The following is a 144,179-nucleotide window of genomic DNA, read 5'->3' as shown; positions in this document are numbered from 1 at the left end:
CCAAGCAGCAACATACATTGTGTACTAATCTTGTTACTCGGGGTTTTAGGTTTCTAAATGGGTCCTTGGAGTTTCCATTTCTCATAGATAGCAATAGCACTTAGACTTATATACCACTTCACGGTGCTTTTACAGCCATCTCAAAGTAGTTTACACAATCAGCATATTGCCCTCAACAATCTGGGTCCTCATTTTACTCACCTTGGAAGGATGGAAGTCTGAGTCAACCTTGAGCCAGTCAGGATCAAATTGTTGGCAGTTGGCAGAATTAGCCTGCAATACTGCATTCTAACCACTGTGCCACCACGGGTCTTTAGAATTAGATTATCAGAATAAATCCCAAGTGTTTAACAAAATGAACTATTTTATATTTACAAATGCACATTGTTTTCATTTACTGCATTTAAGTCCTGCCTTCTATTAGAGTGGTCAAGGCAGGATACAGAGGGATTTGCATCTCATGATTTTCCCACAACATAACCTCGGGAGACAGGGTGGACTAAGAGATGATGACTAGATCAGTGGTTGCCAAATGGTGGGCCACGGCCCACTGGTGATCTGTGAGAAAATTTTGGCATTCCACAGAGAAATGTCACCCCCAGAACACCCCCCAAAGCAATTAATCCAGGCTGCACAGGAACACAAGGCTGTGCACAGGCTGCACAGGAACACAGGAACACAAGGCTGGGTTCACATGGCTCATGGGAACCCACCCTGCACACTCAATCCTTACCTGGCAAACTTGCCTGCTAAGTTGCTATTTTTTCTTTTTCGGACCATCAGCTGTTGAGCTGTGCCACAAGATTTAGATTAGCTAGAAAACAGGAAATCATTGGATTTCTTGCTAGCTAATCTTTAGATCTTCGGCTCTGCTTTTAAGCAAATCTGAACCTCCCTTAGGACTGAAGGTTCTATTATTCAGTTGCAGACTCGGATAGCCAATGGCAGAAACACAGATCTCTTAAGTGAATCTGTGATTCTGTGGGCAACTCAATCTGCCTACCTGTTTTGCCTGATTTTGGGTAAAAGTTGCTCTTTTTTTATAAAAAAATCAATATTTACACACATGGTGTGTTGTGAGTTAATTTTGTGAATTTTCTTGCTAGCAAATTTTATGAGTTTGCTTGCAAGCAAATTTTATGTGACAGACTGAGCTAGCCAATGTCAGATAGATAGATCTCTGAATGAATCTGTGATTCTGTGAGCAACTCAATCTGCCTGCCTGCTCTGCCTGATTTTGGGTAAAAGTTGCTCTCTTTTTTTAAAATAAAAAATTCAATATTTATATACATGGTATGTTGTGAGTTAATTTTGTGAATTTTCTTGCTAACAAATTTTATGGGTTTGTTTGCAAGCAAATTTTATGTGACAGGCTCAGGTAGTTGATCTCACAGATCTTGAATGAATCTGTGATTCTGTGAACAACTCAATCTGCCTGCCTGCTTTGCCTGATTTTGGGTAAAAGTTGCTCTTTTTTATAAAAAAATCAATATTTATATAAATATTTATAATATTTACAAACAAGTCATGTCCAGCCAGTCACATGACCGCCAAGCCATGCACACAAATTAGGCCATGCCCCCAGAACTGGTTGTTAATGTGAATCCTTTCCTGCCTCTGTGTGTTTGTGTGTGTGTGTGTGAGAGAGAAAGAGAGACAGAGACACAGACACAGACACAGAGAGGCGGGGGGAGGGAGGGAGGGAGGTAGAGAGAAGGTTATAACAGATCTATCTCTATCTCTCTCTCCCACCAACATCAGCAAGCCCCCATCAGTCAAAATTTATATTAGTCATCCCTGGGATTTAAAATTATGAATTTGGTGGTCCCTGAGGTCCAAAAGGTTGGCAAGCCCTAGACTAGATCATACCCACCCATTGAGATTCCTGATTGAGTTGGACTTGAACTCATGCTTTTCAATTCAAATTCAGTGCCATAAATGCAGTAATAAAGATAAAGTGAATGCTAGTACTTATAGTACCGGATATTTTCTTATATTGCTATGATGATGTTGTTAAGGAAGTGTAGATTTAGATGAAGCTATATTAAGTCTAAACAAATCACAAAAACAATGTCAAAAGCAAAAACGCTAGTGGAATAATTATGGAATTTAATACTGTTCTAAAAGCCAAAAAAGAAATCTATCAAGTGTTGCTTAGGAGGCATGGTTTTTATTCATATTGGGTGTAGATAAGTGACTAGTCTTGAAATTTAGGTTTAAGATCCTGAATAATAAAGCTTGTAGACTAATTTGAACAATTTTGTCTGTCTCAGAAATATAATTATTTCACAGAGCTTTCATTATGAAATAATGAGAAGCATACCACTCTATATTCTAGGAAAAACAGGAGAGAAACATAAAATAAATTGTTTTTTTTAAATGTCCATTTGTTAAATTTCTATCCTGCTGCAATCAGTTTGGTTCTTGGCAGTTTACATAATAGAAAACAATTTTAAAATAGCCACAGTAAGCTTAAAAACATAAAACAAAACTTAATTACAGAGAAATAAAAACAAAACAAAAACAAAAGATGGCCCTGAAAGAATTTATATTTTCTAAAGAACAGCTTTGACCTCAATATCTTTTTGAAATATAATCAGGGATTGCACCAACCTGATATCTACAGGTAGATTGTTCCTGAAGATTGGTACTGCCAGTGAAAAACCTGTATCTTTTCATTCACTTATCTTTATTTCTTAAAAGATTGGACTGATCCAGTTTTAAGCAAGCAGTCTTCTAGGGACCTAGGTGCCAAGCTATAAGGCACCCAGTTGCATCCAGAAGTGAATTAATACCAGTATTGGGGCCACAGTATAGTAGTAATTCTGTATGTTCTCAACAATGAGAACTTATTAACACACATATCTGCATTTTGGACTAACTGCAGCTTCTAGGTAGTTAATAAAGGTAGCCCCATGTAACACACACTGCAGTAGTCTGGAAGGATAATATCAGCATGAGTTATTGTGGCAAAGTGCTCTTCTGCAAGTTACAATTGGTGCCTTAGCTGAAGATGGGCAAAAGCCCTTCTAAGTCATGGCATCCAGCTGCTGTATCAGGAGGAGCCCCAAATCCACAAAGATCCCCGTATAATGAATTTCAGGGATAGTGCCTCCCTATCCAGAAATAATGCTGATATTGATGGACACTCTTAATTAACAAATAATAATTCTGCATTGACAAGTTTCAGCCTGTTCTGTCCCATCTAGACCCTGACATTGGAGTAAGATATCAATAGATCTGCCCTATAGCCTGGAATTAAAAGTATGTCCGCAGTTCTCACCTCAAGGAATCCAGATAATTAGAGAGGTCATTAGTGAGAATGACTAATGTCACCTTGATCTCATACTTGGATTTTAATTCCATCCAAATAAATCCAGATAATCCATTTTATCTAGAGTGCTACATAGTCAATCCTCCATCACTGTCTCATCACTCCATCACTGTTTAATTTGTGCTAATTAGAAAAATTCCTTAGTTGTTCGTGCAAACCAAAGAAATAGCATGATAGAGTGCCTAAAGATTAAATAGTTACAATAGCTACCTACTTGTACATCACAAGGCAGTTTATAATACAGAGCTAAGAGTTCCTTTAAAACAATCTAAAGTTAACAGAGGATCTAAAAATTAACAGAGGCGCTAAAACAATCTAAAATTAATAGAGGATCTAGTGAGCTCCTTGTGAAATACTTGCTTTTCAAATGCCATTTATCAGTTTTCTGAAGGGCAAAAGATGAAGAACCAACCAGATGTCCAACCAATTTGGTTTCTGGTCCAATCCAATGCCCTTTCTAATTGAACTCAGCTATTATTTCAAGTAAATTTTCCAAGAAATTCTACCTAGAGACTGGCCAGATGATTGAAGTTTCTTACAACTTTTCTGAACAAGAAATTAAAAAATATATATACATGTGAGCTACCTTTAGTTCTAGACCAGTAACCAATTTTGAAAGCATAAAAATGTATTCTGATTTGTAATACCTTGTTTTACATTCCAGGTGGAGCAAATTGTCCAGAAAAAAAGCTCAAACCATTTATTAATCATAATATCTGACCAATCTTTGACTCCTGAGTTTCTGATCACTATATAATGATTGCAAACTTGTGGTGGACTTATCACTGCTTCTGTTTTGGGGTAATTGCCTCTCTTATAAGCATGATTACGAATGATGCAAATTTCCTATGTTTAGGCTCCTCAATTATAGTAGCAATTATCATGCAAATGATGTGATGTGAGCTCTTCTTAAATGCCAATGATGTAATGACTATTTAGTAGCCAGAGATAAAAGCTTTTCTGAGACAAAGATCACTTGCCAGTCTCTGCAGTCTCCAGCATCTTCAATTAAAAATTGTGTATTTAATTCTGTGTCATTATGGAGAAGTTAGAAAAGGGCCATATAGTAAAGCTTGTAGAATTTATTTGTTAACCCTTGGATTACTTCCTACATGCTTTTGCTTCATGACAAAACACCATTTTAAAAATGCTATTTATTATTTGATAATTTTTTTGCCTATATCAACCTATATCAACATGGGCCTAATCGGAGGGAGAGGTAGATATTACCTTAGGTAGTAAGATATTCCAAAGGGTGGGTGCTGAAACAAAGAAGGCTCTTCTTCTGAATCCTAATAGTTGGAATTCTTTGACTGATAGAATCCAAACTAGGCCCTCTCTGCTGGCATGAGTAAGAGGAGCTTGTCCTAGCAGGACAAGTGGTTCATCAGGTAGCCTGGAGCTATGCCATTCAAGGCTTTAAAGGTCATAACCAACACCTTGAACTGCACTTAGAAGCAGATGTACCCAATGAAGTTTGCAGAGCAGAGATATAATATGAGCTATCATAGGGGCCCAAAAACTGCTCTCGCTGCACCAATTTGCACCAGCTGAAGTTTCTGAATGGATTTCAAGGGTAACCCCATGTAGAGTATATTGCAAGAGTCCAGACAAGAGAGGACCAGAACTTGAGTAACTGAGTTCAGGAAATCACAATCCACCAGTCCACAGATGGTGAACAAACCGGAGCTATGTAAAAGCTCTCCTAGTCATGTCCATCACCTGCTCTTCGAGTAGGAGACATGAGTACAGGAGAACTCCTAGGTTGTGAACTGGGCCTGAATGAGGTAGAGCAATCCCGTCAAAAGCTAAAAAAGAGAAATACTCAGATCCTGAGGCTCTATACACCTAAAGCCAATCAGTCTTTCCAAGGTTCAGATGAAATCTATTGTCTCCCATCGAGATCCCTAGAGTCTCCAGGCATTGCAGGAAGGCAGAAACTGTCTCACTCCAGTCAAATATTTCATTGTCATGGGAGCTTCCATTGGAAACTGTTCTGGTGAAAGTTATAAATAAAAATTGTTACCAAGAAAGATACATTGATAACAAAACGTTGTATAGAAGCATTCAGAAGTCAACTGTCCATTCAGTAGGCCTCACTCTCTTACATATGCATTAATATGCATTACTTTACAGCCTTTTATGTAAACTATTAATTCAAAAAAGAGCTAAGATTACACAGTCCTGCAGTTACAAAGAAGACCAGTTAGTCGTTAATTTATTCCATCCTATTCAGACAAGACTTTGATTGCCTTGTGACAATGTTGTTGACCAATATAGATTGATTTGAGTGGAAGGTTTATTTATTTTATTTATTTATTTTATTTGTCAATCATTTACAAGATAATAGGTATAAGAATAAACATGAGTATGAATACAGGAAATAGGTATGAATAAATGGGGACAAAAGGACAGGGACAGTAGGCACGATGGTGCACTTATGCATGCCCCTTACATACCTCTTAGGCATGTGAGGTCAATAGTAGATAGTCTAAGGGGGGTTGAGGATGTAACAACAGAGTCAGGTAGTGCATTCTAGGCATTGACCACTCTGCTGCTGAAGTTGTACTTTCTGCAATCGAGGTTGGAGTGGTTTACATTGAGTTTGTATCTGTTGTGTGCTCTTGTATTGTTGCGGTTGAAGCTGAAGTAGTCATTGACTGGTAGGACATTATAGCAGATAATTTTGTGTACTACACTTAAGTCCAACCATAGGTGTCATAGTTCTAGGTTGTCCAAGCCCAAAATTTCAAGCTTGGTGGTGTGGGGTATTCTGTTGTGAGCAGAGGAGTGTAGTACTTTTCTCGTGAAATATTTCTCAATTTCTCAAATATTGCTCAATTGTATTAATGTCTGATATACAGTGCGGATACCAGACATATGAGCTGTATTTGATTTGTACTTGAGTTTTGATTGTGGTATATGGAGGTGAATGCATGCTCTGATAGTTCTCTGGCCAGAATATTAGTATTTAAATGATTTCTATTATTTCTTTTGACATTTATAATCATAATTTTGTCTTCTAATAGTAGCAGAATGTCCAGCTGCTATAAGAAAGCAATAAAAATAATTTATGAACAAAATAAGTGAAACAGCTGAAGAAAAATTAAAAAGATATTTCATGCTATTAGATAGCCATTAAGCTTTAGGAACAAAGAAAGGAAGAAGAATCAGTTGTCAGTTGTCGAATCTTAGAAGAGGAAGCAAAATTGAAGGATACAAAACAGGCATTCCAAATTCAGAAAACAAATCATGATCTTATGAAGGATAAAATGCGTCCTAAAAACCTCTGTTATTGTTTGCAAAGTACATTGTAGAGCAGAGGCGCTACATTCACCAATACAGTAGGACTATTTATAAAAATATCAGAAGTATCTCCATGGCAGTTCTATCTTGGCACTCCCCCAAGCCTCTCTGAATGATTTTATCATATTAGTATATTTCTGAGGGGTTTGAGGGGGAAGTGATCCCCAAGATTACTGATTGAGAGCAAAAATGGAACCCAAGTTATCAGAAATGGTATTCAGCAGGTTCTGACCAGTTCTGAAGAACTAGTAGTGGAAATTTTGAATAGTTTGGAGAACTGGCAAATACCACCTCTGACTGGCCCTGCCCCCATCTATTCTCTGCCTCCTACGTCCCAGCTGATCAGTTGGGTCTTCTTTTGTTGCCCTGAATAGGAGCATGGAGCTAGAAAGCAGGTTAATGGGGTAGGGAGGGAATGGAGATTTTACAGTATCCTTCCCCTGGAGTGGGGTGGGAATGGAGATTTTGCAGTATCCTTCCCCTGGAGTGGGGTAGTAATGAAGAATTTACAGTATCCTTCCCCAGCCATGCCCACAGAACCGATAGTAAAAAAAAAAATGAATCCCACCACTGACCTGAACATTGTTTCTGTGGCCCTATTTATATAAATAAAGGTACACATATGAACATTCTACATAATATCAGGAACTGCTTCTGATAACAGACAAGACAACTGTGTAGAACCATATTTTCTTTCTATTAGACTTCTGCCAAAGAAAGTAGTTGATTCAGTCATATTTACTTAATGTAATGTCCCAGAAATCTAATAAATAAATATATTGCGAAAAAACTAAAAGCAAATAATACTGACTACTTGTACACTTATTTAGAGTTATCATTCTTTGTTGACTTACCTCTTATGGACTATTAACAATGATACCAAACTTGGTTTCCTTTTTTGTGAATATTAATTTGGATAGATAAAGAGAGGAAAAATACTGTGTTGGTTAACTGAAATATAATCTTTTATTTGAAAAAGACAGTTTCATTTGTTCCACTGTTCAAACATGCTAAAATAAGGAAGTTCAACCTGGTTGTATTTTCCTCACATTATATTCAGAAAATATATTAAAACTAAAATTAGGATTCAACTCAGGAATTGAAAAATTTAGAAAAATGTAGGTATTCTTGGCATGCTCATTTTCTGCTTTAACTATTCTCTTCCTGTTCCCTATCCATATTCCTAAATGCATTCTAGTGATAAAAACAATTAGACTTTCTTGCTCTTTTCAAAAATACTACTGAATATATTATGCTGAACATGGGTAGTATATTTAACAACTGTTGCTACAATAATATATATATTAAAATAGCTACATTTTAGTGCAAAGTAAAATAATAATATAAAACCAACTGGGTGACTTTAGATTAGTCAATATCTCTGAACCCAATTCACTTTACAGGGTTGTTATTGTAGAGAAAATAGAAGGTGGAAAGTGTGTGGGATATGTTTACTGCCTTGAGCTATTCGTAAAATTAATAAAGGTAGGATACAAATAAATAAATATAAATAAATAAATCTATTGCTGAAATGGCATGAATAGAGCCATAATTTTCACTTATATTATCCTGAGGAAGATAGCTGGCATGTAAATCAAGGTTTTGTATCCACTGAAGTTATAAAAGATACTTTTAAACAACTCTCATGTTTGCAGCACAAGAACATTAATTGTCTGTAAAGCTTTCTTTGTGACATAGAATAGAACTATGAAAAGTCCCATGATTTTATCATATGCAGCTGTAGCTCTTATATTTTTTTATACAAAATAATGTGATCATTAAAAAAATACAGTTGTCTCAGATGTTTTGATACTGGTATCCAGTGATATATTTTTTTTCTGGTATGAAATAAGGGAAATGGCCTTCTAGGAATTATAAGGGCATTCAGCAGGACTGAGTTGTCTTTAAAAATATTCAGGAAATAGCTCTGCCATAATTTTATTTTATAAGATCTCATATAAATAGAATGGAAGATATCCAGGGAGGATGTGCGTATAATAACTATTTTCATGTTTCTATAATGTTGCTCTTGACCCATTTCTTTTATTCCACTGTTAACTTCCTCTTTAATCTAATAATTTCAAATGTTTCCCAAAATAGTTATGAAAGGTGAAAATAGTAGAATTTTAGCTGAAATTTCATTGATATGGAAGTAAGATTTATCCACTGTTATATGGTCTGTTCATTATCTTTATATCTATTGTTATGGGCCTTTCCAAAAAAACTATTCTTCCTACAGTTTGGATTTACTTGTTGGTATTTTATATGTCCTTATTTTTCACTTTTCAATTATATATGTACTATAAAATAGGGATATTGATGGTTAAAGGAACCAGGAAAATATAACTATAAGAATAGAAAAAAACAAGGGCATGATTTATTGGCCATTTGAACATAGGTAAGTAGGTTTAATAATAGTATCCAAAACTCTAGTTTCTCCACCAGAATCATTCCTTGTAGTTGTCACCTGACTTTCCCTTTTGGAGGGACACCTAGAAATAAGTCTTCTGCTCATAACTCTATTAAATGATTAAGTGTATATAGGCTGAAATAACTTTTCCAAATCAATGTAATACTTCGCATATCAAACACAGGACTTTGATTAAATTGTGCCTGCTTATGTAGATATGGAGAAGAAAGTAGTGAGGTTGTTTTAAAAACTGGAAATAGTAGGATTCCAGGTCCCAGAATGATTAAACATTCAGTAATGACAGATTGAGAAGCCTATTCATTTTATTTTTTTATTTTATTTGGTTTGTCAATTGCTTACAAGATAATAGGTATAAGTAAAAACATAGTTATGAATACATGGATACATATAAGAAAAATAAAAAATAAAAGAAACAATAGACAGGGACGGTAGGCACATTGGTGCCCTTATGCATGCCCCCTACAGAACTCTTAGGAAAGGGGTGAGGTCAATAGTAGAAAGTTTAAGGTTAAAATTTTGGGGGTTTGGGGAAGAAACCACAGAGTCAGGTATAGTATTCCACAGACATTGACATTGCTGAAGTCGTATTTCCTGCAATCAATTGAAATAGACAGACATCTGGATCACAACATGTCTGATACTACTATTGTGGAAAAGAAAATAGCCTGGTTCTGTGATGCACAAATTGAAGAGAAAGCAGATAGAAAAACTGACAAAATATCATGATTTTCAAATTGCAAACTTCACATTCACTTGCATTGATGATGCTACCTAGTTGGTTAATGAAATGTCTGTAAGCAAACAATCACACTCAAAGAACACCAAAGACTCCTTAGAGAAACCTGTGATGAAACTGTTAAAGAGGCTGGCAGTTTTAATTCAGGAGTGAAAATGTGAGAAATTAATTAACTGTAACTTCTAGGGATTCAACTCTAGATTTAAAATTTATTTTATGTATTTATTTTTATTTATTTTGATTTGTCAATCGCTTACAAGATAATAGGTATAAGTATATTTACAAGATAATAGGTATAAGTATATACATAGTTATGAATACGTCAAATGGGTACATATAAGAAAAATAAAAGAAACAATAGGACAGGGATGGTTGGCTCATTGGTGCACTTATGCACGCCCCCTACAGACCTCTGAGGAAAGTGGTTAGGGTCAATAGTAGACAGTCTAAGGTTAAAGTTTTTGGGCTTTGGGGAAGAAACCACAGAGTCAGGTAGAGTATTCCAGACATTGACATTGCTGAAGTCGTATTTCCTGCAATCAAGTTTGGTGCGATTAACCTTGAGTTTGTATCTATTGTTTGCTCTTGTATTGTTATGGTTGAAGCGGAAGTATTCATTGACAGGTAGGACGTTGCAATGTATGATTTTATATACAATACTTAGATCGGACAAAGTTCAGGGCATAGTTCTAGGTTTTCTAGGTCTAGAATTTCAAATCTGGTGCCATAAGGTATTCTACAATGAGTAGAGGAGTGGAGAACTCTTTTTGTGAAATATTTCTGGACTTTCTCAACTGTGTTAATATCAGATACATAATGTGGGTTCCAGACTGATGAGCTGTATTTGAGTATTGGTCTAGCAAATATTTTGTATGCTCTAGTTAGTAGTGTAATATTACCAGAGAAGAAGCTATGTAAGATTAGGTTAACAACTCTTAATGCCTTTTTGGCTTTGTAATTACAGTGGGCTCTAGCACTTAGATCATTAGAGATGAATACTCCAAGGTCTTTGACAGAGTTTGGATCATCAACAAGGTCTTAACTATTCAGCCTGTATTTTATTTTCTGATTTTTTTTTTTTTTTGCCAATATGTAAGACAGAGAATTTGTTTGTTGAGATTTGAATTTGCCATTTGTTTGTTCATTCTGATACATAAACGAGGATAGCAGTAATGTCTGTGGTAGCAGTAATACTAAAGGGTAGCAGTATTGTCCATGGTGTTGAATAGCTTTACATCGTCATTGAAGAGGATGCAGTTGCTCTTAATATGATCACAGAGGTCATTTATGTAGAGTATGAAGATAGTTGGTCCTAGAACACTGCCTTGGGGGACACCACTGTTGACAGGTACAGAATTTGATAGGATGCTCCCAATTTTGAGCATTTGTTGTCTGTTTGACAAGAATGCTTCTATCCAGTATGCAGGTGTCCAGAGATATCATAAGATTTTAGTTTTAGTAGTAGTTTGTCATGTACCACTGAATCAAAGGCAGAGGTCTATGTAGATTGTGTCTATTGCTTTGCCCTGATCAAGTTGTGTAGTCCATATGTTTTTGCAGTGTAAGAGTTGCAGATTGCAGGATAGTTTTTTTCTGAAACCAAATTGTTTATGAGAGACTAGGTTGTTTGTCCTTAAGTGGAGGATAATGGATTGGTTAATAATTGATTCCATGAGTTTACAAGTGATGTAGCATAAAGAGTTTGGTCTGTAATTTTCAACTAGGCTGGGGTCTCCCTTTTTGAAGATGGGGATGACCGTGGCTTTTGGCAAGGAGCTGGTCCTGAAGGATTTTTCAAAGATTATGCTTAGAGGTTCTGCTATGGCAATGGATAACTTTTTAAAGAAGTAGGCAGATATTCCATCTGGTCCAATAAATAGAGATGGGTTTAGATTGCGTAGTGCTTTTTCAACATTGTCTTCTGTAAAATCCATATGTATTAGATCACTGTAGTGACAATGTTACTCATAGCAATTATGAACTGAATGTATGTGTGTGGGGGGGCAGGGAGAGATATAGATGGAAGAAGCCATGAGATAATTTTCTGCAATCTGTGTGCTTTGCTTCTTTTGCAGAGTAGGAGAACTGTTTTAGTCCATAATGACAAACAAATTTGAAGGAGGCTGGTAGCCTATACAAATCCTTATTTCTTTTAAGAAACCCATTTGGAAATAATAAACCCATAGTTGAAAATAGTGAACTGAAATCAGAAGTATCTGGACATACTCAAAACTTTTTCCCTGCTTTAGTTGGAAATAGAAATGAAATACTCTGGCTGTAATAAGAACTAAACATTAATAATAAAGATAATCTAACAAAAATTATTAATAATAATATCCATGTCTACCTAACCCCAAGTCCTCAGAAAGTACTTAATATTTAGACAAAAATGCTAAACCAAGTTAAACATCTGACTGTTTGATGAACAACAATAATAATCAAAATAATGAACATATTATACAACCATTATACAGACTTTTATACTCATTTTAAAATGCCAGTCCAACCAGAGAAACCGATTTTCCATCCTACAATTTATTATTTCAATGTTATGTATTATCTTCTGAGTAAAAAAGAGTGTTGAAAAAAGTTTAAAATCTACACAATAAAGGAATATATTATTTGTTGGGCTTCTATGTCCCTTAACTTGTCATAAATAAAGAGAAAGACAGGTCTCCTGCCTCCTCTTTTATTAAGACATTCATTTTTCTCTCTTTTTTGTTTTGTTATGGTTTAGGCATACATCTTGCTTTCTTAAAAGTAAGCAGCTGTTGTAAATATTTCTTTTTGTTATTCACAGTAATAATTGGTAGCAAACACCTCAATTTCAGGCAACCTGTTTCTCAGCTTGTGAGCAGCTTTCCTGCCTTAAATAAATCCATTCCTCGTGAATGACAGTCAATTAATTCACCTTCCCAAAGACCTGAGGCAAAGTAGCTTTTATTGTTGGTTCCAAGTCATTATGTGATTTTCTTCAAATCAGAATGAAGAATTAATTTAGTTCTGAGAGATGGCTGTAAATTAGCTTAGCCTATTCCTGGAAGGACAGAAGAGAGTTTGAATGCGGGAAAAGCTATTATTAGGTTTCATTTTGTTTACATTTATTGAAGAGATGTCATTTAGTATAAATTCTCCCATAGGTTGCAACTTACAGGTTCCTCTGCTCGTGCATTTGTATTGTGTCTCATATCTTACAGGCTTTGAAAAATAGCTATATCTCAGGGAATGCAAGTAGAAGAAACAACCACAAAAATAGATCACTTTGGTTTATCCATGCATATGTCTATGTAAAAATGGTAAAACATGTGAGTATCTATGTGTGTATTCATAAATGCTGAGGACATAATTTTTGCATGATTAAGAATGGCTCCAAAAGGTTTATGCTGCTTCAAATACATCATATAAAGTGTTCATGAAAAAAATGCACTTTATCTCAAGTAGAGGAAATAAATACTAATGATAACATTTTGTAGACATTTGGAGAAACAAAACAATCATCAACACACCCCAATCAACTTCTAAAAACCACATACAACATACACTACCTATCAAATACCACACATAGAATAGCACACACTTTGCTAGAGAGAAGTTCCCAGAAGATGAGCTCCAACAAGAATCCAAAAGCTCTGGAAGACAAAACTGCCGATGACCGACCCAGATTGGATCCTGCAAACAGAACAATCTTACAGATAGGTAGCCCTGCAACTGTATAATGACAATGTTATTCCTCATTTCTCTCAGTATCAGAATTCAGGAGCATCAATTGCATGTAAATGTAGGGTCATTCAAGGCTGTCAGAAGGAAATAATTATTTATGCAACACAAATGTTGCAGTAGCAGTAATGACAACCAGTTTGCATGGTTTAACAGAGAAATTAAATGGAAGAGCAGCCTATTAAGATTATTGATATTGATGGCTGTTTATTATATCCCGAATCTCAAGAAGTATTCTTAAAATGTTACTGGCTGAAAAGTGGCTATAAAAGTGATTATCATTTTACAGAAGACCCTTATTCAAGTTTAAAATAAAAACTCACATTTCTTGAACAAATTTTACACAACTGGGTGCTTAAATGGTAGAGGACTGAATGATACATTGTGTGTTAGAAATATGCTAATCAGACATGATTCCATTCAAAATTACTTTGTATGAAACATATAAGTCAATGTATCAAATTGATTTTAATTAATTTCATGGAATCTTAGATACCATAAATATATGTGACTAAATGCATAGAACTCTACTGAATGTTTAAATTAATTTGAAAGCGTCTGATTTGATTTGATGCATTGAATCTATTTAGTTATTCTATGCTACAATTTAGTGGGCGGTGGAAACAAACTTTCATCTAACCTAATGAGTATCTTAAATAATATTGGAGACTTAATTGCCACTAAACATCAACAGTGGATATCATGTATTCTTTCCCCTTTTCTCCAATGCTTCAAATCCCTATCTGATTTCTGATTTTATGCAAACCAAAGTCTGTGTTTGCAGTCAAATCAGGAAAACATAACCTGCAGCTACTTCCAAGGCAAAACAAGAAATTTACTTCACATCATAGTTTTCAATTTTGGATTTAGAGATTTATGAAAAGATCATTCAATCCAATGACATTTTGCAGAATATACTAACAGAATGTACTAACAGATATCCATCAATTCTGTGTTTCCCCATTGTGATAATTCAGCTCATAATCATACTAGAAGATTTATTGGCTCCTGCAGATTATCCTTATGGAAGGCAATGTGTTCCATGACAGAGAACTTGCCTTTTTAGCTCCAACACTTGGAGGACTAACTAACTAACTAACTAACTAACTAACTAACTAACTAACTAACTAACTAACTAACTGTCCCATATTTGTCTGGGTTATAGCAATAGCAGACTTATATTCCACTTCATAGTGCTTTACAGCCTTCTCTAAGTGGTTTACAGAGACAGCATATCTGGGTCCTCATTTTACTGACCTCAGAAGGATGGAACCTTGAGCAAGTCAGAATTGAACTCCTGGAGTGAGCAGTGAGTTAGCCTGCAGTACTGCATTCTAATCACTGTGCCACCACAGCTCTTCTGTAGGATTCACAGGTCATAGCTGACCAAAGGAGGTCACTTTAACCTTAGCTCACTTTAACCTTGCAGCTAATTGGGATAATTGCAGGAGACATTAATATTTCCTATGAACCAGTTAAGTGTGTCCTAAATATACAGTGATTTGTGTGCTCCAAACAAAGAGTGAGGAGAAGGAGAGCATAAAGTTTATGTAACACATAATACATTTTCTTTATGTTTGTATTACATTTTCTGCCACCAGCTTTTATTGGACATCAGAATATGATAGAAGTGATACTTTATTACTGATGCCTTCAAATCTGTATCAGGATTTTTTTTAAAAAAGGTTGGTATACTTTTTAAGCTATGATCCCTGTATATGAATGAGTTGGTTGAAAAAAAAAACCCCGGTCCTTTAGGCAAGGTGATATCTCTGTAAAATTGTAAAAGAAATGTATCTTGGAATAAGTATAAAATGCTATGTAGGTCAAGGTAAAATTGATAGTGACTCAGTGAAAGCTGCAAGTAATAACAGAACACATAAAAACAAGGCTTCAGAACAACACCTTATTATAAAAGAGAAGACATACACCTTTTATAGATGACATTTGAGGCAGAGCAGACTGTGATTCTTGGTACTTGGAAAACAATTATGCTTGTGATTCTAACCTTAGATTATATAGATACTATCTTATATAATGATTAAATGCTATTTCACAGAGTTATCAAATTCTAAACTCTAGTACTTACAAAGCAACAAATATGATTAAATGTGAAATGTTGAGATAAAAAATATAACTAGAATCCTAGAAATAGAAGGGCATTTAATTTACTCTCTACTCTCATAGTTCATCTCTAAATTCTATGGAACTCAGCTAAAATATTTCAAAAAAATTCTCTTCAAAACGTATTTGAACATATTTAGTAAAGGAAAGCCCCTTACCTTATTTTTGTCAATAATTGCTTCTTTTATCGGTCATTAAATATGGACATCAAATAATTTGTTTTTTTAAAACAAGTTTTATTCAATTTTTCCAAAATGAAAAAAAAGGCTCTTTTCGGTGTACAACATAATTCCGGGTCACCACTTTTAGATGCAAATATGACAATAATTATCTATTCATTTTCTACATTCAACTTCCTATCTTTTTAACTTAATTTTCCAACTTTTACATAAGAAAAGGAACAAACAAATTAATCCTGTTCATTAATATTACTTTCATTCTAAACATCTTCTCAGTTCATTTCAATTTATTTCAAATATTTCTTAAACATTAACATTTCTTTTAAGCGTGACCTTTTCCATGATACTCTTTTCATACTTAAATCACTAATAATTCCCATATTTTCATACTTATTATCTTTTAATTCTTTTACCTGTCAGATTTGCAATTCCATCGCATATTCTTTCCATAGATTCTAGATTAATACAGACTTTTACACACAAAATAGAACATGTTCCCCTCCCTTTTTACTAATTTGGGAGTGTCACCTCAGTGGTTTAAATATATCTTAATTCCCTCATCTTAATTCCCAATATACATTTATTTTAATTAGTTATAATAATAATCATCCCCTAAAAAAAGAACTACATAGCATTGTACTTTTCAGTCAGATTCTGCAGTATATTTTCCCCCTTTACTTTCACAGAGTTTTGTTTATAATACCAAAAACATAGAAGAAAAAGCAATTAATTCATTTAGCTAGTCCTGGTCACTGATATTAATCTCATTTTAAAACATCTTTACAATTCATTTCAGTTATTTCAATATATATATAATAAACATTGATCTTTCTTGTAACAATAAAAATAAGAACATGCATTCATCTACTAAAAAAAAATATCAGTGCTCTTCCCTCCTCTCAATGGTCTATATTCTCCTATTTTCTAGATAACTTGTAATTGCAAATACATTCTTATTACCCCTCATATCAGTGCGGAATCCCCTTTCTTAATTTATCCCTATGTATTCTATCCCTATGTATTCTAAATAAACAATTTTTCCATCATTTTACAATTCCCATATTTCTTTCTTTCCTGTTCCTATATAGTTTATAATTAAATGCACATCTTCTGTCATTTCCATAACTTATCCAAATATCAAATATTACATTTTCTTTAATCAATCATACCAAATGTTCCATATTTCATAATAGTCACTATCTTGTTTATTTTTTAACAATTTGGTTAGGCTATCCATCTCAGCACATTCATGTATTTTTTTAATTACCATATCCTCTGAAGGAATGAAAGACAGTTTCCAGTTTTGTGCATAGGTTATTCTGGCCGCAGTGATGATGTGCAAAATTAAATATTGATATTTTTTCTCCATGTTTAAATCTATCATACTTAGCAGAAAGGTTTTGTGTTCAAGTTTTAAATTTTGTTTTGTTATATTTAAAATCAAATTTCTAATATTTCTCCAAAACTTCTGAGCACATGGGCAAGTCCACCACATGTGAAAATATGTTCATTGTGCGTAGTTACATTTCCAACAGTTGGGTGGTAGGTTGGGGAACATCTTAGCCAGTCTTGCAGGAGGTAGGTGCCAGCGATGAACCATTTTATATAAGTTTTCTTTATACAAGACTGACATGGTTAATTTGTAATTTGTTTGCCAGATGTGTTCCCACTTATCTAATTCAATACTATGACCCACGTTTTTAGCCCAAATTATCATAGATTCTGTGACTATTTCTTCTTTTAATTTGTAATCCAAAAGATATTTATATGTTTTACTAATTGTTTTCTTTTCCTCTCCTAGCCATATTTTATCTAATTCTTGTGGGATCATATTAAAACCAAATTGTTCTCTATCTTTTTTATAATGGGTTTGTATTTGTGCAAAGGACTACCATGCTATCTCCTTTCCTTGAATTTGTATTTGGTTCCTATTTTTAAGCTCTCCAGTATCATATAGTAAATCTTTATACCTGACAATATTTTCATAATCCAATAGATTTGGATATGTGACTGCTTCCAATGTAGATAGCCACAATGGAACCTTTGGGTAGTGGTTTTTTTTAATCTTTCCCCAGATATTGAACAACACATTTCTTACATGGTGCCTTTGGAAATATGAATGTTGCTTAGATTTTCCATCCCACATGAAGGCGTGCCAGCCAAATTGGAGATCAAAACCTTCTAATACTAATAAACTTCTATTTTCTAATTTAACCCAATCCTTAAGCCAGTTTACTATAGCAGCATCACAATATAATTCAAAATCTGGAAGGCCAAATCCTCCTTTTTTCTTGGCATCCTGTAATGATTTATATTTCACTCTGAGTTTTTTCCTCTGCCATATAAATTTAGATATACATTTGTTTAATTCTACAAAAAAGTTATTTTCCAACTTGACTGGCACTGTCTGAAACAGGAACAACAGTTTTTGCAAAATATTCATTTTGACTGTCAAAATATGTCACAATAGCGATAACTGCAATTTGGCCCAATTATCTAAATCTTTAACTATTTGCGTTATTAACTTATCAGAGTTATCTTTTTTAATCAACGAACATCTAGCAGTCAACCAGATCTCTAAGTATTTTACTTTATTTACCACCTGCATACCTAATTTATTTGCTAGTTCTTTCTTCTGCTCCTTTGTACAGTTTTTTGTTAACACTTTTGTTTTTTCTTTGTTAATTTTTAACCCTGACACCTTTCCATATTCTTCTATTTCTCTTAGTAGTATAGGGCTCGTTTCTAAGGGTTCTAATATAAATGCCATATCATTGGCAAATGCCTTGAGTTTATATTCCTCTTTTTTAATTTTTAGTCCTCTAATCTCTTTATTTTGCCTAGTTTCTGCTAAGAGAGTCTCTTATGCCAATATATACAGTAGAGGAGCTAGGGGGCAGCCTTGTCTTACTCCCTTATTTATCTTTATGGTATCTGTATTTTCCCCATTTATTAATATTTTTGCGGTTTGCATGTTATAAATTGTCTTAATAAATCCTGTAAAATTTTCGCCAAATTTCATGCCTCTCAGTTGTTTAATAAGGATGTTCCAATTCAGGTTGTCAAAAGCCTTCTGGGTGTCTAAAAATATCAATGCCATTGTCTTGGTTGAGTGTACTTCATAATATTCTAATATATCCATAATGGTTCTTGTATTTGTTTTTATTTGCCTATGGGGGAGGAAGCCATTCTGATCAGTGTGGATAATTCTACTTAATACTCTCTTTAATCTTTCCGCCATTATTGTAGTCATTATTTTGTAATCTACATTTAAAAGTGATATTGATCTATAGTTTTGAATTTTTTGTGGGTCTGATTGTTCTTTATAAATAAGGGTAATATATGCTTCCAACCATGATTTAGGCATGTTAGCATTCTCCAGGGCTTCATTGTACAAGTCCACCAATATCTCCTCTATTGTTTCTTGGAATTCCTTATAGAATTCCAAAGGAATTCCATCTGGGCCAGGGGTCTTATTTGCTTTTTGTGTTTCAAATGCCTTCCTAATTTCTTCTATAGATATTTTATTATTCAAATTTTGTTTCTCTTCATCAATAATTTCGGGCAAGTTCTTTTTATTCAAATATCGATCAATAGATTCTTCTGGTATTTCTTCCTGTTTATACAATTTCATAAAAAACTCCTTAGCAATTTCTTTCTTTTCTTGGGTCTGCGTGCATAATTTCCCTTCCTGATCTTGGAGAGCTACGATCGTTCTCTTTTCTTGTTCTTTTTTAATTTTATGGGCTAACTACCTCCCCAGCTTATTTGCGTTTTCAAAATAATTTTGTTTTGCTAATTTAATTTTTTGGGCCAAATCTTCCTGTACATTTAAATTTATTTTATATTTTACCAGATCAATTTCTTTCTTAATGTTTGAATTGTTTGGGTCCTTTTGTCTACTAATTTCCAAATCTTTCAGTTTCTCTCTCCGTACGTTTTGTTGCTGTCTTTTTTCTTTATTCTTTTTAATACTATAAGCAATAGTTAGACCTCTCACATAGGCTTTGGCCGTATCCCAAAGATTCTGTAGAGAGGTATGTTCTCTTTTGTTTATTTACGTTCAATTTCAATAAAATACGTTCAATTCTTTATCATTTCAATATATTCTTTATCTCTTAATATGGTATTGTTAAATGTCCATCTTCCAATTTTTCTCTTTCCTTTCCATTTAATTTGAATGGGATTATGGTCAGCCCATAGATTTGGCAAAATCTCGATCCTTTCAGTGTTCTCCATAAACCCAGGGTCCATCCATATCTGATCTATTCTGGACCAAGACTGGTGTGGGTTCGAAAAAAAGATATATTGTTTTTTATTTGGATTTAATTCTCTCCACACATCTTTCAAGTTAAGTTCTCTTACCATATTATTAAAAGATGAAGAGAGTATTCTCCTTTCCTTTTTTTCTGGAAGTTCTATAATCTTTATCTTTGTCTGGGACTGCATTATAGTTTCCTACAATGCATACATTAGCATACTCAAATTCTATTATCTTATGGTGAAGCCTATTATAAAAGTCTTTTTGGTTTGTATTCAGGGCATATATTGTGACTAATAACATCTTTTTCTGATTTACATTTATTTCTATAAAGAGCATTCTCCCTTCTTGATCTTTGTATATTTGTTTATGTTGCAACCAATCCTTTACATATACTACAATACCTTCCTTTTTTTTGTTTGCAAGTGCCAAGTACATTTTACCCAAATTTATATTCTTTAAGAGGTCTGCTTGATTGTCTGGAATATGCACTTCTTAGATACAAGTTATGTCAGCATTTTGTTTTTTAAGTTTCTCAAATATCTGTTTTCTTTTTGATGATGGATTTAAACCATTGATACTGACTGAAAATAAAGTGATTTCTCTATCAGTATCACTGACTGTGTGAGCATTTCTCATTTCATTTCTTGTTCTAGGCTCTCTTTTTCTTAGTCTGTTGCCTTCCCCTTCTTCTCTAAGATTTTGGGGTTCAGAGTGTGAATCAGATTCTTTTTCTCCAGAAAGTTGTTCCTCTTGGCTTCTTGTATTTAGGTCGTCTCTACTTTCTTGTTCTTCCTCGGGTCCTAGGTGTTGTTCACGAAATTCCTGTGCTTTTTCAATTGTATCAATTTTGTACTTTTGTCCTGCCATGAAACTAAAAGCCCCTCTGGGGTGAGCCACCTAAATGGAATACCATTTCTAATAAGCTGAGTTGATAAAAATTGGTAGTGCCTTCTCTGCTCTCTGACTCTCCTAGGTATTTGTTTCAGTGTTACCACTCCATGATCTTTGTATACAAGTGGTTCATCTCTGGTCTTACTATAGAGCAGGTCTCATGTTATCTTCCTCGCAAATCAAATATGAACCTCTTGGGGTAGTCTATGTCTCCTTGCATAGTGTGTATATACTCTGTAGACCTCGTCTACATCATTTTCAATTTCCAGTTTGGGTTTCTGTAAAGCTGCCACTATCAGATTCGTCATAATTGCACGTAAATCTTCTTTTTCGTCTTCCGCCACATTTTGGAACCTAAGATGAAATGATGCCTTCTCTAATTCCATGTGTACCATCGAATCCCAGAGTTTGCAGTAGAGCACTTTCCAATTTTGTTCTGAATCCTCTAATTTCTTCTCCACCTTCTCCACTCTTGCCACTACTAAATTTAATTTCTGTTCATTTTTTATCACTTTTTCCTGAATCTTTCCAATCTTACTATTCAAATTTTGTATTTCATTTTTCACTTGTCCTATTTCAGTTCTCATCTCTGTTTTCATATCTTCATGGTTCCTCGCTATCAATTCGTGGGTTTTTGCCATCATTTCCTGCATCATAGTGAGCGTTGCCTGTATTGTCTGCAGGCTTTGAGCTGAACTAGTTTTTTCTGCCAGTAGCATTGCATCTATAGATCTCTGCCCCATAGGTGAAGACATCGCTGTTGTAGTTTTCTTTCCTGATTTTACATTTGTAATTGATGTTGTCGCCATTTTAACTATCTGTAGCAGCTCTTTCCAATCTACCATCAACTATTCCTAGTAGAGCACTATTTTCCTCTCCTTTTCAGTTCAATAGTAATATTAATACATATATTATTATATTATTAATTACCAAAATTCTATTATGGAAAATCACAATCAGCTCTTATTTCTATTTTTTCTTATTGAACTTATTCAACTATTACAATACTTAAGAGAATTCAATATTAATCAAATACAGATATATTTACTCACAAAATCAACAGTCTTATATGCTTAATTAATTAATTTAAAGCAGCCAACTCATTAAAGTAATTAAATTCTTATCTATATATAAATATCAATTAATCTATTTCTTTAGAGTTCTTAGTTAAATGCTTACCTCAGAATAAAAATACCTCAATTTCTTACTATACGATTATTATTTGAAGGTTTGAGTTCTATATTTATACAACACACTTTCAATTGTCCAGTTATTCAAAAATTATTAACCAGTGTTCTTAACTCAATATTCTAACATACATATATCTATTAAGATTATGTTTTACCAATATTATTTAGTTACATCTATGATTGACCAGTTGAATGATGTCCATGGATCTCCTCCTCCTCCTCCTCCTCCTCCTCCTCCTCCTCCTCCTCCTCCTCCTCTTCTTCCTCTTCCTCCTCCTCCTCCTCCTCCTCCTCCTCCTCCTCCTCCTCCTCCTCCTCCTCCTCCTCCTCCTCCTCCTCCTCCTCCTCCTCCTCCTCCTCCTCTTTCTTCTTCTTCTTCTTCTTCTTCTTCTTCTTCTTCTTCTTCTTCTTCTTCTTCTTCTTCTTCTTCTTCTTCTTCTTCTTCTTCTTCTTTGGATAAATACCTTATTACAGTTCTTAGTTCGAGTTCAAAATGTCCTCTTTACATTTGCACAGTCACTTCCACCATTTCGTTTCTCCTTTCTATTTTGGCTTCTTCTTCTTCTTGCTCCTTTATTCTTTTTCTCTACACAGTCCTAGTTCCACTTATAAATCTTAGTTATCTTATTTCTTCCTTTTTTCTTTATCACAGTTATTAGACAAATATTGCAATTATACGGTTTCTTTCCTCAATCCTTTCTTTAAATCTTTCAAAGTGTCAATTGTTCTCTTTTCAAGTTTTTACTCTCAGCTGTTCTTCCAATCTCTCTGTCTCACTTGGACACATCACTGTCACTTTCTCTTTCTTCCTACAATTCTCAAATGTCAATCACCAAAGAATACAACTTCCTTTTCAACTCCCAAAGTAAAAGTAAACTGTGTTGCCTCACCCTTCAGCTCCTCTGTTTTCAGCGCTCCATTACTCAGAACAAATTACTGCCATTTCTTTAGTTAGTACTCCTTCCGATATTTCTGCCGCTTCGCTGCACTGTTCAGTTTGGAGTTTCAATTTTCAATTTCCCTTTGTAGTATAAATCAGTATTCTGGAAATCTTCTTTAAGTTTACCTTTCCACTACTCAATTTTCTGTTCTTCACTCTTTGCTTCCTTCCTTCTTCTTTAAGCTGCTGGGCTACCATGTCTATGGTTCTGATCTGTATGATCTCCCTCTTCTGCTGCTGGTTTTCGGGGGATTCTCTTGTAATCTCCGGGATCGTGGCACCTCCCCGAGATCTCCAGGTCTTCCCCTTTCATCTGTCTACCCCTCCGAGGTCCAACACGCTCCTGGAAGCCACCAAACAGCAAAAATCGGAGCCTTTCAGAGCGGCGATCCACTCCTCAGCTCCGCATCAATGCAGTGCCCAGTTGGAAGGCCAAATTATCCCAGTTCTTATGTTGTCCACCTCCTTCTTCACTCCTGCACAAATCTTAATCCAGCTAAGTCCTCCTCTTCAGGGTGGCCATTTTGGACCACCACTCAGTTGTCTTTGGGGGGAAAAATGCCAAGCCCAGAGGAGGGAGATGCAGTTCCCCTCAACCTGGCTGGTGGCTTCCCCTTACTCCACCACCCTTCCAAGACAGCTTCAGCCCCTAACCACAGTGAATGGGGCTCTCCGACAAAAGAGCATGAACTGAAGCCATGGACAGACGTGGTCCCCGGTCCATTGGCAAGGAGGGCTTAACCCGGAAGTCGACATCAAATAATTTGTGATGACTGTGCATGCAGTGAGCTTTCAGGGAGTATTCACAGAATGTGGTCTTAAAGTGAATTATGCAGAAAAAGGGATTTATTCTTAATATGTCAAAAATCTTTTAAAAAAACCACTCTAATGTTCAAGTGCTTCAAATGATTTTATCAAAGATCAATAATAAAAGTGCAGCATCCTTTTTTGAAGTGTTTGATGGAGTCACAGATGAAGAAAGCAACAATAACAGCTCTATAGCAAGATCATATGAGGAGATGGCAGAAGCAAGGATTCTTGCTAAGAGAACAGCCCTCAGCAAAGAGAAGGCAGAAAGTCTTGTTTGATACCCAATGGGCCAGCACTATCTGATCAGACAAGTCCAGAGGCAGTTTTAAACTGGAGCAAAGTTTTTCTTTCAAGTTCTTCATAGTCAGCATTTTTTATTACATCGAGTAAGTAAATCTGATGGAGCACAATCTTTTCTGTCTTTCCAAAACCATTATTTAACTTATTATATTTTAGATTTTTAGACCAAGAATCTAATTTCTTCTTCTAGTAGATACATATTCTGTGAATCTCTTCCATATTTTTTATCTTGTTTTACTGTCAAAATCATATACTCTTTGGTCTGTTGTTTTATCCTTAAGTACTGCTGTAAATGCAGTATTTCTTTTTTTTTTTTTTTTTCATATAAATTTTATTGAATTTACAATTAAAAAATAACATAACAACATTACATAAGAAACAGAGAGAGAAAAAGAAGAAAGAAAGAAGAGAAAGAGAGAGAGGAAAAAGAAAAAAAAAAAAAAAAAACGCTAGATGTCTCATGTGTAGAAATTCTAGAAAAAGGAGAAAGAAAGAAGTAGCAAGAGAGAGAAAAACAAAAAACAAAAAAACAAAGAGACCAAGAAGAAAAAGAAAATGCGTTAAAACCAGACAAATATTCTTTTTGACAGTTCTACAAGATCCAATTTCTCCTACCTTACTTTAAATATACACATCTTATCGCTATTTATGGATATTTATGCTTATTTAATGCATTAAACAGTTTATCTCTGTTATAACCAATTATACCATGCATTCCAATTATTATCAAATGCTGAAGACTTTTATTTTTAAGAGCTATGGTTAAATCTGTTGTCCATTTCTGCGCAGATCACATATTTTCTGAATGACCAATTGATCTGCCAGCAGGTAAACGGGATGATTTCCAGCACTGGGCAAATGCTAATCTGGCTTGCCAGTTAGAATATGAATTATTATGTGTTTCTGATCTTTTTAGGAAAATGTTTATCAGAGATCCCTAGTAGGAAGAAACTCTGGTTTTTGTATTCAATTTCCATCTTTTGGTTATCTCCTCCAGCCATTTTCTAATTTTTTGCCAGTATTTCTGGAGAAGCTTTACAGGTCCACCACATATGATAGTAGGTTCCCTCTATGTTTTTACATTTCCAACATTTGGACTAGAGTTTGGGTTCATTTTCGCTTCTTTCGAAGGGGGTAAGTGCCATCTATATAACATTTTAGTACGTATTTTCTTTGTATCGCTTAGAATTTCGTAATCTTAATGATTCTATTCGAGATCTTTTTCCCATTCGTGTAATGTAATGCTTCTTCCAATATTCCTACTCCACGTTATCATAGTTCCACTTCACTGTCTCTTGCTAACCTCTACCTCCAATAAATATTTATAAAATTTAGAAATATTCTTTTTGTTCATCCTAATAAGATTTTATTCTAAGTGTTGTAATTTGCTATGTTCCAAATTGACTCTTTGATATCTTGTTTGTATCTACTATGGATTTGTATATATAACCACTGATCAATTTTAAATCCCTGATGTTCCTGTAAGTCCTGTTTTAGTTCTTAGTTTCCCTAAAGGATCTAATAAATCTTTATATTTAGTCATTTTACATTATATCCAAATTGTTGGGATGAACCATTGCCTCCATTATTTTGAAAAGCCAAATCGAATTTTTAAATAATGCTCTAATAAAGATGTCTCTGAAAGTACGCCTGTTTAGTTTCCCCCCACATCCCATAGAAATCACATTGCCATCCTCTCTGAAGGTCGTTTCCAAGGCTAGAGTTCTTTTATTCCGTGAAATTGACCCAGTCTTTTAACCATAGTAAGTTGGCTGCCCAATAATATAATTCCCAGTTTAGAAGCTTTAGCCCACCTCTACTTTTTGCATCTTGTGAGGCCTTAATACCAAGTTCTAGTATTTCTATAATGTACAACATATTGTTCTGGCCTCTTCCCCAAAAGGATGGGGGGGGGGAGGAGAAGAAAAATATGCTAATTAATTTCCAATGCATTCTATGAAAACAGAAAAGCATTACACAAGATTCAAAATTAAAATTGTGCACATACAAATCTTTTGCCGCGTGGAATAAATATTGAGGTCATTCAAGGACATTCATGATTTCCGTAATAAAGCAGATTTCTTAACCAGAATGTACATCACAGATTAAGGGATTCACTTAATTGTACAGATCTGTTCTCCAATGCACTTTTATACCAAAAGGATGAGAGTTATCTAGAATGATGTCAAGGTAAATGACTTTCTGAATCATTTACTTGAGAGCATGGCAACGAATTTTAAATCCTCTGCTGTTGTTTGGGTGATTGGATAGAGAAGAACATATTCAGCTTATCCCTCTTTTTCCTTATCTAAAGACAACTTTTAAAAATCTTCTTATGATGTGTGACAAGTTCATTCAGTTCATTCATTGTCCTTGTATTTTCTTACTCTAATTGGATATTTTTGTTCAAATGTATACTAAAGGGGCATAAGGGTTGCCAAGTAAACATTCTTCACTGTAATTAGTTTGTATTTAAGCTAGCATCATCCTTTTACAAATTGTATCATTGACCCTTAAATGACTGATATGCAAATGATGTGGAAAAGTTGAAACTTAGGCAGTAGATATTCAGCCTGGGCAACATTCCTTATTTTTGTCACGAATTTCTAAGAAATAAAGTTCTCTTGTCAAACTATAAATGAAGCTTTATGTAGATAGCTCATGCTGAAGAATCCCCCTCCTCTGCAACTGCTATAGCAGAATAATAAAATGTATACTTTATATTTTAAAAAAAGCCACAGACTCTTATCCCTTCCATCCCCTGAAAGGATTAAGATAACAAATGAAAGAAAAATCTTCTTGAACCATTAAAAGAAAAGTTACACTGGGCTAGATGAACAGATACTATGATTTATTATAAAAAGTCTGTACATAGCAGTAGCTTCAAAATACACAAGATGCATATGGCCCACAGAATTTATTGGTAAAGCAACGGAATTTCCAACAACATAGAAAAAATGCAGCAGATAATACCTATTTGTTAATTCAGGTGACTTGGAGCATCTTTTTCCAGAATGCTGTTCAAGTAAAATTCAAGAAATGAATGGTTTACTCTTTCCTCTACTTACTTGAAGAGAATTCTGGGTCAATAAAAAATCATGTTCCAATGAGAATTGGGCTTCCCTTGAAATGTTTTTTAAGAACAGTACCCTGAATGCACTTTTAGCAGTCAGTAGTTTCAAGGACACTAGTGGTATCTCTCTCCCACTTCCTCCCTGCCACTTCCTCTCATCATTGTATCTCATTCCAACTTAACACTAATTTCAATTTTAAAAACCCTGTTAGAACATTTCACCCTGTTTGTATTAGTCTTGCTGCAGGACTTCTATCCCACTTTCGTGGCCATGTTTTTTTCATACTCTGAATGATAATTGTGATTCAGATACACAAAAACTGTTAATTACTCTGCTGTATTTTTTCACCCTGCTTTGGCCAAAGGATGCATAAGAAGAAGTTTCCAGAAAGAAACAATCCTCAAACTCTGCTTACCGTGACCAGCAAATTAACCACAATGATTGCACTTATGTGCCCATTTCTTTTCTGCAAGTTTTTCAAATTCAGCACTTAGAAGTAGATTTTGCAAGTCTGACTTCTCTGAATATGGAACACTCAAAATGCTGACATAACTCTTTTTATTGAGGTTAAGCCTGCTATATCTGAAAGATCTCTCAAATCTTTTACTATCCCTTGATTTTTATTCTAATTCTCCCGTGCATTTTTTAATACACCATACTTAATACCATCACCTCATCAGATAGATTAATATATAATTTTCCCACCAATTAGACTTTGTGTTAAGAAGAAATAATAGCCAGATTCAGGACTCTAGCATGTTAATGAACAACTCTCATTCTCTTGATGCTGTCTTCATGGCTCCATTTTTTAAATTGTTTCACAGAAATTGGATAATTCTTTTTACCTCATCTTGATTTTTACCTACTTTCATTTTTAATCTTTTGTGACCTGTTCAGTGACCTAACATTTTCATCTCCAAGATATCATTTTCCTCTTGACTCAACTAAATATGAAAATGTAGTTAAAATTTACTGCAAATGACAGCAGCAGGCATCCATGTAGAAACAATCCATCCACAAGATTCTCCCAACTACTAAGGGTAGATTAGGTTTTTAAGACATTCAGGATTTGTATTAATGAGCCACTTTTATTTCCAGTATCATTGATATTAGTTGCAGTTGCAGAAAATAAAATGAGGTGCTAGAGCTTTAGAAAGCAATGCTATCATTCCTTGCACTCTATAATGAATTAATATTTAATATAGCCAAATGAACCCCAGAAAAGATGTTACAGCATATTTGTTTTCTATTGTAATGAATGTGGACAGTGTTAGCACAAAGAAGAAGCAGAGTCAGATTGTTACAGAACTTTTCATCATGTGATGCCAGCTAAAGGCCTATTGATGGTTGCAGTGCTAGTGAAGGAGCGAAAGAGAAAGCCTTATCTTTAGACCAAGGGTCTTCAAACTTGGCAAGTTTAAGACTTGTGGACTTCAACTCCCAGAATTCCTGAACTAACATGACTGGAAGAGGAATTCTGGGAGTTGAAGTCCACAAGTCTTAAAGCTGTCAAGTTTGAAGACCCCTGCTTTAAGCTAACCACTCACTTTAGGTCAATCTCTATCAGGAAATGTCCTCACTCATGTGCTGCTTAGATCAGAAGCAAGCAACTTATTGTCTCAGGACCATAGGAAACCCCCAACCTTTTTTCTGTGGCCTGAACATAAATGTATAGATGGAGATGATCTATGTAATGCACAACACAGGAGCCAATGTGTCCTCTTATGTGTATATCAACCACAGGATTTAAATCCTAAACCCTTTCCTTTATCCTTTTAGTTGATAGACTTTTATCTATATTCCTTTCCTGGATTTGAGAGACAGTGGAATCTGCTCCATGTTTTCATAGCATACATTTTAGAAAAAGAACAAAACAATTCACCTCCATTTTATGTATCAGGATTATTTTACATTCCAGTTTGGTTGGCTGTGAATATATTTCTTAAGATAAAAATATTGTTATATATAATATCTTATGATTGGTATTTGAACAGAACCTGTAAGATTGGTTTCAGCTATTATACCAGGACTGATCTATAATTTCTGATTTAATTTAGGGCCTGAATTTATATCTCACTTGTGATATCTGACTCCTCTGTTGGCTATCATTATTGTACATAACTTATTTTCAATATGACCAATTTTGAGAAAAGTATCAGAATGACACAGTCTGTAACTCCGTGTATCTCCTAAATCCCAAACAGTACTTCAGATATGTCAGATTTACTCTGCTTTAGAAAACTCCATTTGGGACATCTACCAAACCCATCCAAAATAAACCTAATTTGGGTATGAATTCGGGGTTTCTCTGGATCTGATCCACATTTACTAGTGGCTATGCTTAATTGTTACAGAAATGAGAAAGAAGAGGGGGTCAACTTATTATCCAAAGTGCCTGAAGGCAGGACAAGAAGTAGTGGATGGAAACTAATGAAAGATAGAATCAACCTAGAACTAAAGAGAAATTTATTGACAGAACAATTACTCAGTGGAACTACTTGATTCGAGAAGATGCTCCAACCCTGCAGGGGTTTTTTAGAAGAGACTAGACAACCATTTTTCTGAAATGGTATAGGGTTTCTGCTTGAACAAAGGGTTGGACTAGAACACCTCCAAAGTCCTAACTCTGTTATTTTGTTAAAATTGAGATCGCCTTTTTTATTGGATGTTTTTCACTATTTAATGGAATCTCGAGAAAGATGGTTAATTATAAAGTGTACTTTTAGCAAGAGGGAAAATTGGAAAGAACTGCATTTGGATATGATTGTGAAAATCCAGTCCCAAAAAGGGAAGCACAGTACAGTGATAGAAGAACAGAACTGGAATTATCTTCTCTTGGGGAGATGCAGAGAAAAGGGCAAGAATAATTTAGTAGGTGGAACAAAAGTAGAAAGACCCGGTGGAGTAGGAAAAATGAACTGCATCTGTGTTAAAGACATGTACACACAAGCTCATCTTACCCTCTGGCAAGGAAGAAACAGCCACACTTAACCTTGGGCAGGTTTTTTCTGCATTGCTAGGTAACAGTAATCATAATGTGAGCAGGTGTTTGCTGCTTATGTTTTTTGGGTTAGAATAAAAGGGGAACCAAGAAACCAGCATTTGCACATTAGAGGACATGTGACAATAATTTGAGAAGCAGCACACTCTACCCTTCTGAAAGGGGTTTAAAGCATGTAGACAAAGCTTTGGAAAGGCTTTTAGATACTTTGAACTTTGTTTTATTTTATTTTAATGTATCTCCTGGATTCTTTTTTTAAGAAATTACTCAAAGTGGAAAACATACCTAATCCTCTTTCCTTCTCTCTTTTTCTCACACTAACAATTCTATGAGTTCAGTTGGATGAGTGAGAGTGACTGGCCCATACCCACCTGGCTTTCATTTCTAAAGTGGGACCAGAATTCCCACAGTCTCCTGATTTCTAGCCAGGTGCCATAACTACTATATGAGATCCTGAAGCTGTAGGCTTTAGGGTGAATTATATTAATGAGAATATTTTTGTGTTTTTTTTAATATTAAAAATTATCTAACCTGGAAAGTTATTCTTTACAACAGCTGAAGAAAACATAAACTGGATTGGCAAATTACATCTCTGTCTATATGAATAAATGGATGTATGATATATAGATATGAGTATATGGTTATGTTTATATTCCCTCTCTCTCTCCAAACATGTATGCACATACACACAAAGGGAAAGACAGAAATGTGTGTGTGTGTGTGTGTGTGTGTGTGTGTTATGTATGTACAGATAGAGAGACAGATAGATGATAGATAGATGAAATTAGATAGATAGATAGATAGATAGATAGATGATAGATAGATAGATAGATAGATGATAGATCTAGGAAAATGGATGCTAAAATGCAAAGTAGGAAAAATAGGAAATAGGAAAAATCATAAAAGCTTCTATCAATTGGAATTAAGCTCCTTTCTGCCTATCTTTCAAATAATACAATGAAAAAAATGACCCTGTCGACAATTTGGATATCATAGACATATTGAGAGATATACAGAGACAGAAAGTTTTGACATAACAGTGAAAATGATGGAGAGTCCATTGGAAATTTGGATGGAAAAATTCATTAAGTTTGTCGTAAAGAATATTTTTTTTTCTTTTTCTGAGTTATCTTGCTGTTATCTTGTTATTGTTCTTTTTGGTTGTCAGAAAGTGCATTAAAAATCCATGTCATAGGAAAAATTAGGTTACATTGCCTTTACTTTACTCTGATCACCAAATTGCTAACTTCAGCAGATCATTTGAAATTAGAAGTTCTTTGTAAAAGAGAACTACAGTATGAGGCATTGTTCAACTCTGTATCTACTCAATGAGTGAAAACTTTTTAGATTGCCTGTGAGTCATAGAACAACTGAAGTTTAAAAATGTTGGAAGAACTTGACATTCATTAGGAGGGTAAAATTGAAGTACTATAGAAATGTCTTAAATATATAATGCCCATTTTGTAAGAAACAATTAATCTAATAGCTTATTATACTTCATTATTTGTAAAGTAGGTTTGGAAAGAAATTTGCACACACAAAAATTTCTCTTTTCCATGTTGATCTGTTAAAGCAATGGTTCCCAAACTTTTTCAGTCCACCGCCCCCTTTGTGCTACAAACTCATCCTCGGTGCCCTCCACCCAGGGGTGGGATTTAAATTTCTGTGGGTGTGGCCAAATTTTAGGGCATGGCTTGCTGGTCATGTGACTGGATGGTGTGGCTTGCTGGCTGGGCATGGCTTGCTGGTCACATGACCGGATAGGTTTGGTTTGGTAGTCATGTGATTGGGTGGGCATGGCCAGGTGACTGGGAAACCAAATACGAGTGGTCTTCACTTAATGGCTGGTTGTTTAGGAAGTGTTCTAATTTATGACTGACCTCCCCACAGCTACTTGACCTGTTTTTGGAGTTTTGACAGCCATGCACATACATACACATACACTCCCTTCTAACCCTGCTGGAGCAGGTCATTGGACTAGAATCAGCAAAGCATCTCTGATTAAATTCTAGTAATGAATAAAATATAATCAGAGATGCTTTGCTAATTCTTGTTGATTTGTTTTATTTTTATTTCTATATTTTATGTTGCTGAATTGCATTGACATGTGTGTCCCTTCTTGTGCACAACCCAGAAGCTTTTGTGATTCTTTGCAGCAAAAATTACTGACCTCTGGATTTGCTCGATTTTTCAAACGTGCCACCACTGCCACATTTTAAGTGCCAGTCCTGCAGGTCCACCCCGTTGAGCCCGCTGCACCAGAGGGACTTGTCCAAGCATGTCCGAGTGAAGCAGTGCACCAAGTCAATGGGGTAAACCTGAGAGAGGGAAAGAGAGGGAGAGAAAAGAAAGAGACAGGGAAAGAGAGAAGGAAGAAAAGAAAGAGAAAAGGGAAAGAAAGAAAAAGGGACAGATGAAAAAAGAGGGGGGAATGGAAGGAAGGGACAGAAAGAAAAAGAAATAAAGAAGGAGGGAGGGAGGGAGGAGAAAGGTAATGGGATATCCATTCTAGTCCAATTACCTGCTCCAGCAGGATTAGAAGGGTGTGTGTGTGTGTGTGTGTGTGTGTGTGTGTGTGTGTGTGTGTGTGTTTTTTCCTTGTAATTTACCAGTACACTTTGGTTTTGCCTTCTTCAGAATTGGCACTTTAAAACATTGGGGGAAAGTAATCTTTAGGGTGGAGATCTAGTCCAATGGATCCTGTTTAAAAGCCTCAACAAAATGTGAGAGCTTCCTGATAGTCTTGACCATGTTTTATCCACAAAACCTTTAATAGAAGCCAAAGAGGTTTCAATGTGGAAAGGGACCTCAGACTAAACTAGGCCTCATTTCAATCGGATGCATCAGGTCTCTTTCTCTCTCCCTCTCTCCTCCCCGTCTCTCTCCCTCCCTCCCAGACTGGCTTTGCTCTACTTTCCCAATGTGCCTGTGGGGCTGGCGCTTTGAACATGGATGGATGGATGGATAGAGAGACAGAGAGAGATAGGTAGGTAGATAGGTAGATAGGTAGATAGGTAGATAGATATTGGTGGCTAGGTAGGTAGGTAGGCAAGTAGGTAGACAGAAAGACAGGCAGCAGGTAGGCAGGCAGACAGACCTTTTAGATGGATGTATGGATGGATAGACAGACAGACAGACAGACAGACAGACAGACAGACAGACAGAACGTGACAGCAGCAGCACTCTGGAAAAGTAAAGCAAAGCTGCCATCACCGCATTCGAGGCGACGGCTCCAGAGTGGTGCAACAGTCAATGAGGTGAGCCTGCAGTGCCGGAGCCTTGAACGCCCCCCTGATGCCTTTTAGCACCCCTCTGCCAGCCCCCTTGGGGGTGCTAAGAGGTGGCAGGGGGGCATTTGAGGCACTGGCACCACAGGCTCACCGCTTTGACTGTTGCACCAGAGATGTGCAAGGAGCTCAATGGGGTGAGCCTGCGGAGCTGGCACGTCGAACGCAGTGGCAGCACATTGCAAAAGTAGAGCAAAGCTGCCTGCCCTGGGCTTCCTCAACTCTGCCCTACTCCAGGAAGGAAGGAACAGCACCACCCTCTACGACGTGAATGCCCCAAGGGGGGGGGGGGCAGCTTGGGAGGCTGATCCCTGGCAGGAGTGGCACCTTGTGAACTTGCTGTCAGGCACAGCAACTACAAAGAGGGACAGGCTTGGTTGAGCAGGATCCTGGATATTGGGCATGCAATCAAATCCCCCCCTCCTCTGCCTCCCCCTAGGTCAGGGGTCTGCAACCTTAAACACTCAAAGAGCCATTTGGACCTGTTTCCCACAGAAAACAAAACACTGGGAGCACCAAGGCATGGGTGGGCGTGGCAACTCAATGTCACTCCCTGAGTCACATGACACCCCAGTTTTGTGGTTTTCTGTGTTTTCTATGGGGAACAGGTTTCTCTCTCTCTCTCTGTCTATCTCTCCTCCCTCCCTCTCCCATCTCTATCTCCCTCTATCTCCCTCTCCATCCTTTCCTCCTTCTCATCTCTCTTTCTTTCTCTCTCCCTCTCTCTCTCTCTCTCTCTCTCTCTCTCTCTCTCTCTCTCTCTCTGCCTCTTCCTCCCTCCTATTCCCCCACTCTCTACCCCCCCTTCCCAACTCTCACACCCAGGGAATAATTGTAAGGAAATTTGACCATGTTCTTTCTGTCTCTGGAAAGATACAAAAATAAACCTTGCATTCCAAAAAGAGTAACAGTCAGGCTGTTATCTCACAGTGCTATGAGGTTGCTGCCTTAGATTGCTATTGAATCCTTGCAAAACTGGGCAAAGACAGAGAGAGGGGAGCAGACAGAGCTGAAATGAGTCGAATCTCTCTCCCTCCCTTTGTATCTCTCTCTCTCTCTCTCTCTCTCTCTCTCTCTCTCTCTCTCTGTGTGTGTGTGTGTGTGTGTGTGTATCTTGCTCTCTCTCACTCCCTGTCTGTGTCTCTTCTCACTCTCTCAGAAAGCCCTGCGTGCTCTCCTTGGGGTTTTTCCCTTTTCTTTCTTCCTTTTGGAAATCTGGGCTGGCTGAAGAACAAGAGGAGGAAGAGGGGGAAGAGGGAAGCCTCCACCGTGGCTTTGGCTCATTCCTCAGGTAGCCCGGATTTCCAAAAGGAAGGAAGAAAAAAGAATAGCGAAGAGCCCCAAGTAGAGCATGCAAGACTTTCCAAGAGTGTGAGAAGCTTCTTTTCTTTCTTCTTGGTGAGTTTTTGGAAATCCAGGTTGGCTGATGAATGAGCGCAAGCCATGGTGGAAACTTCCTTCCTCCCTCTCCCCTCCTTCTCCTCTCATGTGCACCCTCCAGGCCCCACCACAGCCGGCTCCATGGCTGTTCGCTGCTCTTGCAGCACCTGTGCAGCACACTCAAATTTAGTGCACTTTACTCCTCCTCCTGCTGGAGCCCATTACAATGTGGTGCACCGGAGCTGCCTCATTCGAGGCACCAGCTCCAAAGCAGTGCAACAGTCAATTGGGTGACCCTGCAGGGTCTCAAATGACCCCCTGCCACTTCTTAGCACCCTCTGCCAGCCCCATTGCCTCTTAGTGCCCCTCTAAGGCATCCCACACACACCCAGGGGGCGATACTGCCCACTTTGGGAACCACTGTGTTAAAATGTTTGACATAAAGTTTAGGGACTTGCCTTATCTGTTTTGTACCATTAGTGTTTTGTGTTATAAGAAAAGTTTCTGTTTTTTCCAAAAAGTTTTTTATTTTTTACACATCTCTTTATGTAAGCAACGTGATTCCAGATTATAACAATTTTACATAATCATACTTTCATTTTCACCAATCTTATATAATATCATCTCATATCATTATCCATTTCGCTTATCTTTAACTTTTCTTTTAGTCCTTAATAGTCATATTTTTTTCCTTTTCTACTTAGCCAAAATTTATATATTTAAATCATTTCACTTTTCTTATAATCATTAATAATTATATTTTTTCTTCCTTACCACTTATCCAAAGTTAGTCTATATATTTTAATACATTTCCATTCCCGTTTTATTCCTCCAATACAAGGGTTCCTAACAGCGTAATTCATATACAGCTACACAGAGAGAGAGAGAGAGAGTGTTATATAATCCTAAAGTAATTTCCAGCAAGTTTTAAACTAAATGCTAATATACATTCCCATGTAGTATCCCCCTTATACAATCCCTAACTCTTATCTCAAAATCTTGTGACTTTAACATTCCTGTTAATTTTGGCTAGGTTTCCCTTTTTAAAATTTCCCCAATTTTTAATTCCCCCTGCCTGTCAGCCATGTTTCTCCACCCCCTTTTCAGTTCTCTTTTTTGGAGTTTCTCTTTGTATATTCCCTCCTCCTCCTCCTCCTCCTCCTCCTCCTCCTCCTCCTCCTCCTCCTCCTCCTCCTCCTCCTCCTCCTCCTCCTCCTCCTCCTCCTCCTGTGTCTTATGTCTCTTTTATTTGCTGTCTCTGTTGTCAATGACTCTTTTTTAAAAAAAATTATGTCTTTTAATAATGGTCCTTGTTCTCCATATTCGTTATGCCTGTTATTTTCCTCTCTTAATTTGTCCTCTCCGAGGTTCCTTTGTTCTTCTTCAAGCTGTGACCGTCACTTTATTCAGCATTATCTCGACCAGTCTCATTTTTTCTTTAAGCATATCTCCCACAGTTTGGATCTCTGATTTAAATTTTTTGCTTATTTCTTCCATTTCTTTGATCTTTTAAGTTATTCTTTATTTTATTTAAAGTCAAGTTTTTCTGTTATAGTCTTTGTCAAAAGTCTTCGTTTATCTCACTTTCTCTTTCTTCTCTTTCTTTATCACAATCCCAACAATCCCAAAGCGTTATAAGAAAAGTTTCTGAAGGCTGCAAGTTTGTCAAGCTCATGGCAACAACATACATAAATACATTTACAAATTGGAAATATAAATTTAATAAATAAAACAGCAAAAGGTAATATTTTTTTCTACCACAAATAATCTATAAAGATTAGTCTGACAATAGACAATTGAGCAACAATATGAAGAAAGTTTTGGACTATTGGGAGCTTCAAACATGACAAACAACTTTGTTCTTTATGGATGCTGAAAAAGCTGTCAACAATTTAAAGTAGAATTTTTCATATTAGGTATTGGATAAAGCTTCATGACATGGATAACATCACTATATCATTCAAATAATGAGATGGACAATGAATGAAGCTAAGTGTGAATGGGAAATTATACAAACCATCTATAATTCAGAAAGTATCCTGTTCAAGGTTGTTGACATGCATACCCAAATTCAATACTCAGAAGCAGAATTATTTACCGCAATCTAGTCACATAACAACAGACAGGGATGGGATTCAAATGTCTGAAGAAAGCAAAAAGAAGGTGAAGGGAAGAGGAAAGAGGAGGAGGAGGAGGAGGAGGAGGAGGAGGAGGAGGAGGAGGAGGAGGAGGAGGAGGAGGAGAGAAGAAGAAGAAGAAGAAGAAGAAGAAGAAGAAGAAGAAGAAGAAGAAGAAGAAGAAGAAGAAGAAGAAGAAGAAGAAGAAGAAGAAGAAGAAGAACAACAACAACAACAACAACAATAGTGTATTCCAAATATGTTCCAAAAGTCACAGGATGCCTAATCAGGTAGTCAGCCAGACCAAGGATCAAGAGTCATGAATAAGAAGAAGGAATAAGATAAAGCTCTTGTCAATTTTTTTGAGAACTTTTTTCAGGATCTTCTGGAATGGCAGTAAAGAAGGGGCCAATCTGACCAGAGGGATGACTGTTCTAGAACAGGGATGATTGTGACTAAGAAGGTTTGCTTCCAGGCACCGGTGCTTCCCATCCTGATGAAAGGGATGTGCAGCATACCTTTCTGGCCATACCAAATTTAAACAATACATACTACTTCAACCAGGTGTTCTGAAAGTAATGAGAACCTGAAAAATAAAAGACTTTGGAGATGATAATCTGCACCCTGAATTGAGCATGGAAGCTTAATGGCAACCAGTGCAGTTTCCATCCTCCCTTCCCCACCCCTCAAAATGGTGTTACTTTACATTGCAAGTTGCTGCTTTTTAGGACAAATATAGCTTTTAAATTAGTGTCAGGAGCAGACACAAGTACAGTGAGTTTCAGGAATAAAAACAAAAAATTGCCACACAACTGATGATGCTCAACCTTTGGTCTGACAGAAAATGAGAATCTTAAATACTTAAAGAATACCTTAAATGGGATGGTAATCACTTCCCCAAGCCTGCTTTATTAAACAGGCAGAATAAGAGGATAATAATAATAATTGCTTTACCTCACACCAGTCTTACAAGGGCAGAGATATCTTCTGATAACAAAGCAAGCAAGCCTTTCTAAATCTAAACTATAAATGAAATATATGTAAATACCCATTATTTTCTCTAAGGGAAGGCAGTAACTAAAATAGCATAAAATGGTTGAGAACTATAATATAAAAAAAAATGATTACATGCAAAAAAAATTGTTATTAACTAATGTTGCATACAAATGATTGATAACTTTTGCTTTAAATCTAAAATACGGATACAATGTCAAAGTCTTCTTTTGTCATTTTCAAATTCAAATTTGGCAACACTTCCTGGAATAAAACTATATGTCAAGCATTTCTATTTCTGAGTTCTCAATGCGTTGTCCATTCCAGGACTTGTGTTTTTCACTAAAAAATGTAAGGAAAACATTTATCATTTTTCAGCAACTGTGGGATCAAAATCCACTTTGGACATCTAGAGACTACCAAAAAGAAAAACAAACAAGCAAAAAATCTGGAGGGTTGTAGAGATTTTACCCTTAGTGCAGAATGTGGAAAGCAAACAGAATGTTGTGATTAATTAACACATTAAAATAAAACTATACAGGTACCACTTTCTGAAAAGAAACTCATGAAATACAGCAATTGAAAGGTAGAATTTTTACTAAAAGAAATAATAAAGAGAGTCAGAGAATATAAGGGACATAAACTTCATGACTGAAATCTATGGGGCATTCACATTGCAGCACTGGTCAAAATGGTCCAGCAGAGATTATACTGCCTGAAACTTGTCAAGAAACAACAACTGAATGAAAAGCTGCTGGTAACCTCCTACCAATGTACCTTAGAGAGTATTTTATCTTATTGCACCTGTGTATGGTTTGCCAATTGCACAGTGGCAGATAGGACAGTGCTCCAGAGGATTAACATCATTGCCCAGAGAATCATTGGTTGACCTCTCCCCTCTTTTGAAGAGCTTTATAGCTCCCGCTGCCTTAAGACAGTTCAAAACATTCTTAAAGATCCATCTCATCCTGGGAACCCTTTTCTGGAACTATTACCACCTGGCAGGTGGTACAGGATAATAAAAACAAAGACATAGGCTGAAAAACGGCCTATTCTAGAGCAGTAATTATATTGAATTCTACTGTAAAGTAATAGCAATAGTACTTAGGCTTATATACTGCTTCATAGTGCTTCACAGCCCTCTCTAAGCAGTTTACAGAGTCAGCCTATTACCCCCAACAATCTGGGTTCTTGTTTTACTGAGCTTGGAAGGATGGAAGGCTGAGTCAACCTTGAGCCTGGTGAGACCTGAACTGCCAAACTGCTGGGACCAAGTGATCAGCAGAAGTAGCCTGCAGTACTGCATTCTAACTACTGCACCACTGCGGCTGTTGTGCCACTGTGGCTCTCATATAATATTGTATAGTACAATATTAATGCAATATTGAGGGTTTTCAATTCAATTGTATAGAATGTGAAGGATGTGTGTTTGTGTTTTATTTTTAGTTATAATATAAAGATGGCATTTAATTTCATTGTATGAGATACAATGACAATAAAGTAAACTAAAACTAAAAATAACCCCTAAAACAATCAGTTTTAGAATGGCATGCCTTTAGATATGAAAAGATCAATGTAAAGAAAGAGAAACAACAATGATATTGGCAACAATGTACTGCTGTTTAAATTTTTGACAGAATTAGATGAATGTTGTAGACACAGTTATGCTAGGATGGGTCTTAAAGCCTGTCTGATGTAACAGAAGCATAGTGCTTCAGCATGGAAATAGGAAAGCCAACTCAGGCATTCTCCCTGCAGATGATCTACAAATCTATTTCATATAAAGGCAACCAGAATAGTTTGAAGGAGAAGAACCCAATATTGATCATCATTTCTTCTACTCGTGTGTACAATTTATGTCTAAGAATGATATCTAAACAGAATTCCAAGTCACATCTGGTTTGTGGTTTTGGGATTATACATTTTTAAGACATTGTAAAACTGGATGAGTCTAGAGGAAAATTGGTCAAGATAGGATCTGAGGAAGTCCTATAGTCATGGGTGGAATCGTTACAAGAACTCAGATATTTTCATTTAATGAAGAGCAGATGTACAGGGGACATTATAGCAGAGAAAACAGATATAGCCTCTGCTGTTCCAGAAGATAGGTTTAAAGTTAATGGATTTTAAAAATCCCAGAGAAGCACATTTTAGCTAAAAATGAGAATGTTTTCAAATAGAAAGATATCTGTGAGATAATTAAATAGAATTTGAACACACATTTGTCAGGAATGATTTTATCCTGCTTTGAAAATGCTAGATTATACTGATAATTGACTTCCAAAGAACCTTCCAATTTTATGATTCTACAGAAATTGGAAGAAAAATGGTTCTGTAGGAAAGGTCATTTTAATGGAAATGCTCTGTATTTTTATGCTTGGGGATACAAACCTTATAACAAAAACACAAGGTTTATTTATATATATATATAAAGAGAGAAAACAAAGTCTCTAAACACACTGGTAAACTTCCTTAGCAGCACTAATGAGACAAGTTAGAAATCCAAAGGTTATTTCATTGAAATATATGAATAAAACATAATTCTTTCATAATTACCTCCACTGCCTCTCTATAAAGCCCAACCTTTTAGGCACCAGGGACTGGTTCTATAGAGAACAGTTTTTTGGAGGTGGCATGGTTTTACCTGCTGTCTGCATCCCACGGATGGGGCTTCACTTGTTTGCATGGACTGGTTGCTGGCATGCCGCAGACCAGTAGTTGGGTACCTTTGCTTTATTGCACTCAAGGCTTTCTAGACTTGCTTGCTGTCCTGCTGTTCTGCTCAGATGGAGCCCTTGAGGTAACAAGTATAAAGAAGAATAGCAGCTGCTTATACCAGTCCTGAGGTATTTCTGTAGGACAAGATGCCAGTTGTCACCAGGTGAGGATGTTCAGCTGGAGACTCTTCACACAAGAAGATTTCATGGAATGGAAGGAATATCAGAAGAGTCACAAAGAGAGATAGGAAAATCCCCTTCTTTCTGGGGCTAGCCTTCAGAGGTTGCCTCTGTTTTTATCTTTCGAGCCATTCTCATGGGGTCTATTAGTTTGTCTTTCTTTACATTACCATTGTGCTGCTCTATTGCACTCTTCACTGAGTGTGCACTACAGCTGGATGAAGAAGTCAAATTGGGCCATGCTTGTACGAACTTTTATCTTCTTAAAAACTAGTATTCCTACACTGAGGTCAGATGTCAAACAATATTGTATATCCACCCAGTTCACATGCTTAAATATTCTTCTTGGCTGATTCACAAAACTGATTATTTTTTTCATTCAGCACAGTTTTTCATAAAAAAAAAACCCAATATTGAAAATGTGTGATATGTATTATTCAAGAGGTTAAAGTGATGCTGGACCTGTTTTTCCCCCCAAAATGATAGATTGCATGCATATGTATTCATGATTCTGAGAAAATCAGGATACAAAAAAACAAAGCAAGTGCATAAGGAAAAATGCTATTTCTGATATCTGACTATAAAGATTCTCCCCCCTTCTGTTTTTTTTTTTTTCAAATTAACTGAAGAGAAAATAGACAAGGTCACATCTAAACACTGCATTGAAGCAAAGTAAAAACTATTTCTTGTAAAATGCTAGCAATCAGAAGAGGCTTTTAAACTAAAAAGATCAAGGATGATGTGTTCAAAATTATTCCAAAGCATTTTTTTTCAATCTTGTGTACTTTTCAATTTGCTTTTATGAATCTTTACATCTTTTTGTTCATTTAGGCTTAGGAAAATACGCATATGAGCTCCAACTTGCTATAATACCATAAGAAAAGTCAACAAATAGCTTTAGGTGTTTTAGAGCAAGCAGAGATCTCATGCAGTATCAATCTGTGATTTTTAAAAGCAGATTAGTTTCACATGGCTGTTCAGTGTAGATGTTCAGTGATAGAGTCCCAGGAAACAAAATGGGTCAATTCACTGTGGCTAACTCACCACAGCCGTCTTGCCCTGGCCAACTCACCATAGCCATCTCATCATGACTAACCCCATCTTGCTGCAGCCAACTTACCAATTTGCCACATTATAAATGCTATCTGCCACTGTTTTTTCAACATTATTTCCATTTTAGTAGATAACATTTATCACACTGAGTTAGTCCATGTGGAATTGTCTGTGGTATGTTGTCCCATGGTGATATGTAATGGTGTGAGGACCACAACGAGTTGTCCAAAAGACTTCAGGATATGCACTTGGTTTAAGGAATTGCAAACAATTATCACGTGCACAACTATGCTATTGTAAAACTTTGATGCTGTTGTTATTTTGTTTTTTAAACTGCTGTTTTTTTATTGATACTGTTTGCTTTCATGAAATCATAAGTCTGAAAGAGACAACGAACGTCTTCTAGTTCACCCATACCATCTCACTATTTTATTCTCATACCATCTCAGACAAGTGATTGTCTAATTTTTTTCTTGAAATCATCCAGCAATGGAACTTGGGAGGAAAGCTGTTCCATTGCTTAATAATTCCAACTGTCAGGAAATTGCTCCTTATTTCCAATATGGATTTCCCCCTGATGAGCTTTCAACCATTGCAACTTGTCCAGTGTTGGGATTCAAAAAATTTTACTACGTGGTTTGTGGGCATGGCTTGGTGGACACGGCATGGCTTGGAGGGCATGGCTTGGTGGCATGGCAGGGGAAGGTTACTGCAAAATCTCCATTCCCTCCCCACCCCACTAACCTGCTTTCCAGATCCATTCTCCTGTGCAGGAGAAGACCCAGCTGATTAGCTGGAAGTTGGGAGATAGAGAATAGATGGGGCAGGGCCAGTCAGAGGTGATATTTGCCAGTTCTCCAAACTACTCAAACTTTCCGATACCAGTTCTCCGGAACTGGTCCGAACCTGCTGAATACCACCTCTGGCAGCAGGGCATTTGCATACTGTAAGTCATTTAATTAATGTTAATTCAGGCATATAGCCAAAACTGGCACAATATTTTTTTCCATTCTACAATCAAACTGCTAAATTGTTTGCTCTGCTTATCCAGAACACAATCTCTTAGTACCTTGCACTATTTCTTGTGAAGTATATAACTAACCTTGATTGTTTCTTTTAGACAAGAGATCCTCCATATCCTCCGCCTTTTAGTTCAAATCTAAAATTAATGTGGTTTGCTAGGTTTATAAATTTATTCCTTACAATCAAAGGAATTCCTTTCTAGTATTCCTTACTCAGATGCCTAAGCTATGTTTCCATAATCAGGAAGAATTCTATATTTCTTTCCCTGAACTTTAATTTTCCTTACAGACTATGTGGCCTTGAATATCCAGAGAAACATTGATGTTGATAAAGGATATGACAAATTAATACCTGCTCATATATATTCAAGCAAATCATTTTTAGTACCTTGGAAGGGTTGTATTATATCTATAAACTGCTGGATTTGAAACCAACATAACTGTGTAATAAGGAATTTAAGAGTATTCCTATGGGGAACTGTTTCTTGTTGTGAATCATTTTGCTGTAGTTTTACAGTTTCAGTATGAAGAATGGAAACCAATAATTTCACACGATGAATCTGAACTCATATATATTTTGTCTGGTAAGTCATTATTGAATGCAGATTTCTTTGAAGGACTTGATAGTCATGAAGTGGAAGCCTAAATTTTTATTCAAGATAAATATTCACCTCAAGCAGCACTTTTCTATCCTTACAAAATATTGTATCCTCTAGGAATTGAACCTGATATCTGTAGGGAATGGAGAGTTTAAGAAAACAATGGGTTTTTTTTACATATTTAATAAATGTTCATTGGATATTATGCTATTAGAAAGACAAAGAAAAGAACAGTTAAAAATCAACATAGATATTTCCAAGTTTGGTTTGCTCAAGGTAGAATTTCACTAGAAGGTGTAGAAATATAATTAAATACAATGTTATTAAAAATTCCTAGATACATCTAAAAAGCAATTTAGGGACAGAAAAATCAGAACATGTCAAAGGAGCTAAGTGGCTTACTTGTATAATCATTTATATACCTGAGTGAATAAAAGGAATAAAGTACTGATTCAATTTAGTTACTGGTAATCTTCTCAATGTCATGTGTGGGAATGGATTTATGAACTCTCTGATACCATTATTAAAGGCCAGACCATGAGGACCACATTTTCATGATATATTATGAGGCAGAAATTCTGAGCAGAAGGAATGAAATCTAATGATAAATATGACTCACTAGAAATACCTTTTTAAAGTCAAATATTGAACATGGGAGATTCTTCAATTCCCACAATACTTTATAATAACTTTGAGATAAGGGTGAATAACTAAAATCTTTTCAAGTCAAGTTCAACTCCTTTTGATTTTATGGATATACTTTTGCAGCTTTCTTGATGAAAGAGTGATTAGTCACTGCCTTCTGTGATTTTCTTCTCTTTTTAATGTTTTAGCATCCCAAACCTAGATATGAGAAAACAATAGTGGTGACTTTTCTTATGTCTTTGGACTAAATCTAGATTTATAGTATAGGATATTGACTTTTAGATTAAAGTTCTTGAAAAATTACATAAGGATGTTAAGTTACATGATGTCATGTTCTATTGTTTTGTTCTGTTCTATATGTTATATCATAGTATGTCAAAACAACAGAATAACAGAGTTGGAAGAGACCTTGCAGGTCCTCTAGTCCAGTGCCCCCTCAGGCAGGAGACCCTATACCATTTCAGACAAATGTCTCTTCTTAAAAACTTCCAGTGTTGGAGCATTCACAACTTCTGGAAGCAAGTTGTTCCACTGATTAATTGTTCTGTCAAGAAAATTTTCCTTAGTTCTAGGCTGTTTCTCTCTTTGATTAGTTTCTATCCATTGCTTCCTGTTCTGCTTTCAGGTGCTTTGGATAATGGCTTGACTCCCTCTTCTTTGTGGCAATCCCTGAAATATTGGAACACTGCTACCATGTCACCCCTCGTCCTTCTTTTCATTAAACTAGGCATACCCAATTCCAGCAACTGTTCTTTACATGTTCTAGCATCCAGTCTCCTAATCATCTTTGTTGTTTTTCTCTGTACTCTTTGTAGAGTTTCAACATCATTTTTACATTGTGACGACCAAAACTGGATGCAGTATTCCAAGTGTGGTCTTAACATAACTTGCATGTCATGTTATATTATGAGAACATATAAGTTTATGTAGAAATATTAACAACATAGAAACCACTGGTATCTGATGCATGAATGCTAGTCCATACCAAGGACAACCTGACAGAAAATGATTCTGACTATTCCTTAAGGTTATGCAGAACAGATCAGTCACTGTTTTATGTGAAATGGGAGTGTGACCCAGAAAACAAGTGTTCTCAATACTGTACCCACATTGTAGATTGCCCCACAAATTTATATTTATTTAGTAAATTTATAGGCTGCCCAACTCATATACTGTACATTACTCTGGGTAACTCACAAAACAAAATAAAAACAGTAAAGACCAATTAAAGTTTTTTAAAAATAGCAGTCAAGAGATTCACAAACATGCAAACAAGCCATGAGAAGGGCTCACACATTCTCTAAAGAGACCCCACTGGTTCAATAGCATACCCAATATTTTAGTGTTTTGCAAAAGATCAGCAGAGTCAAGGAAGTCTAATTCTGAGGGAATAGTAAGATGGTAAGGTCTCCTTCTGAGTCCTAATGCCATGGCTCCATTGGACCCTGGTGTCAACTCATAACAAATGCTGAATTCGTGGAGTTTTCTGTGCCATTACCTATATCTGGAATTCACTGGACTTCTTGCTTACTTCCTTTGTTTTATGAACTCATTGCCTTGTTCTTTTGCTTCATGGAACTTGTCGCTTTATTCCTTTGCTTCATGGAATTCATTGCCTTGTTCCCTTGCCTCAGTGAATTTATTGCCTGGAAGCCATTGTGCTAACAGCATTTGCTGGACTATTCATAGCCAGAGGCTGCCAGAGATGTGTACATATGTGAGCATTTTGCTCCCAGACTTGCCATAAATATGGGAGTGTTTGTAGGAAAATTGGAGCAATAAAGGGGAGTTTTGAACTATCATCTGACTGTGTTGCTTCCATGTTTTGCCCTGGGTCATCACCTAACAAAGACACTCTCCTAAGAAAGGATCTGGAATGTCACTCTCCTATGAATCTATCAGGACAGGTAGACAACCCTATGGTCCTGTCAATCACTTGGTCCCATAAGTATGCCTGGATTTTCATTCCAAAAGCATTGGAACTATGTCTTTTTAATATTCAAACAGTAACTCAACAACGGCTAGGCAACTATTTGTGAGTATTTAATTGGGAAGTGAGAATAATGTTTTGGGAGTGTTTGGATCAGGGTCTAAACAAGTTGGCAGAATAAGAAATTTGAAAATAAATAAATATTAATATCTACAAAATTGGTATTACATGAAAAAGCACAAGAAAACTGCCTTATGAAGTCTTACTAAGTCTCCACTTAAAACTAGCCATGTGGCACAGTTATTCCTGGTTAACAGCAATTTAACCTCTTATCTTCACAATGTGACCATCAATTTGTTCCTAGCCTGCATGAGAGGCAGCTGAAGCAAGGTAATCATTCATAGCTGTACTAATGTTAAAATGGCGTTCTTCCCTTTATTCCAATACTATTGAACAGCAGACCAAAGATGTGAAAGATTAAAGGTGGGTGATCAGCATTTGAAATTATCAGAGAAGTAAGAACTGGATGTTTTAGGCTGATGAAATCACAAGTGCACCACTCTGGCCTTGCTCAGCTTTTTCTGCCACCATTATAAAATGCATTCCCCCAAAAGCTGTTCTTTCAATCATTGCCTCACTTCCTTGCTTTGCAAAGAAAACTACCTGAATTGCCTGATCTCAACTTAAAGGAGATTTCACATTACTTTTGAACAAAGAAGCATCACACTGTAGTGATGGTGGGTGAGTGGATTGGCAATAGAGCATTAGACCATGGAATTGTAAGTATTTTGGATGGGTTTTTTTTGGCCAATTCTGCTGCAATATCGAACTGTGAAAAAAATAAAATCAAGAACCAATCTAAAGACACACTGTAGAGGACACTGTTCCCTTTGTAAATCCTATTTGGCTTTTGAAAACGGTCTGTTAAAATTGTGTCATATATAGAAGGGAAAAGTGAGGGTACAGTAGTGTAGAGATGCCTGGAAGTGTCCTGGTACCTAATTCACCCTGTTCCTGCTGCAGTGCGGGATTTTTCTGCCAGCTGTTGTCATGTTGAAGAGGGGAAGAGGCCTCAACAAGCTGCTCTGTTTATCATGCACTGCACAAATGTAATCAGAACCACAGCCTTTGGCACTGATGCAGAACAGATGTGACAGAGGCAGGAAAGGGATTGGCGGTAGAGACCAAAAATGTTATAACAGTGTAGCTTTCTGCCAATCAAGGAGGGGAATTCTGCCAATTCAGCTGTAGGAAAAGGACCCAAAAGTAACATATTGTCCTTAAATCTGTGGTTAAAGTGTGAGCGAATGTCACACAATTTAAATATACAAATGAAGAGATAAGTGAGGGGATTAATCTTTTTTATTTAGCTACTTTTGAACAAAGACACTGTGGACATCACTGGCATTTTTGTACAAAAGGCTAGGATAAAGGAAAGAAAACATGTTTATTTTTCATATCAATAAAACACTAACCATTGCATTATTTTAATTTCTGTTTAAAGTACCTAAACCAGATATAGCACCTTAAGATCACTACATTGTTTCTAACACCAATTTTAGAACTATTAGACACATTTTGGAATCATTGTTTATAATCAAGAGTGAGAGATGCTCCCACTTACATAAAAACAGAAAATATTTTATTGAGTTCACAGAAAATATTCAAATAGCATATATTTATTATAGCATTTATTCTGTGTATGCATTATTCTCTATTGACAAGGATAAATTAATTTTTTATTCTACAGACACTTGGAATCTCCACCAATTTTTTTCTTTTGTTAAACTTGTTGGTTATTGTCATCAGAAGGAACTATTTTGGGTTGCAAGATCCATTTTAATTTCATATTAAAAAAAGCTTATCAAGGATTCTTCAGTGCAACCTTCAGTTGTTAATGTATTCATAGAAAAGTTAAGAGTCATCATATTTTAGATACAAATAAAAAAAACTATTTTTATAACAATATGGTTTTTTGTGGTACTGGTATGATGGAATGTAGTAGGGGGGTGGATTTCCAGGAGAGAAGGGATGCGCTCTGGAGGATAGCAGGCAAATCAGCCCAAATATCATGTGTGAGAGAAAGAGGGTGAAGGCAACCCATCCCTAATAATTCATAGAACATATTTTAGAGGAAAACATTAAGTGAGAAGCATGGTGGCCTAGTGGTGAAGACATTCACCTCCTCCTCAGAAGGTTCAATCATAGGCAGTGTCAGATATTTCTCTCCGAGATTGCAAAGAAAAAATTTCTACTGTGAAATCTCCCTAACATCAGGAAGGACATCTAGTTATTACACTGGGGCTTTCCACCAAGAATTATTTCAACAATACTAGTTTCATATTTTTTTTAAAAAAAATAGAATAGAATAGAATAGAATAGAATAGAATAGAATAGAATAGAATAGAATAGAATTCTTTATTGGCCACATGTGATTGGACACACAAGGAATTTGTCTTGGTGCATATGCTCTCAATGTACATAAAAGAAAAGACACATTCATCAAGAATCATAAGGTGTAACACTTAATAATAGTCATAGGGTACAATAAAAATAATGTTATTTCATGTGCATCTCAATAAAAAGATAAATTGATATTTTAATTGATTTCATATAGCTCCAAATTTGTTAAATATGTACATACTGTACCTATGGATGCAGACACAAATTTGGATGATCTTAAAAGCATATGTTTTGTTTTGCTAGTTCACTAACATTAAGGACAAATCAATCCATGCTAATATTCTCATTTGAAATCAACCTAAAATAAATAATGTCACAGGCTACTCTAAGCGTGGCCATTATTGTATTTATATCCTGGACACCAAGGACATTGCTAATGATATCAATAATTTAAAATATAGATTCAGATGTTGACCAACTGCAATATATTTATGATATTTAGTTCTTCACTTGTCCTTGCAATGAAATGGCATTGGCAGAACAACTAGAATGTTCAAGAAATAGAGTAAATGAATGCACTTTGGGTAACCTATTTTACACAACAAAAAGAATTCAAGAAGACTTGTCAATCACCATTTTTGAGGTGGTCAAATTCCAATGTTTTCTTTAAGTTAATTTGGAAAAAGTTCCACTGTACATGAAGCATTTTCAGATTTACAAATTTCAGTTACTCCACGTAACTGAAGTCTAAAAATTAATAGATTCACAAATATAGATGGCATGCTTCTATGAGCATTTGTTGTAAGTGTGCAACATTTGTTGAGTGTGATCCATTGGAATTTGAAAAAAGGAAGAGGTTATGCCAAGAGAGGAGTGTGTTTCTGAGCTGGTTAGATTTTTTAACTAAATGTGTGAAAGGAATTTATAGACTGAAGTTGAAAAGACTGTGCTATTTTTATAGGACAAATATGACAACATTTTTAGGCCCAGCTGTGAAATCTGTTAGGCTTATTATCATACTTTAGAATATATTGTTTCTATAAAATATGAATATTACCATTTATACCTTCATTTTAAGATTTATTTCTGATTAAGTACACAAAATGAGCCATGAAGCTGAACAGTTTGTAAAAAATATTAGAATATCAGCAAGGGTTTAAAGGGGGTTCATCACCAATACAAAAATTTTTACTGTTGTTATTTATAGTCAGAGGGGAGAGGGGAGAGGGAGAGGGGGAGAGGGAGGGGGGGAGGGAGGGAGAGGGGGGGAGGGAGGGAGGGAGGGAGAGAGAGAATTTGTTTTTTACATTTATATACACATTCCCTAAAGATTTATGGTGAATTACAATCTACAGAAACAAAACAATAATGAAAACAATACACTAAAAATTTATTACTACATATCTCTAACTAATAATAACCTTAATCATTAAAACTCTTTTAATGAACTGCCTACTGGTAACCAATGAGAGCCTGAAGCACTGGTGTTATTTTTGAACAGCAGTTCCTGTTATGACTCCCCTTCAAAATTCCAACAAACAAAACAGAAAGCAGCCGTTTCAAATTAAATCAAACAGAAAGAAGTCTTACAAGATAACGGCTGGCAGGAAACTCAATCCACAGCATAAATCTTTACTCAAATAAGTCACTTTGTTCCTGGCAAAATGTACCAGCCCAGCTGTGTCCTTTTATACTCATTGAGGCAACGTGCTAATTTACTGACTCGCTCTCCTCATTTGCTCCAGCTGATTTTGCCTTCTCAACCGTCTTCTATTTTTTACATTTAACCACAAATTTTCCAAGTTCTCATCTCCACTAGAAGACTCTCTCAAAACTTCCCTGTCAGCCATTCCCGGCTGTTGATCAGATAAGGAACCAGAGGAGGCAAAGGTCCTGACAATTCTAATACATCAGGTCTGTCGTCCTTTGTCACATCCATCTCCTCATCCTGGTTACCAGTCCAATCACTAAGCCATGCCAGCTCATATTTTTCTGCCATGACCTCATCACTTGAACTCATATCAGTCACAGGAGCTGAATCCAAGCCCGGAGCCACAACAAGTTCCTATATGTTAAGAGACCAACTGCTACAGCTTATATCAAATGCAGCTTGTGAGTGGTCTTCAAAGTTGGCCCCATGTTGAGTGTATTGCAAAAATACACTCAACTATCTAGAGACATCTTTAATGGATTTCCTGGTTTTGCTGCTATTACTGGACTTTTTCCTGATTTGGAAATTCTTTTAATTAAACTTTCCCATGTCATATGGAGTCTATCTACCAAGTTTATTTTACATGCAGCTGAGTCCAAACTGATCTTAATAAACACAGCTCTTTCACTTCTTGTATCATTGTTTCCTTACACATGAATAACAAAAAGAACACCATGGTAATCTAACTAAATTTGCCAGTCAAATTGCAAAATTAGTGTGTTGGTAAATAAAGTAGTTGGTAAAAATTTAAAACACAGAGGTAATTCTTGATTCTGGAATTGAATTTTACTGAGTTTGTTTTACTTACTTAAATTTTTAAAAATTGTAATTTTAAATATCAAATTCTATTTTCAAACTGCATTTTCACTTTTATCTCCCACTGGTTGCTTTTTGGGTGTATAATGTGAACTGGGAAATAGTTCCAATAGCTGCAGTTCATATAAAGTATAATCAGTTAATCACATATTTAATTCTTTCCCCAAAGTTCCTTGCCTCTATATTTATTGTTTCTTTTGCATCAAGTTCTAAAGGACATTTTTACATAAATACATACTTATCATGCTGTTTCCTTTGAAAATAATCAACATTCAGTAGAGCACAGGGCAGGAATAGGAAATAGTAAGCAAAATAAATTAAGGAATTAAAGCATAATTAGAATTGGCTTAAAGAAGCACCATTCATTATGTGTTTTTGTACTTTTCATCACATCCACATAGCATTCATAGATTTGTTTTTCTTTCAATTTCTCACCAGTACGTCTTAAAGAATCTCAGCTCTGCACAATAATACTTAGTCTTCCTCTTCCCCTCAATCCAGGTTTCTTTCATTTCTTTAATTCATTTCTGACAACAAATCATATATTACATGTACAACATATCCCACATCACTTCTAACATTTCTACAAACATATTTTAGACATTTATCCATAAATACAGTAAACAAAGAAGTATTACATATCTTTACGTTAATCCCTATGTAATATTGTGTATTCTGCCACACACTTTGCTTCCATTGTAAACCACTTTTATAACAACTTGCAACAAAATTAACATCATAATTATATAAAACATTCCATAACCCTAGTCATTGTTCTTTAGTAAATGCATTCCATATCAGTACATCTACTTTCTCAGGTAGATGTCAATTTACAACAGTTCATTTAGTGACTGTTCCACATTACAAGGCTACTGAAAAAAGTGATATGATCCTTTTTCACACTTATGACCATTGTGTGATTCCCATGGTCACATGAAAAAAATTCAGATGTTTGGCAACCGACCCACATTTATGATGGATGCAATGTCCTGGAGTCAGTGATACACTTTTGCCACCTTCTAACAAGCAAAGTCAAAAACAAGATTCACTTAAGAACCATGTTACTAACTTAACAACTGCAGTGATTCACTTAACAAATGTGGCAAGAAAGGTTGTACAATGGGATAAAACTTACTTAACAAATTTTTGACTTAGCAACATGAATTTCGGGCTCCATTGTGGTCATAAGTTGAGGACTACCTGTATTTCTCCATGTTTGCTGAGAAAGAAGAATCTGTTCAGTGCTTCCCCTGCCAAGAATGAATCCATGTTGTATTTCCCAAATGTTCATTGTCGTTTCTTCTATCATTTTTATCAGAAATCTGCCAAGTGTATTTCCAGGTATATATAACAGACTAATTCCTCAATAGATTTTGTATTCATTCTTGCTTTCTTTCCCTTCCTCTAATGATATCTTTTTTTCAGTTTTAAGGCACAAAGCTGTCTTCAGAAGCAAGTTAAAGTCATCATACAGTTTTTCCATTAGCAAACTATATCCATATTCCACCTATTATACCATCTGTACCTACAACCTTTTATTTTTCAACCTTCTAATAGCATTTAATTTATTTTCATTGATGTTTTTCTTGAATACATTTATAGCACTTATTTCAACACTTCACTTTCATTGCTACAATAATGTCAGAAGTGCTTTTTCCAGCATTTTCTAATTTCAGTTTCATTTCAACATCATTTTACTAATTCTATTTTTAATTCCGTTTAACTCTTCTTCTTATTTATTCCTTTTCATATACTTTCAAAACAATGTTTTACTTCCATCAAGATCACACTACATTTCCTGCTGTGATTGATAATTGATTTAGAAAAGTTCATATCTTTCTTGTAAAAAGAAAAAAGTTAAGACTTGCTTTTCCCATATTATACTGAACTCTCATATTTTTGAATTCAGGAATTAAATGAAACCTCTGAAATGCCACCTTCCATAGGACCAAATTGTCTCTGCATATTGATTGGAGAATATAAAAAGTCAGTATTAAAATTTGAGAATGCATAACAGAAAGAATTTAAACTGAAATCAAAAGCTTTCTTTTGAGAGAGTTTGCTATTGTTTACAATACATATGTGACTACATGAAGAAATATAGAGTAAACAATCTACTTTATAGTAAATACACACACACACACACACCCCTCTCATTTGCCAGATTACTCAATTATATTCATCATCCACCAAATAAGTTTGGTGAAAGCTCATGAAAAGAAAGATACAGTACATATCAACAAGCTTTTCATCCACTTCATAACAATCAAGTTATGTATGACTTTTAACTGTATCAAAGTCATAAGGGAATGATCAGATATATACTTGTCATAGTTACATTTTCCATTTTGTCTACTTCTATTTGACTTTTACTGCCGCAAAACGTTTATTGCACTCTAGCATTATTGCTGGAAGCTGACAGCCATGCAGGCTGGAAATCTATTTGTGGAAAATCAGTTGAGGTTTTTAAGCCTTTTCTAAGATGAGTGTATAGTGACCCCATCAGCTAGCAAGCATGACCTACTATTTAGGAATCCCTGGGCTAAGCTGTTCTGGGGACAAATGTCATCCATTTTAACAGTTCTACAGCACTACACACTGAAACCCTTCTGTTTGATTTGGTTTCACTCTCATCTCTGCAGGATAAAGGTTATAAAAAAGAGAAGCGGTTTTAGCTTCTACAGGTTTGGGTGGGTGTGCACATGTACACAAAAGAAGCAAAGAGCTGGGGGATTACTTGGTTTCTAGCTCTACCACTCTTAAGCATTTCCTCCTCCTTTAAATAAGCTCTTGTTGGATTTTCTGCTTACTCTTAATGGTTTTGAAAGAACGGATACTGTGGATTTACTGCTGTATTATTTGGAAGAGGGTTTATAAATGCAATTCAGTAATTCTGTCTTAACAAACCTTGCAAAGTCTTTTGTGTTGAAAAAAAATCAGCAGTGGAAAGTATCAGATATAAGCATTTAAACCATTTCTCCCTCGCTATAGAACTCCTTTTGAGTTCTCAGGCGCATATTGTGGAACCCATTAAATGCTGTCATAAACCTACTGCTTTCCAAATCCTACCAAATAAATGGAAAATATTTACAAATCATTTTTGAATGGGTGTATCCTTTTAAAATAGATTGTCCATAGCCATTGGTACTGGTTTTATGGTCTGGAAGATTAATGGGGTTTGTAGTTAAGTAGTCTAAACAACACGTAGCTTTCAAGTTTGAAAGTACTCAAGTGTTTCCTTGCTGAATGATTTAGTGCCCTTTCATAGTATATTTGACAACCAGATAGTGCTTCTATTTAGGAATAATTACAAGATTTAATACACACTAACAAACTAATCCAATCATATATCAGTGACCTTAGTCTAATAATAACCAAAACACTCCTTTACTCTGTTTTATTTAAATAACAGCTCTTTTTGATGTTTTTTTTCCATTCTTTAATTGGTGTCTATCTTTAGTCTGATAGGAAATAGGCATTATAAAGGAAGTTTAAATTTAAATCCACATTTCGAAAAGTATTATTCTAAGCTTTATTGTATTTGAGCATGCTAGGGACACCATCATAGTGCAGACATCCAATATGTTGCATGAATACACGAGAAATCAAGAACTATTTTTTTTTAAAGAAACAGATGATATTTTGGGCAGCTCAGTGTCTATCATGCTACCCATTGGCCCCATTTCCAAAGAGGCCAGCAGTATTATTTGAGGGGTAGAAATGGATATTGCCCTGTTTTATCCCCTATTAATCATGGACAGTTTTATGCTATTGTTTGAAGCAACAGTTTCCACCTTATGTTATCTTGAGTGCTTCCATTCATTTTGGCTACTGCCCTTCTCTTCCACACAGGCTAATCCAGCAGATCATTGTCTATTTTGCAGAGAAAAGAACACCCTTCATCTGGCAGTGGCCCATAGAAGTCATGGAATGGAAGTGATGCATGAATGTTTCAATTTAGAACCCTAAAACTTGCTTTGTTTTTTTTAAAAGCTCAATTTAGGACAAAGATAGATAGATAAATTTGTGTTTTCCAGGCATCCTCAAAAAGGAACAGTGAGTAGGACTTCATTGATACTTAAGTACAGTATCCTATCCTTTAGATTATAAATTAAAAAGTGAAAAGAAGAAATGTTGTTTTTCCCCCACAACATTTCCAATAATCAAGGCAAGTCGTCACATTTTCAAAGAGAGTACTGGAGCCTTGTATGTACAGTTGTCTCTGTTTTACCTAATATCACTATTTTGAATGGAAGTCCATCAGATTATTGATAATAATAATCTTTGGGAGAATTAGGAAAGCAATCTAAGTGTAAATAATGCATCTTTTTAACAACTGGTACCATTTATGCCTATGCCCAAAGTAAAAGTGAATAATATTTCCTTTTAGAAAATGTTGTAATGATTTTAGTGCACCTGGCATTTCATTCAGTAATCAAAATGATAGTATGTTTACTCTAATTCAACACCCTTATGAATTTCTACAGCCTCTATTTTTCTCTCTTTATTTGAAAATGATTGTGGGTGAGAGTAACTCACTGGAAAGCTTTTTTCACCTTTACTTAACACATTCCTTGAATTTATAATAAATGACTTGAAGGGAAACAATGTAGCTTTGATTCAGTTCAGTACATCTGTTGTCCATTCTTTCCCATTTGTCACATCCCATACTATCTCTTTTCTTAACTTGTGGGACCTGAAAACTAGTGTGAACCATCTTTTTGGTAAAAAAAATATTTAACATTCATAGACTGAAACTTCATCAGTATGCTTGAGATTTTGAAAATTAACAGTAGAAAGCTCAGCTATAAAACTGACTTTGCTATTATAAGTCAGAACTAGATTCAGGTTTGCTTAGAGAAGATCCAGTAAAATCAATGTGACATATTACAGCAAAAGAACTCAAATGATATAGAATTAAATAGGCATAATTTAAGGATATCTGTATCTGTTGTAGATTGAGCAATGAGAGGCTAGACCAGGGCATGGATGCAACAAGACTTTATTAAAGTAATAAAGGACTGAACGTGTTAGCCTTGCCTGGAGCAGGCTCACAGCGAACAGCGGCTGACCGAACCCTGCAGCTGGCTTTTATAGCCGGCTGTCGAGGGAAGCCAGCCAATGAGGGGCAGCAAACGCCCCCGCAGCATGAACGTACCTGGGTGGGGACTTTGGCAAGTTCCAGGGACATAACACCCCTTCCCCCCAGATGCGAACACGCATAGTCATTTAAATAAGCGGGTGGTCTGTGCTGGCGCCCCGAGCGTCGTAACTCCGGTGAGTTACCAAGTGTCTCAGAGTTCGAGGAAACAGGTAGGGTTGGTGATGGGGTGCAACCTCGCTCGGAGGTCTGCGCTGGTACCGGTGAAGTGCTTCTGGCCGGCGATGTCGTGGCCCCATCTGATGGTTCAGGCGGAGGACCCATCGGGCAGTCCCGGTCTACTGCCTGCTCCCTTGGCTCGGGTGATGGTGGCGAAGAGCCTCTGGAATGGTCTTCGATGAGAGTTTGGTGAGGCACCTGGGGGCTGACCTGTGCCCACGATCCGGCACTGGCGAGGGTACCCTGTCGCTTCCTTAGCTGGTCCAGGTGCCTTCTCCAGATGTGGCCGTCTTCCAGCTAGACTCGGTACGACCTGGGACCGGTGATGGCTACTATTTCTCCTGGAACCCAAAGTGGGTCTCCGGCATAGTTCCTTGCAAAGACATGTTCCTGCAAGACAAAATCTCTGACCCCCGTCATTGAAGCAAAAGGGGTGTCAGGGCAATAGTGTGGGTGGAGCCTATCCAACACAGTTCTTAGGCGTCTACCCATCAGAAGTTCAGCTGGGGATTTGTTGGTGACCATGCAAGGGGTTGAGTGTTGGCTTAGTAAGAAGTGGGAGAGTCTGTGATGCCAGTCTTCTTTGCTGAATCTGGCTAATGCTTCTTTTGTGGATCTAACGGCTCTCTCCGCCAATCCGTTGCTGGCAGGATGAAAGGGGGCCGTGAAGATGTGTCGGATGCCAAGATTGGTGGCAAAACAGCTAAATTCTGTTGAGGCAAACTGGGGGCCATTATCCGAAACTATGGTATCTGGTAGCCCGTGTGTTACGAATAGGCGGGTCAAGGCCTTGGTAACCGCTTGCGTGGTGGTCGTGGATAGTTGGGCCACATCGATCCATTTAGAGTATGAATCTACGACCACCAAGAAGGTTTTGCCGTGTATTGGCCCCGCTAAGTCAATGTGAAGCCTTGACCAAGGCGCGTTGGCGCTCTCCCACTTTGTGGGGGTGGTGACTGGAGGGGATGGTCTGGATTCCTGACAGGGTTGGCAAGAGCTTACCCACTTGACGATGTCGTCATCCAAGCCAGGCCACCAGACGTAACTCCGAGCCAACGCCTTCATCCGGACGATGCCCGGGTGGCCCTCGTGTAGTGCCTCTAAGACTGGTGTGCGAAGCGAGGCCGGAATGACAACTCGGGTGCCCCACAACAGGCAGCCCTGTAAGCTAGATAGTTCCTGTTGACGGGTCTTAAAAGGTGTGAATTCGGCTGCGAGGTTAGAGCCTGGCCACCCCCTCCTCACCCAGTCCAGTACCTGGGCGATTGTTTTGTCCATCTTGGATTTGGTGGCGATGTCGAGAGCGGTGACAGGAAGGTCGAGCTCGGTGACATCGAAGATGGCATGGACCGGGGCCGGGTCCTCAGCTGGAGCTGGCAGGGGGCAGCGGCTGAGGGCGTCTGCGTGGCTTAACGTTTTTCCTGGGTGGTGGATGACCTTGTACGAGTATGCCGCCAGGAACAAGGTCCACCTCGTCATTCTGGGAGACAACACTTGGGGAGTCTGCTTGTCTCCAGATAGAAGACCCAGGAGAGGCTTGTGGTCCGTGATTAGTTCGAAGTTGTGGCCAAAAAGGAATTCATGAAATTTCTTTACCGCGGCCACTGCGGCTAAAGCCTCCTTGTCGATTTGACTATAGTTACGCTCTGTTGCTGAGAGCGTTCTGGAAAAGAAAGCGATTGGTGCCTCGGAGCCGTTGGGTAGTCTGTGGCTTAATACAGCTCCAATCCCAAAAGGGGATGCATCCGCTGCTAGTACCAATGGGAGATGTGGGTCAAATTGAATAAGGACCGCGTCTGATGTGAGCAGTGATTTGACTGAGCGAAAAGCGGTGTCTTCCTTGTGTCTCCAGTGCCAAGGTGATTTTTTATCTAAGAGCCTTTGTAAAGGCTCTGCTACTGATGCTTTGTGAGGTAGGAATGACGCATAGAAGTTCAATAATCCCAAAAAGGCTTGTAGCTCGGCTTTAGTGGTTGGCGTGGGTGCCTCATGGATTGCCTTGACTTTGGATTCTAGGGGGTGAATGCCTGAGGTGTCTATTCTATAGCCCAGAAAGTCCACCTGTCTAGTGGCAATGGCACATTTCTCCCTTTTTAATTTGAGGCCATGCTGTCTGAACCTTTCTAACACTGCTCTGACTCTCTGGAAGAGTTGGGGCCTGTCCCTGGCCGAGACCAATATGTCGTCGAAGTAGGGCACTACGCCAGGGAGGCCCTGAAGTATACGCTCCATGAGGGATTGGAAAATGCCAGGGGCAACACTTACGCCAAACTGGAGACGCCTGCACCGGAAGGCACCCCTGTGGGTCACAATAGTTTGTAATTCGGCTGTTTGGTTGTCAACAGGGATCTGTTGATACGCTTGTGACATGTCCAATTTGGCAAAAATGTTGCCAGGCTCAAAGGTGTGCAATAAATGTTGAATGACCGGGACTGGGTAAGCGCTAACTTGTAGAAAGCGGTTAATTGTTGTTTTGTAATCCGAACAAATTCTCAGACTGCCGTCCTTTTTAAGGGGTGTGACAATTGGCGTCTCCCATTTGGCGAAGTCTGTCGGCTCAATGACCCCTTGCTTTAATAATTTATCCAGCTCTGCGTCCAGTTTAGGCCGAATGGCGAATGGGACTCTACGAGGTTTCAGCCGGACTGGAACCGCTTGGGGGTCAACTGCAAATGAGATGGGGGTACCGTTATAACACCCCAACTCATCGCTGAATACGTCTGAATAGTCAGTGAATAAGGAGTCAGTGTCAGAAGCTGAGACAGCATGGACTCCTGTTAACCCTAGGCCGAGGTAGGGGAACCAATCAAGCCCCAAGAGACTAGGGAGGTTGCCGTTAACTACCACTAGAGGCAGGTGGCCTTTGAAAGCTTTAAAATTAACAAGGAACTTGCCTTTGCCGAGTACTGGAATGTCCTTCCCTTGATAGTCCCTCAAGGTGATCTGGCACTTCTGGAGCTGGTTTCTGGATAGTCTGGGCTGGATTTTCTTGAGAGTGCTCCAAGAGATGATTGAGAGCGCTGACCCCGTGTCAACCTCCATACGACAAGGTTTACCTTCTAATAAAATGGAGAGTGTGATTTTACTAATAGAATGACAGGTGTGGTTAGCATGGTAGCAAGTGTGACAATTTAGTACTTGCCTTTGGGGTCCAGAATGGGAAAAGGAAGGAACCTTTTGTGCTGAGTTGTGCGCGGCCTGGCAGACTCTGGCGATGTGGCCTTTTTTGTGGCAATTGTTGCAGATGGCACCTTTGAATTTGCACGAAGCTCTTGAGTGAGGTCCACCACAGGATAGGCACAGGATGATGTGTTTGGGAGCACTGTTGCTTTCTTGCCTGGTTCCTACCTGTGGTTGTTTGGCATGAGCGAGGCGGTGGATGTCTGTTTGATCGTTGGGATCATCTTCGTTGACCACCTCTTCTGAGTGGATGGTGGCACAGCTTTGTTTGGGAACGGGACCTTGAATCTCGGTGGCTGACTGGGTTGCCAGTTCTGCAGCCAAGGCTTCCTCGATGGCCTGGGAGAGGTTGAGATCCTTCCTGGCAAGCAGTCGCCTTTGGAGGTGAAGGTCCTTGACCCCGCAGACGAGCTGGTTGAGGAGCATGTCATCTAAGTAGTTCCCGAACCCGCAGTGGAGAGCTGCAGTCCTCAAGGCAGCCATGTACTGGTTGACGGTTTCCTTTTCAGCTTGCTTCCTCATCCGGAAGGTGAAACGCCTCGCGATCTGTGAGGGCCTGGGGGAGTAATGATTGGTGAGGATCTCCAGCAATTCTGCCCAGGGAACATTCTTTAACTCACGTGGAGCAACGAGTGCTGTGGCGGTATCAAAAACGATGGCTCCGCAATAACTGAGGAAGAATGACTTCTTTCTGTGCTCCCCAGCATCAGCCAGACCAATGGCATCGATGTAGTGGTTAAAACGATTTTTTGTATGACTCCCACTTTTCTTCATCAGGCTTGAATGGTGGGAAGGCTGGGTTGGAGTTCATGTTGTGAACTTCTGCAGGTTACACCGCTGTGAGATCTCTCTGGGACGACAAATGGCCCTTCGTGCTCTTGTCAGACTAGTGACTTCAACTCTTGAGAGGTTACACAGAATCTCTCTGTTCTCTCTGGGTTACGCTATGGCTCAGGCTGCAAAGGTCGTTGGCAGCGTTATTTGAATTTCGCGCTCCTGGAGAGCGTAGGCGGTAATGGCTGACCGCAGCTGACAGTGATTTGAATCTCGCGCCCTGTGCTGGCGTCAGAGACTCCCGGAATGACAGCACCGCGCTGTACTCCGACTCGAATTCAAACGACAGCCGTTTGAATTTCGTGCCCTTTTTGAGCTGAGCGGCTGCGGCTCGCAGCGCTTCACTTTCCCTGTAGCTTGCTAACCGAGCGGCTACAGACGCTCTTCCTTTCGCTTTTGCTGACCGAGCTCTCCGGCGGCGCGGCTGCGGCTCAGCAATTGAGTGATTTCAGCTGTTGCGGATTGCCTCTGGTAGCCATCCCATCCTCGTCGCCAGTGTTGTAGATTGAGCAATGAGAGGCTAGACCAGGGCATGGAGGCAACAAGACTTTATTAAAGTAATAAAGGACTGAACGTGTTAGCCTTGCCTGGAGCAGGCTCACAGCGAACAGCGGCTGACCGAACCCTGCAGCTGGCTTTTATAGCCGGCTGTCGAGGGAAGCCAGCCAATGAGGGGCAGCAAACGCCCCCGCAGCATGAACGGACCTGGGTGGGGACTTTGGCAAGTTCCAGGGACATAACAGTATCCAGTCACATCTCCATTTCTAAATCACAATTTGGAGATTTAAGAACATATCATAGGCTTTCTCAGACTCTTCACTGGCTACTACCATATTCTATTATTTGCATTGCTTGTTCATGCTTCAGCTGCAAAAGACTAATTCTTCTTGGCTGGCTGTAAAATTTTAGACTAGAATCTCAAATTCTCAGCCCATGTCTTTGACTTTTGAAACCCAAAGACAGAGGAAAGATTATTTTCTTGTAATGTACCAGTTCCAATAGCCAAATAATGTCTCTCAAATAAATGTAATGGCCTTCATTTCAGCATCTCTTTGTTCAATCTCTTCTCTCTTCCTGTTTCTTTGCCCAGGTGTATCGTCAGGCTGCAGATTTAAACATGGCTGGAACTTTGATTGCATAATCATGACTGCTAACTTGGCTTTTTTAAACCACTCCTTGCATGTACACCTATTCTGTAATTTTTTGAGAGACTTGGAAACTCCCCCATCTCTATCCTGCAGAGCAAGAAACAGCCTGTTTAGAGGCAATTAGGGGCATTTTGGGCATTAATTTATGGACAAGCTTGAAGACTTCTCTTGAGATGCATTTCCAGAAAAGTTCAGGTAAGAAAAATGAGTGCAGATTAGGAGGAAAAGATGTCCCTACAAATCATCCCTATAAAAAAACATGCAAAAAGGCAGGCCAGATAGAATTTAGACATACACACACTTTCCTTCAGTTCTGTTTTTACTGTTTAGCAATTCCAGTTGGACATTCCCAAATGTTCTATTATAATTATTCAGGATCCAGTCTGGGTTGGTCACTGGGACCAGACTTTTCTGAGCTTTTCAGCACGATGCGCTCAAGAGTGAGTCTGAAATTTCAGAAGACAAAATGTCTGATTCCAGTGACCAACCCAAATTGAATCCTGCAGCATTATCCCGAGACAGGTATTCATCATTCATATTATAATTATAAATACTGTTTAGGCAAAGAGGTTCAGGTATTGAACTAAGAGTGGGAAGAACCAGTTTTAGTCATTGTCCTGACTTCAGGAGAGGGGTATATGCAGCTAATAGATCATTCAGTGCAGTCAGAAATCCCATTTGTAAATACAGGAAAGTTTGAGTGGAAGTTGTTTTTATAATCACACTTCTTCTTGTTCAGTAAAGTTTACTGGGAGATGGCAGAAAAGCATTTTTTGTGAAAGATTGCATCATAAAATAGTCTCAAACTGGTTTTGATAGCCATATCTTGAGGACAAAATATAATATAATATAAAGAGAAAAGTGATTCCGATCAGTCTAGCAAAGAAAATTGTATTTTACCCCCTTGAAGCTAAGCAATCAATACGTGAATCTTCTTCATAAAGTCAAAATGCTTCAAGCATGAAAAAGATATGAAGATCATCTAGTCCAACAAGCTGCAGAAAATCAGAAACGCTTTCAAAATTGCATATATATCTGTATGCACAAACTTTGCAGTAAGTATAGCTACAGTATACCAGCTGCAGAGAGGACAGTCTGTAGCTCTAGAGCCCAAAGAAGCCCTTGGTCTTATTTTATGTTGACTTCAGCTTAATTTTAAAAATCTTGGTGAATGGTGAGATATCAAAAATAAATTGTCTTTACTCTGACAGCCCAATAAGTAACAAATGGCAGAAAAAGAAAGAAAGGAATGCCACAAAAAGAGAACATTCATGCCATTTTTGCTTGTGGCTCCCCTTAGTGCTACTTTTGGCTATCCCAAACATTGTTAGCCTTGACAGAAAAGTGGTTGCTTTTGGATATACATATATGCCTTTTCTTTTTGCCAAGAATCTCATTCTAAAGCCATCATTTTGAAAGACATAGGTATACCTGCAGTCTCATATTTTCCATACCTGATTTTTCCAACCATAGAATCAGAGTTTAATGCTGAAGCTGATTTTTTTTATATATACAGCAATCCCTCCCCCCACTGGACATTTGCTTTTTTATACCTATATTCTCAGTAACATTTTCTGAGCTTGGTTGTTTATTTAAAGACATTTCATTTCTCAACATCTTTTGGAACTGATGATGTTACCTAGTTGGGTAATGAAACATTTGCAAGCAATCAACCAAGCTCAGAGAGCACCATGAACTCTACAATGCAACATTGTCTATAGATACTCTTCTATTGAAAGCATCCTTTGTCCACCTTCAAGCTAATGAACTTTCATTCTATTTTATCCACTGTTACTTCTAAAGAGGTGCTTTGAATATTTATAGAACCAAACTAAACTCATTTAAACAGTTTAATATTTAATATGTGTTTATTTGTTTCATACTTTCTACATTGGGTAAGTACAGGTAGTCCTTGGCTAACATTCATTGACCATTCAAAGTAATGACAGCACTGAACAAGAAGGCTTATGCCCAATCCTTGAAGGTGTTGTCATTGCAATGTTCCCACAGTAAGGTGAGCTGGACTCCAAGTAACCAGCTCAAAATTACAATAGCAGCATCTCATGGTCACTTGATCACCATTTGCAACCGTCATTGTGGCTTCCAACAAACCAAGTGAAATGGAAATCTTTCTAGAGGCCACAAATGGCCATCACATGAAGCTGTGCCTAACAACCTCACAGGATTTGCTTAAAAACACAACTAGAATTGCCAGAACTGCTATCGTAAGTTGGCACATAGTGCTTTATGACCACATCACTTAATGACAGAGTTCCCATTCATGTTATTTGTATTAAAGATAGCTAAGAAACAAGAAAAACAACACAACAAGCAAAAAATATAAAATAACATAAATTAACAATAACATGTCAGAGACAGGGGTGGGATACGCCAGGGTTAACTACCAGTTCAGGATTCACGAGCTTCCCTGCAGGCTGCAAGCCACATGCCTGTAAATCGTCATCAGCAGCTACCTGCAGAGAAGCAGCCTTTGAAACAGCCCTCTTTTCTTGCTTTTCTAACTGCAGCTGTGCCTCGTTCGGCAGCTGAAGTTGAAAAATCAGGAAATAAAGATCAGGTAAGGGCCCGGGTGGGTGGTGGGCAAAAACATCAGCAGACATAGAACTGGTCTGCTGCTCTTCGGAGCTACCGGTTCTACAGACGTGGACAGAACCGGTAGAAACCTACCCCTGGTCAGAGTATATTCATAAACTGGAACAGAGCATGGGAGCAAGGTCAGCCAATGAATAGGCATAGCAACTAAGTCAGCCAATGAGGACTGTTTGGAAACTGAAACTAGAAGTAGCCTAGGCATGGCTCTATATTAAGCTCTGTAGCTCTGAAGCTATGTTAAGCCAGAGCTTAATTTACAACTGGTTTGTAAAATTTGCTTCATATATTTATAAAGAAGTTAAATGAAGCTTCAGCCATCAGTGTTTACTTTTCTGGTGCTGAATTTATGCTGCAAAACTTTGAAGATAACATAAATATGAAAAGAGTTCAACACTTATTAGCACTAGCCATAACTAAGATATAAAGAAGTCATTGTGATTAGAGGTATGACTACTGAATTCTCCTGTGCTATAGATAAGCAGAGATATTAGCAATCTATTCTATATGCTGCCATGACTTCATTAACCATGATGGCACAATGATTCTTTAAGCATGCAGTATGCCATTAGTCTATCCTTTCTAATGAGAGAGAACAAGTTGGAGGAGTTACAGTTGTTCCCACAGCAAAGCAAAGAACATGGCAAAGAACACAGCACATCACTAATCACTCCATTGTGCCCCCAGACAATGAAAACATTGGCTGTGTGCTATTAAGGGTGGCAGCACCTTTATTCAGCTGCAGGGAGGGTGTCTGTGCCTGCCACTGATCTGTCACAAACATTATAGTGTCTTTGCAACTGAGAGACAGATAAGGGATATGAATCAGTTGCTGTTGTGACAAATCCAAGAGCGTTGCTTATTAACAACAGGTTGAAAGCTTTGTATTATCTGGAAAGTCCTTAACTAAAATAAAGTCCTTTTAGCTGATTTGTTTTGTTCTCTTTTTGTTCCTCATTATGTGCTGTGATTCCTTGTTTGTATTTCAATAAAATGTCCTTTTATAAGAAATGGCAAAGGACAAATGTTTAAAAGAAAACTTCATCATTTAAAAGCATTATAGTAAAAAAAGAAAATAAATTACTTTTTACTGATTGATCCCTTCCCTTCTATTTGTATCCTTAAGCCCTTGCCACAATTTAGACTGTAATTGTTGTTAGTTTCTATTTGAGTTTCTATTTGAGTAGCTTGCTGTGTGATATATTGTATATATTGGAACCATTCCTGCTTGTATGTAGTTAAACTTCTGTTGCGAGTATATGATGTCAGTTTTGTTAGGGAACAAATTCTCCAATTTTAGCGTCCTAGTCTCAATATAGTTTGATACTGTAGGCAAAGTAGCTTGCTAGGGTCAACATGTAACTTAGTAAATTGTGATATTTTTCATTTATGTTGTCTGAAACTGTGAGTAATCCCTGGTTTGTTTGTTTGTTTTTTCTTAACATTTTTTGGATTTTTTAATTTCTCCCCAGTACTTTTTGCATATTCACCACAATATTTGCAAGTAAAATGTTACATCTTTCTTATGACATTTCCGACATTTGCTATATGCTATGTTTATCTTAGAAATTGCAGGCATAGTTATATAATGTCCCTTAAAATATAGCTTGGGAGGTTTGTAAATTTTATATCTTTCTTTCATAGCTCTTTCTATTAGTCTACTGTAATTACATATTTAAAATTTTTCATCTGTTTTATCATTCAGTTTTAATTTCCTTTCCCAATATATTTTGGCAACATTTTATATATATGGCCTATAAATTATTTTAATTTTTCATAGGTATTTCAAATTCCAACATCTTTCTCAAAGCTCTTCTTTCTTTTTTTAAAAGACCATTGTTCTATGGCTATAGTAACTAGAATATTGTAAATTCCACTCTTCATTATGCAATTCCCATTGTGTCTTTAATCTGTGTTTGGATTCTGGATAGATCATGATAGCAGACAGGTAGTCCTTGAATTTACAACCATAAATGAGCCCAGAATTATGGTAATAAGACATGCCAGTTTTTCAACCATGACTACTTGCATATAATGTAATTTCTTTTTTTACAGTCATTATGCTTAAAATGAAAAACATTTCATGGTGAGGCTAGTGTTGGAATTGCTAGACTTATTCTTACTTGTGAAAGATTCCAGATTTTTAAAAAGTTTTATCTTATAATTCCTTTCAAATTTGATTATCTTCGATTTTTATACCATAGACACTTATGAAGTTAATTAGATCTGCTAATATAATCTGCTTCTATTATTGATGTTCTAATGTTCAACTATCTTATTGATTCTCTTATGCAAATAATCCTTGTAGAATTTTAAACCTTATTTGTTTTGTCCTGTTCCAAATGAATCTGTTGATTAACATTTATTAATTTATTAATTAATAAATAATTACTAATTCTTACAGGTTTTTTTTGAAACTGGAATCAGTGCCATTTGAAATTATTTTGAAATATATCTTTATTGTTTATTGTCAGATGGATTACTAAATGTTTCACTGAATCTTTGGTTATCTTAAAATGAATCTGTGCTATAGAACTCAGTGACTACATAATTGATTTTTATTTGTTCCTTTAACTGGAATCCAGAAAGTTCAGCCACATTGTAGTCACAAATTAACTCTGCATTCTAACCATGGAAAGGTGGGGAAATTATGTCTATAAAAACAGGCTTTGTGAATAAAAATTTTCAAAAAAAACCACAGAGAAAAAATTCTATGAAGAATATTTAAACTAATCAACTTGAAAAAGGGATAAACTGGTCATACTGTCCCCATGCATTTCCTGCCGACTAGGGTGACTGAAAAGTTAATCCTAGATGTGAAGACTTTATTAGGATGTGGCCAGGCCAGACAAGAAACATTCTTTATAGGTATATTATGGTGGGGACAAAAATATCATGGGTTCACCAGAGGAATTTGAATTAAACTAATACAAAAGACAGAATTAGGCTTTTCATGCAAGGTTATGAAGAGCAGAATTCATTGTTATCACACATTTATTTGATCAATGAGCAGATTAGAGAGTTGCAGAGCAAAATTGCATTGCATTATGCAATACTACAGAATAATAAAAACCAATTTAAAACCGTATGCAAAATAATGACATAATATATAACTTGTCCTGGATATAACACTTTAAAAAAAAACAGCAGATGTAAATCTATAGTAATTTGCATGCTTTAACAGCTGAAATTTTAGACTTATTGTCTGATAAGAGAAAAGCAAGAAAACACTTATCTGGCCATCCTGGCATATCTTTCAACAAGACAGAGATAAATGATGGCTAACTTGATAATACAAGTAGTACAACAAAACATAATGGATAGTGAGAACAGAGATTAATTTAGAAACCAAAACATGAATTCAATCAGCCTGTATTAGTTTCATTATTGACTGAGGCATATAGACATAGACTGCAATCATTACATAAATCTTTTAAGCCCATGGTGAGGTTTTTTTTAATCCTTTGAAGAAAATGCATATGTAGTTTCTTTAAAATAAAAAGGGAAAAATATGAATGTTTTCTGTGATATGAAATCAAATGTGGAGATCAAAAGTCTAGATAATCACTTGATAACCATAAACTCTTGAATAAAACTGAAATAGCTGCACCACTACAACAGTGATTGTGAGGAACATTACATGATAATGATCACAATTGTGGTTTCAGTTGTTTACCTTGCTATTCATATTTTTTTACACTTGTATTTGGGAATTTCCTCAATGTCAAGGTGCCTTGTCAGGAATAAAAGCCACAAACCATTTCTAGAGACCAAAAACAGGAAACAACATCATCTACTCATCTCCAGTTCACTATAAATGTGACCTCCAGCTATGTTTTCCTGCTCAAAGTTGAAAATAATATTTCTCATCTGTGCTGGCTCAGGCATTGCTGTATGTTTTCCCTGTTGTGTTTTATTTTCTACCAGACCAGTGTTTCTCAACTTAGCTATTTTAACATGTGTGGAGTTCAATTTCCAGGATTCCCCAACAAGACATGCCTTTCTAGGGAATTCTGGGAGTTGACATCTTAAAGTAGCGACAGTTGAGAAATATTGTTCTAAGCCAACCCTTATCAAATTCAGCAGCTTTAAGATTTAAGATAAGGACTTCAACTTCCAGAATTCCCCAGCCAAGTTGCCAAGATTAAAAAAAAAAAGACTTGCCTACACAAACCCCTGCACTTCAACTGCATGCTACAGAGACAAGAATCTGCCCCCCTCCAATTCACTTGACTCAATGGTTGCCACACAATATCTAATCTTTCTAGAAACTATCACTAGAATTAAGAGTCTAACTAACATGGCCTAATATGTGGGGTAGCATTGATTTAAAAATTTTGCATTTTTAAAAAATTACTTTCTTGAACAACTTATATTTCTAATTTTCTTAGAAAAAATATGTCCACCACTTTACTATTTCACTATTTTTCAGCAACTTCACAAAACAGTTTCATCTCACACCACAGAAAGAAAAATTAATGAAAGTATATTTTTGTCAAATTTTGAACCAATAGCATTCTACTTGCCAAGCAAGTATTATAAGCACTGTACAGTTGAGATTTCTGTTTATGAAAAGTATTTGTAGCAGAGCTTATTGAACCACACTGGGAAAATAACAAGAAATAAAACATAATTTTATAGCAGGATGTTGTGTATGAACATATGTGTAATTTTTATATGTAAAAATCAGGGTCATCCACAGGGGCCTAAAAAAAGTGAAACATTATGAATGAAGGCTGGCACTGCATGAAAAATCCCTCCACTGTTTAAAATGTGTGTTTGGCATGTCTGCTGCACATTAAAAAGGTGTGAAGTTTTAATAGCACAGTTATGCCTGCCATCTTGTCTGTTTTTTCTGCTGCGTATTCAACACTCTTTGTAAAAGTATTTCTATCCAGTAAGACCCACGCACAGAAAACTCTTGACAATTGTTTCTCTGCAACAGGAGAATTGTCAAAAGAGGTGATGGCATTGAGTAGATGGCAGTCTGGAGTAAATTTTTGGAAACTACCAAAGCATTTCAGGAAGTTGCTCATATCCCATGCTTGACAAGAAAAGCTTAGCGGTACAAGCATGTAGTGCAGATATGTTATTTGACAGGGAGGAGATTATAAAATGCAGAACCTAAAATGCAAGGGTTAGACATCATAGTTCTATTTCCTTTTTCCACAGTTCCACTTTCTATCCTCCCTACTTGAATTCACCTTCAGTTATTTCTTTTCTTTCTGCCTATTTTGGAAGTCTACTAAGAATAATCTTTAAATGATGTACAATACATTACACAATGGAGACAAATAGTTTGTTCCTGTGTCACTTTGATCTTTACAGAGAAAGAGTCATACATCATTCCAGATTTTACAATATTAATGTTTCATTAATAATGAGGTTTACTAAGTGTGGTTTTCTACATCTTTTAGTGACATTGCCTTCTACATCCATTATTGTTCTTTTTTGCAGTAATAATTATCCAATTGCTGAGAATAACTGGATTGACAGACGTATGTCTAAAATAAGTCTTATATTTTATTGTTAATGTGTCATTTATTTAAAATATGGAATCTGAAGCTGGAGCTGTATCAACTCAGAAAGCAATAAATTTTCTGTGGTTCATAGGATTGACTAACCAGGTGATTATTAGATTAGCTCAATTTATTGTTATTTCACATTAGAAAGGATCATTTGTCAGATAGCAAGTTTAAATCCTCATCATGATGACTGATCATTTAAGAGGATGATAGAAATGGAAAATGGGAAACTAAATTCAGGGGAGGAAAGCCACATATCTTTAATGGTAATAATTGGGCAGGTCAGATAGCAAAAATGAGGCAGGTTGGAAAATAAGCCCATCTACCCAGTTCTTTTCAGTATTATGAGAAGTCTTTCCAATTTCACAGAATGCCTAAAGCAATATATTAGAATAGCATAAATTAAACTGTTATTATAATGTCTCAGTATGGTACAGATCTTATTCAAATATCAAGCCATGAAAACTGGAAAAATGTTTTGCAGTATTTTAAGAACTATCAGTCTACTGCACAGCTTGATTCATCTAAATAAATGTCAAGATTTAGTTTTTATTCAGAGCATCATATTAGAAGTGTGAAACATGATTTTTTTTTCTCTATTGGGGGACTGGGTCTTCATGGTGAAGAAGATCAATATTTTAATGCATTGGTTTCTCTCTCTCTCTCTCTCTCTCTCTCTCTCTCTTTCTCTCTCTCTCTCTCTCACACACACACACACACCTGGGATATACATTACTTAAGACATTAAGAATAAATTGAAACCAAAGATGCTCTTCCATGAATGAAAAAACATCTTATAATGGTCTTACAAGATTGATATCAACCTTCCCAGGTACACCAGACAGAAACACAGCCAGATGAGTTAATTCTATTTTATTTTCTAGGCTACATTAACAGAATCTTGCAAGACTGAAAGTAAATCTCCCACTGTCTTTTTCTTTTCTTTTTAACAACCTGATAAGTTAGGGCAGATCTGAGTTTCTTTCTTTGCCTCTTATGCAACTGTGGGCTCCCCACCCCTTATCTTATTGTTTCCTAGGTAGCATCACTTCTCTCCTTCTCCCAAAGACATTCCTACTTACCATTACAGAATCACATGGTGAAGCACCAGTGCAGTCCTTTGACCAGAAGTAAGATGTATTGCAGTTGAGACATACTTGAAGCTATGCCTACTAAAATATTATTTCAAGCACTTTTTTAGAGAAAAAGCTTGTATAGAAAACCAAATTTCATTTCACCTGATTTACTGTGGGCTTACTCTCCAAGCATTTACTCTAGCATGCCTAGATATCTTGTTCTCATTGCTTAGATTTTTTCTTCCAGAATAACCTTAGTTTGGGGGTATTGCCACCAAAATATGAGAGAAATTCAGTCCTAGCTAGCTACAGTTCCAACACTTATCTGATTTAATTATTCAATGGCAGCAAACTCTGTTTATCACTTTGTAATGATTTTCCCAATATAATACAAAGGAGGTAAGGCTGATGCAGCAGTAAAGATAAATTATAGGAGTTGTTCAGTAATTATACCTCTTCACAATATTCTTTACAGTTTAACTTAGAATTAAAGGAGTTCTACCTTTATTTCCTCCAGGTTTCTAATATCTGAAGATAATTAGTTGAAGCTTCTGGTTTATGAGTCTCTAATATGCATCCTATTTCTTTTTTACTAGACTCATTCCTTTAGACATCATCTCCCTAAAGCTTAAGCACATTACACTATATCACTCATATCATTTTCAGTATGGATGATTGAGTGAAGTGTATTCCTGGCTTTATAATACTCAATTAGGATTTGACATTACACATTTCTTTCTAAATAGATGGTTTGCTGCTTTTATTGTTTCACCATTGACCTAAGGGCAATCAGATCATGATTGATTACAACCTTCATTCTATGACTAATATAAATGGTCTAACAGTTTTATGGCTTAAGTTCATCTTGACAATAATGTCATATTCTGAAGTTTTCTGTCCCTGTGGCAAAAATATACTGAGTTACTTTTATTACTCATTACTTTAATCCCTACAGAAGAAGTCTTCTGCTTAAAATACAGTAAATCTGTATTTAGTGTTTTATTTCATAACAAAATTTAGGCAAGAGCACTCTAAAGAGAATTCAGCAGTAAAATAATACTTTTGATCTTAAAACTTTTGTAAACCTGCAATATTAAAAAGGACCATTACAATAATGTACTCCTACATTTTTATCTCAGACATTGTCTAAAACTAAACAATGCAATTGGTTCCTGGTTTAAAGAGAAAAAAGTAACAACACTACAATTAGCCAGTTATGTTTCATTTGTTTAGAACAGGGTTTTTCAACATGGCAATCCTAAAGTGTATGGGTTTCAATTCCCAGAATTCTCCATCTAGCATGAGAATTAAAATCTACAAGTTTGTCAAGTTTGGGGGAAAAAAACTGGTTTACAAATTAACAACTTTTTTCTTTGAAGGTAGTTCCAAAAGTGCTTTCTCAAGAGGCAATTGGGCTTTGTTTTTTTCTTTGAAGACATTTCACTTCTTAGCCAGGAAACTTCTTCAGCTCTGACTGGATTGGGGGGAGAGGAAATGGATGGATTTATACTCCTTGCAGACAGCTGGTCATATGCATCTTTTAGAGATTCACTAAGACCACCTGGAGGTTTATCTGTGTCATTAGGGTCACCTGGTTAATGCAAATGAGTGTGAGCCTTCTTGGAACTGCTGAAAGAACATCATCTATCTCCAATCTACAACACAGTCCTTTCAAAAGTTCCAAGAATGTTCCACACGCATTTGCACTACTCAGGTGACTGTAATAACACAGATAAACGTCCAGGGGTCCTCAACCACTCTCTAAAACAGGGCTGTCAAACTGGTGTCCCATGGGCCAGATGCATCACTCACAGGCCATGCCTACCCCAGCTCTGCAAAGGCAAAAATGTCATAATACATCATGTGATGTCACAAGATGCGATCGAGTTTGACACCCATGCTCTAAAAGAATGCAAATGACCAGCTGTCTTCAAGGAGTATAAATCCTTCCATTCCCCATCATCCAATCAGAGTTGAAGAAGCTTCTTGGATGAGAAGCAAAACCAGAAAATCCAGCTGCCACTTGAAAAAGCACCTTTGGGACAACCATGACTTGGATGACAAAGAATCTCCATAGACATTTCTCTGTAGGTAGTTCATTTCTTTACTTTGAAAGGTATTTTTCACATTCAGGAGAGTCCTTGAAATGTTTTTTATCCAAAATATTCCACAAAAATGAACACGGCCCACATTTCAGGATAAAAATGATATAAATATAAACCTATCTTAATTGCTTACACTTAAAGTAGCCTGATATCATCAGACTTCTCACAATAACTCATAAAGAATGCTGCAGAGGCCAGTTTGATCACAAAGTATCCTTCTGAGTAGGTTGATGTGAAAAATGAATAGGGGCACCTGATGTATGTGAGCAAGTAAATAAATATTTTTTCAGTGGGAAGGATGAGATTTTAGGGCAAGAGTCCCAGACTTGGCAACTTTAAGACTTGTGGACTTCAACTCCCAGAATTCTCCAGCCAGCATAGCAGTCCACAATAACAGTCCTCCAGCCAGCATAGGTCAACAAGTCTTAAAGTTGCCAAGTCTGAAAACCTCTGTTTTAGGTTTATGTTTATTTCTAATGGGTTAAGTCTTATTCTAGACATAAGCAGTATGTTTTTTGATTGTCATAACTTGGAAGAAAACTAATATTGCACTGTGACTATATAATTCTAAATAATTTATTTGCTTTTAATTAAAATAATTGAAACTACTCTTGCCTTGGATAATTTTAGGGTACAAGGATAGAGGTCCTAATAAACAAAACAATGTCAGTTTACAATAATAAAAGAACCAGGGTAATGACTGCCACACCTTTTTCTAAGGCTGATCATGTTAGCAGCTGACAAGTGTTTTCTGTTCAGCAATTTAAATGTTAATTAGTTGTCTTTTCCACCTCTTCATACATTTCTCTCATCTATATTTCTACTTCTACATAATGAGATGTCTGGCTGCTAGTAGTGCAGCTGAACACTTTCTTGAAGACAATAGATAGTAAATTACTGGCATTCATATATAAGGCTATTTCATTTTTGAAAACTTGGCAAACAGACAGGTTTTCGTGCAAACCAGACAATACATTTTCTTGTCTGGTTGTTTTATTAGTAATAATCTTAGAAATGCATGTTTTTCTATTTCTTTTAATTCTCATTTCATTTTTATGTCCATTAATTTGCAAATTCAAATGCAGAGTTCTTCATGAAAAGAACTCCATTTAACATTTCATATTGTGTACCAATTTTATTTATGAGACCATGCAGGATGAATATAATTCTCTAACCTTTACATCCATTGAAAGCAATTTGAATTTAATTTTCTTTGTACAATTTAAACATAACTTTATAGGATGGCACTAATACATTTCAGTTATTATTCAGGAATGTGACATGTTGAGTAAAATGGAAGAACATCTTAATTTGTTCAGATGCACTACACAGTATAATATTCATTCTTACTAGAGATAAAACATTCAGAGCAATATAAAATGTTTTCCTTTGATGGAGTAGTAACATGTGGTTTGTTAGTTTATAGTACATTAATATTTTCAGTATGATATTCCATATTAATCATATTACATAACCCACATCAACTGATCTATAACATTCAAATTTAATATTAAGTTTATGTCCTCAATAAAAATAACATTCCTTTGTTATGCTTGGTTCTGTTTGTGTTCATCTAAAGAGATGTACAACTTTTTAAAAAGCTTCATTGTGAATGGTTTAGACTTCTCCTTTCACAGCTGAGATTTGTGAACTTGAGGCAATGAAACTTTCACAAATTGGCAGAACAGGTATGAAATCATTCTTAGAGATGTTCTATATGTGGTAGAGTTGCAGAGGTAGTGCAAGCTTAACATTTTTGAAAATTCATTAACTAGAAAGTAATGATATAATCCTGCTCCATAAGCCCAAGCTTCATAAAATCCTTGCACTCACTTCAAAAAAAGCCTTCAGGTTTAAACATGGACACCAAGTTTTCAAAATGGCTTCTCATTTTATTGTCAGTTTTTCCAGCTTGTGGAAAAAAATGTACCTCATGAGAATATCTAGCTTTCACACAAAAGGCCTTGGGTATACTAGAAGCAAAAGCAAGGAGTACAAAGTTGATTTGTTTGTTCAGGATTAAAATAAAATAAAAATTCCCATAACATTCTGGGATTTCTTTATGGGCTTTTTGCTTACCACAGAACTGAAATGCTAATGATTAATGGATTTGTGTATGGATAAGGGATTGTTTATGAGAAGAAGAAATACTGAGTAAGAAATAGCTTATTAGTTTTCTGGCAGATGTTTCATTATCCTAACTAGGTAACATCATCAGTGCTAGTAAGCAATACAGTTTTCTGTCAGTTTATGTTCTCGTGGCTTGCTCTGTCAGTGTTGATGAGTGTGATCTTAGAGATTCTTTGGTTGGGCTGTTTACAGTTGTCTCTTTGGCAGTTTCTTGATTGAGGTATTGGTTACTTGATTGTTGGTCCAATATTAATCTTGGATTTACCATATGCTGGTCTGAGTGCTGATTGCTGGTGGAGAGGTGCTTAGGTCTTTTTGTTCCCTTTTAAGCTGGTTGATTATCTCTTTTGCATAGTCTACAGATGTTGTTAATGTCTATGTGTCTAATGATGGCTAATTTGTCAGAGTGCCAGGCTTCTAGAAATTCCCTGGCATTCTTGGATTTGGCTTGGTCTAGGATTGTCACATTTTTCCAGTTGAATCTGTGTATATGTTGTAAAATTAAAGAATTTTCATCATGACTATTAATTAGTGTTCATGGATGTGTTCTGCCAGAATTCTGCCTGTTTGTCCTACATAGTGGTTGTTGCAGTTCTTGCATTGTAAGTTGTAGATGTCTCTTGTTTTTTTCCTCTGGGGCTGCTGGGTCTTTGGTTTGCTAAGGATATTTTTAAGGGCTTTAGTTGGCTTGGGTGCTACTCTGATTCCATGTGGTTATAGTAGTCTGTTGGTGGTTTCTGAGGTATTCTTGATTTATGGCAGTGTAATTCTTTTTAGTGTTTGTGATGGTTGTGCTTTATTGGGTTGAGTGGTCAGGGACTTTTTGATAAAGTTGTGGGGATATTCTTTTTTTTGTTGTTGCTGTATTGCCACTCCATTTCCTTATATTATAGTGAAGGTGACATCTACATATTTTTGGTTGCATTTTGGAAGTGCTATGGCTTCTAGTTGCATGACGTTATAAGTTCTGAAAGCGGTATACCTTCCAAATTGGAAGTATGTATTAAGCAGAGGTTTATGAGATCCATAATTCTCTGTGTTTTGATCTTCGTGTATTCAGTGAATTCAGTGGAACAATGTTATCATGTATTTTTTGGCTAATTCTGGATGTATGGATGTGAACAGGACTGTGACATCAAATGAGACTATATGTCTTCATCTATAGTCACATCCCTGATTGTTTGAAGGCACTGGAGAGTTAATGGAGTTTTTGCTTCCTCTTGTGTTACCCACAAAAAGCAAAAGAAATACTGGAAGACAAAGAAACCTACATCCCAGTGAACACAAACAGAATACAAAACTAGACATCCAGATCAAGAGAGCCCTCAGTGACCTCATTAAGAAAAGCCAAATTACCAAGGAGAAACAGGATGGATGAGAAGCAGTGGACCCATCCTCCCATGCTTCTATGGGTGTCCCAAAATACACAAGCCTGGCATACCCCTCCATCCCATTGTATCTCTACCAGGGACCTCTACATACAACATTACAAAAGAATTAATAAAAAAGCTTGGACACCTCACAAGAGGAAGGAAACACTCCATTAACTCTCCATTGCAGTGCTTTCAAACAGTCAGGGATGTGACTATAGATACAGATGAAACCACGGTCTCATTTTGATGTCACAGTGTTGTTCAAGTATATAGATGCAGAATTAGCCAAAGAATCCATGGCTGGATTGTTCCACAGCACACCTGACATAACTGAATACATAAAGATCAAAACATCCTGGTTTATGGATAAACCACTGAATCCCATACTCTATTCATAAGAATTTCATCAAAGTAGTCTCCTTTTAAAATAATAAAAAGCAGGTTCTTTTCCATTATACTGGAAGAAAATAACAAAAAGATAGCATAAAAGAAATGTTTGGGGAGGGAGGAGCTGGCGTCACAACGATATGGCATGCGATCTTGGAGGTCTGAGATCGCTGCCGATATCTTTGCTTCTGGATGGTCCAAGTGGATCTAAACCATCCCGAAGAGATGGTGAATGTAAAGAGTGCATCCTGTCGATGCCGGGGATATCGCAAAGTCCCTGGTAGATCCAGGAGAAGCTCTTTTTGCCAGCAGCAAAGAGGCAATCATTAAAGTTTCTGAAGTTGGGACAGCTCCGAAACAAAAGAGAATGAAAGAGAAAGTGTGCCGGTTTGGTGAGAACTTTTCTTTATTGAAAGATTTGAGAGGATACCTAAGGGAAAGAAAGAATCTGTAAAGAATCTGTTCACTTTTTGACAGAAGTTAATAAGCGGCGATTTAAAACAGGATTGTCAAAGTATATTTTTTTTCTTATTGCTGATGATCCTAGATTTCGAAACTGGACTGGTTTTTCCCTTTTTTTTAATCTACTCTTTTCTTTCCCCTTTTTGATTTTATAATATATTAAGCCAGAGACTTCCTTTTAGTCTTTTATATATATATATATATATATATATATATATATATATATATATATATATATATATATATATATATATATATATATATATATATATATTTTCTTCCTTTTTAAACTAATTCTTATTATACTCTGCCAGAAAAGGAGGGGGAAAGTGAAAGCTAAAGAAACTTTGTAATACTGCTAACTAGAGGCTTGGAAATACTCTACTTTTCCTTTGACCAGACAAAGCTGAGAAAGAATTGAGACTTTTTCTCAAGGACACTGCCTGTTTGATAAGATAGAGGGAAGAGCATGGGAGAGTATTATTGGAGGTGCTCTTCTGGGTTTCTATCAACAGTTGGAGTCTGGTGTTGAAACCTAGAGGAAAAAAAGGTGATAGGTTTTTGGAGAAGAGAGTTATAATAAGAGCCTTGGATAATTAAACAAAGTGCAGTGTGCTCTTTTTACTTTTTCTAAGTTGTGCTATCCCTCCTCACCAGCTTTATTTTATTTCATTTTATCTTTTTTATTTTTTTTGCAATAGCTATTTGAATTTTTGGCTTTGTTGGAGCTTGTCTTTGCTTTTCTTTCTTTTTCTTTGGAAGTCCAATCTCTATGCTTGCTTTTTATTTTAAAGAGAAAGCTTTAGTATTGATGTTTCCTTTTTTTTTACTGGAATAGCCTTTTTTTCTCCTTTCTTGGTATTTTTGTTTTTTCATCTACCTTTCTGGTTTATTTTTATGCACTCTTTTCTATTTGAGACTTCTCAATTGGATTAAGGTGTTGAAGAAGCTGAATAATTTTTCCTTTCCTTTTCTTTTTTTTTCCAAGCCTTTTTCTTTATCTAGACACCAACTGGATTAAGGTATACAAGAACCTGAAGAAATTTTGTCCTCCCTTTTTTTCCTTTTTTTATCATTACTATTTGGCTTCTTTTTTCTACTATTTTTATTTTGAACTACAATTGGTTATTTCACAATTGGATTAAGGTTTAGAAGAACCTGAAGATTTTGAATTGCTTAAAATGAGTAGGAAATTTACAGCTCCTGGTTCTTCAACTTCTACTTCTTCCTCTCCACCATCTGGAGGACAACTTTCAATACAGACAATGTTAAAGCCAGAAAAAAAACAAGAAAAAGTGACTCTGCAGATGATTATGCAAGAAATTCAAAATATTCAAGCAAGAACAGAGAATACTGAAAAGAGAATAGAGAACATTGAACAAAGAACAGGGAAAACCGATGAAAAAGTGGAGAACATCCAACAAATGATGTTGAAGTATGATGAGAGATTCCAAAAAATTGAAGAAGATAAACAAAGAGACAAGAAGATTGGAGATATTGATAATAGATTAATGGTGGTTGAACAAGATAAAAGTGGTATGTTGAGATAGGAGATGGATAGATCAGAATTCTATCTTAGATTCCAAAACATAGAGGAAGGAAAAGGACAAAACTTAGCTGAGATAATACTTGCTGAAGCTTTGGAAATAACTCAAGAGAAGATGATGGATGGAATAGATGAGGTTTATCGAGTTTTCACATGATATGCAATGAGAAATAACTTACCAAGAGAAGTTCACATTAGATTTACAAAGAAAGCCATTAAAACACAAATATTGCAAGTGGCAAAAGAGAAAACCCTGAAATATAAAGACAAGGAGATTGTGGTCTTGAAACAAATACCCAGAAGAATGAGAGAGATGAGAAGAGAATACCAATTCTTGACTAAAATGCTACTTAAAAAAGAGGTGAATTATAGATGACTGATTCCAGAAGGTTTAATGTTCACATGGCAAGAACAGAGACATAGAGTTGACTCAATTGAGAAAGCGGAATTATTTATACAGAATTTTTTGAAGGGAAAGAGGAAGAGGCAGAAAAAGAAATCTCACTAACTGAATTCCAAGAGGACTGCCAAATGGTGACTGAAAAAGAAGAAGGTGCAGTAGGTGGAAAGGTGGAAGCCAAAGAATAACGTGAACTAAGATCTACGAGAGCTGCTAAACCTAACTACAAAATATAACCATGGAAGAGAAAAAACTGATTATAATTAATATAAATGGACTTAACTCAGCCATTAAAAGAAGGAAAACCTTCCATAAATTAGAGAATTTAAAATTTGATATAATTTGTCTACAAGAAGTACATATTAAAAAACAATATGAACAATTGTTGATACAGCCAAAACTAGGGAAAATATTTACTTCCTTGACACAATGTAAGAAAAGAGGAGTGGTTTTATATATTAAAGAGACTATCCCAGCAAAATTGATTTATACCGATGACGGAAAAATACTAATGGTGGAAATAATGGACAATAATACAAAAACACTCCTGATTGCAACCTATGCCCCAAATGACAAACAAGAAGAATTCTACAAAAAAAATACATATGAAAATAATTGAACTGGACTATGCTAATATAGTTATGATGGGAGATTTTAATGGAATTGTAGACAATAAATTGGACTATACAGCACAGAAAACAATAAAGCAAAACAGAAAGACTCTCCCTAAACCTTTTTTTTAAATGGTAGATGAAATAAATGTAAAAGATACATGGAGAGAAAGAAATGCTAAAACTAAACAATACACCTTCTATTCAAATAGACACTTATCATGGTCCAGAATAGATATGATATGGATGTCAACAGAATTAATAACTAATATTCAAGAAATAAATATTGAAACAAGTACTTGGAAAGGACAAAAAAGAAGATCTAGATGGACGTTAAATAATACTATTTTAAAGGAAAAAGACTTCACACAGTGGATGGAGAAAGAATTGGCTTTTTTCTTTAGAGAAAACAAAAAAGAAGATACATGAATTCAGAATGTATGGGATACAATGAAGGCATATGTTAGAGGCTTGATAATAGACTATAAAAGGAAAAGAAATACTATGAAAAGATTAGCCTCTAAGGCCTTAGAGGATGAGTATCAAAGACTTGAAAAAGAGCTACAGAAAATGCCACAGAAAAAGGACATGAAGCTAAAAATGGATATAGTTAAACATAAAATGGGTCAAATAGAAAAAGAAGAATTAGCACAGAAAATTAGAGGTGCTAAACAGAATTACTCTGAAGACGCAAACAAACCAGGTAGATGGTTAGCATACAAATTGAGAAAGGAGAAAGAATCAAGGAAAATGTTGCAATTAACAGATGACCAAGGGCAAGTTTGCTATGGTAGTGAAGAGAAGAAGGAAATCATTTGAGACTTCTATGGGAAATTATATATGCAAGAGAATATTGATGAGGAAAGAGTAAAACAGTACTTACAGAATGCTAATTTACCTCAGATACCTAAAGAGATTGAAAAAATATTAGAAAGCAATTTAACGATGATGGAGTTAACTGGAGCACTCAAGAAGCAAAATAATGGAAAGGCACCAGGCCCAGATGGACTTCTGGCAGAATTTTACAAAACATTACAAGAATTGTTGAATCTTCCATTCCTAGAAGTTATGAATGAAGTTATGTTAAAGAAGAAGAAACCTAAATCATGGTCAGAAACCATTACAAATTAAGAACTATAGACCTATTTCTCTACTAAATGCAGATTATAAAATCTTTGCTTCAATATTGGCAGAAAGACTTAAAAAATATCTAAATAATTTTATTCCTCCTGATCAAAATAGATTTCTGCCAAAGAGACAAATTAAAGATAATATGAGAGTAATCTTGGACATGTTGGAATACTATGAGGCACATCCTGAAGAACAAATGGCTCTGATATTTCTAGATGCACAGAAGGCATTTGATAGTGTGAATTGGCGATTCATGTTATTACTGTTGGAACAGATGGGCTGTGCTAGAAAATTTATTCAAGCAATAGAAGCTATATACTATAAGCAAACGGCAAAGGTAATGATAGAGGGAGAACTGACAGACTCTATCAATATAAGAAAAGGAACAAGACAAGGGTGCCCACTATCACCTTTGTTGTTTGTGTTAACTTTGGAAGTGCTAAACAGAAATATTAGAGATGAAAAGAATATAAAAGGAATGAAAATCAAAAAGCTGCAAGCATTTGCAGATGGTCTGGTTTTCATCTTAGAAGACCCTCTAGAAACAGCACAAAATTGATAGAAAAGATAGAGACATATGGAAAGGTGGCTGGTTTGAAAATAAAGATAAGACAAAGATCTTGACAAAAAATATGCTATTAAGACAAAAGGAAGAACTGGCAGATCTATTGAAAATTCAGGTCACGAATAAGATCAAGTACTTGGGGATATATTTGACAGCAAGATGTAGTACACCAAAAGAGAATAATTATATCAAACTCAAACAGCAGATAGCGCTAGATCTGGCAAAATGGGAAAATTTACAACTGCCACTAATAGGGACAATTTCAACAATCAAGATGAATATATTACCCAGAATTTCATATTTGTTTCAAACAATTCCAATTAGGCTTGGAAAAGATTACTTTGAAGATTTAAATAAAATTGTGTTGAAATATATATGGCAAGGTAAGAAAGCGAGAATAAAGTTAATACTTTTGCAAGATGCTAGAATTAGAGGAGGATTTGGTTTGCCTAATTGGGAGTTGTACTACCAAGCTACAAATTTGATGTGGTTAAGGAATTGATAACACTAAGAAATGCTAGATTGTTGACATTAGAAGGACATGATCTGTTGTTGGGGTGGCATGCTTTTTTATGGTACAAAGGAACTAAAACACAGGGGTACTTTAGAAGACATTATATACGGGAGTCTCTGTGGTTAAACTGGGAGAAGATTAAAAGACAATGTTATTTGAAAATTCCAGTCTGGCTATCGACTATTGAAGCATTTTCTTATCCTATAATATACAATATAGGAACAAACAGGTAGATAGAGTGAAATATTGAATGAAAAGGGTGAACTCAAATCTATACAAAAACTAGACTAGGTATAAAGATGAATTGGTTTTCATATGCGCAAATACATTCAAGGTATGATAAAGATTCTAAGAAGGTTTCTATGATAAATTGACTGATTTTGACAGGTACTGATGAAAAGGTGATAAAAAAATTGTATGGATATTTATTAGAAATTAAATTAGAAGAAGAACAAGTTAAAGAAACTATGATTGCTTGCGGGAAGAATTTTGGATATGGGATTGATTTAGAGAAATGGCAAAAATTGTGGTCTCAAAATTATAAAATGACAATGTCAACAGCATATAAAGAAAATTTGTATAAGATGTTTTGCAGGTGGTATTTTCCCCCAACAAGAATATCAAGAATGTTCAAGAATAAATCCCAAAAATGTTGGAAATGTCATCAGACACCCAGCTCATACTAGCATATGTGGTGGACTTGTGCAGATACTAAAAAATACTAGACTAAAATCCACATGTGGTTGGAAAAAATGACAAAAAATATATAGACTTGAAACCAGAGATATTTTTATTGGGAATTTTACCTGAAATATATAGTAAAGACTTGAAATATCTGATTGTAAATGGATTAACAGCGGCTAGGATTGTATTTGCCAAAAACTGGAAAAATGAGAAAACACCATCACAGGAGGAAATCATTAAGAAAATATTGGAATGTGCTGAAATGAGTAGATTGACATTTGAAATTAGAGAACAAGAGGATAAACAATTTTATAAAATTTGGGATCTATTCTATCAATGGTTAGACAATAAAATACAGTAATGAAATATGTAGACTTTTAGAAAATAAATATACAAAGATGTACTTCTTTCTTATATCTACAGAATGATTTTAGGATAAATTTGGGATGATAATATGAACTGTTTTTTTTAAAAAAAACTAGGTAAATTATGATTATCTTGTTAAACATGAATGAATAAAAGTATAGTCAAATGATTGATTAATAATGATACTAAGGTATTTAATTTTTGATTGAAAATACGAGATTATATGCAATGTAATTGTAACTGAAGACTACGAAATGGAAGCACAAAACAATTTGTAAACCAACCAGCACACTGTATGTATACATATGGAAGATTGCTTGATGTTTTTATGTTTTGTTTGTTTATGTTTGTTTTTAAAAACCAATAAAAACTTAAATAAAAAAGAGAAATGTTTGGCAGAGCACTAAATAAGACACTAACATCAATAATATATTTGTGAATTAATTTGTAAATGTCCATTCATTGATAGTATGGATAGTTGTTCCTAGAAAGAATCATGATTATTTTATTATTATATATTCCTCAATTTCCTTCCATTTTAGTAGATTACTCTTTGTTTTAAAGCTAAAATCTGAAGATCACATAAGAGCAGCTTATCTGTGACACATATGACAGAAGATTTCATTCAGGCCTGCAAAATTAAACCTGTTATTTCCACACACAAAAGAGACACAGTCTGTAGGATGGAAGCCAGTGCAGTTTTAATACCATCTGCCTCTTGCTATTGTGTACCTGAGAATAATTCTTTAGAGAACAGAAAACAGCCACCTACCCTTTGTATCTATAATTGAAAAGAACTGTGCCACAGGCAAAATATCAATTAGTACAGAGAAGACTATCAGGATATGGTTTATGGACTTGGTAACTCCTCCTGATCTTTAGAGCAAGACATTTAGTGTAACATTCAGAAAGCATTTAATTGTAAAACATATGATACCACAGAGCTACAAAGAAACTGTCATAAGTCAAGGAAACTCACTATCTGTCACTATTACTAATCAGCTGTCACTAATAAAGGAGAGGTAAAAGGTAAAGATTCACTGTCCAGTTGTGTCAAACTCTAGAGTGTTGCATCTCTGTTTCTGAAGGAGCCAGTGTTGTCTGAAAACATTTTCCCTGGTCATGAGGCCAGGATGGTTATATGCCAAAGGTGTGCAGAAGCTGTAACTTTCCTATCAAAGTGGTACCTTTAGTGGTAACAAGGGAAAAAACAACCTGAAAATAAGGAGAAATATATTGACAGTTAGAACAATCAGTTGGAATAGCTTGCCTTCAGAAATTGCGGGTGGTCCACCACTGTAGGTTTTAAGAAAGAAGATGGACAACCATTTGTCTGAAATGGTATGCAGTTTCCTGCTTGAGCAGGGGGTTGGACTAGAAGATCTCCAAGGTCCCTGTTAAATCTCAGTAAAACAAAGTATTTCTACAGTCATCAAATAATTTGATTTGGTAATGCATCCAGCTCAATCAAATGATTCTGGGAAGGAGGTCCACACTGTAAACATCAAGTGCTATCTGATGTGAGGAAAGAAATATAATTTAATTAATATAGAGAAATAATCCTGATCATACTAGTTTTGGGCAATAAACCATAGGCTGCTTATACTGCTGGTACCGCTTCTACTTTCAAGTCTAAACTCATTGAATCTGAGCCTTTGCTAAATTATTAAATTTTATTTGAATTGTTTTATCCATGGACAATGCTTCTCTTCATACAATCACTACTTCAGAGCCAAACTTTCACATTTCTTTGTATTTATTATTCCTTTTTTACATTCTTAGATAACATGAAAAGCTGTATAGTTCCCCAAGTTAAGATTATTGGATTAATTGAGGATCTTTTATACTATTTCAGGCTACTAGTTTACATTCTCATTATAATAGAGAAGATGATGGTCTTCCAATGAAAAGAGTACTGTTGCCAGGTTGTCCCTAACCTTCCACAATAATTTTTTCTCTGAAGTTTGACATTCTTACTGGGAAAGCCATTGAAAGTATAATACTCACTTTGAGTAGATAAGATTCTTTATTGTAGATATGAACAACCTTTGTCAATGTGAAGATCAGCTTCTGACAAACTACGAGTATGGTTCTGTCTTTCTTTCCTTTTCTCTCACTCTGTATGTGGTACTCTAGGCATGTATATTATGCTTCAATATATAAATCTTAAGTTCCTTTTCTCATCTTTTGTAAGAGATTCTATTTTTAGCTACTTATTAGTTGCATCTATCCATTTATAAAATTGTCATTTCTATTCCCAACTTCCCAATTTCCTACCTTCCCAATTTCAACTGTCACCTTCCTCTTCACAGTATTTTCAGTTTTTTCTCCCTCCCTCAAAACTGCTGTCTTGATAACAAGATTTGGGAGACAGAATTAGATTTACCTGAATTAACTGGTCAAGTTCGGACCCTGAATACCTCTGAGATAGCCTAGATCTCCTGTTAATGCTAATAACCATAAAATAAATGGGTGAGGTTTTATCCAACAGAAAAGAGTTTATTTCAAATCTAATATTTAATATAATAGTTTCTTATGTCATTCTAATATTTAAAGGTCACCAGAAGAGTTGATCTTTCTTATCAGATTCCATTGCAAAAATGCTACAATTTTTGGAATGAGTTCAACCTTTATAAATGTCCTTTCCTCACGCCTTTGCCCAGTTAATATAGGGAAATCTAATTCTGTCTCCCAAATCTTGTTATCAAGACATTGCATACATTTATTAAAAGGCTGACTAATTTAATTTCTTTGCTTATTACAGCAAAGGCTATCGGTCTCTAAAACAGGACTGGGAAAAGCTAAAGGTCTAATGCCTTTTTCTTTTACCTGCAATAAAAGAGCAAAGCCTATGAAAGTAACCATCTCCAAACTCCAGACACTGTACTTATAAGATGCACAGCTATTCCAGCTACTTAAAATCCATTGTCTACAGTTAGATTAATATAAATTAGAGTAGAACTGAGTCAGATACATGTCGAGATAGTATACAAAATATGCCTACATGCAGCCACTATTAGTATAGTATCTTTTTTCCTCTTTTTTCCAAATGTTGAACTAACTCTAGTCTGAAGGACACTATTTCAATACATGAGAGTAAATGTGCTAGAAAGTCTTGAAATTCAGCTGATGGAAAAAGGAAATTGGAACAAGTCAAAGGACAATGACAATAAGAAGATGGAAAATAAATATTGTTGTGGACCTCAGAAAAGATAAAAATCTAATAAGGTTACTGACCTTAGCTTTTCAACTGCTAAGGATGGAGAAGGTTCCAAGTAAAACAGGTGTGCATTTTACTGGATACACCTCAATACACTCATGCAACTGCTATTGTGTGAATTACACTAGTCCCCAGCAGGCTTTCAGAAATAATTCAGGGTAGCGGTTTTCCCCTTTAATACTCTATATGGGATGGGGTCAAATTACTTGCAGAATAACTTCTTTAGAGTTCCTACCTGTCCTAATAATTTTTTATTTTTTTTTTGTACAATGGCTAGGATCCAAGTTTCCCTTTTCCAGTGAACTGGTGTTACCTATGGTGCTTTGGAAATGTACCTGTTATAACGCTTGCCATGAAACAACAGCCTCCCCCTATAGATACTGATAGCCTCAACATTGTTGGCCTTCAGGAAAGCAGTGAACACCCAGTTTCTCTCCCAGGGCACTGAGGTTAGGATTTATTAGACCTAGAATGGGATGGTTGGTGAATTGATATGAGTTTTATTTGGGCTTCAATATTATCATTTTAAGTAGTTGTTTTCTTATATTGTGTTTGATTTAGTTCACAGTCCAAGAGTTTCTTCTAGTGGATGACTGGTGAAGGTTAGAAGGAAGGAAGGAAGGAAGGAAGGAAGGAAGGAAGGAAGGAAGGAAGGAAGGAAGGAAGGAAGGAAGGAAGGAAGGAAGGAAGGAAGGAAGACAATTTCCAAATTCCATCTTCTCAGTATTTTATATAAACAGATTGTAAGGCACAAAAAGACACAAGTGAACATTGGCTAGAAAGTAATGTACATGAGATATGCTTCCATTGCATGTTGCTGCTGTCATCTTGACTTCTTTTATGCTTCCTGTAGATGCTGCTGCATGGGATATACTGATGGATTTGGCACAACTGCCAGGCTAGATGGGTCACTAGGGTCACGATTTAAAAGTAAAGGATTTTGTTTGCTTTGATGAAATGTTGATATTTCCATGTAAAAAATAAAATGTTTCTTAATGATACCTGGTGATTTGTGCAAAAATGAACTATGGAAGCTAAACAAGAATACTAAGGTAAATTTATTTTAAACTGAATCAATATTCCTATACATAAATCTGTAATGGAACTAAACTATGTACCTAAGTAGGACTGTGAATTATTTGGTTTTTGACATTCCCAAAAAAATTTCAATGAATACTATTGTACATTAAAATGTTTTGTTTCTTTGTTTTTAAAAATGAAATTCCAACATTTTTATAATATGGATAAACTATACAATACAGAAACTTATACTGAATAAGAAATTGTTTCTTGTTGATGGAAAATTCCAATCTTCAAATCATGACCACTCTGTTTGAATTTTTTTGTCAAATGGGATACTTACGCCAGTTTTAAGAAAGATAATTTTCTACTGCAGAACTGAAAAGCTATTACATTTCTAAGTCTTTTCAAAATTCATTTTCCCAAACTAAAAATATGAGCAAAGATATGATCAAATAACTAATATCTCAATATGTATTATATATTTCTGCAGTATTTTTGGAAGACTGAAGCTGGACATGGCTCACCTTAGTCAAGTCAAAAGCTGCATCTGATCAAGTGCACTGAAATGCAAGAAAACAATTGGAAAAGATGCTACCAAACTCCTTTTGACTTTTGCCATTATATCTCTTCTCCTACCGTGTGCTAGCCAGATCATTAACCTTCGGCTTTTCATACATAGAAATAATTTTTGATATTACGTAGTCCAATATTATGTAGTTCTAGACTTTTTCTATTGAGTTTTTAATGCCTTATTAATGTATTGATCTTTATTCCCTTTACCTTCTTACATGTTCTAATTTTTACCCAAATAACCAATCAATATTCTATAATAATTGTATTTCCAAAGTTAAAATGCAAACTTCAACAAAAAGGAAACAATAAGAAAGTAAAACTAGACAAGACAAAATGTATGCATTGAAAATAAAAGAAAAAGAAAAAAAACCAAACATACACATAAATCCTCCCCCTAGTTCAGGGCTGTCAAGCTCCTGGGCCTCAGGCCAGATGCGTCACATGCTGGCCACACCCAAGCCCAGTTTAGCAAAGGGGGGGAAAGTCCCGATACATCACATGATGTCACCGTGATGCCATGAGTTTTACACCCCCATTTGAATATATTTTAACAATAATAGTCCGCCAACCTTGCAAAACAGATCTATTTATAAACTTTTACAGCCTTACTGCCCAGCTAATTTGACTTAACATCTATCTACTATTAAAAATAAAGTTAACAGATAAATCCGACAACAAAACTAAACTTCAAAGCCCTGTTAACAATTTATTATTGTGAGTCACATGCAGACAGTCCACAGCAATTTCTAATCTACCTTTTACACTTGATATTTGCACATAATAGCTATATGATAAGCACTCAGGCTGATATTGGAAATGATGATTTTAATCCACCAATACATATGAGAATATATCCTTTACATAATTTTCATAGGAATTATTGTAATACCAAGTGAACACAACTTGCCAAATACCTGACCTTGAGAAAACAAGCTTATAAAGATACAGCAGAATTTGTTTCTTTGTTTTCTGATTACACCACAAGAAGAATTGAATTTCAAAATTGTGTAACATACATTGATCTTTCTATCATGGTTATAGAAGACTTGTCCATTTGGAAAATTAAACCTATCTCCTGCTTTATGCAGGAATCCAATTTAAAATGTCTATGAAAACAATTGGTCAAAATCTGCTTAAAGAATTCTAGCAACGGTGAGTCTATAACTTGTCTGAATAATTGGTTCCACACTTGAACTTTCCTTATCGCTATTTTTTTTCTATTATTAAACTAGAAACTATCACTTAAAACCAAATGCTGGTCTTTGTGACAACCGAAAATAGATCTTGACCTTTTTCTATGTGGCCTCTGCTCAGGTCTTGAAGAATACTATCATATCATATCTCAATTTGCATTTTTGAAGATTCAACATTTCCAGTTCCTTCCATTTCTCTTCACCCATTTCACCTTATGAAACGGTTCATAAGTCTAAGTGTTATTATTGTTCCTAGATTCTTGTAAACTGTATGTGTTCTTTTAGGTAATGGTTTATGTATCCATTCTGTATTAACATTCCAAGCATAAATTCCAGTCTTTGTCATTCAACAGTGGTCTTATATTACCATGGATACTTCTTATTACTGCAATCAACATTAAATTCTTTCAGTCTCCCATGGTGTGCTCAATAGAGATGAGGCAAAAAAAGTAGAAAGTATAAAAAGAAAGAATGGAAATTTGTGTTGGTAAGTATGAATGAAATGTTTAATCTTATACTGGAATGCATATAGTTGTTAAAATAAGTCACAGATGAGGCATGCTGATTTAAAGATGTTACATAAGCTTAAGCATAGTGCTGGGAGAAAAGCTTGATTCCATGATTTTATGCGTGTGATTACAACAGGACTCATTATATACAAAGTAGAAATAACATTTCTTATGCAACCCCCATAGGGTTGATCTTAAGAGTTTTATGCATGGTTTACTGAAATAGTCAAATTTCCATTTACTTAGGAATATAATTTGATTTAAGTTGTTCATATTTTATAGTGTTTGTTGTTTCACTTATAGACTTGTAATACAGGGGTCTTTGAAATATACATAATGGAATTATGTTTTCTCAGACAAATGGAAACTCTTTTCTCTGTTTTGTTAAGGTTTGTCTGTTCTTCATGCCTGTATTGTGTGAAACCAGCCAGCTGCTGTAATTTATAAACAACTGCATACTTTGTTGTCTGAACTCAAGAAATTGTAATTTAGCTAATCTATTATTGCTTCGTATTTGTGATATATGAAACAGTCTTTTAGGAATAAATTAGGATTGGAGAAGCTCAGTTTATATTCCTCATTAATGAAGCTAACTGAATAATGTAGGGCAGGGGTGTCAAACTCGATTTCATTGAGGGCTGCATCAGGGTTGTGTTTGACTTCACGGGACCCGGTGGACATGGTGAAGATAGGCATAGCCAACTTGACATCACTCATGCAGGGGGTGCCTGTGATGGCCCGAGCACTCTGCTAGAGAAAAAGGAGCTTGGGACAGCTGTACACAGATCTAAGCACCCCACGGGCTAGATCCAGCCCATGGGCTTGAGTTTGACATCCTTGACGTAGGGCCACTGGCACCATAAAAAACTCATAGTGGTAAGTTCAAAGTAGAAATAGGTGAGGAAGTAATGTATGCACTCCTTGAGAAAGGACAGGATAAAAATGTGACGAATATCTGATATAGTTACCTTCTGCTCCATTCAGAACTCTTTCACAATTAGGCATATAACATTATTCATAGTATTACAAAATATTATTTGACACAGGAAGTACCAAACAAATTATTTGCATGGAGTTACAAAATTATGGTTCAAGACAAAGCTTTTAACCCTTTTCTTTAAGCTATCACTTATTAAGAGCTATTTGAGAATGACAGTTAATCCTTCCAAGTAGTTGCTTTCAGTTGTATCATACACTAAATTTTGAAGAAAATGAAGGTGGCTATCAATCAATGTGCTGTACAGTTTTTCTCATAACTACTTATGGAGACAGAATCAAAAGCAAACTTAAAATCCAGAAAAACTTGTACAAGGGAGAGTTCCAATTTGTTTTAGCATAAGACAGTGGAGAACAAGTTAACCAGCCCTCCTTACAGCCAGTTGTTCATCTCCAATAATTCCTTGGCTTCAACCCAATCTTGAAAATGTTTAAGCTTGGCAAATAATTTATTGGTCTTGCTCAGTAGATTAAGTGTATAATTAGCCATATATTGTTTATTGTCCTCACACATGAACAGGAGTATCGCCAAGACTTTGATATGAGGTCATCTTGGTTGATAGATATAAATAAGGAAGCAAATGCTGGCATTTATCAGTTGGATTTCACTGTTTCTGATATAGTGTAACTTAGTCAATGCCTGGAGCTTTGTGACTTTTAGAGTTCTTGTCAGTTCTGTTTCTGATACCAAGACTGAGCGCTATGTTTCAAGCTCTGCTACAGACCTATATAATATTTACTATGGTTTGCATATAGGACTTTATAATGCACTTCCCATACCAATACATGCACTTGGAGGAGGAGATGGGAGGAGCTTGCGCCGTGGCGATACGGTCTGCAATCGAGCTCCTCGATTGCAGCCGATATCTCCGCCACTGGCCGGTCCAACGGACCTACGCTGTCCCGTAGGGACAGCCATCGTGAAGAGCATATCCTGAGGATTCCGGGATACCGCAAAATCCCTGGAGAGCCCGGGTGAAGCTCTTCTTGCCAGCGGCGGAGAGGCAGCCCCATGCTGCTGAGGCCGGGCGACTCCAGACGGAAAGAGTTTGAGAAAGAGTTTGTCGGTTGGGTGAGAACTTCTTTTTTTATTTAATTTTTTGAATTTGGAAAGTTTACTCTAATTATCTGAAGAAACCTGTGTGATTTTTGTTTTGTTTTTTGACAAAATTGATTTAGCGGCGTTTTTTAGGGAAACGTCAAAGAGAGAATCCATTTTTTTCTTTTCTTTGCTTCCGGACTCTATTGTTACTTATTGGATAACTGGACTGTTTTCTTTTTCTATATATTCATATGTTTTATTCTTCTTCTGGACTTTTTATTTTTATTTTTCTGGGCTAGAGGCTTCTCTTGATTTTGTTTGATTTTTCGGTTTTTGTTTTGTGTATTGCAAGCGGCTTTCCCTTAAGAGAGGAGGGGGAAAGTGAGAACTATGATACTTTGTAACACTGCCACCTAGAGGCTCGGAAATATTTAAAAAAAGAAAAATAGACTCTTCTTCTCAAGGACATCCCTGATAAGATAGAGGAAAGCACTTTGTGGAATATTATTACAGGTGTCTTTCTGGATATACATGGCTCAGCTTTGAAGCTTGTGGGAAAGAGAAGGGAGTTATAATTAGAGCCTTGGATAATTAAATAGAGTGCAGTGTTGTTGTTTTTTTGAGTTCTGCCAACCCTTTCACTAACATCAAGGTCCTGACTTTTAAGCTTGATTTATTTGCAAAGGGAAGCCTCTGAATTTCTTTTTTCTACTTATATTTTATTTTGATTTAACTGATTTTATTTTTTCTTTGCCTATTTGGATCCTGTTTTCTCTTTTTTCCTTTTTTTTTTTTTTAATGTACATTAGCGGACTATTTCTTTTTCCTTTTTTAATTGAGGTTTTTTCTTTTTCTTTTTTTTTTTTTTTTTTTCTGGCTGGACTAAGGTGTGGAATCTGAAGAAACTTATTTTTCTTGGTTTTTGTCTTGTTTTTTGTTTTTTCTTTTTCTTCTTCCCTTCTTCCTTTTTGGCTTTGTCTTGTTTATTATTATTATTGGGTTTTTATTTTTACTGTTACTTTTTTTTTATGGTTTTTTTTTTTCTTTTTTTATTGGACTAAGGTCAGGAAGAATTTGAAGAATTTTTTTTTTCTTTTTTTCTTTTTTTCTCTCACTTTTGGCTTTTTTATTGTTGGCCTTTTTACCTTGGATTAAAATTTCATATTTTTTTCTCTTTTTTTTGTGGATTAGAAATAACATTTCTTATGCAACCCCCATAGGGTTGATCTTAAGAGTTTTATGCATGGTTTACTGAAATAGTCAAATTTCCATTTACTTAGGAATATAATTTGATTTAAGTTGTTCATATTTTATAGTGTTTGTTGTTTCACTTATAGACTTGTAATACAGGGGTCTTTGAAATATACATAATGGAATTATGTTTTCTCAGACAAATGGAAACTCTTTTCTCTGTTTTGTTAAGGTTTGTCTGTTCTTCATGCCTGTATTGTGTGAAACCAGCCAGCTGCTGTAATTTATAAACAACTGCATACTTTGTTGTCTGAACTCAAGAAATTGTAATTTAGCTAATCTATTATTGCTTCGTATTTGTGATATATGAAACAGTCTTTTAGGAATAAATTAGGATTGGAGAAGCTCAGTTTATATTCCTCATTAATGAAGCTAACTGAATAATGTAGGGCAGGGTGTCAAACTCGATTTCATTGAGGGCTGCATCAGGGTTGTGTTTGACTTCACGGGACCCGTGTGACATGGTGAAGATAGGCATAGCCAACTTGACATCACTCATGCAGGGGGTGCCTGTGATGGCCCGAGCACTCTGCTAGAGAAAAAGGAGCTTGGGACAGCTGTACACAGATCTAAGCACCCCACGGGCTAGATCCAGCCCATGGGCTTGAGTTTGACATCCTTGACGTAGGGCCACTGGCACCATAAAAACTCATAGTGGTAAGTTCAAAGTAGAAATAGGTGAGGAAGTAATGTATGCACTCCTTGAGAAAGGACAGGATAAAAATGTGACGAATATCTGATATAGTTACCTTCTGCTCCATTCAGAACTCTTTCACAATTAGGCATATAACATTATTCATAGTATTACAAAATATTATTTGACACAGGAAGTACCAAACAAATTATTTGCATGGAGTTACAAAATTATGGTTCAAGACAAAGCTTTTAACCCTTTTCTTTAAGCTATCACTTATTAAGAGCTATTTGAGAATGACAGTTAATCCTTCCAAGTAGTTGCTTTCAGTTGTATCATACACTAAATTTTGAAGAAAATGAAGGTGGCTATCAATCAATGTGCTGTACAGTTTTTCTCATAACTACTTATGGAGACAGAATCAAAAGCAAACTTAAAATCCAGAAAAACTTGTACAAGGGAGAGTTCCAATTTGTTTTAGCATAAGACAGTGGAGAACAAGTTAACCAGCCCTCCTTACAGCCAGTTGTTCATCTCCAATAATTCCCTTGGCTTCAACCCAATCTTGAAAATGTTTAAGCTTGGCAAATAATTTATTGGTCTTGCTCAGTAGATTAAGTGTATAATTAGCCATATATTGTTTATTGTCCTCACACATGAACAGGAGTATCGCCAAGACTTTGATATGAGGTCATCTTGGTTGATAGATATAAATAAGGAAGCAAATGCTGGCATTTATCAGTTGGATTTCACTGTTTCTGATATAGTGTAACTTAGTCAATGCCTGGAGCTTTGTGACTTTTAGAGTTCTTGTCAGTTCTGTTTCTGATACCAAGACTGAGCGCTATGTTTCAAGCTCTGCTACAGACCTATATAATATTTACTATGGTTTGCATATAGGACTTTATAATGCACTTCCCATACCAATACATGCACTTGGTTTGAGAATGTACTCTGAAAGCTCAAGTTGTTAAACACCAGAAAAGTGAAGCTCAGATCTATCAGTTTATGACAGATTGAATCAACACCTGCCAGTTTCCCATGGTAGACTTATTCTTCTTCACCTTGATAAGATATTGATATGATCATTAATGTTAAGGGAAGGTCACTGGTGTACCATTAAAAGCTTTTATTTATAACTTATGTAAGCCTTCTTGAATGCCTTTTTACTCTTCATATATTGATGGTGAAATCACTTAGATGGTCTATGGCTTGAACTGACCCACCTTTGTCTGTTCTCGATGCTCCGATCAGATTTCATTAGCATTATATTAAAACACATGTGGAGATGATGGCTTAGGAGGATTTTGCCTTTCTGTGAGTAATATGCTAGCTGCAATCTTTTCTGAAAAGGATCTTGAACTTTCTGTTTGGATGTTTATATTATACTTTACATGGGATTGCCTTTGAAAATGACTTAGAATCTGCAATTGATCTAAAATGTAGCAAGCCAATGGGACCTTTATATTGGTTATTAATAAACTTCTTGATACTGAGTGCTGTTTTTGACCTTCAAAAACCAAATTGTTGAGAAGAGGATTTACTTAAGACATTGTCAATATGTGTACTATATTCATGTTAATAAAGGATATAGTTTGCCAGTTTTCAATATTGTGTTTGCATTGTTTCTACATTATGGTTATCTTTATGTTGGTTTCTTGCACTTTGTCAAGAGTCCATTTATAAATTATAAAAATGCTTTAGTGATGTCAAGTTGGCCATGCCTATCTTCACCATGTCCACCGGGTCCCGTGAGGTCAAACACAACCCTGATGCAGCCCTCAATGACATCGAGTTTGACACCCCTGCCCTACATTATTCAGTTAGCTTCATTAATGAGGAATATAAACTGAGCTTCTCCAATCCTAATTTATTCCTAAAAGACTGTTTCATATATCACAAATACGAAGCAATAATAGATTAGCTAAATTACAATTTCTTGAGTTCAGACAACAAAGTATGCAATTGTTTATAAATTACAGTAGCTGGCTGGTTTCACACAATACAGGCATGAAGAACAGACAAACCTTAACAAAACAGAGAAAGGAGTTTCCATTTGTCTCAGAAAACATAATTCCATTATGTATATTTCAAAGACCCCTGTATCACAAGTCTATAAGTGAAACAACAAATACCATAAAATATGAACAACTTAAATGAAATTATATTCCTAAGTAAATGGAAATTTATAAACTTCCCTTAGTTCTGAGATCCTCAGAACCTCTTCCAAAGTCATTGTTAACATTGTTGAAAAGCTAATATCCTAAGCAAAGCAAAACTAAAAAGAAGAAAGGCTGCAAATGAGATTGTGGAAGAAATGTTGAATAAGAAAGAAAAATACCCAGCAAAAATTATGGAGGATGGACAGACCTGGTCCAACATCACTGTCAGATAAATCTTTGGAAACCGCCACAGGTAACAGTAAAAAGCTGGAAGAAATTAACGATTTATGAAGGTGATCTTTATAAATCAAATAAACTCTTTATTATGATTATTTATCTTGAAATCAAAATAAAACATAATTGCTGCAGAGAAATGAAATTGGGACCAGTTAATTAAAGTCAACTCTATTCTCCCATTCTTAAAATACCCTGTTTCAGCCATTTCCATTCTGTTTAGTGTCTTTGTTAAACATTTATGGGAGTAGTATATGCAGAAAGTTGGGATATAAATCTAAAATAATCCATAAATGGATATTTGCTTACATGTAAGAAAGTTCCACTCCTACCATTTCAAACTTAGTTATTTTCACTTTACATCACTTCATGTAGTCATACTAGGTAAATAATTCCAAAGAGTGCATTTTTGATATATTCAAGTGAAGAATAGAGTTCTTAAGGTATGGGCTCTGTTCAGTCAATATATTGAATATAATTTAAAATTCATTAAAGTACAATGGAATATGCATCTAACATATTGAAAGAATGAAAGAATTCTACACACAATGGTTTGCACATATGCAAACTGGACTTATACTATCTCTCCCAATATGTAAGGCCTACATTTATACTAGAAAGGTCACCCCATTTTTGCCAGATTTCAGAATGCAGCAAAATTCAAGCAACATTCACAAGACTAATCTATTCACTGTTTTAAAAGGCAGAATTAATAAATAGAAAGCATGTACCAATATGCAGAGCAAAGGAATATCACTTCATTACTCTGATTTTAAATTTATGCAAAGAACATATAACCCAGAGAGTTACAAACAGTAGCTATTTGCATGAAAAGTAAATAATTAATTTTAATAGTAATTTGGATGCTCTGAATTGGAAATTAGAAGATATTGTAAGACTTTGGATATAAAGATAAAAGAGGGAAATAAGGTTAGGAGAATATGGGATTAAATGAAGCAATTTTATAACTTGCAAAGAAGACAGAACTAGGACCCTTCCTAATGAAGGACTGGGAAATGATATTAAATGTGTGGTTTTGAGGGACTTTCAAGGAAGAAATGACAAAGATGGCTATGAAAAACGGAGCCAACTATCACAGCAGACTGAAGAGACAGTTCTTTGATAATTGCCCACAAATTGCCCATGAAGAGATCACAAAATAGCAGTCTCCAGCAGGTTTAGCACTTTGGGAGACAAGGAAATAACTATCTTGCTCAAACTGCAATCGTGCCTTTGAAATAACACTTCATTTGCATATTTCCTTTTCTAATCACTTTTGGAAAATGCTTGTTAAGTGCTTTTGGACCCTAAACTAGAGGGAATTAAATATTACATTTAAAAGTATTGGAGAGCAACCATCCCAATCTGGAGGATGGGTTCAAATAGAGAATTAGTTTGAGGTTCTTACATAAACCCAAGAATGTGAGATCTGACTCCTTTGCTCCCTGTTTTAAACATATAGAGATAAACCACATTTACACACCATTCAAAAGAGGAAATAAAAAGATCAGAACATGTCCCTTCCAACTGCCAACACCCAGATAAACCAGAATTAACACCAAACAAAAAAACAATATCTTAATGTAAGAACTATCTAGGAAAACCACATCTCCATCAACAGTGGCAGTGCAAATTACTGTACATAAACAGGAAGCAAACACCACACTCACTGGCACTCAGATAATGAAACATCTGCAAGCAGTCAACCAAGCTCAGAGAGCACCAAGGACTTCATAGAGTAGAAGCATCAACCAGCCACCAACTTATATTTGGATCAGGCCACCAAGCAGAGCCAAAGGGAAAATGCAAACTGCTGTTTGTGACTTTTGCAAGGCCACTGAAGTAGTAAGCAAGGAGAAAGAAATAGAATTGACTGTGGGAATATGTTTTGTACTTTTGAAATATTATCTCTATTTAAAGATGTTTTTGGTCATTGAGATAGAGATGGATGGATATTGATTATAGGAGCTGCATTTGCATTTTTAAAGCAAATCTCTCTGAACAGATTCCTTAATAATTTTATCAGTATGGTGAACCAGGTTCTTGGAAGGCATATAAGGATTAAAAATATGAGTATTTTCTTAAACTATTTTTAACTATATTTTGTTAAATTATTCAAATTTAGAAACTGCTGACTGATTTTTCATGACAATTTTGGATTGCCTTGAAAAGAATGATTATATACTCATGGAAGAATGCTTATATCCTGATATATTTATTTATTCATTCATTCATTTATTCAGTCAATCAATTTCTATAGTCAGCCATCTCAGTTGATGACTCTGAGTGACTTACATTCAGAACATACAGTGCAATTAAAATACTAAATAATTTTAAAACAATAAAAGCACTATCCAGGTTAAATAAACATTTTTTTTCTGCAGAAATTCTATTTCTTTTAAATTGAATGTAAACAAAAAAATGTTCTTCATATGTCTTTAGTTAATGTGTGAATCAGGCCCATGCATGCAATAACATGAGAAGAGAGCCTTGTACACATCTCTTGCAATGCATTTGTGTATCTATTTGGACATCAGTACCTGAATAACTTTCTGTTATCTCTTCAATCTATTATTGTATTAATCACACACAATACACTTATAGGTGCTATATGCATTACTATAAAAAGAGAAGAGAGTTCCTTGGCAAGGATCTCAGTCACGCTGCATCAAAGTTTCCAGTCTGAGAAGATAAAGGAAATAATTAATTAGAGTCTGTACTGTAATTAAACTAGGACTACAAATCATTTTGTATGGTTATGCCCTAATGCAATACATTTTCCACAAATCTGTAGCTCATTAATGAGACTGGCCATCTGCAATGTTATCAGTACTACTGCAAGTTACTCTTTTAACTTTCTGTTTCCTATTATTTTCCCTTATTCTGACCACCACCACCACCACCCTGCAAATTATATTTTCAAGATCCAAAGCTGCCTCTTTACCTGATGTATCTTTCATTTGTTCAAGTGGTGCTTGAAAAAAGTTATACATTTTTATTAATTCTAAATTTTCCAAATATTTTTACTCTAATCTAACTCTAGGGTAGTGAATCTGTTTTATGGAATTCAGCCAGAACACATAAAGATATGCTTTTTAGAGTTTTTAAGCATGTTTTTTATCAATCAAAAGTTGGTGTTCTGTACCTTTCTTTTTTAAAAAAAAATATTATTTTTGCTCTACAGTGTAAAATGAACCTGAGATCAACTGCCTGTACATATCAATAGCTTATTGTTGTCATCATTAATATCTTCTACACATATAGCTATTACATGTTACAAATAAAAATGAATATCTGAATGCCCTCTGAAATACTCTATACATGGAAAGGAAGATAGCAAAGTAAGACTGGAAACAAACATGGTTAAGATCAGAAAAAATGTAAACAACTTGGAATACTGTTGTTAGAATAAGTTCTACAACTAAGAGGTATCCTACCTTCCCCTTTCCTATATACCATGAATCGATTGACTAAATTAGTTCCTAAAGTTCAGTGGATCAAGGCTAAATAATTATTTCACATATCTCTACTTTTCATAGAAATAGAATGTCGTCTGCCACATCCACTGCTTTTTTTTTTTTTTAAGAACAAGTTTTATTGATTTTTGAAGACAAACAAAACATAACACATAGAAATATAAAACCTCCTTTCTAAGAATTACTTATAAATTTCAACAAAGCAAATAAAGCATTATTTTTTAAAACATAGTTCCACATTATCACACTTCCATTTACACATATATATCTTTTCCAAATTTCTCATTATTTCTCTCTTCACTTTCATTCAATCATATTTCCTTCTATCAAAGTTTCAGTAATTCTCAATCAGTCATAAGCACACAAAATGCATAACCTAAAGCAAAACATTGGAGAAAAAAAAAACCTCCTTAGTTATCATTTGTACATATCTTTTCCCAATTTCTCTCCCTTTAATTTCATTTCTCCAAGATTTTATTAATTTACAATCAAACATAAATAATCCACACACTAAACATAAAACATAAAACTTCTTTTGAAAAGTGGCTTGGCCCCAAGTTACATCTTTTTTGACAGACCTAAATCAAATTCATGCCCACCTTATATACCCTTCATATCTTATTAACCATTTTATATTTTCTATATAACTTCTCCCATCTTTTCACTCTCTTAATTATATTTTATTTATTTCATCTTATTTCAAAATCATTATACTTATATCTTTTGTCCGTTCTTTACCAAACATCTATTTATCTCTTCCCTTTAACAAAAAATTTCCCCTGTAATCACTTTTGAAGTATGACGCCTTCTCCTAAAATAAAGCTTAAAATAATACATAATTTCCATCCTGATTCTGCTTAGTACATTTCTACATATTAAATCTTAAAATAAAAGAATAGTAAACTTATAGTATAATTAAATGTATAATTTCTATTCTAATTCTAATTCTGATAAGTACATTGTTTTAGAATAAAAAAAAAAATACTAAAGTTATAATAACATTAAAACAGTAACAAATTAAACTTTAACTAAGCATTAATCATTTAACACAGTCTCCTAATATTTTATTAAACATCAACATCTATCATTATTAAACATTAATATTTTATTAAATATTCCAATAAACTGTTTCAAATGCAAATACTACAATACTATCTTATGCACTCTTGCAGAATCTTCTTTAATTATAAACTATCATCCTTCATCTCTAAAAAAAAAAACTTTCTTGTTAAAATCTTGTTCTAACCCGTGGCTTTTTTTTTCTTTTTCCCTCCCTTTCTTCTCCAATCTGGTCTTTTTGCCCCCCCCTCTCCTCTCCCCCTTTTTAAGTTTCCCTCTCTGTTGTAATTCTCTTTTCAATTGCTTTCTAACATTGTACCTTCTTTTCACCCTATTTTTCTTTTTCTTGGTTGTTTTATTAAATCTTAAATTCTCCTTTTCCCTTCCTCCCTTCCCATTTTCTTTCTTAATCAAACTTTTTAGTCCATTAAAAATGGCTTCTTCCTTTTCTTCTTCTCCTTCTCCTTCCTCCAGTGTTTGCTGGTACATAGAAACCGCCATTTCTAAAAAATGGAAGGCAGCTCCCAAAGAATCCTTGCCACTTTGTTGTCTTTCTTTTAATTTTTCATATTCCATTTTCAGTTCATCAACCGATGGTACCATTATAGGTTTTTTTAAAAAACAACCCAGATGCTTTCAATCTTGAAGTAATTTCCAAATGTCAGAGTTATCAAACAATCCAAACAAACAAAACTTTTTTCCTCTTCTTCTCTTTACAGTTTTTTCTCCAGAGGCAAAATCCCAGATGTATTTTAAACGCCGTATTACCATTAATTAATGGTGTTGTAATCTTCAAGGCGTCTCCTCCAACAAAGTTTAAAAAAAAAATTTTTTTTTTAGTCCTCCCCTTCCCACTTATAACAAAGAGCTTATTTTTACCTTTAAAAAGCAGGTTTTTCTGTGCTCCTTTGCTTTCTCCGTAAGGAGGGGGAGTGAGCTTTCCTTCAGCACTTTCGCCGATGTAACAAATTCTTTTGGAAACAAATGTATCAATCCAAAGTCAGGTTTCCAGGGTGTTTTAAAAGTAACATAATGTCGTGGTTTAGCCAAGAAAACTTCTCCTTCTAAGTCTTCCTCCTGCACAATCTTATCCAGTTGAAGATTCCTTTGTGGCTGCCATACAGACAGCCACTCCACCCTCTCAGGAAAAAGGAGTCTAGCCGGCTGGGGAAGGGGGGTGCGATATCCCCAGACCCCTGCCCGGATCTCCTCTGTCTTCCGCTGCCCCTTCAGGGCAGCGACAACCCCCAAATCCAGTTGGATCGGGGGTACCTTGACGGCGAGTGCAGCAGGGACCCGCAGAGAAGCGGATTCCTGCCGCCGCCGAAGCCTTGCAACCGGAAGTGTCTATCCACTGCTTTTCTTAATGGGCCATTGATTCGTAGCCCCCATTTTTAGCAGGCAAAAAGCATCTTTGATTCTTTTTTTATTTTTTGTTTTAACATGAATCATTTATCTTGTCCGAGTCTTTTCCAGAGTTAAGTCTTTGCATAATATCACGCTACAAATAACCTGGCTCAAATTAACCAACTTCAGACATAATGTGTCTAAAGTAGGATAATTTGAGCTTGGTCATTTATAGCTCGAGGGAGCACTCTCAGATGATTTGTGAAAACTCTGGGTTGATTTATTGAATGATCCATCTGTTTGTTTTCTTGGACATCCATGATATTCTCTCAAGACTTTTCTGCAACTCAAAAACATCAATAGTCTTTCTATACCCCTTGTTCAAAGTCCAAGATATAGTAAATTCATTATTTTTAATGGTTTGAAATCCTCAATTCGATTGAATACTAAAGTGTGGATAAAATCGTTTTTCCATTTGATGTGCAGACATGAATATATTTAAGAATTACTTTAATTTACTACATCCAATTTTCTGTTTTGTTGTACCTTTCAGTTTAAATTGCTTTTTTAAAACTGCAAATTATTCAATGTCATTTAACAAATTATTCGTTTTGTTTTCTCCAATGGCATAACATGCTGTTTTTAAAATGTCACATAGATAAAGGTTTTGCATAACATTATTTATCTGTACAGTATTATTAATTTGATATTGCCTGTTCAAGCTCCTTCCTATTTAGAATACCATTGTTTCTAACTACCATTTAATTCTATAAATATAGCAAATTATACAGTCCTTTATTCTTAAATATTCTGACAGTTTAATATGTTTTTTTATTAAAAAGGTATGTTTTGTACCTTGCACAATAAACCAGATCAGGATATACAGTGCTACTTTTATATGAAAATGGGCCTTTCCATACATACAACTGGCAATTATAATGCATTCTGTACATTTCCTATCTGATCTATGAAGGAAGAAGTGGAAGGCATCCTGTAAAATCTTACACTTGAAATACTACAAGCTCCCATTCAATTTAGAAACATGCCACATTTATATTATTTTTAACACTAAAAAAGACATACAGTGAAGAGCATGTTCATGCTCTGAATACCCACATTGACTCCAATGGTAAACAGCCAAAGAATTAAGAATTCCAGATCCCACTGGAGATTTAGCAATTGTTCACAGCAATCAGAATGCAGTATTCATGTCACATCTCATTGCTACTCATCAGACTGTAACTTTCAAAATGAAAGAAAAGCAATAGTAGACCTACCCACATATATGTTTCCATTCATTATGTACAGTTTCAGCAATATATTAAACTTGTAAAAATATACTGTGTAAAATAGACACAATCACTTGGCAGGTAAGTCAATTACTATGAGACAAATACTTTATACTCACCATATTTATTGCTCCAATATTAATACTCCTGAATCGTCTTGTCACAAATACTCATCACAAAAAGACACCTAAATTTTTTATTAAAACAATGTTAAAACCATTGATATTCATATTGTTATCCAGCATCAAAAAAGTCAGGATATTGACCTTTTTGATCATCCTGACCAAAATTAATATTCAGGGTATTCAGGATAATCCAATCCAATCCAATCCTGAATCCAATTCAGGTCTAGGAACATCCTAATTACATAATTCTGCATCATTTTGGCCATTTTCCCCCAAAGTGATTTGAAAGGTGAAATGTCAAAATTTGTAATGATCATTCACATTGATAAGAAATGTTTTTTTTTAAAGTGAAAATATCCAACAGAAAAAAAAGATATAGAATATAATATGTGGTTACAACACTAAGCAGTTACAATACTATATACAATTATCTAATATAAACATTATTCAACTATATCTACATGTATTTCTAATACATATATGACTGCCATGGTGTTTGCTTTTTAATTTGTTGCACTTTGTATATATGAGTTTCATATTTGTTTATATTTATCTGTGGCATGTCATGCATGTAAATTCATTAAAGGAGTCAATGATGCTAAGAATGGTTAGTGGATCAAGAAGAAGGGGCAAGCAAAGAACTCATTCGTTTGATACCATCAAAGCCAGGGGTGGGATTCAAATTTCTTAATAACTGGTTCTATGAGTGTGGTCTAATTTGTGGGTGTGGCTTGGTGGTCATGTGACTGGGTGGTTGTGGCTTACTGACAGCATGACTTGGTGTCATATGACTGGGTGGGCATGGCTTGTATATAAATATTACAAATATTTATGTAAATATTGATTTTTTTATAAAAAAGAGCAATTTTTACCTCAAAGCAGGCAGGCAGATTGAGTTGCTCACAGAATCACAGAATAATTTAGAGATCTATCTATCTGCAATCAGCTACCTCAATCTGCACTGAAAAGCTTCAGTCCTAAGGAAAGTTCGGCTCTCCTTTTAATCCAAGAATTTCCTGCTTTCTACCTAATCTAAATCTCCTGGCAGAGCAGAACAACTGATGGTCAGAAAAAAAAGAAAGACAAAAATAGCAACTTACCAAACCAGGCAAGTTGGATGGCTCACATGCCAGCTAAGGAGTGAGTAGGCAGGGAGAGGAGGGGTCAGCCAGTGGAGCAATTTGCTGGTTCTCCGAAATGGGGACAATTGTGTGTGCAGGGTTTGCAAGAAATCATCAGCTGTGCCACCTGGACAGCTGACAAGCACTGCACTCCTGTGCACAGCATTTGAAAATCTTCTTGTTTCCTGCTTTTCAACCTCAGCTGTGCTGCAAAAAGCAGCTGAGAAGGGAGAAGCAGGGAATAAAGGACAGCCTAGACCCCGGGCAGGCAGGTGGGCCAAACACCGAACCGATTCTGCTCTTTGCAGCTACAGGTTCTACAGAACTGGGCTGAACTGGTAGTATCCCACCCCAAAGTTAATACAAAGATGAACATCCAACAACTGAAAGAAACTGCTTGATAGGTAGCATGGAGAGCATTTGCTTATAATGTCGCCAAGAGTCAGACATGACTGAATGGTTAAAGTTAACTAACTATTCATACAAAGACTGTAGCTATAAGTAATTTGTTTAGCAGTAGCAAGGACTTCAATTTATTGAGTAAGTGAAGCCATACATTTATCTTTCCAAAGATGATATATCCGTTTCTTAGCTATAATACAGGCAGGACAACCCATTTATGTTATCCCATTGTAAAATTCCATTTACTAAGTATGTAATTGGAGAGAATATTTTATTTTCTTGAATATTGTGAATATTCTTAAAATTTTAGCTCTTGTTGTAGAGTCACATTTAAATAGCCCACTACTTTCTTCCAAAACTTTGCAAGTACATGGGATTTTTTAAAAAAATATGTGCTTTCAAAAAGTATTGTCCTTATTACATCTCCAAGAAAATGCTGTCCTAGACGATTGTTTTCCATGCAAAAGTAATGGAGTCCAGTAAATTATAAATATTATTTTTTGTTGTACAAGTTATTTATAGCCCATTGACGCACTATGGAAGTTAAAACATTTGCCAATATAGAAATCTCTAAATTCATTGTTCCATTTATCTCTTAATATATGCATATCAAATTGATGTATTGATAGAAATTATCCATAGAAATTAAAAGTAAATTATATGCTTTCATATATTTTTTTTGCTGATACTCCCATTTTTGCTGATACTCCCATTTTTCCCATTTATGGAATAGCACATAATTTGGTTGAACATAAACTGGTTTTATTTGGAGATGATATTCTTCTGTTTATTTATAAACCTCACTCTATTATTACAATGTTAATGAAAATTATAGATGATTTTAGAAGAATAGCAGGATATTTTGTGAACTGTTTATTAACCAAATCACAGTTGATGCTAAGAGGTAAAATTTTGATTTTTATCCAAGATTTAAATTATTCAGCAATATGTAATACAAATAAAATATATAAAGATACTTCTTCAGAAATAGTTAGATGAGAGTCATTAAAGTTTTAGTGAATGTTGTAAAAACGAATAGTATTCCCAGATTAATTCATATTATAAGAAGATTCATGTTCAAATATTTGGAACATTTTTTTTCAGAAAAAATCTCTTTGTTTAGAATTTTTAATGGAGTTATTTGATTCCAAGAACATTAGGTAGCAGTGTGCTGCTATTGAATCAAATGTCACAGACAGTCTAAAAACTGGGTGTATCTCTTTTTTCCTGGACCCGAAGTCACAGATTAGACATCTGCATGTATTTGGGACTCTAGTGCTCTCTTTTACTCACATCCCAGCTGAGTTTTATAAGTGCCTGCTTTTGAAAATAGGCACTTATGCACAGCATGACAGCTGGCCAACAAGGAGTTTAATAATCCAAATTGGTCTAATGTTTGTCAAGATTGTATGCTTTGAATATTTGACAAAATCCTCTTTACACATCAGACTGCCTTCTACAAATTCTGCAAAGCTAAAAACATATCTACTGGCTACCAAGCAGTTAATGAATAACCCATTTCCATTAAATCAAGAAGCAAACAAATGCCGATTTCTGAACAATATTTTGTCCCTCTTTTACTAGGCACTGTTAGCTTTGTCGTAATCCCAAAGTCAATTTTATAAGTGTACTTACTCCAGATTCTTGTTCCTGTTCTCTAAAAAGAACCACTCCATAGAGAATTTATATTTATTCAATGTTCAAATTTATTCAATATTCAAATATATTGCCTATGATATTTAAAGTACCATTATATTCATCCCATTTTTGTTTTATCGTGGAGCTCAAGTCACAAATAAAGTGCCCATATGACTTCTTGCCATGTTCCCCATGCTATGGGCTATCTAAGGAGCTGCATGTGTAACAAGGTAACACACAAGGTAAAATCACATTCACAGGGACTGTATCAGTAAATGCAGTAACAACAAAAAAATAGCCCCTGTATCTGCCTTTCTCTCTTTCCATACATGCATAAATACTCACTCATGCAAAAACATGCAGAGCCTGTGCTGTGTAATTCTTCAAGCCACATTCTAAAAGGAACAACATTGTTGTGTCCATTCTGTATGTAGAAGGTAGAACTTGGACAGTTTATTTTTATTTATTTTATTTTTTTATTTGATTTGTCAATCGCTTACAAAATAATAGGTATAAGTATAAACATGATTAAGAATACAGAAAATAGGTATGATTAAAAGGGGACAATAGTACAGGAATGGGAGGCACGATGGTGCACTTATGCATCATCAATTTTGTCGACAGCCCTTGAAAATGAGAAACATCAAAAACACAATAACATCAATGACATGAAAGTTTTCAAATTGCGTGGCACCATGAATTTCTAATCCCAGTTGTATTTTTGTGAATTTGGGAAGACATCAGCTGAATTCTTACAGATGATTTAATTTTGCTTTATAATCTATTATAAAGATATACCTTGTCGTTTGTAGGTTTATTAATACTTTTTCATCTTTATCCAACACTGTGACCATGAACAAACATTTCCAGAAAGCACTAATTGTTTTGTCTCATGTCATTTTTTTGACATGATAATTGTGTGTGTGTGTGGGGAATATCCTTCAACAATGAGCTAGCTTTTTATATTCTACATCTGCAACATCTTTCAAGCATTTTTAAATTTATATTTATATTGAAGTATTATGAGAGAAAAAAAATGGGGAGTGAATTTCAATGAGCACAATAATTAGAGGATACCTTTTACTGAATGATCACTGGAAATATGCTTCATTTTTGTTCATTTGTAGAATTAATTCTGAAATTAAGCAAGAATATAGGAAATCATATTGACTGATGGATTTTGGAATCTAATTTATAAATGTTTTTGATTGCTGATAGTGCCACTCTAGCTTTCTCTGTCTTCCTCTCTGTCCCTCTTTCTCCCTCCCTCCCCCTCTCTCTCCTCTCCCTCTGTCCCCCTTCCCCCATAGAATAGAATTGGCAATCCAGCATTTGCTGGCTATCCATGCCATCCTGCCAGTTCCAGGGAAGCAGTTTTATTCAATTTTCTTTGTCATCCCAAAGGCCTCGGGAGGGTGGCGAGTGATTCTCAACTTGACAAGGCTCAATAGGCATCTGATATACAGAAGATTCAAGATGCATTCCCTCCACTCAATCCTCGAGGGAATTCAGGAACGAGACTTTTTGGCTTCAGTAGATCTGATGGAAGCTTACCTCCATGTGCCCATCCATCCAGACCACTGCCAATTTCTGAGCTTTTGTTATAGTGGCCGCCACTTTCAATACAGAGCTCTTCCGTTCAGCCTGGCATCAGCCCTACAGACATTTACCAAGCTCATGGCAGCTGTAGCAGCATACCTCAGGGCAATACCCATAAGTATCCAGTGTTAGCTGGACGACATCTGATAGAATCCTCTTCCAGACCCCAGGCAGAGGAGAATCTGATAACAACATTCAGGATCCTTAGGGAGCATGGGTTCTCAATAAACCTAGACAAATGCCATCTAGTCCCATTGACTCATCTCTTGCATTTGGGGGTGATTATAGACACACTGGCAGGTCAAGTCTTCCTCTTCTAGGAATGTTAAGAGAGCATAAAGGCCACGACGGACCAGATCCTGTCTTCCAGAGAGACTCCTATCATCTTGCTGTCTCAGCTTCTGGGGAAAATGATCTCCTGTATTGGCATTGTTCCCTGGGCTTGCTTCCATGCCCGGATTCTGCAGTGGTTCCTGCTCCCCTATCAGAGGGCGAGCAGGGGCAACTCAGTGATGAGGGTTTGAGTGCCACAGGCCATACTTTATCATTTCATTGGTGGCAGTCCCGGGCCATGGATAAAGGTTGTCTGTACAGGGAGCCTCAGAGACTTTCCATCACTACACATGCTAGTCTGTTGGAGGGCTCACCTAGGAACCCAGGTTATCCAGAGGAGCTTGCCCACAACATAAAATGGCTAGAGCTCAGGGTGGCCCACTTAGCACTCAAGGGTTTCCAGCAGGAGGTGTCAGAGAGACATGTCCTTCTCCTCGTGGACAATGTAGCTACCAAAGCCCACATAAATCGCCAGGGGGGCATTCTCTCCAGATCCCTGATGCAGGAGGTGACTCAATTGTGCTGATGGGCAGAGAACCATCTGTTACGAACAGAGCACATCTCAGGGGTTTCCAATGTGCAGGCAGACTGGTTGAGCAGGGCCATGGTCGACCAGTCAGAGTAGCAACTGCATCCCAGACTATTTCAGGAAATGTTCAAATGGTTCAGCCAGCTGATTCTGGACCTTTTTGCCTCTGCAGAGAACTTGCAACTCCCAAGTTTTTTTGCAAGGTTTCCAGCACCAGGGGCAGAAGGGGTCAATGCTGTCCAGTGCAGGTGGCCCCAAGGTCTATTGTATGCCTTCCCCTCTTCCCCTGATCCCAGAGAAAACCAGAAAGGTACTGTTGGAGAGGGCAGGGATCTTGTTGGTAGCCCCTTACCAGGTGATCATTGTTCGCTGATCCGGTGGGCCTGTCAGTCTCCAGACCTTCTAGGATTCCCCTGGAAAATGTCTCCCTCAGCCAGGGCCCAATCAACCATCTGGAGCCAGAATAATTCCAGTTGACCATCTGGCGCTTGAGCAGGGGCTCCTGAAATGGGAGAAGTTCTCCAAAAAGGTCATCCAGACAATACAGGCAGCCAGACGACCTTCCAGAATATATGATGCCACATGGAAGATTTTCTGCTTGGTGTTCAAGCCACCTCTTGGATTCCCCTTCAGTATCGGTGGCAGATGCAAGACAGAAGTCTCTCCCCCAATACCTTAAAGAGACAGGTGGCCACATTGGCCTCAGTGCTTTCATTTGAGGACTTGCCCCAGGGTGAGACTTTCCTTTGGGGAGTCACAAATTTGAAGTCACTGGTGGTTCACCATTATCCACCTAGGACTTGCCAAAGGTCTTGTTGGTCTTGTTGGCACTGACGACTTCTCCATTTGAACCCTTGCATGAAATCAGCTTGCGCCTACTCATGTGCAAGGTACATTCCTAGTGGCCATTACATTGGTCAGGCGTATCTTAGAGTTGGTGGCCTTATCAGTCAGAAAGGACCTTTATGTTTTTCATGCAGACAGAGTGGTTCTGTGGTTGCACCCTACCTTTCTGGCCAAGGTGAACTACTTATTCTCCCCTCACCTCCCCGACAAGAGGCATGGCAAGTAGGACCAACACTCCTTATCCATTGAGTCGAAGGGAGAATCCAGGCTGGGGCATACCAAAGCTGGCTGTTGGCTGTCCTATGAGTGGGAATTGGTCTGTTCTAAAGGCCCCAACTCTATGTGTACATCTTGCAGGACTCTCCTGCCAAAGGCCACCTCTGCCAAGGCAAACGAGTCAATCCGATATTGCCTGATGAATGGTGTCACAGACGACCATGTTGCAGCTTGACAAATGTCTTGAACCAATGCCTTCATTGCCCAGGCCACAGTAGTTGCTGCACTTCTGGTAGAATGTGTGGTGATTCTCCTGGGCACAGGAAGAGCCTGCAGCTCATAGGCTTTTACATGGTGGTAGGTGTCACTCTGCGGCCCAAAGTTGATGGATGAAAGGAGATGAACAGGGACTCAGCATTCCTGAAGGAAGAGGTTTGCTTTATGTAAATTTGGAGGGTTCTTCTAATGTCCAAGGTGTGCCATTTCCTTTCTAGAGCATGTTTAGGCTCTGGACAAAAGTTAGGCAAAATCAACTCATGTGAATGATGGAATCCAGTCCCATCCTGAAGTCTGTCTGGTCAGAGTCAGGAGAGGGACTTTCCAGGGATTCTGCAAGGTAAAGTGTTGTGATATATAAGAATATAGATCTTAAAATTGAAAAGACTGGAACTGATATTTCTTTTCTTTTTTTTAAGAATTACTGTTAAATCCTATATAGATATAACTGGAATAAATGTGGAAATGGGAATTTATGATAAGAATACTAATTATATTTAATAAAATGATGAATAAAGTTAAAATGAATTATGAGAATTGCAATAGAAAGATTAATATCAGTTTTTTATAATTAATTGAATAGATTAATATTTTTGAAAAAATAGATGACTTAGAATGTAATTGAGAAAAAGAATACCATGCAGAATCTGACTTAATATATATATATACAAATGTGATATGTAGTAGTTAGGAGACTATTGTTATTAACCTAGAAAGTGATAATCATAAAAGTGATTATATTATGATAAATTTGTAATATGAATTAAAGGGGAATATAAGGCAGAGGGGTGATAATTGATAATTAAAGGGGAAAATTTTTGAATTATTAGAGTTAAGATGAAATTTATTGAATAATGAATGAAATAATAGTCTCAGCTGGAGGTCTGGATGATCATAGTCAAAACAGGCAAGCTGACAAACATCGAGGTTTGAAGTAGTTTAATTCATCTACACACATCCCATCCGGCAAGAATGGCTAAAGTCTGATCCAGGTTAGAACTGGGAGCATTTGCCTTCCAGTGCTCTTTATATCACTGCCCCACCCACCTAATAACAACTATCTCTGCCCTATGCTAAATTTCCAATTACCCCCTCCTAATATGGCTAGTCAAGGTTTATTCCGTGCCCTGCATACTAATTCACTCTTATCCCTATTTAATACCAATCCCCATCTAAACCCTGTTTCCACCCTGCATTGTACAGAAAGAAATTCCCGCCACCCCCCACCCCCCCAGGGTCCAGCACAGATGCTGAGCGGCAACTCAGGAATCACCAGCAGGCTGCAATAACCTTATTCAGGGATTCCTCTAACACAACTGTCAGCTCCCAGTCAGCATTTGCAATGTAACTGCTGCAGGTCCACCAACTCCATTCTTTCCATTGAGGACTGGGATCAGGATCCGAGGTACTGCTAGTGGGTGCTGGTGCACACGGAGCCTGACAGATTGTCCCCTCCACCACAGGTCTACCTAAGAAGTAAAATGTAACTATTTTATGTGATAAATATGTAACTAAGGTTATGTTTGTATTGAAATGTAAAAACCTGGAACCACCTTATTCACCAAAAGAGAAGTTTTTAAAATATAAAAATAAAAAAAAATATTTAAAAAGAAGAGAGAGAGAGAACGGCCTTTCAGAGGATGATGGACAGCAGTATTTGCTTCAATTTTGTTCAGAACTGGGGACCATTACCAGGGGGGCATATAAACCAGGATAATTTTAATACTGTCTCTTTAAGGGAATGCAAAAAATTGTAATTGGGTGTGGTTCCTCAAACAGCCATAAGATGGAGCCAGAAACCTGGTTTCCCGGAGAGTGTTACTAGTTGCTAGATGTTCTGATGGTCGCTGTTTTTGGTTCCTGCATTTTTCCCTATTGACTGTTACTGATCATCGTTATTCTTGGATTTGATGTAAGTCTCTTACTGAACTGTTTATGATACTGGACTTTTGGATTATCCCCGGACTGAATTCTGACTGCCTTAACTGTGTATGACTTGGACTGTTTGTTGGACTTTGCTTAACTGGACTATATTGGAAGTAAAAACCTACATTTTACTATTCAGTGTATCTGTGTGCTGGTCGTGTGTTATTCAATACCACTCTCACTATGTCTCCCTGTGTGCACTCATTGTCCTAACGGGGAATTACCTCAACAGGGGGTGTCCTTCAAATTCAACTCGGTGTGTAGAGCAATGAGTCTAGAGACTACCCAGTCTGGATTCTCCCCTCAACTCCCCAAGAAAAGGCATGTCATGTAGGATCAATGCCCCTTTTCTACAAGTTATTACAATTAATAAGGCTCATAATTGTACCAGGCAAGCTAAAATTTTCAGATATGCATGCAGAACTTTATTTAAATCAAAAAGGTGATTCTTAGCTAGAGTGTGATAGACTTAAACTTCGAGTTTATTTTCTTCTTGTCACTTCTTGGTTCTCAGTTTTCTCAAGAAAAAAAGTTCAAAGGGGTCTCAGCTCATCAGTACAGCTAATTTTTTTCTATTGATTTTCAAATCAAAAGGACTTTGGTTGTTTTAAAAGATAAACAGATAAATATAATATCAGATTATGGGAAAATATCTTTAGCACCAGGAGAGGAATATTAAAATTTCTTGAATGTTTTCTCTATTCCAATTGTTATTGAACAAAGCATTTCTTTGTTTCTGCAGTTTTCGCCCCCAAATCTATTAATACTAAAAATGCAAATCAACAAGCTGTTTCAGACTGACAAGAATATATATTCAGTCATAGCATTCCTCTTGGCTAGAACATTAAGGTTAAGCTATACATAATTGTCATATTGGACATTTATGCATGTGAAATTTGTTTTTGATATTATCACATTGTAAAAGATAGCTAAGGTTGTTTTCAGGAAAGGTCAAAAAAGTCAAGATGGCAACTCTAGGTGTAAGATTGCACTTGTTATTTTTAATTTTTTTTACACGCTCCTGTCGTTGCTCCTGTTTCCAACACTAATATCCTTAATGTAGAAAGGAAGCTATAAGCATTAGTAGAAAGTAGAATGTTCTGCCATAGTGTGTCTTCTGCCGCCCATATGTCTAATTTCTTTTTATCATTCCTTGGGTAGGTGGGTTGCAATACAAAGTTCTGTACAAGCCATCCAATATAGGGACTTCTTGGGAATGGTGTGAATGCATAATTTGTTTCATTTGCATGATAATGCCATGATGCACATGCTGTCACTTGCCTCCTTTGATTACAAATTATAAACAAATTCCTGCTCACTCAATATTCAAGTAGAAGATTATAAATATATAAGTGAGAGGTGGATGACTATTGATGAATTCTCTAGTATTGCTTTCCATTTAGTCATAGTAGAATTTCTACATTAGCAGAGAATTGAATTAGATGTTTTTGTTTTTTTTTAAACTTAAATGTCATCTGAGTAGAATTTTTTTTATAAACTCTACCACCACCACCACTACCACCACCAAAAGTTTAGTAGTTAAACTTTAGTAGTTAAACTTTTGGACAGAAACTAGGGACACTATGATATCTAACATCAGCTATAGAAGCTAAGTAAAGATTTCATGCCAGTCATTCTTTCAGCCATTCTATCCCACATGATTTTTGTGGAGACAAATTGAAGAAAGGCATGTTATGTAAACCATGCAGAATCCTTTAGGGAAAATCAGGATATAACTAATTTGTACCATGTACCCAAAGGTCATCATCATCATCATCATACTCTGTTCTTTCTTCTTCTTCTTCTTCTTCTTCTTCTTCTTCTTCTTCTTCTTCTTCTTCTTCTTCTTCTTCTTCTTCTTCTTCTTCTTCTTCTTCTTCCTCCTCCTCCTCCTCCTCCTCCTCCTCCTCCTCCTCCTCCTCCTTCTTCCACTTCAAGTGTTGAGGGAGATACAAAGTTCTGGTTCTTGCAATTCTGGCAGCCTCAACCACTGTTATTTCATGCTCTCTCAAAATCCAACTGCATGTCCAAGTTGTAAGAGGTAGTAACAGGACAAAGTAAGGAATTGTTAGGATTGGGTGAAGTATGGCATGGCCTTGTGTCATAGGACTACTATAGCAGCTATGAAAGCATCCTGGGCCATCTTGAAATGATCTGGTTAAAGGGGGTCTAGTAAAGCAAGCCAGCAAGGGGTAATATTTTGCTACAGAAATTACATGGACGTAAAATGAATTGATTTATTCTATAATGCTATGAAATTATTGAGGCAGAGTCTAAATATGTGGTTCTCTATATTAATTTGCAGATCTAGAGATTGCATAATCCTGGAAAGTATATGACCTGCGTCATATAGAACTGACCTGTGTAAATGTATAGCTCCTGGAGAAATTGACCTAACTGGACTTGGCTTGATAAAAGCTTGATGGAATTTCATTATCTTCTCTGTTTTGTTGTGTGTCTTTATTTCAGAGATATGAGGAATCTCTTTTCCATTTATTTTTGAGGTGTTAACTCAAGGGAAATCTGAAAGTTATGAATATAAATTGTTCAGAAAATGAGAGGAAATCCGAATCAACTTTGAAGACATGCTTGTTAAAAATAATCCCCTGCACTCAGCATTCTGAATTTTTGCAATTTCTCATCATGGGATCGATTGATGATATATGTAGAAAGATACAAGACAAATAAAAATGACCCAGAAGAGGGGCTTCCATTCATTTTATTTCTTTAAAGCATTGATACCTTTTTCAGGCCTAGAAAAGTCTGGCTTCTTGAGGAAATTGCAAAGAAATTTTAATGGCAATTGTTTTTCCACAAACTGCCTACTCTGCACCCCACCATCACCATGAACAAATAGATCCCAAGTAGAAAATATCTAAAGGGAAATGATGTCAAAATATTGTACTCAACTCAGAAGGTTGGACTTGATGATCTCTGGTATCCCATCTAGTTCTGAGAATCTATGAATTTGCATTCGATTCCCAGCAATTCATAAACTGCAAATATCTGCCCAATTGAATATGAAGAGAATACTAGCAAAAATATAGGATGAAAGATCATACTTGCTTGGCTGGAAAGCTTATAAAGTTTTATATATATTTTCTATATGATCTACTGGACAAAACAGAAGTATCTCTAAATTATAGACTATTCTGAGATCACTGAAGATACTATTTTAAAAATCAGGTTTTCAAAGAATAATATTGCCCCCTTCTGGCTGTACTCTCCACTCAGATTAATAGCATATGAAAAACCATTAAAACAATAATTGCACTCTATTTTACTATATTAAACTAGAATATAAAAAGCTGGTGTAAACATAGAATAATATATCATAGTCTGCATTTCTGTGTATAGTAAGGTAAATGAAGAAATCACATGAAGGGAAGTGATAAATTGAAAATGATTGCTAGATTACTTCCAACAATTTCTATATTATTCCTGTAGCAAGTGAAAGACAAATAAATCATACTGAAGAACATTTAAACAGAAATAATATTGGCATGATCTAAGGAGGAATCCCCCCTACCCTCAAAGCACTAAAACAATTAGTATTGTTTTAGAGCTGGAGAACACTCCACATAATTCTAGAAAGCAAAGCAAAATTCAAGTACAAATCAAATACTCAATTATTTAAATCCTATACTATAGGGATATATCTTGAAAGTACCCACATTAAATAAAGAAAGTTGACTCTGGTGCCTTTACAAAATTTTGAAGACAGAGTTTAAGATGAATTTTTGTATAAGACAGCAGAAATCAACAACTGGGAAAGAGCAATATAACAGGTACTATCTCTTTTCAGAATATATCATCAACCAATAAAGAATATTTGTAACTCAAATGAGAAGTCTTTGAGTGTGGTTGTTTTCTTGCAGATGTTTCATTAGCCAAAACTAGGTTAACTTAATGAGTGCTAGGATATTTCATTACCCAAAACTAGTTAACTTCATCAGTGCGGTGGGGGGTGGGGGTGGCACTGGTGATATTACCTAACTAGTTTGGATAGTGAAACATCTGCAAGAAAACAACCACGCTCAAAGAGCACCAAGTACCTACCCATCATATCACTAAACTTTTGCTTGTGAATTCATATTACCAGACTGAGGCAACCACCTCAAGCAGCAAAATCAGTCCTCTGAACCCCAGCCCAGCTGTTTTCATAGGATGAAAGAAAGAACCATGTGTCATACTAACTATACCAATTCTCTACATTTGCCTCTTATCCTTGTGTGGGATGGAAAATTGTGTTATCATGTAAAATTCAATTGAAAATCTAATCAGCTTCTATATATGATGGAGAAGAAGGCATCTACCCAATTTGTTTAGTAAGGTTATCCTCAGGGAATAGGCAGTTACTGGTAATCCTTGTTTAGTGACTGCTTCTTTAGCAACCATTTTAGTTCATGATGAAAAAGTAAGCTTATGATTAGGCCTCATGTTTATGACTTTCGAAGGTCTGTAAAGCAAAGGACAGCTGAAGTAAGATCATAAACACAGGTGCAGATTCATGCAGCAACTGCTTTGCTTAATAACTGAGTTGCTGGTTCTAATCTTTATCACCAAATAAGGACTAATTTTACAAGTTTATTCCTCTAATCATGGAGCCACAGAAATCAGCAAAAAGTAATAACAGGGAAATGAGAGTAATATGTAATAAGTAAATAAACCATAATATATGGATTATATGGGTTGGAGATGAAACTGCAATTACACTGGGAGTGATTGAAAAATAATTATGCAGCAAACAAATTTAATACTGTTCAAGAAATTAACCAACAAGCTTCAGAATTTCAGTCCTGTTAATGATACTATGATGCCACAGGACAAGCAAAATGTGGGTCTCATACTTTTTTTTCCAGCAAATATGAAATTAGTTGTTCACTAAAAGCCTTAAGACAAATGGCTATGTCTTAATGTTATCAAGCATTTCCTGACAGTTCTTGCTGTGGAACTCATAGCTCTTTTCCACCTGGAAGAACATGATAAGTGCAATTTATTCTTTTAATTATCATTCATTGTCATTCTACAACTAATGCTTAAAAATTCTGCCACAAAATTAGAGTGCTATGCTTTCTCAGTAGCCCAGGTGATGAAACTTCTAACAAGGTATTTTCTTTGGGGGTTTGAGGAAACCCATTGCTTAGATCATGTTTCTGTAAGAGCACCATCCTAAATGCAGTTGTAGGAATTTATATTCCATTGAAATTTTAATACACTAGGGATCAAAGACTATCCTGCTTTTTCCCACTGGCTGCTACACTATGAATCATTCTTTAAAGCAAAGGATTACATTCTACTATCTATTTCAACACAGCTCATATTATCATAAGAAACAAAATTGCATCTATGGGGCAGAAGGAGCAGAGTTTTACAGTACTTTGAAGCAAAATCTCTTGGTAATGGGATAGTGAGACAAAGCATTAAGACAGAAGCATTGAAGAACAAACCTTAGCATTGCTTAGAAAAGTTTGTGGAGAAAATCTGATACATTTGAAAAACAGATAGCATAATATATTGTATACTACAATAGCACAAAATATAAGATATAACATGGAACATCTTCCAGCATTCAGACAAATAGACTTATTGGTCCTATGTTAGACATAAATTAGTCACCAAATTGCTCTAGAGCTAAGGATAAGTCTCGGTGATATACCGTATTTTTCCATGTCAGTAATGACATGATAGTAATCTTCAAAAATTTGAGAGGCTGTCACAGTGAAAGGGGCAGGGGTCAACCTATTCTCCAAACACCTGAAGGCCTGACAAGAATTAACAGATGGAATCTTATCAAGGAGAAATCAAACATAAAAATAAGGAGAAATTTCCTGACTGAGAATAATTAATTGGTCGAATGGCTTGCCATTCAGAAGATCACTTCAGTTTTTAAGAAGAGGTTGGACAGCCATTTATCCAGAATGGTATAGGCTATCCTGATTGAGCAGGAGCTTGGACTAGAAGACCTCCAAAGTCCCTTCCAACTCTATTATTCTGTATTCTGTGATCCTCTATGCATCAACTTTGGGATTGCTTGGCACACGCCAAGTATACACCTTGGAACCCATAAATGCCTCCTGAATTCTATCTAACCCAGCTCTGAATCCATGGAGACGAAATGACCCAATAACAACAGGTATAGGAGCTCAAACACCAGCCCCCAAATCAGATCAATTTGAGTAGGGATCACACAGAAACAGATAGCCAATATAGCAATATGATGTATACTAGTACTTTATTCCTATAACAAAATTTAATATCTAGGCATTCCACTCTTAAGCAGAGTCCCTGGATATAGGCAAACTGCCTTGTGGGACTTTAGTCTACAATTCCCATAGTTCTCAGCATTTCCAATACATATGAAAGTGTCTCACTTGGGAAAGTCATTTAAAAATATCTAAGCAAGGCACACTCAACCATGTATTTAAAAGATACAGCTTCTTGTTCTTTTAAAAACAACCTGCTATCTTTTGCTACCTCCATAATCCAATTTGCTTTAGAACTGCTTTTCAACTGACAGCAGTATTTATTATTTCAAGGGGTACACAGAGAAGTATCTGAATTGAAAATAAATAGCAATCACTGTTTTGAAATATTCATTACTAGTAATCTATATCCCTTAAAGTGAAATATTCATACTTTTTTTCAGACTCTTAGTTTTTGGAGCCGATTAAACTATTTAATACCAAATATCCTTGGAACAAATCTTATCTGTGTACAAAGAACTTCAAATTATAGAGCCCAAAAACATTCCTCTTCAACAATAGATACTTCTGATATAGACAACATTTGTATTTCCACAACAGTTGCATGTTTTTGTATAAATCAGGCCAAAACATATTAGGACTTGAGCCCATCATGAAGGTTTAACACAAAACAATGGACTATAAAGCTTTTGAGCATTAACTGTTCCACATATTATGTCCCAAGCTCAAAAAAAAAAAAAGCATTTCCCTTGCTAAAATAAGAAAATGAAAGTATTGTCTCCCACAGCATGTAGGAAGGGGTGATCCAGGCTTTCTGGAAACAAACCCTCCATACTAGACAGCTTGAATTTTTGGGGGGATGGCCTGACTCCAAAATAGACCTTCTTTATTGCAAGTCATTATGCTCAGAATATTTCAGATTGCATCCAAATAGGAAGATTCATTTCCAGAAACTGCTGCATTGCCCCCAGGGCCACATGGTCTAGAGGAAAACAAGAACATTCTAGAATTCTCTAGAAAAGATTATTTAAAGATTGGTGAATTTTGCACATCCCTAGTATTTTTCTAATGTAATTGGCTACATCATGCTGCTTTGACTCTTTTGTGATTCTTTTTATCATACTGAGTTTTCATGTCAAGTTACTCACTGCCTCCAGCTTGTAGGGATTAAGTGACTAAGATGACTAAATAAACAAGTGAAATGAATTTTAAAGAGAGAGCAGCTTCATTCTCATTCTCTGTACATGGATAATATAAATAGAAAATCTTAGCTATGGGTTTGAGATTCATCTGAAAAGGTCAGGAGCTCCTCCCTGTATTGGAGTCTCTAAACACATAATATGAGATTGTACTATTTGTAATGTGTATCCCAGAAAAAAGAAGATCTTCTGTAATATATATTTACTGTAGCAACATGGATAATTTTCTTTCCTTTACCCTCCCTCTGCCCCCCTCTGTCTGTCTGTCTCTGTCTCTCTCTCTCTCTCTCTCACACACACACACACACACACACTTACACAGACACAGACACACACATACACAGACACTGTATGCCTGCCCACCCATTTATTTCATTCAGAAAAAGGTCTAAACCAAGGGTGTCCAACCTTGGCAACTTTAAGACATGTGGTCTTCAACTCCCAGAATTCCTGGGAGTGGCTTGCTGGGGAATTCACATGTCTTAAATTACCAAGTTCAGAGACCCCTGGTCTGGAATGAAATCCAGTCAACCTCTGAGTAATGAAGCAAATTTGTCATCCTTGCAAATTGTCACTTTAATCAGCAAAACTTGTTTTTAAAAACAAAAAAGTATAATTTGCAATAATATTATTGACAGTCCAGAAATAGCCAATAAAGAGAAGACTGTCACCAGGCAGTGTTGGAATAGAAAGGGTTTTTCCCCCCTGAGTTTTAGCTGTAAAGAAATTAATACAGTATTTTGACACTCTACCCATCAAGAGATATGAGCAGAATGGTACTAACAATATATGGCTCGTTATGCAATGCTTTGCAGCTAGAGGAATATTATGGGCAAAATGATCCCATATGATCCCAAGTATGGGGTTTCTTATAAATCACAAAACTGTCATTGCACTTGGGAAATAAGTCATGACAGCTTCTTCTATTATGCTCCCACTAAACCATTTTAGTTTGAGAATAGCATTCTTGGACAAGTCCTTTCAGTTCTGGACATCAAAGCTGATATTGACAAAATGGTATGTGATAAGCAAATGCTTGGAAGGTAAATTATAGGTTAGCAAGTTGAAGAAATTAGGCTCTATGGCATAAAAGTGAAGTACAGTCAATTTTTGTTGTTGTTGGGGGGCATTATGCAACTGCTCATCTATTACCTCTGTTGCTACTACCACCTGCTTTTTTGTTGTTGTCCTTGCACCAGTATGTCATAACTGATTTTTAGGAAAAAGAAAAGTGGTAGCAGAAAACATAGCAATTGAGTTCCCAGAACTTTTTTAACCCAGGATTTTTGGTGCTACTATTGGATTTGAAGATGTGGTCCCTTCTATTTCTATAGGCCAGTGTTTCTCAACCTCTGCAACCTAAAGATGAGTGGACTTCAACTTCCAGAATTTCCCAACCAGCCATGCTGAAGTCAACCCATCCAAGTTCCTGAGGTGCAGAAACTGTCAAACCTGAAGCATGCCTAATTGTGGCCATTTTCTTTTTGTAGCTTTCCTCTGAGGAGGTTTCTTTTCGCATTGCTTCACAGCAAACACAGCCTGGAGCTAAGGGGGCAGGGAGGGGGTTGCAGAGATGGCAGAGATGTTGTAGCCTAAATACAATTATTTCCCCTGGGAATCAAGGATGTTCATACAGGTGTTCGAGTGGTAGAGACTGAGGTCAACTAGTAACTAGACTATATGCTGATTGGACCATGTGACTGGAGACAACTTTGGGGAAAGTGACAAAGTTTTACTTTTAATTGGGTGTAAAACTAGCTGGCTTTCCTCCAAGTCTGTGCCAATTTGAAATGTCCCAACACATTTTCTTTGAGGAATATGCCTGCCTCGGAGTTCTCATTGAAGGGGATGTATTACTTGGAACCTTGATAGAAACATTCCTAGGCTGTACATTATGTTCCTGAACCGACATGCAACCTCAAAACCTACTCCCAGGAGGAACTTTAATAAGCTTTTGTAAATCCAAAAGGAGGACAATCACTCAGAACACAATGAGATATATCTAATGTTTACTATTCCCCCATCCAAATGAAGCACCTAGTTTATACTCTGCACCTGCAAGTATCAACCTTGCCTTTTAAAATTTGATTTCTTGATTCTTAACTACATCTTGGTCACAATTTTTATCCATATTTACAGTCTCATTGATAAAACAGAGAGATGAATTTCTTGCATCAAGTGACATGGCAAGGAATAAAGAATATGAATATGAAACCACTCGGTTTGCGTGTTATAAATCATGCATGTAAGTAGTTACATGCTTCCACTCATCTGAATATAATATTGTTACCTTTTCTACCCATCTAGTAATATGTGACTTTCCTGCCAATGCTACTAAATGGAAGTAGCAGTACACTAAAAACGATTTTGAAGTCACTCTTGATTGCTATAATATTCTGCTGGTAATTTTTAAATAACCAGCAACTGTTCACAAACTAAGCTAAGCTTAGCAGCTTAAAATAAATATATTCCTTTTCTATTTAATGTCCATACTTAAATTAGCTAGAAGGCTCTAGAAAGTCAACAGCAGTTAATTTTACATCACAGTTCTAGGCCTTGTGAAGGGAAGAGAGGATTTCTTGCTCAAATATAATTTTTGGATGTCCATTGAAATCCTTTTCTGATGTACATTCAGCATGTGGAGTTTAAAGTATGGTAATATTTCTTGACCTCCTTGAAATAGCAGCATCCTATTTGCCTTATCTCCCATTTATCTGAAACTTATTGATACAGGTGAAACTCAAAAAATTAGAATATCGTGCAAAAGTTCATTTATTTCAGTAATGCAACTTAAAAGGTGAACCTAATATATGAGATAGACTCATTACATGCAAAGCAAGATAGTTCAAGCTATGATGTGTCACAATTGAGATTATTATGGCCTACAGCGCATGAAAATCCCAAATCCGCAATCTCAGAAAATTAGAATATTGTAAACAGGTTCAATATTCTAGGCACAAAGTGTCCCACTCTAATCAGCTAATTAAGCCATAAGACCTGCAAAGGGTTCCTGAGATTTTAAATGGTCTCAGTCTTGTTCAGTTGGAAGCACAATCATGGAAAAGACTGCTGATCCGACAGTTGTGCAGAAAATCATCATTGACACCCTCCATAAGGAGGGAAAGCCTCAAAAGGTAATTGCAAATGAAGTTGGATGTTCCCAAAGTGCTGTATCAAAGCACATTAATAGAAAGTTATGTGGAATGGAAAAGTGTGGAAGAAAAAGGTGCACAAGCAGCAGGGATGACCACAACCTGGAGAGGAGTGTCAGGAAAAAGCCATTCAAAAGTGTTGGGGACTTTCACAAGGAGTGGACTGAGGCTGGAGTCAGTGCATCAAGAGCCACCACACACAGATGGATCCTGGACATGGGCTTCAAATGTCGTATTCCTCTGGTCAAGCCGCTCCTGAACAACAAACAACATCAGAAGCGTCTTACCTGGGCTAAAGAAAAACAGAACTGGTCTGTTGCTCAGTGGCCCAAAGTCTTCTTTTCTGATGAGAGCAACTTTTGCATCTCATTTGGAAACCAAGGACCCAGAGTCTGGAGGAAGAATGGAGAGGCACACACTGCAAGATACTTGAAGCCCCGTGCAAAGTTTCCACAGTCTGTGTTGAGCCATGTCATCTGCTGGTGTTGGTCCACTGTGCTTCATTAAGTCCAGAGTCAACCAGCCATCTACTAGGAAATTTTGGAGCACTTCATGCTTCCTTCTGCAGATGAGCTTTATGGGGATGCTGACTTCATTTTCCAGCAGGACTTGGCACCTGCCCAGTGCCTACACTGCCAAAAGCACCAAACCTGGTTCAATGACCGTGGGATTACTGTGCTTGATTAGCTAGCAAACTTACCTGATCTGAACCCCATAGAGAATCTATGGGGAATTGCCAAGAGAAAGATGAGAGACATGAGACCGAACAATGCAGAAGAACTGAAGGCCGCTATTGGAGCATCCTGGTCTTCCATAACACCTCAGCAGTGCCACAGGCTGATAGCTTCCATGCCACGCCCCATTGAGGCAGTAATTGCTGCAAAATCAAATCAAGTACTGAGTACATATGCATGCTTATACTTTTCAGAGGTCCGATATTGTTTTATGTACAATCCTTGTTTTATTGATTGCATGTAATATTCTAATTTTCTGAGATTGTGGATTTGGGGTTTTCATGAGCTGTAAGCCATAATCATCACAATTATGACAAATCACAGTTTGAACTATCTTGCTTTGCATGTAATGAGTCTATCTCATATATTAGTTTCACCTTTTAAGTTGCATTACTGAAATAAATGAACTTTTGCATGATATTCTAATTTTTTGAGTTTCACCTGTATGTACTTTGCAGTCAGACAGTGTTATTTTCTATAATCAGGAAATATATTGAGCAGAGTTTCAGATCATGAAGAGAGACTGTGATTGGGTTTAGGTTACATTGGTTATTAACTAAGCCACTTTATATGACTCTCAGATACTAAACTACCAGTAATGCTTTTACATCATTACTCCTAGGTTCATGTATCACACAAAGTCAGAGCCAAACAAGTTACAGTAATGCTTGGTAAACTGAATGAACACATGTGTACACTTGCTGTATTTCTCCATATCTTCCTTTTGTACGTGGCACTGAACATTCTGCTATTCAGGATGGGATCAGAGGGAACATGGTAATATCACTGCGCAGATGGGGTAAGGATGTGATTCTTTTATGATGATAGAATGGCTGATATCCACATTTTTGAACAAGTAAAGCATCTACATTTTACTATATATATTGCCTATCATATGACATCTCATTTCATGGCGATCAGAGGTTAATGTAGCTTTCTATAGCTTAAGATTTACAGAGGTGTTCTGGTTAGGAATTCAGGGATTGAAGTCTAACACATATGGAAGTACCATATGGCTAAAATCTGGATGGACGCTATATTTTTAATACAACCTTTATGTATTTCCTACAATTTATTGGGTTCCTTTTGTGTCAATAATGACAGGAACCATCCATTTCTGTTAAGATTCATGGATATGTCAAAGCACCTGCAAAACTATTTGCTCAATGCAAAACTACTTCTTCATTTTATTGAAGCTTTGTGGGATTTATTATTGGATAAAGTGTATCCACAGTGAAAACAAAAGTGGGAAGAAGAATGCCATTAGTCCCTCTCCTCTTGCACTGCTGCTCTGCATGAGAAGTTAAGAAGGGAGAGACCATGCAATGGGAAGCAGTTGGACAATCTTGCTTCCTTTCATTTTGGTTCTGCAAGATCCCAATTTAGGAACTTTCTGCCTGTAGACACAAATAATCCAGAAATCTTACTTTAAATTAACTCCATCCCTGGACAGATTAAACAGAAAATATAGTCTTCTCAGCTATTACATTCTTATACAATCTAAGAAAATCATCCAATTTATTTTTTAATGAGATTTTTGCTGCGGGGAGGGACTTAATTTCTTTTCAAGTAAACATAGCAAGTGGCAGCTGATATAAATAGTAGTTTTATAAATATCACCTATAATCAGTTCCACATTCTTTCTTAGCTCATAATTCACATCAATGATGGGATTCAAAACTTTTTACTACCGGTTCTGTGGGTGTGGCTTGGTGGGCCTGGCAGGGGGGGGGGGATATTGTAAAATCTCCAGTCAGAGGTGGTATTTGCGGGTTCTCTGAACTACTCAAAATTTCCACTATCGGTTCTTCAGAACTGGTGAGAACCTGCTGAATACCACCTATGATTCACATTAATGAGTTACTATTTTATGGACCATGCTAATTATATATGGGCCATGCTATCTCCATATCACATACCCTCATTTGCAATGCCTTTTTTTCAACTAAGTCTTTTGTATCAGGTACAGGCCAACTTTTTTCAGTCAAGGGCTATGGTTTAAAACAGCCACCTGATGACATCATCTTAATAGGGTTGGAGCTGGCATTGTCAGCCTTCTTGGGGAATTTAGTCTTAACCTGAGTAAAGACTTCACACAGGTATTTTCAAATTTATTTTCACATGCAAGAAAGAGACTGAATATTGTTATTTTGCAACCAGATTTTGGCATCATGATTCTGGAGGAACTTGAGGCTACAAAATGGGCCTAGGTATGGCTTGCTTTCTGAAGGAACAAATACGAGCTGGAATCCTATGTGTACAGTATTTGGGAAGTTTTTGCCTCACTGATTTCAATGAGACCTGTATAGCATAACCATTTGCTTTCTGATTGGCTTAAATAGGCCTGTGTGGTTCTTTGGTACTCCAGATTTTAAATTTGCCCTAGGCTAAGCACAAAGCTTTGAGTTCTAACAATGAAGGGGGAAAGTCTTGTAAGATCGTGTGAGGGTACATTTAATGGTTCATGTAACTTTGAAGCTAATGTGTCTTTGTAGAGTCTCATTGCCATTCTTTTCATATATCTACTTTCTCTTATCTACCATGAGAGAATGAAAAATAAAAAATTAGGAAGATGAAAGCTTATGTGCTGAAGGAAACAGTTCAGCTGTATTTTGGCATTGCTTTCCATTTATATGACAGCAGCATCTTCTGCCTCTTTCCTGCTTTTTGATATGACAATCCAGCCCTAGAGAAAACATTATACAAGAATATATTATAGAGATAGAAAGTAACCATTTTTTATTTCTTTTTAAGTGGATTGAAGTCTAAGAGATGCAAAGGAAGAATGGGAAATATAGATGGTAATTTCTGAAGGGTTTCACTTTTTGGTGCTAAATAGTATAAAATCATTGAATTGAGAAGAATCGTTTGACCCAAGAAGCTGCCACTTTCCCTTCTACCTCCATCAAAGACATTTTCAAAATAAATTGCTTTGGCATGGATTACAGTCGTGAGGGAAAGGGGGAGGAGGAGGAGGAGAAGGAGAAGGAAGCTGTCCAATCATTCAGTCTTCCCTATTTGGCAGGTTCCAGGTGCTTAAGAGTGCAACTTCTATCAGTCATAGTCACCATCATCGTAGTGGCTGGGGATGATAAGAATTGTAGTTCAACACATTTGGAAGCTGTCAGGATTTGAAAAATTATATAACACCAGTATTATATTTAAACAAGGAAAGGAAAAAAAATGGAATGTGATCAGTTCTATCTTTTGTTCAGTGCATATTTTATTATATTTTTCAGTGTTTGAAATAAAGCATGCAGATGAGAGAGAGACTTACAGTCTGAGTATAGTAAGTAAAACAGCATGCAAATCTATAATAAAAAATTCACAATGAATCTTCAAGGAGCAATTTTCTTCCCGGATGCCTAGATACTTTGGCAACTGAAAGTGGTATTTTGTTTTCTAATCTGTGCTGTGCCTCTCAACATCAACTGATATTAACACTGTTGAGCACAATGCGATTCGTGTTTACTTAGAGAGAAATGACAGGTTATGCTAAAGATGCAGCTAGTGCTGCATATCTGTTTTTACAATGGAAGGCCTGGCTGTTGTAAAGGTTTCTTACATGGGAATGAAGTCTAAATGCTGAAACTTTAACAATAATTTTCCTGTTACTCCCTATTATCAAGGTGTTTACTATGGGATCTGGAAAAAAATAACTGAGGAAAAAATCATTGTATCACCCCTCCCTGTACATAGAGTCTCAATTAAGAGGTAGGCATAGTCCTAGAGCAAGCAAGCAAGGGAGGAATAGCAATATTGTATTCTCAGAAATAATATGCATTGGTTCTATATAGGAATGCAGGATTACTGAGCTTTTAAAAATTGTTCAGTGAAAATAAGCTTGTTTCAGCTGATAGTGGTGCCCAGCTGATCTTGGCAAGTATATGATAGGAAACTGTCTGGGAATTTTAGGGCTGTTTCCAAGACTGGAAAATTGAGAAAACATTCTGGGAGAAGGCAGAGGTAAACATCTCCTTTAAAACTGGCCAGGAATTGGCCCAGATACAGTCAAACTCAAAGGTATCATTACCTTTTTAAAAAAAGAATTAAGTTGATCATGTAAGCCAATATTGTCAAATGTTGTCATTGCCATATTCAGTTTGGCTTTTTTTAAACAAAATGTCAACTTGACAAGGGCCAAACACCTGTTGCTGATGATCTAGTCTATAAGAACTTAGACTTAGAGTAGTGCCATACTGCAGTCTGAATTACTTCTCAAGCAACTCATAAATTCTAGTTCAGATTGCAGTGGGTTGGCAATGAGGCAGGTTGGTGCTTAGGCTGGACTATGTGCCCTGCAAGATGTGGTGGTACTTCTCCTGCTTCTTGCCTTTGCTGTCAGTCCCTTTCTGCCCTGAGTGGATTGGTCTCCCAGTGCCTGTCTTTTTTGTTTTAGGAATTTTTCCCCTATTCACTAGTTTCCATGCCTTTTTAAAAACTCTCCCAGATACTTGAACACATGGATGTCTTCTCACCTCTTTCCTTCATTATATCCACTGATACCAACATAGATCTTTCCTTTCCTTTCCTTTCCTTTCCTTTCCTTTCCTTTCCTTTCCTTTCCTTTCCTTTCCTTTCCTTTCCTTTCCTTTCCTTTCCTTTCCTTCCTTCCCTTCCCTTCCCTTTTTTCTCTTGATATGGTAGTTGTGAACCATAATAATCAAAGAACAAGCTCTTCTTTCATTCCTGATCCTCTATCGGCCCATATAAATTTTGGAAACGTTGCCAAAAGGAAGAAATGATCATTTATCTCCATGAAACAAAACAGCAAAGTTTATATTTCAAAAATAAATATGTGAGTGGGCAAGACTAGGAAAGCAAGGAGAACACACTCTACCCAGCCTAGACATAAACCAAGGAGGTGGCCACTGGGAGATGTAAGTGTTGAATGAAATATGTATGGTAGAGATGAGGAGTGTTTGTTTTCTTAATAAGCCTTTGTTAAATTAATTGCAAGGTTTTTTTTAAAAAAAGCCCAAACATAGCTGCCAGCAATCCAGTACAGAATGGCCACTCATTGCTGGAGGAGGTGGGGCATGCCAGACACTGTAGACAAGCAGAATGGGACTCTACTAGAATGGAACAAAGCATTGAAGACTTTGAGATTTGAAGGGCTTAAGATGGGTCAGATCAGAAATCAGCAACTTTGAACTGAATCTAGAAACCAGGCATAATGTCCATTTTCAATAATGCATGAGTCAGGAAAGGATGACATTATCTATTCCTGCACTCAGAAGGGAGAGGAAAGCGCATACTGGAAATGAGCCAAAGCAGAAGATATACCCCTGTCTTAGAATAAAATGAAATTGGATCAGTCAGCTCTCCAGTATGTTAAATATGAACAGGATAAGACAAGACTGTATATTAGCTCTGTTATGTTCAGTGTCTATATAAATTAGTTTACACAATGTTTAGGGGAGCTTAATGTGTTTTTGCCTAAACTGGCAAATGGACTGTTAAAGATCCTGCTTAATGGAGACAATGTTGCTTTTTTCTCTGAGAGTCCAGTCAGCCTCAGAAGAGCTGCTGGAGCCTTTGCACAACACTGTTAGAAGAGCAGTTGGTTATCAATTACCAAAACAAGAGAAGTACTGGTTTTCCAGGATTCACAGCTGGTTCACAAGGCAACCAATCTATAGAACAAGTCAAATGTTTTAAATATTTAGGAATTGTTTTTAATACCCCAGGAGAAAAACTACTCAAATTAACAATACTTCCTCCCTAGCTCAAAAAAGTGTTGTAGCTATTGGAAGAGACAACAGAAAAACTCATAACCTCGGTTAAAGTATCTGTAGTAAAAATGTCTGTACGATTTCTTTATGTGAATCAATTAAATCCTTATTCCAGCTCTGACATCTGGGAAAAAAATAATCCAGATTTCTTAAATTCTCTTTTTATGACAATGAGATGCATCTCCAATGCAATACTGAGATTAAAATCTGTACAACTGAAGCCAAAGTTTGGTAACTGATAATAATTGCCTGGGTGGAAACTTGGACTGCTTCCATTAATCACCTTGGACTGACGTATATCATTTTATGTAATGGTATGTAGAAAGACCTTGGGGAGAATGGGGTAAGAAATGCTCCCTAGGGAACATTATGTAACAGAGAACATAACCCTCAGATGGATAGAAGGCAGGACAAGAAACTCAGAAAAGACACTCCCTACATTCTTGGGCTGTAAAGGAGACAGTGCAGAGGTGGTATTCAGCTGGTTCTGACCAGTTCTGGAGAACCGGTAGTGGAAATTTTGAGTAGTTCAGAGAACCGGCAAATACCACCTCTGACTGGAGATTTTACAGTATCCTTCCCCTGCCATGCCCACCAAACCATGCCCACAGAACCGGTAGTAAAAAAAAATTGAATTCCACCACTAAGACAGTGGCATAATTATGCTTTCAGATGTGCAAGATTGATGTCAGCCTTCATAGACAGGAAACACAATCAGATGAGCTAATTCTACTTTATTGTAAATCTGCATCAGCAGAATCTTGGAACAGAATATGCTCACTTGGGTTTCAGGTTTTGTACCAATTGTAATATTAAGGAACGGAAGGATAAGTAATTCACTTTTAAAGCAAATAACATCTGATCAGAATGCCCACTCCAGAGCTCATAGACTATGAATGCCCATGGATTAAACTGAGCTGTAAGAACAGTATGGTAATATGCTCCATCCCACTGCCCAACAGTATCATTTCCTGTGCTGCTAGACCTTTTTGCTGGGTTGGTATTGGACTATTCTCAGTTTCTGCTTAATACATTTCTTGGGAATAGGAATTGGAAAGGTCAGAGTTTCATGAACTCTCTGGCAACCTTCATTTAGTTCTTAAATAATGTTGGTACCAATCAACATAGTTGATTACCATTTGAACAATTTCTGGATGATCTGAAAATCAAGAACAGACTGTGAGTCTAGTAGGCCTGGTCAAATGTTGGGACTGGAAGTTGTCAGGATATCCCCATCATTATTCCCAAGTGGACTCTTTCTGTCAGAAGATCTTTGTGGGATGATATTGTGGTCACACCTGCCAGCTCCTTCAGAACCCTAGGATGTAATCCATCCATTGGTGGTGAATAGGTATTCTATTACCTTTTTCTTGTCTATTTTGAGTTGCATTCCTGTAATGGCTTCTACAGTGCTGCTTTTGATAGATTGAGCTACATTTTCCTTTTGCATAAAGATAGGTGCAAAGAAGGAATTAATCCATTTTGCTTTCTTCCTGGTCCCTGTCAGCTTTTTGACATCATCTCCCATTTCCTTGACCTTTTTCTTGTTCCTTATATATTGAAAGGAACATTTTTTGTGATTTTTGGCATTTGTTGCAAGTCTGAATTCATTCATTTCTGACTCCCTGCAGTGATACCATCGAGTGGTGTCACTGGAAAGAGCAGGATTAATGTTTTTATTCCCTTTTTCTGTTTTTTAGGAGTAAAATGGGCATATTAAGCTTAATTGGGGATTTAACACAATGTTTGATTTAAAAACAATATTAGAAAATCATTTTATTGCTATTTTGGTGTCACAATCTCAGGGGCCTTAAGGGATTGTAAAAGAAATGCCCAGCCTGCATACAGTTCATGAGTTGTCTGCATTATGGTTCTCTTGGAATAGCAGTGTGCTTTTGGCAAAGCAGATTTGCACAACTAGCAGATCCATCCCATAATAGATCCTTTGAAGCTTCAAAATGCAAATTCTAAAAGAAATAGCTGTTCTCTGGATGCTTCCTTTGCCTGTAGCTTGCTAGGTATGGAATAGATAAAATAAACACCATATTTCTGAATCATTTCCTTATAAAAGCAATGAAGCTAGAACAGATACAATTGCTACCCAGGAGTATTTGAAGCAGAGGCTCTTGCCATATTTCATCTCTTAATGCACCATGGATTTCAGAGCTGTTTATTCTTTCTAAAATTCAGTAACTAGTCATTATTAGTTTAAGTATATATTTTTTTTAAAAATCTTAGGAGTGATAATTGAATTTTAATATCATTACTAGATTATGGCCCTCATGGTACCTAGCAGCTTTAATAAGATAGCAGAAAATGGTTTATGAATTATAATATCCAGTTTTTTAAATGGAAGATGAAAACTAGCTGCTAATATGAAGTAAAGATATTTAAAGACTCTTTCTTATGACTGGAGAGAGATATGGCTTGGTTCACTTCTGGAGTGAATTTACACTATAAAATATTTATTTTAGTGTCTTGGTTAATATTTATTGGTGTAAAGTATCTAAATGAGATACAAGACTAAAAGACAGAGAAGCAACTTGTCCTCCTGGAAACAGTAAGTTTAATGACTTCATATGTGGAAAATTGCACTGGTTGTTTGATCATCCTGGTGGTGCTGATTCCAGATGCATATTCCTTTACTGTATTTAATTCATAATAAAACTGACCCTATGTCCAAGAGATGAGAGCAAACAAAAATTGATTTTTGAAATAACTCCCAGTGGTATTCTAAGGCAAATGGCTTTTACTGCCTTGCCATTATTCTCCGGAACTGTGACAATCTGAATCTAACTCCTTCCAGTTGGTCATCTGTCCATAACTATACCACCGTAACTGATCTTAGAATTCATATTTCAGTCTCTAGTTTCTAGAATATTCTGCTTTATCTAGTTTATATCATGACATCTGGATGGATGGTTTATTGAAAGAAACAAGTTTTAAGTCTCTTAGAATTACAAGTAGCCTGGTTTCAACTGTGATTAATTGTTATATGAAAGAACTGGACACCAAGTGAAATCTGGCAAGACTGATCTTTCCAGCAGAATGATATCAGAGCAGAATGGTAGAGTTTTGATGGCAAGATTCAGTAAATCTCAATTTGTTATAGTATAAACAACTCTGGAGGAATTAGCAATATCCAGATAAATAAAGCTACATTATTGTAAGATCAATAGCAGAAGCCTTGAATAATACAAATAATTATAAATAAATCTCCTCAAATTCCATGTTAATATTTTCTATGTTGAATTATCCTTAGTAGATTGCAAAGTTAGGAAGAATATTCATTACAGTATATATACACTTTAATCTTACTCATTTTCTACAGGCCTTCAAACATTTTTCAGAAAAGTAGCCATTTCTCTTATATTAGAAACACTTTTTAATGAAGTTGTCTATCCTACCATTGCCATACCAGATGGACAGTAACTGTCTGGGCCAATCAATTAAAAACAATCAATTTTATTCCCTGTATCCAATATCTCTTGAATTTCACATACAAAATCATCATGCTTTGTCATGGACCAAGAGCTTTCTTGTTATTTCACTGATAACATAGCCTCCCAGAGTTGCCTTGAACTGAGAGATGGGCAGCATGTTAATTAATTAATTAGGAAGTGGTACCTTACAAATGACATCCAATGGAATAGATGATTATTTTCAAACTGGGAGATAATTTCATTAATTGCTTCATTTCCTCTTCCCCATGTTAGAGCAGAAAAGAAAGAGAAGTAGGCTTTCTATCATAGTATATAATATTCCCAATGAAGTTATTTGTCCTTCTGAATCCTGCACAACTATCTCGATAAATTCTTAAAGGACTTGGTTCTGCTTGCTCCTATATGGTTTGCTAAATATAGATTTTAATAAATGAGCTTGAGGATTTCAATCCAGATTTACTTAAACAGTTTCCCTTTATGAACCTTCAAGCCAATCAGAATTACTCAAGTTTTCATTTTGTTAGAAAAAGGTAGAAGGGACCCTAAGTTATTATGGGAAACAGAGGTGGAGAATCCCCCACCAGTCTTCTCCAGGGCTAAAGACTAGCATTAAACAATATGTATTGACCCAATTGCTACCAGAACTATGTCCCATGCTCCATTTCTCTACATTAGTTGAAATCACTTTGATGTTCCTGGACAGAAGATTTATGTATTTGTGAATTTGGGGCAAATCAATCGTTAGGAGGGGAAAAAATCCCTTTTAAAATTAAAATCTGGCACATATCTAAAGACAAAACTGATTAATGAAGCAGCAGGATACTAAGACCTCCTGCTAGTATTAATAAATTTAAGTTTCTGTAGCTATCCCCATCCAGAGAGACAAACTGATAATATGCTGTCATCTTGTGAACACTTTAATTTGAAACTGAGGATTCATTAAATATTTATAGAAATTTAGAATAGTCCTGAGTGGACCTTCTTCCATAACAAAGAAGAACACGCAAATTGATTTTGTTTATAACCAGATATAGGAGGCACAGGAGAGGAAGGAGACAGATTTATAATAGTAGGGCAGTGAATTAATACTAGTTTTCTTATCAAAACAACAGCCCAATAATTTCTTAAAACAAAGGTATAAACAAGAGTGCTGGTTATCTGATTTTAAGAAGAAAAGCAGATAATCTATTAACTCATTAGAAACATTTATTTACATTTAAAATAATTTTCAATTTATTTATTCTGCCCAAGTTCTCATGGGCTCCCTAAGGGCAGGTTTATTCAATTAGTTTTGACTAGCTACCAGTAGTTGGCATATATTTGCAGCAGTAAACAAGGAAGCATATTCATCTAGTCCTATCAGCATTCTTATAAAAATAAACTACAAACCTTTTTCACCAAACAAGGATCTTCTGCATTTGTTACCATCTTATTAAAGGATCTCTTGTGAGGGCTGGAAAGTGGTAAACTATAAATCAGAAAACTCCTGTGATAACAAAGGAGAAATGGAGGATATAATAAATATAACTGCAGCATACTAATATTCAATGGAAACACAATCAAACAAAACACACAAAAAAGGACCCTAAGTTCATATGACACTGGTAATAGTTGGATAATTGTTAAAAAAACAAAAAGGGTTTAAGCAGTAGTTTTTCATCATAGAATTGTAACTCTCTAAAAGTTTGCCTCCAGTACATTTTTGCATATTTTCTTCAAGTGGGAGTGGGGAATTGTTGATCTTCTAGATCAGAGGTGTCAAACTGGCGGCCCATGAGCCAGATCCATCACGTGCAGGGCACACACACACACACTTTGTGAAGGGGGAAAACATCATGAAATGTCACATGATAGCAAAGTGATGCCACGAGTTTGACACCCATGCTCTAGATGTTGCTGAGCTATAAGCAACTAACTTCCCATTACAGAGAAAAGTTGTAATTAACAGTCTTCACCTTGGATCTCATATGCAAAATAGGAAGAGCCCTCCTAGGTCTGAAGAGAAAAGTATTCGATCAGTGTGTGCTACCTGCTCTGACATATGCTGGTGAAACATGGACACTAACCTCACAATCGATCACAAAAACTACGAGTGGCACAAAGAGACATGGAAAAATACATGATCAGTATTACAGGACAAGATAGAAAAATCTGCACATGGATCAAACAAAAGTATACAATATCATCAAGAGAGTAAAACAATTGACAGAGAAATGGACTGGTCACATAGCAAGAAGAATTGATGGCCAGTGGACCAAGGCAGCTATACCACTTCATAAAAAGCGCCCATAAAAGAGAACTAAAACAAGATGGATCAACAACATCAGCAAATATTGCAGGCCCAATTGGCGAAAGAAAGCTCAGGACTGCATTGGTTGGAAACATGCAGAAGAGGCCTTCATCCTGCAGTGGGGTAGAGAATGGCTACAATGATGACGATACATGGAATAACAAGTATAACCCTTTGCACTCTATTCAAGTCAAAATCTATAGTGACAAGGGTGGGGAGGAAAGAAAGATATGACACTTGCCTTGCCCAAAAAGAATACCTTTATTTCAATGAAATCCTTATTGGCATGCCAATTGTGGACACAAAGGATTTGTTGTGTTTTAAAATGCCAAGGGTGAATGTTTTTACTGCTGCGTGCTAGGCTTTGATACAGACTGCAAACATTGCATTTACCTCTGTGAACAAAGACTGTAGGAAAAAAAAATGTTGTTTTTATTTTTTTTTCTTTAAAGGAGCAGATAGTTAACTGTAAAGTCTTCACTGCTTTTGTTAATATCCCCAAGGAGCTAGTCATTTCTTATGATGAAATCCTAAGGTTAAAAAGTGGAAAATATTAAGTTAAGAACTTATGAAAACAGAGGGCTTATCTCAATACAAAATCCATCAGAAATTGAAATTATTCTTTCTATAGGGATATATTTCTATGAGAATGTTTTTAAAACTCTATTCCCGAGAACACCAGGAAGTCAATTTCATAGGTAATGCACATGGAACATAGAGAGAGAAAGATGAAAAATCATTTTTTTAAAAACAATTTTTCTAAATTAAGACCTCTGTTTTTTGCATTTCATCAAATGGTTTTCTTGCTTTGCTATGATTAAAAATGAAATTGACTTTAAAAAGAAACAGTTTATTCCTTTGAATAATTTTTATGTTGCTCAAAGGAAGCATATTCTCTTTGGAAACAAAATTAGATTTTTAAAATTAAAATCCTTTTGCTGGTGTATTTTCCTATATATTCTCAAAGGGATTTGTTTAATTATGTCTAGTTACTTTCCTTATTCTTTATTTTTTTCCTGTTCTTATTATATTTTATTGTTGTTATATTTTGAGACCCCAGAGTCATCTGGAGACAGGCAGTGTCTAAACTGAATAAATTAAATGTGCTATACAGTCTGCAATATATTAATTTAGTGATCAACAACCAGCAGGTTATTAGATAGGTCAGGGTGTGACATATGTAGCAACAATATACATTATGCCTGTGAAACATGCATCTTCTGCCCTTGATAAATTTTTACATATGACACAGAAATGTTTTGTTCTGAACTCATACCTCTAGGCCATACATTAAGCCATTTCTCTTACAAACAACCATTAGCAATCCCTTATAGTTTTATCAGATACTGAAAAATTTCAATAGTTGTGTTGTTTGCCATTATTTTACAGCTATTAGGCTTGGTAGTTTATTACCCACGTAATTTTCTTCTTCTGTTTTCAGCTGATACCTAGGAATGCATATTTTTGCTAAAAGTCATTTTACTTTTTTAAAAAAGTACACTAAGGTACCAACTGGTTGGATTCAAATTTTTTTTACTTCTGGTTCTGTGGGCATGGTTTGGTGGGCATGGTGTGGATTGGTGGGCATGGCTGTGAAAGGATACTGTAAAATCTCCATTCCGGTCCCCACTCCTGTGGGAAGGTTACTGCAAAATCCCAATCCCTCCCCATCCCATTAACCTGCTTTCCATCTCCGTTCTCCTGTGCAGGGCAACAAAAGAAGACCCAGCTAATTAGCTGGGACTCAGGAGGCAGAGAATAGATTTGGGGGGCAGTCAGAGGTGGCATTTGCCAATTCTCTGAACTACTCAAAATTTCCACTGCCGGTTCTCCAGAACTGGCCAGAACCTGCTGAATACCACCTCTGTAAGGTATTATCATACCCACACAGCTTTCAAATCTAAGCTTTGGTTTCTGCCAAATAAGAAACTAACTACCTGTTTTGTTCTGGCCACCTGATCATATTAATAAACTGCTTAGTAGGCAAAGTTGACAAGATCCCTGCAATTCTCTGTGTTAAACTTTTGTGGCCTAGGTTTCTATATGACTTTTGACTGTGAGTTTTCCCTGAATACAATAAATATCCATTCTTTTATATGAGCATCTCTGTTTGGGCTGTGACTTTGTCTCAAGCTGGGAAACACACATCATTCATCTATGAGGAACACTGAAACTGTTATGTCTTTGGGACTGGTTGGAGTCCCCAACCAGGTCCGCTGTTTGAGCGGGAGCACCAGCCGCTCCCATTGGCTGGCACCGTTTGACAGCCATCTATAAAAGGCGGCTGTCGGGCAGTGTCAGCCCCGTTGCCGCCAGCTAACCTGCCAAGTTAGAAGGCAGACGCAGCAACCCTTTATTCTTGCAATAAAGCCTTTAACGTTTCACTCTGGCTCAGCCTCGTTTCCTCCGCCGCTCTACAACACTGGCAACGAGGGCGGGACGCGATCAGAGGCTGCCAGAAGTGCAATTCTGAAGAGCTGAAGCCACAAAGAGCGAAGCCACGGGCGCTGAAGCCGCAGCCGCCGGCGCTCACAAAGAGCGCGAAACTCAAAAAGCCCCTCAGCCGGGGAGACAGACACTGAGCGGTAGCCACTAAGAGTGAAGCCACGGGCGCTGAAGCCGCAGCCGCCGGCGCTCACAAAGAGCGCGAAACTCAAAAAACCCCTCAGCCGGGGAGACAGACACCGCCTGATAGGCGCAGCCACAAACGCTCTTCTAAGAGCGCGAATTTTTGAATCACAACGACTAAGGTGACAGGCACTGCCTCCTCGAAAAAATGAACGCCAATCCGACATTTCCACCCTTCAAGCCTACCGAGGAAATGTGGGATTCATATAAAAACCATTTCAGCTACTTCCTCGACGCTATTGGTCTAACTGATGCTGCTGAACACAAGAAAAAATCCTTCTTCCTCAGCTACTGTGGGGCTGCGGTTTTTGACACCGCTACAGCACTAGTTGCCCCTCGCGCTATCAGGAGCGTACCTTGGGATGAACTCCAAGAGATCCTCTCCAACCACTACTCACCTAAACCATCCCAGATAGCCAGGAGATACGCCTTCAGAACTAGAAGGCAGGCTGAGGGGGAGTCAATTAATGAGTATATGGCAGCTCTGAGAACAGCTGCCTTACAGTGTGGTTTTAGAGACTACCTAGAGGACATGTTATTAGACCAGATCGTCTGTGGGGTTAGAGACCTTAGGCTTCAAAGGCGCTTGCTAGCCAAAAAGGATTTAACCCTAGCCTTAGCCGTAGAAGAAGCCCAAGCTGCTGAACTCTCTGCCCAATCAGCAGCTGAGATTCAAGGAACTCCTTTAAAACCCAGCAGCTCTACTATTCATTCAGAGGAAGTTTCCCTCGAAGAAGACCCCACAGACTCAACAGACATTAACCGCCTTAGGCAACAAAAGCCCTCACAGGAAGGAGCGGGGCAGAGAAACAGCTTCACCCCCAAGCAACCTTCCAGTTGCCTAGCTTGTGGGGGTTCTCACTCTAGGGCATCCTGCAGGTTTAGGAATGCCATTTGTCTAAATTGTCAGAAGAAAGGCCACCTAGCCAGAGTCTGCCAAGCAGGGCGAAACCTTCCTCAGAGACCTCCACCACCTGCTAATTTCCAAAGGCAAGTGGAGGACTGCTATACTTGCTATCACGCGAACCATACTTCCAAGACTCCTAATAAAATCAGTATTTTTGTTTCTTTAGAAGGTAAGCCTTGCAGAATGGAGGTAGACATGGGATCTGCACTTTCGATCATCTCCTGGGAAACCCTAAAGAAGATTCATCCCAGATTCTCAAAGAAGAAGCTGCAGAATTGCCACCTGACACTGCGGGACTACCAAGGCAAGAACATCCCTGTCCTCGGGAAAGGCAAGTTTTTAGTTCAGTTCCAAGGTTTTAAAGGCCATTTGCCTTTGGTGGTTGTTAATGGTTCCCTCCCCAGTCTGTTGGGACTAGATTGGTTCCCTTCTCTCGGCCTTAGTGTAACGGGGATCCATGCTGTCTCAACCTCTGACGTAGACGCCCTATTCTCAGACTACTCTGATGTTTTTAGCAGCGAGCTGGGCTGCTATTCTGGCACCCCCATCTCCTTCACTGTAGACCCCCAGGCAATTCCCCTTCGCCTTAAGCCACGCAGAGTGCCCTTTGCCATCCGTCCTAAGTTAGATTTAGAATTAGATAAGTTACTGAAGCAAGGGGTGTTAGAGCCAACCGACTTTGCCAAATGGGAGACCCCCATAGTCACCCCACTCAAGAAAGATGGCAGCATAAGAATCTGCGCAGACTATAAAACCACCCTCAACCGTTATCTGCAGGTCAGCGCCTACCCCGTCCCTGTTATTCAACACCTGTTACACACCTTCGAGCCCGGCACCATCTTTGCCAAATTAGATATGTCCCAGGCATACCAACAGTTCCCTGTTGATGATCAGACAGCTGAATTACAAACCATAGTCACACATAGAGGGGCGTTCAAGTGTAAACGCCTCCAATTCGGTGTAAGTGTGGCCCCGGGTATATTCCAATCCCTCATGGAAAGGATTCTCCAAGGTCTCCCGGGGGTTGTCCCTTATTTCGATGACATTTTAGTCTCAGCAGTTGACAGACCTCAGCTCATACAGAGGGTCAGAGCAGTCCTAGAGAAGTTTAGGCAGCATGGCCTCAAACTTAAAAGGGAGAAGTGCGCCATCGCCACTAGGCAAGTGGACTTTCTGGGGTATAGGATAGATGCCTCTGGCATTCACCCAGTCGAATCCAAAGTAAAGGCTATCCATGAGGCACCCACTCCAACTAACAAGACGGAGCTCCAAGCCTTTCTAGGGCTACTAAACTTTTACGCTTCATTTCTCCCGCACAAAGCATCTATTGCTGAACCCCTACACAGACTGTTAGACAAAGAATCTCCCTGGCATTGGGGACCCAAAGAAGCCCATGCTTTCAAGTCAGTCAAATCCTTACTCACATCTGATGCAGTTTTAATCCAATATAATCAACGACTCCCCCTGGTCCTAGCTGCTGATGCATCCCCCTTTGGGATTGGGGCTGTTCTGAGCCACAGGCTTCCCAACGGTTCTGAGGCACCAATTGCCTTCTTCTCCAGGACCTTCTCTACTGCAGAAAGGAACTACAGCCAAATAGATAAGGAGGCCTTGGCTGCAGTAGCTGCAGTAAAAAAGTTTCATGAATTCTTGTTTGGGCACCATTTTGAACTTATAACTGACCATAAATCACTCCTGGGGCTTTTATCAGGGGATAAGCAAACCCCACAGGTACTATCACCTAGAATGACCAGGTGGACTTTGTTCCTGGCCGCTTACTCATTCAAGTTGGTGCATCGCCCCGGAAAAAACTTGAGTCACGCTGATGCCCTTAGTCGCTGCCCCCTGCCAGTCCCAGTCGAAGACCCAGCACCCGTTCATGCCATTTTTGAAGTTAATGAACTAAAATTGCCGGTTACAGCCGAGGACATTGCTGTGCACTCAAAAAAAGACAGAATAATTGCCCAAGTCATGGACTGGGTGGGAAGGGGGTGGCCTGAAACACAATACACTTCTGACTTTGCTCCTTTCAAAACCCGTAAGCAGGAATTGTCAAAGCTACAAGGATGTCTGTTGTGGGGAACAAGAGTAGTCATCCCAGCCACCCTTCGGGTACCCATCCTAAAGGTACTTCACGAGGGCCACCCGGGCATCGTAAGGATGAAGGCTCTGGCCCGCAGCTACGTTTGGTGGCCCAGCATGGATGCCCAAATCTCTAACTGGGTAAGCTCATGCCAACCTTGCCAAGAAACCAGGGCTGCCCCTCCAGTGGCCACGCCTACCAAGTGGGAAAGTGCTAGTGGTCCTTGGTCTCGCCTGCACATCGACCTGGCTGGGCCAGTAGATGGCAGGACCTTCTTGGTTGTAGTAGACTCTTACTCCAAATGGATAGACTTGGCCCTACTACCTTCGACAACCACTCAAGCAATTGTTAAGGCTCTGACCCATTTCTTCGTTACCCATGGGCTCCCTGATACGCTGGTGTCTGACAATGGCCCCCAGTTCACGTCTTGTGAGTTTAGCATGTACATTGCCAACTTGGGCATCAGACACATCCTTACAGCCCCTTTTCACCCCGCTAGCAACGGGATGACTGAGAGGGCAGTCAGGTCAGCAAAAGAGGCACTTGCCAGGTTTGGCCAGGAAAACTGGCACTCCAAGTTGTCACGTTACCTCCTGAGCCAACATACGACACCATGCACCACTACAAATAAGTCCCCAGCAGAGCTCTTGATGGGGAGACGCCTTAGGACCACCCTGGACAGGTTGCACCCCCACTACTGCCCAGACACCCCTTTAGGATCTGACTGTTTGGTCAGGGACTTTGCCCTACATGACCTGGTGTACGCCAGAAATTATGCAGGGGATCCTCTGTGGGTACCAGGTCAAGTTGTGTCAGTCATAGGTCCTAGATCCTACAGGGTCCTCCTGGAAGATGGACGCCTGTGGCGTAGACACGTGGACCAGCTCAGAAGGCGATGGAGAAGCACAGCTGATACCTACCCAGCCCAATCCCCAAACACCGAGGACTCCCTGCTGGAACCAGTCTACCCAGACGGAAGCTCCCTGCAGGACCCGATCTACCCCATCGACCAAGAGAGTTTGCTGGAGGGCCCGGGCTACCAACAAGGGACCCCGAACCAACAGCCAAGCGAACCTGTCTGCCGGCCGGACCAAGCGACTCACCAAGGTCAGCCCGAACAGGGGGACTTACCTAATTCACAGAGCACCACACCAGACCGAGCCCACCCCCCAACGTCCTCCGAGACGATTCCTGGGGGCGAGGACTTGACGCCAGCCAGCAACTTGCCCGGGCTGCGACGTTCCTGCCGCCAGCGCAGACAACCAACTTACCTGAAGGACTACGCATGCTCCCAGCTGGGGGAAAGGAGTGTTATGTCTTTGGGACTGGTTAGAGTCCCCAACCAGGTCCGCTGTTTGAGCGGGAGCACCAGCCGCTCCCATTGGCTGGCACCGTTTGACAGCCGTCTATAAAAGGCGGCTGTCGGGCAGTGTCAGCCCCGTTGCCGCCAGCTAACCTGCCAAGTTAGAAGGCAGACGCGGCAACCCTTTATTCTTGCAATAAAGCCTTTAACGTTTCACTCTGGCTCAGCCTCGTTTCCTCCGCCGCTCTACAACAGAAACAGAATGAACTCAGTAGACAGAACTGAAAATAAGTAAAAATCAAACGCAGAAATCAGAATCAAATAAGTCTCATGACATTTTAAGAACTGAAAGAATATAGAATATTCTCTTCTTTTGTTCCAGTGTTATCTGAAGTTCATAAGAACAATGATGAATAGTCTCAACTGAGAATTCAGCTAGGAGTAATGCTGAATCTAGAACATTAATTTTAAATTTTAGGACTGTCCCAATTTGTTCAATTAAAAAAAACATGTTTTTTTAAATTGGAACGTATATTAAAACAGCTTGGTTTATTCTATTGGCTAGAATGAGAGGAGGGGAGAAGCTGTAACTATTTTGTTCTTTAGCAGATTTTAGCAAAATGGAATTTTAATTCAACTTTTATTTTTTACATCAACTGATAAAGCAGAAAAATATCTGCTGAAATTTGCAATAATTATTCCACTGAGGGGAACTGCTATCCCATAATTCAGATGAATTGTTCAGGAGAATATCGTAACCAAGTTATTAACGCTCGTGAAACAAGTTGTATCAAGATTATCTCCACCTATGTCCTCAGTTCTGGGGCAGACAAAAATTGCTGTCTGATTAGTTAGATATTTGTGGCCAGACCTACAGTGATTTTATGGCCATAATGACAGATTTGGCACTCCATAATCAATGATGAGGAAAAATAATATCCAGATTAGTTGAACTTTCCAACTGACTAATAAAGTAGGGATAAAATTGCTTAGTCATGTAGATAATTGTACTGTACTGTGTGCCAAAATAAAGATGATAATGAAATACATCATCTTGCACATTGGGACCTATACATACAGTACATCTACCTGTAGCTTTGTACATACAATATTTGAGGTTATTGGTGCTTTTATCTATATTTAAGTAACTTGGGGCATTTTTAGCATATTGGTATGCAGAATCATTCCATCAAGCAATTGACTTAAGAATGCTTGGAACAGATTCCAACATGTTAACTGCTAAAGATAATCCCATCTTCAAGGTAAGGTAGGAATTAGTAAACAGGCGTTCTGAGACTGCCAATGTGCACTGTATGTACAGTATAAGTGCAAAAAAGGCTACTACCAATACATTTTCAGATTTTAGTACTATTACTTCTTTATGGCTTTCAGAGAGGGAAAAAAGGCAGTTAAAATTTTTCTATATTTTTTTTGAAACTATGATGTCTTCCAAAAAACCCTGCTCTGTTTTCAAAATTTGGTGTGTTAAAATGGATCCCCCGATATGCATTAAAAGGAAGACAACTTTGAATGAAATGCATAGGTGAAAATTAGTTTCAGAATAAAAACAAATCGATTATTTGGTTTTAAAAAAATGATCATTTGGTCAAAAAATAGTTTTGTAATAGAAAAAAACAATTTTTGATTATTTATTAGCTTAATAATAATGAATCAAATGTTTTTAATGACTTTTTACATTAGATTAATAATTCATTTGAATATACAATGTATAATACTCACCTTTTACTTAAGATGAATTGCTCTCAGGTATCCTCTGATTTTCTTCTATTTTTTTTCTACAGGGAAAAAAGGAGGATGCAATGCCAGGCAAAATGAATGTGAATTCAAGATATCCATTTGCAAACCTTCTGGTGGAAAAATAATATTTTTCAGCTGAGACACCTTGTTTCAGTTTTATCTCTTTTAAGCAGCAACAGTGGCACTCAGTGGTCATCTACACTATTGACCAGTATATAAATTCCAATGTTTTCACTGTATTTGTACAATAAATCAGGTGGTTTTCTCACCTCTAGACATACTGCATTGATCATTTACAAAACCTGAAGCTTTTAGTAGATCTCTGGGACTACCCCATGTCTCATGTGTGGTACATTTATAGTTCAGCTGTCTGAAGTGATATAATTGATACGTGAAGTAAAAATTCTGAGGGTCATACTTCAGTAGAGCTAATATGCTTCCTGTACCCACTTAGGTCTCAGTATAGATCCTGGGATTATGAACACAAAGCAAATAGCAACAAGATAAAGAATCAAGATATCTACAGTGGGATGTTTGAGAGACTACTTTTTGGAAAGGAAATGTCCTTTCTATTTTCACAAATGGAAAACTATTTTCAGCTACAT

General features: G+C 36.7%; 1 long non-coding RNA gene across 1 annotated transcript; it reads left to right on the top strand.

The window, feature by feature from the left end:
• Positions 1 to 89,538: 89,538 nt before the first annotated feature.
• Positions 89,539 to 143,643, top strand: LOC148127361 (uncharacterized). The gene is made up of 3 exons (XR_015741508.1): positions 89,539 to 89,613; positions 126,667 to 126,716; positions 143,619 to 143,643. It is a non-coding gene; the product is annotated as an uncharacterized LOC148127361 (long non-coding RNA).
• Positions 143,644 to 144,179: the final 536 nt, after the last annotated feature.

This window comes from Pseudonaja textilis, chromosome 2, assembly GCF_049901715.1.
Source record: "Pseudonaja textilis isolate UNSWEBS1 chromosome 2, rPseTex1.2, whole genome shotgun sequence".
Classification (NCBI taxonomy): Eukaryota; Metazoa; Chordata; class Lepidosauria; order Squamata; family Elapidae; genus Pseudonaja; species Pseudonaja textilis.
The sequence above is the reverse complement of the archived record's forward strand: the minus strand, read 5'-3'. Positions and strand labels throughout refer to the sequence as shown.